This window comes from Bubalus kerabau, chromosome 15, assembly GCF_029407905.1.
Source record: "Bubalus kerabau isolate K-KA32 ecotype Philippines breed swamp buffalo chromosome 15, PCC_UOA_SB_1v2, whole genome shotgun sequence".
Taxonomy (NCBI): Eukaryota; Metazoa; Chordata; class Mammalia; order Artiodactyla; family Bovidae; genus Bubalus; species Bubalus kerabau.
This window is the reverse complement of record NC_073638.1, coordinates 81,594,004-81,738,182: the sequence shown is the minus strand read 5'-3', so window position 1 is coordinate 81,738,182 and position 144,179 is coordinate 81,594,004. Positions and strand designations below refer to the sequence as shown.

General features: G+C 41.0%; 2 protein-coding genes and 2 pseudogenes across 2 annotated transcripts; all 4 read right to left on the bottom strand.

The window, feature by feature from the left end:
* Positions 1-14,977: 14,977 nt before the first annotated feature.
* On the bottom strand, positions 14,978-15,873 carry LOC129628566 (putative olfactory receptor 5AK3; annotated as a pseudogene).
* Positions 15,874-22,442: 6,569 nt separating this feature from the next.
* LOC129627944 (putative olfactory receptor 5AK3) lies at positions 22,443-23,385 on the bottom strand (annotated as a pseudogene).
* Positions 23,386-39,200: 15,815 nt separating this feature from the next.
* On the bottom strand, positions 39,201-40,130 carry LOC129628564 (putative olfactory receptor 5AK3). The gene has a single exon (XM_055548022.1). It carries the CDS (start codon positions 40,128-40,130, stop codon positions 39,201-39,203), a length of 930 nt encoding a protein of 309 aa, XP_055403997.1.
* Positions 40,131-92,269: 52,139 nt separating this feature from the next.
* LOC129627943 (fatty acid desaturase 2-like protein FADS2B) lies at positions 92,270-136,537 on the bottom strand. Its single transcript, XM_055547378.1, has 12 exons — positions 136,217-136,537; positions 125,566-125,676; positions 118,189-118,386; positions 116,346-116,447; positions 109,899-110,024; positions 105,319-105,379; positions 102,616-102,692; positions 102,357-102,454; positions 100,585-100,681; positions 98,569-98,648; positions 93,925-94,050; positions 92,270-92,330 (listed from the first exon to the last, which is right to left on the bottom strand). Exons 1-12 carry the CDS (start codon positions 136,535-136,537, stop codon positions 92,270-92,272), a joined length of 1,458 nt encoding a protein of 485 aa, XP_055403353.1.
* Positions 136,538-144,179: the final 7,642 nt, after the last annotated feature.

Below are 144,179 nucleotides of genomic sequence, written 5' to 3'. Positions count from 1 at the left end.
ACTTTATATAATGAATAATTCTAATATACACAATTTTTTCCTGTGAGTCTCAAAAAAGAAAAAAAAATCCGCTAGTCATTTCATAATGCTAATATAACCTTGACACGCATTTAAGTAACTTTAGAGGAAAAACATTAGAAGCAGTTTCATTTATGAGTGTAGACACAAACAGGTTTAAAAATATACTTTCAATAACTAAATCCACCCATACATTGAATGGACAATTGCTAAGGTCTAAAGGAGGTTCCTGATCATTGAGGAAGGCTTTCTTATCTCACCTTGCTATTCTTTGGAACTCTGCATTCAGATGCTTATATCTTTCCTTTTCGCCTTTGCTTTTCACTTTTCTTCTTTTCACAGCTATTTGTAAGGCCTCTTCAGACAGCCATTTTGCTTTTTTGCATTTCTTTTTCTCAGGGATGCTCTTGCTTCCCTGTCTCTTGCACAATGTCATGAACCTCCGTCCATAGTTCATCAGGCACTCTATCAGATCTAGTCCCTTAAATCTATTTCTCACTTCCACTGTATAATCTTTAGGTAATACCTATTTAGGTCATACCTGAATGGTCTAGTGGTTTTCCCCACTTTCTCCAATTTAAGTCTGAATTTGGCAATAAGGAGTTCATGATCTGAGCCACAGTCAGCTCCTGGTCTTGTTTTTGCTACTGAATAGAGCTTCTCCATCTTTGGCTGCAGAGAATATAATCAATCTGATTTCAGTGTTGACCATCTGGTGATGTCCATATGTAGAGTCTTCTCTTGTGTTGCTGGAAGAGGGTGTTTGCTATGACCAGTGCATTCTCTTGGAAAAACTCTTATTAGCCTTTGCCCTGCCTCATTCTGTACTCCAAGGCCAAATTTGCCTGTTACTGCAGGTGTTTCTTGACTTCCTACTTTTGCATTCCAGTCCCCAATAACGAAAAGGATATGTTTTTTGGGTGTTAATTCTAGAAGGTCTTGTAGGTCTTCATAGAACCGTTCAACTTCAGCTTCCTCAGTGTTACTGGTTGGGGCATAGTCTTGGATTACTGTGATATTGAATGGTTTGCGTTGGGAATGAACAGAGATCATTCTGTTGTTTGTGAGATTGCACCCAGAACTGCATTTTGGACTCTTTTGTTGACTATGATGGCTACTCCATTTCTTCTAAGGGATTCTTGACCACAGTAGTAGATATAATGGTCATCTGAGTTAAATTCACCCATTCCAGTCCATTTTAGTTCGCTTATTCCTAGAATGTCGATGTTTACTCTTGCCATCTCCTGTTTGACCACTTCCAATTTGCCTTGATTCATGGACCTAACATTCCAGGTTCCTTTGCAATCTTGCTCTTTACAGCATTGGACCTTGCTTCCATCACCAGTCCCATCCACAACTGGGTGTTGTTTTGGCTTTGGGTCTGTCTCTTCATTCTTTCTGTAGTTATTTCTTCACTGATCTCCAGTAGCATATTGGGCACCTACTGACCTGGGGAGTTCCTCTTTCAGTGTCCTATCTTTTTGCCTTTTCATACTGTTCATGGGATTCTCAAGGAAGGAATACTGAAGTGGTTTGCCATTCCCTTCTCCAGTGGACCACATTTTGTCAGAACTCTCAACCAAGAGCTGTCCATCTTGGGTGGCCCTACATGACATGACTCATAGTTTCACTGAGTTAGACAAGGCTGTGGTCCATGTGATTAGATTGGTTAGTTTTCTGTGATTGTGGCTTTCAGTCCGTCTTCCCTCTTATGGAGAAGGATAAGAGGCTTATAAAAACTTCCTGATGGGATAGACTGACTGAAGGGGATACTGGGTTTTTTTTCTGATGTGCAGGGCCATGCTCGGTAAATCTTTAATCCATTTCATGCAAAGATGGGCTCAATAAAGGACAGAAATGGTATGGACCTAACAGAAGCAGAAGATATTAAGAAGAGGTGGCAAGGATACACAGAAGAACTGTACAAAAAAGATCTTGACAACCCAGATAATCACGATGGTGTGCTTACTCACCTAGAGCCAGACATTCTGGAATGTGAAGTCAAGTGGGCCTTAGGAAGCATCACTATGAACAAAGCTAGTAGAGGCGATGGAATTCCAGTTGAGCTATTTCAAATCCTAAAAGATGATGCTGTAAAAGTGATGCACTCAATATGCCAGCAAATTTGGAAAACTCAGCAGTGGCCACAGGACTCAAAAAGGTCAGTTTTCATTCCAATCCCTAAGAAAGGCAATACCAAAGAATGGTCCAAATACTGCACTATTGCACTCATCTCACACTAGTGAAGTAATGCTCAAAATTCTCCAAGCCAGGCTTCAGCACTATGTGAACTGTGAACTTCCAGATGTTCAAGCTGGATTTAGAAAAGGCAGAGGAGCCAGAGATCAAATTGCCAACATCTGCTGGATCATCGAAAAAGCAAGAGAGTTCCAGAAAAACATCTATTTCTGCTTTATTGACTATGCCAAAGCCTTTGATTGTGTGGATCACAATAAACTGTGGAAAATTCTGAAAGAGATGGGAATACCAGACCACCTGACCCGCCTGTTGAGAATCTGTATGCAGGTCAGGAAGCAACAGTTAGAACTGGACATGGAACAACAGACTGGTTCCAAATAGGAAAAGGAGTATGTCAAGGCTGTATATTGTCACCCTGCTTATTTAACTTATATGCAGAGTGCATCATGAGAAACGCTGGGCTGGAGGAAGCACAAGCTGGAATCAAGATTGCTGGGAGAAATATCAATCACCTCAGATATGCAGATGACACCACCCTTATGGCAGAAAGTGAAGAGGAACTAAAAAGCCTCTTGATGAAAGTGGAAGAGGAGAGTGCAAAAGTTGGCTTAAAGCTCAGCATTCAGAAAACAAAGATCATGGCATCTGGTCCCATCACTTCATGGGAAATAGATGAAGAAACAGTGGAAACAGTGGCAGACTTTATTTTCTGGGTTCCCAAATCACTGCAGATGGTGATTGCAGCCATGAAATTAAAAGATGTTTGCTCCTTAGAAGGAAAGTTATGACCAACCTAGACAGCATGTTAAAAAGCAGAGACATTACTTTGCCAACAAAGGTCTGTCTAGTCAAGGCTATGGGTTTTCCAGTGGTCATGTATGGATGTGAGAGTTGGACTATAAAGAAAGCTGAGCACTGAGGAATTGATGCTTTTGAACTGTGGTGTTGGAGAAGACTCTTGAGAGTCCCTCGGACTGCAAGAAGATCCAACCAGTCCATCCTAAAGGAGGTCAGTCCTGGGTGTTCATTGGAAGGACTGACTCTGAAGCTCAAACTCCAATATTTTGGCCACCTTATGCGAAGAACTGACTTATATGAAAAGACCCTGATGCTGGGAAAGATTGAGGGCAGGAGAAGAAGGGGATGACAGAGGATGAGATGGCTGAATGGCATCACCAACTCAATGGACATGAGTTTGAGTAATCTCTGGGTGTTGGTGATGGAGAAGGAGGCCTGGCGTGCTGCAGTCCATGGGGTCGCAAAGAGTCGGACATGACTGCATGATTGAACTGATCTGAACTGAAAGGAGGTTCCAGAGAACAGCTATTTTCTTCCTTTCCCAAAATTTGAACAAGTTGAGAAATAAAAATTAGTATACATATGAAGACTGTTATATCACCTGCTGACACGTGGGGGGAAACTTTCAAGTTTCCTAGTCAAGTTACTTGCTCCTAGTGAACACCACAAGTTACCAGGCTTGTCCGTCCATCTTGGTGGTGGTGACTGGGCTTGCCCCTTGCACGTTCTGGAGGAGCAACTCTGAAGTGCTGGGGGGCACTGGCCTCAGCAGGCTGGCTGCTTCTGAGGTTGAGGGCAGAGCCGAGCATGCCAGGTTGTTCTCAGATTTACCAATCAGATACATCACTCCATCTTTCTGGGAAGTGAGTGAATAAAATGATGTCAGGATGGCCGTGATTACACCATTTGAACTCCCATTGCAGGAGAGAAACATCAGAAGCAGGGAAAAACATTTTCTATCAGCAATTAAATCCAAGTTGTATCAACATGAAATTTCCTTCGTATTAATTTCAGTGAAGTGCTTGAGAGAATGTTATGCTCATTTTCACAAACTTATAAAATTTATACGAAAGAGAAAAGAACTTAAAAATAGCTAAGAGACTTTTAAAGGGAAAAAAGTGGAGAATTGTCCTTGCAAATATCAGAAATTTCTATAAAATAATAACAATAAAGACAGGTGGTACAAGTGGTACAAAGAGAACAATGGAATTGTGAAAAAGGAATCATAAACAGGCCTACAAGTCTCTGAAGCCTCAATGTATGAAAACAGTAGCATGTCCATCAATGAAAAATGGTCCAATAAACTGTGGCGTATTGGTGCTTATACTTTGGAGGAAGAAATGGCAACCTACTCCAGTAGTCTTGCCTGGGAAATTCCATGGACAGAGGAGCCTGGTGGGGTACAATCCCTGGGGTTCAAAGGGATCGGACAACTAACCAGCTGAGCATGTAAATGCATATACATGTGAAAAAATTATATTGTGTTTCTACTTTTAATTTTACCAATTCCAAATGACATTGAATTATAAAGGTGTAAGGGTATATCTTTTTACACTTATATTATAATTATAAAGGTATAAGGGTAAATCATATTAGAATATCTATGACTTAGCTATGCAGTAAAAGTTTTAAATAAGACATAAGTACACAAAACACAAAACATTAAGAAGCTTCCCTGGTGGCTCAGATGCTAAAGAAATTAAACATATCAACATTATGAAAAAGAAAAGACCAGATAGTGACCGGAAATTTGCTCAGTTAAATTTGTTTGCAACACATATAAATAGAAAAACAATTAGTACCCAATGGCACCCCATTCCAGTACTCTTGCCTGGAAAATCCCATGGACAGAGGAACCTGGTGGGCTGCAGTCCATGGGGTAGTTAGGAGTCGGACACGACTGAGCGACTTCACTTTCATTTTTCACTTTCATGCATTGGAGAAGGAAATGGCAACCCACTCCAGGTTCTTGCCTGGAGAATCCCAGGGATGGGGGAGCCTGGTGGGCTGCCATCTCTGGGGTCACACAGAGTCGGACACGACTGAAGCGACTTAGCAGCAGCAGCACACTTAAATAATTTCCATAAATTGTGCTGAGGAAAAAATTAACCAAAGATATAATCAGGATATGTACAGAAGGAAAAACTCAGGCAATTGATATATGGACATAAAAGGATATAACTCCCTAGTAGTACAGCATATTAATACTGCATTGAAATATAATTTTAGACTAAAATGCAAATTAGAGGTGAGAATGTGGACTCACATTCCAGGTGGGGATATAAATTAGAATAATCATATTGGAGGCAAGTTTGGAAATATTAATAAAATTAAATGTATGCTTCCCTTAGGTTCAGAATTTGTATTATAGATACATACCTGGATAAATTATTGGCCATGTAAACAAGAATATACATACATACACATATGAATATATGCATGAATATGTGTACATAAAAATGTAATTAATACACATGGGAAGGTCCATAGCAGTGTCTTTGAGCATAGGAAAAAATAAACTATTAAATAAATCATCAAGAATTCAGTCTGTTGGTGCTATAACATCTAGGTAGATAAATTTCTGAAATGGAAAGTTGAGTAATAAAGAGCAAGCTACAGAAGTTCAGGTGGTGGCTGCATGTATGGCTGTTTCATTTTGTTAAATGTATTTTTATGTTCCTTAAATTTTGTGCAATGACAGACTTTCCTCACCAAAACCCCCCACATCCCCATACATCAGTAGAGGGCCCCTTCCTCTGGAGTTAGTAATACCAGGCAGATGCGATGCTCAGTTTGGGATAAGAAGGGGCCTTTAGTGGTGGGCTTCCCTGGCGGCTCGGATGGTAAAGAATCTGCCTGCAATGCGGGAGACCTGGGTTCAATCCCTGGGTAGGGAAGACCCCCTGGAGGAGGGCATGGCAACCCACTTCAGTATTCTTGCCTGGAAAATCACCCTGGACAGAGGAGCCTGGTGGGCTACGGTCCTTGGGTCACAGAGAGTTGGACACGACTGAACGACTAACACTTTAGTCCTGGGGAGTGTAGCAAACCACACCTGTGGTTGATGTGGACAATCTGGTTTTTTCAAACATCTTGAGAAATGAGCAGAATGGGATAGTGAAGGAACAAGAAACAATTGTCTTCTTTCAGTATTTAGAGAGGGCTAAAGGTTAGTAAGTGTAAGTTACGTTCTCAGGTAAATTTACGGTCAGTTCAGATCAGATCAGCCGCTCAGTCGTGTCCGACTCTTTGCGACCCCATGAATTGCAGCATGCCAGGCTTCCCTGTCCATCACCAACTCCCAGAGTTCACTCAGACTCACATCCATCGAGTCAGTGATGCCATCCAGCCATCTCATCCTCTGTCATCCCCTTCTCCTCCTGCCCCCAATCCCTCCCAGCATCAGAGTCTTTTCCAATGAGTCAACTCTTCGCATCAGGTGGCCAAAGTACTGGAGTTTCAGCTTTAGCATCAGTCCTTCCAAAGAACACCCAGGGCTGATCTCCTTCAGAATGGACTGGTTGGATCTCCTTGCAGTCCAAGGGACTCTCAAGAGTCTTCTCCAACACCACAGTTCAAAGGCATCAATTCTTCGGTGCTCAGCTTTCTTCACAGTACAACTCTCACATCCATACATGACCACTGGAAAAACCACAGCCTTGACTAGATGGACCTTTGTTGGCAAAGTAATGTCTCTGCTTTTTAACATGCTATCTAGGTCGGCCATAACTTTTCTTACAAGGAGTAAGCATCTTTTAATTTCATGGCTGCAGTCACCATCTGCAGTGATTTTGGAGCCCCAAAAAATAAAGTCTGACACTGTTTCCACTGTTTCCCCATCTATTTCCCATGAAGCGATTGGACCAGAAGCCATGATCTTAGTTTTCTGAATGTTGAGCTTTAAGCCAACTTTTGCACTCTCCTCTTCCACTTTCATCAAGAGGCTTTTTAGTTCCTCTTCACTTTCTGCCATAAGGGTGGTATCATGTGCATATCTGAGGTTATTGATATTTCTCCTGTCAATCTTGAGTCCAGCTTGTGCTTCTTCCAGCCCAGCATTTCTCATGATGTACTCTGCATATAAGTTCAATAAGCAGGGTGACAATAAACAGCCTTGACGTACTCCTTTTCCTATTTGGAACCAGTCTGTTGTTCCATGTCCAGTTTAACTGTTGCTTCCTGACCTGCATATAGGTTTCTCAAGAGGCAGGTCAGGTGGTCTGGTATTCCCAAGATGGGCGGGTCATGGTGGATAGATCTGACACAATGTGGTCCACTGCAGAAGGGAATGGCAAACCACTTCAGTATTCTTGCCTTGAGAACCCCATGAACAGTATGAAAAGGCAAAATGATAGGACACTGAAAGAGGAACTCCCCAGGTCAGTAGGTGCCCAATATGCTACTGGAGATCAGTGGAGAAATAACTCCAGAAAGAATGAAGGGATGGAGCCAAAGCAAAAACAACACCCAGCTGTGGATGTGACTGGTGATAGAAGCAAGGTCCGATGCTGTAAAGAGCAATATTGCATAGGAACCTGGAATGTCAGGTCCATGAATCAAGGCAAATCGGAAGTGATCAAACAGGAGATGGCAAGAGTGAATGTCGACATTCTAGGAATCAGCGAACTAAAATGGACTGGAATGGGTGAATTTAACTCAAATGACCATTATACCTACTACTGTGGGCAGGAATCCCTCAGAAGAAATGGAGTAGCCATCATGGTCAACAAAAGAGTCCGAAATGCAGTACTTGGATGCAATCTCGAAAACGACAGAATGATCTCTGTTCGTTTCCAAGGCAAACCATTCAATATCACAGTAATTCAAGTCTATGCCCCAACCAGTAGCGCTGAAGAAGCTGAAGTTGAACGGTTCTATGAAGACCTACAAGACCTTTTGGAACTAACTCTGCAAAAAGATGTCCTTTTCATTATAGGGGACTGGAATGCAAAAGTAGGAAGTCAAGAAACACCTGCAGTAACAGGCAAATTTGGCCTTGGAATACGGAATGAAGCAGGGCAAATACTAATAGAGTTTTCCCAAGAGAATGCACTGGTCATAGCAAACACCCTCTCCCAACAACACAAGAGAAGACTCTACACATGGACATGACCAGATGGTCAACACCAAAATCAGATTGATTATAATCTTTGCAGCCAAAGATGGAGAAGCTCTATACAGTCAACAAAAACAAATTTACTGTAAAATAGATTAAATGCAACACTTTCAGGGAGGCTTTCATCCAGTGGGTGACAGCACTTATCAGAGGAAGCTAACACTCATCACAAGTAGACTTAACTAGACTCGTGATGAGATAATGACGTTTGCTTTGTTAACGTAATCCTTTTGAATTCAAATAAAATTCATGACATGGGGATGTTTTTAAGAGCTGTGGAATGTTAGTATAAGGGTTACAACACACAGGCATACATACAACATACACAGACACACAGACACACGTGAGCGCTCATACCAAGTACCCGAGTATTTTGAACACGCTTAACCTATATTGAAACTTGGTGCTTCTGAAGCTGCATTTACATTCAGTGCTGTGCTCTGGAAAGGAAATAGGCCGATCTGGGTTTGAGTTCTGCGTGCAGTGCCTCATACCGACAAAGCAGGCAGCTCCCCTTGGCCTCAGTTCTGCGCTCTAGAAAATGGGGGACACAGGGTGACCTACAAGGTGATAATGTTCACTGCCACACAGTGCACAATAGCAACAGTTTGGAAACAGAGTAAAATGAATGAGTAATTCATATTATGAACCAGTACATCGTCCAAAAAGTATGAGACTTGGGAATGTGCTTATGTCACACTAACCAGTGAACAGAGCAAGTTGCAGAATAGTATGTAGAGCTGGACCTTTGTAAAAATAAAATTTTCTTTCACTCCTTTCTTTTTCTTATTTTCTTTATTTATCCATGAGCAAGCACAGGAAGAATTCATACCACACTTCTAATGATCATCCTTAAATGTGAGAGTAGAGAGAGAATGTCTTTAAACTTATGAACTTCATCACCTTTTCATTTTATTTATTTTTTTAATTTAAATTTATTTATTTTAATTGGAGGCTAATTACTTTACAATATTGTATTGGTTTTGCCATACTTCAACATGAATCCGCCACAGGTGTACACGTGTTCCCCATTCTGAATCCCCCTTCCACTTCCCTCCCCATACTATGCCACCTTTTCATTTTAAAATGTGCCATGCTTAGTCGCTCAGTCGTGTCTGATTCTGTGACCCCATGGTCTGTAGCCCACCTGGCTCCTCTGTCCATGAGGATTCTTCAGGCAGGAATACTGGAGTGGGTTGCCATGCCCTTCTCCAGGGGATCTTCCTAACCCAGGGATCGAACCCAGGTCTCCCACATTGCAGGCAGATTCTTTACCATCTGAGCCACTAGGGAAATCATTTTAGAATAGATTTATTTATTTTGAAAAAGAAGAGTACGAGAAAGAAGTCTGCTTTGTAATGATGTGACTTAAAGTATAAACTGACTTATGTAAAGTTCCCAGAACGGGGTCAGGCTTTGAATGGGCACCAAAAACTGGTCATAATAACACAAGCAAGTAATACACTAAATGAATACTATACTGTGCATTCATTCATTTGCTTAACCTTTCAGTCATTGGTTTATTCACATCCTCAGGCAACACTCAACCAAGTTCAGCCCCCTTACTCCATTTCCACCATGTCACCAGGAGTGAAGCCTTTATCCCTGGTTTCAAGGTCAAACTTACTAGGACTTTGGCTCTGACCCTTTGCTGCACCATTTCCAGCACATACTGGGATGACACACAGCTGATTTTGAAAAGTGGGCTGAGCTCTGTTTTACTTACAGTTTCATCCAGATTCTCTTTCCACAACTGGTACAGGCTGATTGCCCACCAAGGTCTCTGTGTGCCTCCTTCTAACTGGGGAGTTTAAAGCTGGGGCCTAAGAGATCAGTATTTGCTCTCTTGAGAATCTGAGCCTTCAGGGGCTGTAATGGATTCAGAATAAACAGCGTTCAGCTGAAGAACATTTATGCTTTCTCTGGAGAAGATACATTTAATCATGTTACTGTCGCTGTGGGCTTTTTTGTGTGTGTTGTCTTGTTATAGAACAACTTTAAAATTTTTCTCCTTATGAATCAGGTTAAACAATTTTTACTATGCCTAAAAATTGTGTTCAGGTCTAGAAAACTGACCTTAATCAGTTTTGTCACCATAGTCAGCAAAAAGCATGGCTACATGCAAAAAGAAATCCAACGCTAACAGTAGTTTAAGGGCATGTGCATCTAATGTGACAAATAATATTTATCTCAGTGGTTAAGAAAATGCACGCCAGTGCAGGAGACACGGGTTCAATCCTTGGTTTGGGAAAATCTCCTGGAGAAGAGAATGGCAACTGAGTCCAGTATTCCTGCCTGGAGAACCCCCATGAACAGAGGAGCCTCATGGGCTAGTCAGTGGGGTTGTAAAGAGTCCCACATGATGGAGTGACTAACACTTTCAATTCACTTTCACTATTTAAATCTCTTATATTACCACTTTGAGCATTTTTTTTTTAATTTGGAGAAAACAATGACTCTTGACCCCTCCTTCCATTCTTTCCCCTAAAAACCGGATATATTGAAAAAAAAACTCATCCCTGGATAATAGCATCCTTTCTTCCAATTACACTTTGCACCATTAAAATATTTCAGTTAACAGTCATGGAATAAGAGATTTTGAGTAGTGTTTGGCTATGAGGTTGCTAAGGTTAAACCTTTAATCAGTGAAAGAAGAAAGCTAGATTTAGTCAGTCTGTAGTTTCTTGATTAAGAGGTGGCTTCTAAAAGTTGAAGAAATTAGGAAATGAATTGTTCCCTAGTTTATCTAGAAAAGAGTATAGCCCCACTGACACTTGATCTGGAGATTTCTTTGGAATTGCTGGCTTCTAGGACTCTAATACATTTGTGTTGTTTTCAGTTCAGTCGCTCGGTTGTGTCCAACTCTTTGCAACCCCATGGACAGCAGCACGCCAGGCCTCCCTGTCCATCACCAACTCCTGGAGCTTGCCCAAACTCATGTCCATGGAGTCTGTGATGCCATCCAACCATCTCTCCCTTTGTTGTCCCCTTCTCCTCCCACCTTCAATCCTTCCCAGCATCAGGGTCTTTTCCAATGAGTCAGCTCTTCGCATCAGGTGGCCAAAGTATTGGAGTTTCAGCTTCAGCATCAGTCCTTCCAATGAATGTTCAGGAATGATCTCCTTTAGAATGGACTGGTTGGACTCCTTGCTGTCCAAGGGACTCTCAAGAGTCTTCTCCAACACCACAGTTCAGAAGCATCAATTCTTCGGTGCTCAGCTTTCTTTATGGTCCAACTCTCACATCTGTGCATGACTATTGGAAAAACCATAGCTTAGACTTTGTTTGTTTTAAGCCACTAAAATTATGGTAATTTGTTGTAGCAGTGACAGAAAAATAATATACCCCTAATGGTAATCTTTTGCAAAACTGTAATAAAATATCACAACCAGATTATTGACATTGATGCATTCTACTGATTTTATCCAGATATCCCCAGTCTGCCGCATACTCATTTGTGTGTATGTGCTTGTAATAATTTCTAAAGAATTTTATGGTCCACAGTGATCCTGTACTCACCATCACAGTCCAGACACTGAACAGCACAGACAAGAATCCCATGTGTTCTTTTACAGCACGACCTAACCTCACCCCACCCCTTCTTCACTCACTCCTAATCCTGATAACCATTAATCTGTCCTCGATTACTACATTTTTGTCACTTCAAATATGTTCTGTAACTGGAACTCACAGCGTACAACTCTGTGGTTTGGCTTTTTCACTCAGCATAATTCCCTGGAAATTAATCGAAGTTGTTGTGTGTACCAAACTTTCATTCACTTTTATTTTTGAGTGATTTCACTTTTTAGAAGGGTATCCCCTTGATGACAGAGCTTTAGGCTTCTGCTTCATGAACATGTGCTTAGTCTTCATCCCGTTTTGACCTCTAGCTAGCCTTCCAGGTGTTTCTCTCAGGCTCCCAGGCTGCTATGCTAGGCTGGGAGTAAGTCCTGGTTCTATTCCTCCAACTGCTTTGGAAAGAAGGTGAACAGGTTAATTATAGTATTATTTTCTTTCTTTCTTTTGAGCGATCTTGGTGCTCCTAAATCTCTTGCTAGAGAGTATCCTGTTCAATTATGGGTGTTCCATGATTCTATACTAGTAAATGTTTACATGTAAAGGTTTAAAATTTATGAAAATATATAAATGAATGCACAAAATATTGATTTATTTAAGAGTAGGGTTTATATTTTCTACTTCCCTCAGTCTAGTCTTGAACCACCCAGCCTAAAGTATAAAGCTCATGTTTATGAAAAATACATGGTTATGCAACATCAGACCATTACTGGTCTACGTAATGTCAGAAAGGAGGGCTCTCTCTTGGACAAGGGCTAATGACTGCTAACTGTTCGCATGTCAGAACTGATGTCAACGTCAGAGATTTTGCTGCTTTTGTTTATTTGTCATGGAGTTTATTTCCTTTTGGGATTTCTTTCACCTCTGTTGAAAGTGCAGCACTGTGTGACTGCATTTTGAGTGTTATTTCCTATTTGGCCACATAGACTTACACACGTGCACTAAATTTTCTTTGCTTTATCATCTCCCTCCTACCAGATTCATTGAGATATAACTGACAAAACTTGTATGTATGTAATTCGCATTTTGATATAGGTTGTGGCATGACCACAATAATTAAGCTCATTAATAGATCTATCACTCACATATTTCTTTTCTTTTTTTTTTCTTTCATTCCTTCCTGTTTCTCCCTTCCCCCTCACTCCCTCTGTTCCTTCTTTCCCTCCTTCCTTCTTGTGGTGACAATGCTTAAAACCTTTTCTCTAAGCAAGTTTCAAGTATATGGTATGTATTTTAACTATAGTCAAAACTCTGTACGTTAATCTCCAGTTTTCCCTCCAGGATCTCAGGACCCCCTCTGTCTGCATTCCATGATTCTCAGTTACTGTCCCTGGCCTTTGAAGATACATGAGCCTGCCGTGGAGAGATCTCTTCTTTAATAGACAAACTCTTTGCTGGGCAGACTCTGGTTCTGCTCCACTGACTTCGTGTTAGTGTTACTCTTTTCTTAGAATTTAGGAAGGAGAGTGTATTTGAAAAGATATATTTTCTTTTTCTTTTTTGCCCAATAATTCTTCTGTTATTTAATAGTAAGTACATTTTTCTGGCCAGTTCATTAGACTGGCTGGTATTATTTTATGTGAAACCTGCTCTTTCATCTGGCTAACACAGCATCTTTAGAGTCATCTGAGGGTTTTGATCACTTAACCTGAATCTATCTACTAAAGCTCTTTTTTTTTTTTCCCCTCAACAGTCTGTCTTCCTGACTCAGAGCACTCTTGGCCTTTTCATTTTCTCATTTAAATAAATGAACGATTACTGTCATTTTAGATCCATCTACATTCCAGGTTTTCTATTGCTGTGGAGTAAGATATACAAAAAGACACTTGCTCTTTGGAAAGAAAGCTATGAGAAACCTAGATAGCATATTAAAAAGCAGAGACGTCACTTTGCTGACAAAGTTCCATATGTTCAAAGCTATGGTTTTTCCAGTAGTCAGGTATGGATGTGAGAGCTGGACTATAAAGAAGGCTGAGCGCTGAAGAATTGAAGCTTTCAAACTGTCATGCTGGAGAAGAGTCTTGAGAGTCCCTCGGACTGCAAGGAGATCAAATCAGTCAATCCTTTAGAAAATCAACCTTGAATATTGGAAGGACTGATGTTGAAACTGAAACTGAAGCTCCAATACTTTGGCCACCTGATGGGAGGAGCCGACTCATTGGAAGAGGTCCTGATGCTGGGAACGATTGAGGGCAGGAGGAGATGGTAAAGGACAAGGAAGCATGGTGTGCTGCAGCCCATGTGGTGGCCAAGAGTCAGACACAACCAAGCAACTGAAGAAAAACAACAATAGTAGTCTGGGTTATAAGGCACTTTTCAAAGGAGTACGTTTATTTTACATTTCAGGTTATGCAATAATTGAAACAGAACCAATGCGAAGCCTCTATGTAGACAATTTAGGGAATGGGTTTAAATGAATAGGAAATTATGAACCTCAATTTTAATATGGATTGAGCTTCCCAGGTGGCACAGTGGTAAAGAATCTGCCGGCTAATGCAGGAAACACAAGAGATACAGGTTTGATCCCTGGGTTGTGAAGATCCCCTAGAATATGAAATGGCAACCTCATCCAGTATTCCTGTCTGGAAAGTTTCATGGACAGAGGAGTCTGGCAGGATGCAGTCCATGGGCTCTCAAAGAATTGGGCACAACTAAGCACTTAGCAGCACAAACACAAAACTGGGGTTTTCTACTCTTTAAGAATATATCTGAAATATATTTGAACTAACTATATACGTTGTCAAGTCTATACACACTTTATATCTTATAATCTTAAAATAAGAGATTATATTATAAAAAGCCCCTTTTCATGGGTAGTATGGGATATGGTCCTCAAACTAAAACCAAGGGAAAATAGGTCCTATGATATGTTGCTGAATTTCCTGCAGTCAAAGAAATTATGTACTGGACGTAGCATTGGGGCTTCCCTGGTCGCTCAGTCAGTAAAGAATCTGCTTGCAGTGTAGGACACCTGGGTTCAATCTCTGGGTCAAGAAGGTCCCCTGGTAAAGGAAATGGCAACCCATTCCAGTATTCTTGACTAGAAAATCCTATGGACAGAAGGAACCTGGTGGGATGCAGTCTATGGGGTCTCAAGAGTTGGACATGACTTAGCAACTAAACCACAACCACAACCAAGATGTGAAGAAGTTGTCTACTTCAGAAATATTAAATAGTGGTCAAAAAGCTATACTGGATGCTTTGATGTGCTGAATTTTAACACTTTGGATCCAATCTGAAAAAGAATTTTTTCCATATGACTTTTAGAGCTTATTTTACCTCCTTATTTCTCAAACTATAGATCAGGGGATTCAACATGGGAATCATAATGCCATAAAATACAGGGGCCACTTTCCTATTTTCATGGGAATTATGCGAATAAGACTGTAAGTACATGTAAGAGAGGGTTCCATAGAAAATGGTGACTGCTGTCAGGTGGGAGGCACAGGTGGAGAAGGCTTTTTTCTTTCCTGCATTGGAAGAGATCTTCAGGATGGCAGCCAGGATAAACATGTAGGAAACGATGATGGCCAACACAGTGCATGTCAGATTAAATCCCACAAAGACAAAAATTAGCATGATGTTGATGTCAGTGTTGGAGCAGGAGAGGGCAAGAACTGGAGGAATGTCACAGAAAAAGTGATTGATGGTATTGCCCTTGCAGAAGACAGTGAAAATGTAAAACCTGTGTGCACAGAGGCATTTATGGAGCCCATGATGTACGAACCAGCTACCAACTGGATGCAGACCCTTCGGGACATGACGGTGGGAGAGTGAAGCGGGTTGCAGATGGCCACATAATGGTCCACCACCATAGCAGCAAGGAGGTAACAGTCACCCGTTACAAATGTTGTGTAAACCAATAATTGTATGACACAGCCCTTGAATGAGATTGATTTATTTTCTATTATGAAGTTTTGCATCATCTTGGGAGTGACAGCAGAGGTGAAACAGATATAAACAAAAGCCAAATGCTGTAGGAAACAGTACATGGGTGTTTGGAGTCTGGAATCTGTCTTGATGAGTAGGCTCATTCCAATAGTACCCACCATGGAGGTCCCATAGATGACCAGAAATACAGTGAAGAGGAAATACTGAAACTCATGTTGGACACCAAATCCCAGAAGGAAGAATTCAGTCACTTCTGTACTATTTCTTGGTGTCATGAGCACAAAAAGTGTAGAAAGGACCAAGAGGGAGACCAGCAAAAGAAAAGAAATGACTTGTTGAATAGAAAAGGCCCTTAACACTTTATGTCACTTTGTAAAAAATTATATGTTCATGGTAATCACTCACAACAGGGTTTATTTATTTCCAAAATTTCTTTCAATGTTTTTAAATAAGAAATCACCACATAAAAACAATATATTAGCCATAGATTCATTTTCAAAACAAAGAAGTTTTCACAGAAGAAGATTCGCTTTTAATATTTGGATGCTAAGAAACATAGATTGACATACATTTCACCAAACCTGCCAGTTTCCTTTCTGTAGCCCAACGCTGAACATAAATGAAGCCTCAGAAGCACTGAGAGCCGGCAGAGGTTAAGCACATTCAAATTGCTTGGGCAGTTTCTTCATAGTAGAAAGGCTTATGGCCTTCATAGTAATGATTTAATCAGCAAAGACCTTCATCATAAATGAAACAAAGAATTTCATACTGAGACAACCCAAGCTTAAAACAGATACACGTGTCAGATGTGGATGGTAGGACTTGTCTTAGTTTCATTAGCTCTTGAAAAGTCTTCCTAATGTCATATCTATACTTGAATTCAGAGTGATGAAAATCAAGTTGATATAGTAAATGCAATAATAATTATCCTATCAAGATTCTGATTAAGAGGACCGCTGGTCGCTTCTAGCTTCCTCGAATAAGTACTTATATCCATGGGTGGCTGCTTCCTTAAAAGTATTGCATTTCCATTCTTTTACACCAAATTATTCTGAGGAAGGAACCTGCTCTAACTTATTTCTTCTTGAAGAAATAAGTTAGTGCAACTGAATTAAAGATAATGATTTCTTATCCTTACAATGAAGTTATCCAACTGTGCTTATTTCTCAAATTCTCCTCTGTTTCAGAGAATCAGAGGAGCCCATATCAACAGGAGGCTTAGTCTGCAACATTTTTAACACTGAAAATACCTTCTTACTCACCATCTTATTATGGAGGTACATTGCTTGACTTAGAGTTATTTATAAGATGAGGTTATTTCACCCTAATATATATATATGAAATAAGAGGACTATCTGGCTTTTAAAGAATATCAGTTAAAGGGAAGTACATTGTAAGGATAATGGTACAAAGATAATAGACCAAACATATATGGTCATGAATGTCACAAAAATTTCTCTCTCTAATTAAAAAGATACTAGTTTCAGGAAATTGAACTGGGATTAAAATGATAAATGGCTGAGAAAAACTATAGGTTGCTGAAAATGTACATAAGTTGTGTTTGATTATTTCTTTACAAAACTATGGATACATGTTTAATGTGTGTGTGTGTGTGTGTGTGTGTGTGTGTTAATTGCTTGGAAGTGTCTGACTCTTTGTGACTCCATGGACTATAGCCTGCCAGGCTCCTCTGTCCATGGAATTCTCCAGGCAAGAATACTGGAGTGGGCAGCTGATTCCCTTCTCCACAGGATCATCCTGAACCAGGGATCGAACTCAGGTCTCTTGCATCACAGGTGGATTCTTTACAGTTTGAGCCACTAGGCAAGCCCTTATCCTCACCGAGAACCTGCATTCTTCACAAGCCAGATGGTCCTCTTATTTCATATATGTATTGGGGAAAGTACCTTCATCGTATCAGTAGCTCTAAGCCAAGCTATGTACCTCTCTACATGAGATGATTAGTAAAAATGTACTTTCAGTGTTAGGAACATTGCAAACTAACTTATGAATAGGTGGGAAACTGAGTGAGAGAAAAAAAATCACTTTATAAACTTATAAATCTCTGCACTGTTTCTTTAATTTAAAAAATGCTTAAAAATTTTTTTTGTTTTAAAACAAAGATGACCATTTATATTGTATAGATTAACTGATTTGCTCAGGCTTAAATCTACCATTTTATACTTTTTTATGTGTCTTATTTCTGGTTTTATTTGTTTCCATTTCTGTGAGTCACTTGAATTTTTTAAAGAATGTCACTTTTTAAAAATTTATTTATAGTGTTTTTTTATCACAGATATTTATATAACTTATTTGTGGCTACTCGAGAGATTCTATCATGTGTATGAATAGCTGGTCTTACATTTTACCAGCTTGAGTGAAATGCTCTATATATTGAGAATCACATTAGTTAGAATTAATCTTTCTACTTCTATTGTCAAACATAGTTTAGAAATCTCAAGAGAAAGTCAATTTTATTTATTCATACTTTTCTCTTTCCTTGGCTTTCTTCTTTCTTATTGTTATAAGATATACTATCTAAACCCCAACTAAAAGAAAGAACTTGATTAGGTGCATAGATAAGAATGACACAAATGCTGTGTGTCAGAAACCCACTTCACACAGAATGATATATGTGTGTTTCAAAGAAAAGGAAAAACATATGCTTGTTCAAACATCAGTCAAAAAATGAAAGACTGGCTATATTAATAGCAGATGAATAGACTTTGCAGCATAGAAAATTACCAAAGATAGTGTGATAGTGTGTAATGATAAAAGGGTTAAGCTACCAAGAAGAAATAGAAATCCTAAGGGTATGAGTACCAAAGAAGAGAGATGCAACATATGCGATGCAAAAACTGATAGAACTGAAGGGAAACATAGACAAGCATAGTTATAGTTGGATATATGAGCACTCTTCTCAACACTTGGTAGAACAAACTAGATAGAAAACGATAAGAATATGAAAAAGCTCAACAGCACCATCAAACAACTGGATTTAGTAAACATTTACCAAACATGCCATCTAAAAGAGAATATGAAAATTTTTTAAAGCACCAGCAGAATATATGTCAAGGTAGACCATATCCTAAGCCATAAAAAAAAAAAAAAATCCTTAAAAAATTTAAAAGAATTGAAATCATGGTGTATCTTCCCTGAACGTGATGGTATCAAACATGGTAGCTTTATCTACTATCTTTGCAACTTCCAGTGAATGCATTTTTATTCAGAATGACAGTATAAAAAGGAAGAAGAAAAAAATGTAAAGCCTGCTTTGCAATGATGTGAGCTTCAAGGGAGCAAATTTATGTAAATTTATCAGCACGAGGACAAGTATTAAATCAGTGTACATCAAATGGCCATCATAACCCATGCAAATAATACACTATGGGCATAGAATATTGATGCAGTGATTGATCAGTGAATTAAGTCATCCAATTATTTGTTCATTTATGTGCCTTCTCAGGCAACACTCAGCCCTGCTGACTTCCCTCACTCCATTTGCATTACATCACCAGTGATGATGGGGTTCCTCCTGCCCTTAGGGCAAAACATGATGAACTTTGACTCTGACCGTGCCACCTGCCACTCCCTGCATGCAGTGCAGTGAGACATGGCTGATGTTGAAAAGTGAAATTTATTTTGTTTTACTCACACCAATGCTGCTCCCAGATTCTCTTTCTGCAACTGGTGGAGGCTGACTGCCAAGGCTCTCCGTGGGGTTCCTTCCTGACTGGGAGTTTCTAGCTGGGGTTTGAGGGATCACTACTTGATCTCTTGAGAGTCTGAGCTTCTAGAGGCCGTGGAAGAACTGGAAAAAACAGCATTCATTAATTATTCTCTGCTGAATAAAAGTTCATATTTCCAGAGGGGACAAAATGTAATTTTGTCCTTTAGGGAGTTATTGGTTTCACTGTTGAAAGAGTTGCCCTGTTAGTAACAAATTACCTTCCTGACCTCTCTTGCTTTCTCCCTCTGTTTTGTCTTTCTTCCCTGTCTTCTTTCTTTCCTCTTCCCTCTGCTTTTCTCTCCCGGTGTTGTTTAGCCTCCATATGATTGTATTTTTAATAGTTTTTTTTAGTTGACATCTAATCTTTCCACATTGTGACCAGAAAAGATGCTTGAAGTGATTTTAACTTTTTTGAAATTACTAAGGCTAGATTTTGGGGCTTCCCTGGTGGCTCAGAGGATAAAGCATCTGCCTGCAATGCAGGAGACCTGGGTTCAATCTCTGGGTTGGGAAGATCCCCTGGAGAAGGAAATGGCAACCCACTCCAGTATTCTTGCCTGGAGAATCCCATGGACAGAGGAGCCTGGTGGGCTACAGTCCACAGGGTTGCAAAGAGTCGGACACGGCTGAGCAACTTCACTTTCACTTTTCACTTTTCAAGGCTAGATTTATGGCCCAGGATGTGATCTATCCTGGAGAAGGTTTCGTGTGCACTTGAGAAAAAGGTGAAATTCATTGTTTTGGGGTGAAATTTCCTATAGATATCAATTAGGTCTAACTGGTCTGTTGTACAGAGAAGGCAATGGCACCCCACTCCAGTACTCTTGCCTGGAAAATCCCATGGATGGAGGAGCCTGGTAGGCTGCAGTCCATGTGGTCGCTGAGGGTCAGACACGACTGGGCAACTTCACTTTCACTTTTCACTTTCATGCATTGGAGAAGGAAATGGCAACCCACTCCAGTGTTCTTGCTTGGAGAATCCCAGGGACGGGGGAGCCTGGTGGGCTGCCCTCTATGGGGTCGCACAGAGTCGGACACGACTGAAGTGACTCAGCAGCAGCAGCAGCAGCAGGTTTATTATATCATTTAAAGTTTGTGTTTCCTTGCTAATTTTCTGTTTAGTTGATCTATCCATAGGTGTGAGTGAGGTATTAAAATCTCCCACTATTATGGTGTTACTGTTAATTTCCCCTTTCATACTTGTTAGCATTTGTCTTACATATTGCAGTGCTCCTATGTTGGGTGCATATATATTTATAATTGTTATATCTTCTTCTTGGATTGACCCCTTGATCATTATGTAGTGTCCTTCTTTGTCTCTTTTCACAGCCTTTACTTCAAAGTCTATTTTATCTGATATGAGTGTTGCTACTCCTGCTTTCCTTTGGTCTTCATTTGTGTGAAATATCTTTTTCCAGCCCTTCACTTTCAGTCTGTATGTGTCCCTTGTTTTGAGGTGGGTCTCTTGTAGATAGCATAGATAGGGGTCTTGTTTTTGTATCCATTCAGCCAGTCTTTGTATGTTGGTTGGGGCATTCAACCCATTTACATTGAAGGTAATTGTTGATAAGTATGATCCAGTTGCCATTTACTTTGTTGTTTTCGGTTCGAGTTAAATCTTTTCTGTGTTTCCTGTCTAGAGAAGATCCTTTAGCATTTGTTGGAGAGCTGGTTTGGTGGTGCTGAATTCTCTCAGCTTTTGCTTGTCTGTAAAGCTTTCGATTTCTCCTTCATATTTGAATGAGATCCTTGCTGGGTATACTAATCTGGGTTGTAGGTCTTTCTCTTTCATCACTTTAAGTATGTCCTGCCATTCCCTTCTGGCCTGAAGAGTTTCTACTGAAAGATCAGCTGTTATCCTTATGGGAATCCCCTTGTGTATTATTTTCTGCTTTTCCCTTGCTGCTTTTAATATTTGCTCTTTGTTTTTCATCATCATTAATTTGATTAATATGTGTATTGGGGGTGTTTCACCGTGGGTTTATCCTATTTGGGACTCTCTAGTTTTCTTGGACTTGGGTGGCTATTTCCTTCCCCATTTTAGGAAAGTTTTCAACTATTATCTCCTCAAGTATTTTCTCATGGCCTTTCTTTTTGTCTTCCTTTTCTGGGACTCCTGTGATTTGAATGTTGGGGCATTTAACATTGTCCCAGAGGTCTCTGAGGTTGTCCTCATTTATTTTAAATCTTTTTCCTTTTTTCCTCTCTGCTTCATTTATTTCTACCATTCTATCTTCCACCTCACTTATCCTATCTTCTGCCTCCATTATTCTACTGTTGGTTCCCTCCAGAGTGCTTTAGATCTCAGTTATTGCATTATTCATTATATATCGACTCTTTTTTATTTATTCTGGGTCCTTGTTAAACCTTTTTTGCATCTTCTCAATCCTTGTCTCCAGTTTATTTATCTGTAACTCAATTTTGTTTTCAAGTTTTTCAATCATTTTTACTATCATTATTCTGAATTCTTTTTCAGGTAGACTCCCTCTCTCTTCCTCTTTTGTTTGGTTTGGTGGGCATTTATCATGTTCCTTTACAAAGCAGTACATTTATTTTACATTTTAGGTTTATGTAATAATTGAAACAAACATATGAGGAGCCTCCTTGTAGACAATTTAGGGAAGTTGTTTAAATGAATTGAAAACCATGAACCTCATTTTTAATATTGATTATATACAAAATTGGGTTTTCTAATCTTTAAGAATATATCTGAAATATATTTGAAATAACTATATACGTTGTGATGTCTATACATATTTATATGTTAAGTAATCTCATGGGTAGTGTGGAACATGCTTCTCAAACTAAGTCCAAGGGGAAAGTAGAGATGAGATGAGATGTTACTATGTTGTGCTCTCAGTCGCTCAGTCATAGTCCACTCTTTGTGACCCCATGGAGTGTATGTAGCCTGCCAGACTCCTCTGTCCATGGAATTCTCCAAGCAAGAATACTGGAATGGGTGGCCATTTCCTTCTCCAGTTACTATATTGCTTTCACTCAAGGAAATTATCTGTTGAAGAAAAAAGCATTAGTTTAAGATGTGAGCATTTTCTCTATTTCAAAATATCAAATAGTGTTTAAACATCTCTAATGGATGACTCGATGTGCTGAATTTTACAATTTGGTCCAACCTAGAAGAATTTTTTGCCATAGGACTTTTAGAGCTTCTTTAACGTCCTTATTTCTCAAACCGTAGATGAGGGGGTTCAACATGGGAATCACAATGCCATAAAACATGGAGACCACTTTCATATTCTCCTGGGAATTATTAGAATGAGGTTGTAAGTACATGTAAGAGAGGGTTCCATAGAAAATGGTGACTACAGCCAGGTGGGAGGCATAGGTGGAGAAGGCTTTTTTTCTCCCTGTAGTAGAAGACATCTTTAGGATGGTAGTGATGATATTTCCATAGGAAAAGATGATAACCAACTTGGTAAATATTAAATCCCACAAAGACAGTAATTAGCATGATGTTGATGTCAATGTTGGAGCATGAAAGGGCAAGAATTGGAGGGATATCACAGAAAAAGTGATTGATAGTATTACCCTTGCAAAAGACCAGTGAAAATGTAAAACCTGTGTGCCCAGATGCATTTATGAAGCCCATGATGTATGAACCAGCTACCAATGGGATGCAGACTCTTCAGGACATGACTATGGGATAGTGAAGTGGGTTACAGACGGCCACATAACGGTCCACTGCCATAGTAGCAAGGAGGTAACAGTCACTGGTTGCAAATGTTGCATAAATCAATAACTGCATGACACAGCCCTTGAATGATATTAATTTGCTTCCTACTGTGAAGTTTTGCAGCATCTTGGGAGTGATAGCAGAGGTATAACAGATATCTACAAAAGCTAAATGTTGTAGGAAAAAGTACATCGGTGTTTGGAGTCTGGAATCTGTCTTGATGAGTAGAATCATTCCAATATTATCCACCATGGAGGTCACATAGATGACCAGAAATCCAGTGAAGAGGAAATACTGATACTTATATTATGCACCAAATTCCAGTAGAAAGAATTCAGTCACTTCAGTGCTATTTACTTCTGTCATGAGTAAAAAAGTCTAGAAAGGGCCAAGATGAGGACCAAGAACAGACAGGAAATCTTTGTGATTTGTTGAGTAGTAAAAGGTCTTAACTCTTCATGTCACTTTGTAAAAAATAGATTTTTATGGCAATCACTCATAACAAGGTTTATTTCTTTCCAAATATTTCTATTTTCTTGATAAGAAACCACCACATAAAAGTAACATGTAAGCCTTGGATTCAGTTTTGAAACAAAGAAGTTTTCACAGACGAAGTTTCACTTCTAAAATCTGTGATTCTAGGAAACATAGATTAACATACATTTCAGATATCTAAAGTTTCATAAAGCAATAGTCAAACATAATTACATACATTTTAAGCAACCTACAGTTTTCCTCAGCCATTTATCATTTAAACCTAGTTTTAGGTTCTCAAAATTAGTAGAATCTTAATTAGACAAAGAAAATTTTGAGATTTATTCACGACCATATATGTTTGAAGGCCTCAGAAAATCTGTACCACTATTCTTACCATGCACTTCCCTATGTATGATATTCTTCACAAGCCAGACCTCTCATTTCATATATATATCAGGGTAAAGGAATCTCATTTAAATAACTCTAAGTCATCTATATACCTCCATACTTGAGGTGGCTAGTAAGGATGTGTGTTTACTGTTAGGGGATTCCATGGTGGCTCAGATGGTAAAGCATCTGCCTACAATGAGGGACACCTGGGTTCAATCCTGGGGTCTGGAAGATCTCCTGGAGAAGGAAATGGCAACCCACTCCATGGATGGAGGAGCCTGGTGGGCTACAGTCCATGGGGTCACAAAGAGTCAGACACGACTGAGCAACTTCACTTTCTTTAGGGTTAGGAATGTTACAGACTAAGCCTGCTACTGACATGAGCTCCTCTGAAGCTCCCATATGTGTTTGCTGAAATCTTTTGAGAAGTCAGCTCAGTGGGATAACTTTGTTGTAAGGACAAGAAACTATTCTCTTCAATTCAATGTTTAGTGTAGGCAGAGAAGAGATAAGTTAGTGCAACCTCCTCCCTCAGGTTAATCTGGTGTAAAATAGATGAAATGCAGCCCTTTTAAAGAAGCATCCAACCATAGATACAAGTATTTATTAGAGGAAGCTAGAATAGAGCAAGAGTCCACTTAATCTAGAATCTTGATAGGATAATTACTATTTCATTTACTATATCAACTTGACTTTCATCACTCTGCATTCAAGTGAAGCATAGATATGACATTAGGAAGACTCTTTTTTTTTTTTTTTTTTTTTTTTTAGAATAACCTTGTGGGCTTGATGAAACACCTATTTCCTAGCTCCCGTTATGGAGTTTTCAGTAGATATGAAGTGAGAAATGAAAATTTGCATTTTTTTATTCTTCTCTGTTTGAGATATAGTTGAAAAAAACATTGCTTAGGTTTTAAGTGTACAGTGTGATGATTTGATGTATGAATGTACTGTGAAATGAAATGAAATGATTTCCACAATGGAGTTGTAGTAATACCACATTAATACCTCCATGCTGCTGCTGCTGCTGCTAAGTCGCGTCAGTTGTGTCTGACTCTGTGCGACCCCATAGACGGCAGCCCACCAGGCTTCTCTGTACCTGGGATTCTCTAGGCAAGAACACTGGAGTGGGTTGCCATTTCCTTCTCCAGGAAGACTCTTTTTTAAGAGCGAATGAAACTAGTCGAAGTCCCACCATTCTCATCTGACACAGAAAGTGAAAGTGAAGTCGCTCAGTCGTGTCCGACTCTTTGCGACCCGTGGACTGTAGCCCACCAAGCTCCTCCATCCATGGGGTTCTCCAGGCAAGAATACTGGAGTGGGTTGCCATTTCCTTCTCCAGGGGATCTTCCTGACCCAGGGATTGAACCCAGGTCTCCCACACTGCAGGCAGACACTTTAACCTCTGCGCCAACAGGGAAGCCCTTAAAAACAAGAATACAGTCTCTCCTACAGACACAGAACTTCAGATCCAAGTACTAACATCAAAGATTTCAAAGGGAGGAAAGGGAGCCAGGTTGAAAGAAGAAGGGGGAGGAGGCGGGAGAGGGGGGCAAAAGGGGTGGCCTTACGTATGTCTCTGGCCACCTACAGATATCCAGGCGTTATGGGACTTTCCCCTGTGCCTCCAGAGAAGGGAGGACTGGAACTCGGCCCTACCAGAAATCAGACCAGACCAGAACCAGAATTTGAGTTCTCTGCCAAGAGGTGATCAGTCTCCAATCCTCAGCTCAGGCTGAGGGCCTGTCGACCAGATTCCTGCGTCCAGGACTGGGGGACTAGAAAAACGGGGAAGGATAGGCAGGGTTAAGGAGAGGAAAGAGAGAAGGGGAGAGAGGTCAGTAAAGTATCTTGTTCCTTACCGGTCGGGGCACTCTGGCCAGTTGTCTGCGTCAGGAGGAGACCAGGGACAAAAGGGTCCCAGTTGCATCCGCTGGGTCTGGTCCATTGGCAGGCAAGCTGGCCCCTGAGTACCCCGAGTGGTCAGGATGTCAGTCTCAGTGAAGAAGAGTCCCTGCCAGAGTCGCCATTTGTTGCAGGAAGGCGGACCCCTTCCAGGGCCTGAAACTGGTCTCTTGTCTAACACTTGGAAATGAATTGTCTGAGGAGACACATGTGCTGCCAAAGCAAGAGATTTTATAGAATGTGTATGCTATGTTTGAGTTGTCTCAGCATGAAATTTTTTGCTTCATTTATGATGAAGGTCTTTGCTAATCAAATGATTACTATGAAGAAAGGCCAACTGTTTGAGCAATTGGATGTGCTTAACCTCTGCTGGATCTCAGTGCTTCTGAGGATTCATTTATGTTCAGCTTTGGGCTCTGGGAAGGAAACTGACAGATTTGAACTTGAATTTTTATCCTACCAGTTAATAGAGAAAAAGGATATATCTCCCTTCAGCCTCAGTTCCTCTGCAACATGGGTAATCCCAGAACTACTTAGAAGTTAATGATATCCACTGAACCATCATTTACAAGAGCGAAAATTTGGAAATCAGGTTAACTAGCTCACATCAGATTCATATGATGGATCAATACTCAGTCCTAAAAGGGTGAGATAAATATACACTCATAAAAAAGTGTCCCTTTATATTATCAAGTGAGAAAAGTAAAATGTAGATTAATAGGTAGAGTTTATAACCTTTTAAAAATCAAACTTTCTCTCATGCTTTCATTCTCTTTATTTCTTCAGGCAAAAAGGTCAGGAAGAATACACAGCAAGCACTGAAAATATAAGTTTCAATTAGGAAACAAAACTCTTTAATTTATCCATAGTTGTGGCATCGAATGAGAGAAAATCCAACTTAAACTTGTAAACTCAGCACTTTGCTTCCATTTTAAAAGGGGAAATTCATAACGTTAAGTGTTTTATAAATAAAGTGACTGTTTACATGTTATGGATTTACTGATTAGCTAATGCTGAAGTCTGGCATTTTATATTTCATTTTCTGTCTTTTTCACTTCTGGTTTTGTTAATTTCCATATCTCTGGGCCACTTGAACTTTTTTGAGATTTCTATTTTGACTTATCTATATCTATATATCTATATCTATATCTATATATATATATATTTTAATCACAGATCACTGCATAACTTTTTTAGTGGCCACTCTAGAGGTTCTATTGTATGTACACACAGCTGCAGTTACATTTTACCAGTTTGAGCGAAATGTGGAGTACACTGAGAACAATATTAGTCAGTGTTAAACTTTTTGCTTCTATTGTCAAACATAATTTAGAAACCTCAATGGAAAGTAAATTGTATTTAACCATATTTGTGCTCTTTGCTTTCTTTTTTGTTGTTACAAGGTTTACTATTTAAACATGAAATTAAAGAAATAATTTGACAGGGTGGATGGAAACGCATGACACAATTAAATACTGTGTCCCCAAACCTACTTCAAATGAAATGACATATGTACGTTTTAAGGAAAAGAAAAATTGTATACTTGTGCAAACATCAGACAAATGACAGACTGGCTAATCTTCATGTGTTAATAGCAGATAAAGGAGACTTTGTGGCATAGAAAGCTACCAAGGACAGTGAGAGACATCGTGTAATGATAAATGGTAACCTACCAAGAGGAAATAGCAATCCTAAGGGTTTTGTTGTTCTTTAGTTGCTAAGACATGTCCAACTCTTTTGCAACCCCATGGACGAAAGCCTACCAGACTCCTCTGTTCATGAGATTTCCCAGGCAAGAATACTGGACTGAATATTGCCACTTTATTTTCCAGGAGATATTCCAGACCCTGGGGTTGAACCTATGCCTCCTGCATTGTGGGTGGATTCTGTACAGCTGAGCCACCAAGGAAGCCATCCTAAGGGTATGGGCTCCAAACAAGAGAGCTACCATATACATGATGTGAAAACTGGTAGAAACGAAGGGAGAAATAGACAGGCACATAATTATAGTTGGGTACTTCAACATTTTTCTCCCAATGCTTGATAAAACTAGTCAGAAAGCAACAAGGGTACAGAAAAACTCAATAATGACCCCAATTAACCAACTGAATGTAATAGATATTTACCAAACACTCCACCTAAAAGAGAATATACATTTTTTTTTCCAGCTCCAGAAGAATATATATGTGTCATTCAATTATTTGTTCATTTATATGCTTTCCCTGGCAATGCTCAGTCCAACTGAGTTCTTACAGTCCACTTCCATTACATCAGTGGCAGTGAGGGAAGTCCTCCTGGTCCTGGGGTAAAGCACAGTGAAGTTCTGGCCCCTTTAATTCTACCACTTTCTGCACACACTAGGATGATACATGGCTGATGCTGAAAATGGGGTTACTTTGTTTTACTTACACCGATGCTGCTTCCAGATTCTCTTTCTGCAACTGGTGGAGACTGACTGCTCACCACATCTCTCCATGCGGTTCCCTCCAATCTGGGAGCTTATAGCTGGGTCCTGAGGGATCTCTACTGGGTCCCTTGAGAACTTGAGCTTCCAGGGCTGTGACAGAATTGAAAAAAAAAAAAAACAAAAAACATTCATTAGTTATTCTCTTGTGGATAAAAGTTCATATTTCCCGAGGGGAGAAAATATGATTTTGTGTTACTGCCTTTTGGGATTTGGTTTCTTTGTTAAGAGCCCTGAGTGTTAGTTGCTCAGTCGTGCCTGGCTCTTTGCGACCCCATGGACTGCAGTCCACCAGGCTCTTCTCTCCATGGGATTTTCCAGGCAAGGATAATGGAGTGGGTTGTCATTTCCTTCTCCAGGGGATCTTCCCAGCCCAGGGATTGAACCTGGGTCTCCTGCACTGCAGGCAGATTCTTTACCCACTGGCTTACGAGGGAAGCCCCATTGTTGACAAATTATCATACCTCCCTTCCTTTTTCCCTCACTGGTTTTCCCTTCCTCCTTGTCTTCCTTCTCCGCCCTCCCTTGTTTCCTTTCTTTTCTCCCTCCTGTCTCCTCGCCTTCCTTTTTTTGGGGTGGTGGTGGTGGTGGTGAGGTGTATAATAAGCCATCCACATGGTTAAAAATGCAGATGTACCAAAGTGCATAGAATAAGACACAACTCCCCTCTATCCCTTGATTCCCAATCTCTAGTTTCCCTCCCTGGAGAACATCACTGTCCCAACTTCTTTATTCTTCCAGATTAGCCTTGCACTGCATTTGCAAACATACCAATATTATATTCTTTATTCCTCAGCCATACAAGTGACAGTGTATCACTCACATTTTTCAGTGGCCTGCAGTTCACATAATATTTCTGGGTGATCTACATGGAAAGGGAAATCTCACTCTTACCCTGTTGTAGAGTATTTCATGGGACAGCTGCATTGCTTAATATGTTTAACCAAACTCTCTTCCCTATTAGTAGATATTTAGATGATTTCCAATCTTCTCTAAAAAACATACAATACCTATGTTAGTGTGCATAAGTGTGAACTATATCTCTAGGATTGAAAGATATTTAGGAGAAGAACCTCCAAGTCAAAGGGCATGAACACAATAAATGTTGAAAGGTATTGCCCAAGTGTCCTTCAGAACAAGGTTCTGTCCATTTAAATCACATCTAGCAAATCTAAAGTGACTATTTTTGTATATCTTCTCTAACAAAATGCTAAGAAATGTTATTCAACTTTGTCACTGTGATATGTAGAGAACAGTAGAATTTAGTTTTGTTTGCAGTTTTCCACTACAAACCAGACTGAGAAACTTTTTCAATGTCCAAGAAAGATTAGTATCTCCTTTTCTGTGAGTTATCTGTTTATATATGTTGCCCTGTTACAAATTTATGATTTTGCAATGATGTTTGGAGTCAAGAACTCTTCCTTGTAAAATCTTCAAATATTTATTTCTCAATATTAACTATTTAATACTGTTGCTGTTCAGTTGCGGAGTCATGTCTGACTCTTTGTGACCCCATAGAGTGCCACGTGCCAGGCCTCCCTGTCCCTTACCATCTCCCGGAACTCACTGAAGTCCATGTCCTCTGAATCGGTGATGCCATCCAACCATCTCATCCTCTGTTGCCCTCTTCTCCTTTTGCCTTCAATCTTTCCCAGCATCAGGGTCTTTTCCAATGGGTCTTTTTCTGATTCTGCCACTAGCTCTGTGATCTTGGGTGTGTTATTTATGTCTTGAGTCTTAACTTCCTCACTTGTAAAATGAGGACAATGAAAGTGCCTACTTCAGAAGGGTTGTGAAGGTTTAAATAAAATGAAGCTTACAAAGCTCTTAACACTCATTAGCTAGTCTTTAAACCCTTGCCTTCAGACAATTTACAGTTTGAGACCATGGAAATGAGACTAACTTTCGAGACCAACATTGAGTGGCAAATACTGTGAAGAGGAAGTCAGTTCAGTTCAGTCTCTCAGTCGTGTTCGACTCTTTGTGACCCCATGAACCACAGCACGCCAGGCCTTCCTGTCCATCACCAACTGGAAGAGCAGGGGGCAATCCAGGAGGATTTCCTGTAAGAGTGAGGTGTGTGCGGAGCACATGGTAAGGATGGGAAAGCATATGGGACAACTTAATGGGACTTGGAGGTGGGAATCAGATGGGTGTGCTTTTTGGACAGAGAGGCATTTAGACTGCCCAGTGGGTAGGAAGAACTGCCAAGTGGTCCAGGAGACGGGGGATTATCCGCCAACTCTGGGAAGTCCAGTGAGAATCTCGCAGGGCAGACACAGCCTGTGTGGGCAAGAGCCTCACAGTCCTAGAAACTGCTCATGGGCTCTGATTAAAAGTTGGGTGCCCAGGGAAGCTGAAATGTTCTGCCTTTTTATCAAACCCCAATTGTATTTCTTGGGGCTGCTTAGTGTGTGGGTCTTGTCCCAGTGTCTCAGTTCTGTTTTACCAAGTGAGGAATCCTGTCCCCACCCTCTCTTCCCTGGTCAGAAAAGCAACCGCAATAATTTTTCAGAGATTACTTTGTCAACAAAGGTCTGTCTAGTCAAGGCTATGGTTTTTCCAGTAGTCACATATGGATGTGAGAGTTGGGCTATAAAGAAAGCTGAGTGCTGAAGAATTGATGCTTTTGAACTGTGGTGTTGGAGAAGACTCTCGAGGGTCCCTTGGACTGCAAGGAGATCCAACCAGTCCATCCTAAAGGAAATTAGTCCTGAATATTCTTTGGAAGGACTGATGCTAAAGCTGAAACTCCAATACTTTGGCCACCTGATGCGAAGAGCTGACTCATTGGAAAAGACCCTGATGCTGGGAAAGATTGAGGGCAGGAGGAGAAGGGATGACATGGGATGAGATGGTTGGATGGCATCACTGACTCAATGGACATGAGTTTCATCATGGACATGAGTCCATCACTGACTCAATGGACATCACTAACTCCCAGGTGGACTCCGGGAGTTGGTGATGGACAGGGAGGCCTTGCGTGCCACGGTTCATGAGATCGAAAAGAGTTGGACACAACTGAGCGACTGAACTGAAGTGAACTGAACTGAATTGTGGGAAGACTGGCGGTAATGCAACCCCTGCCCAGTGTGCAGACACTGAGTAGCGTCTTCTTGGCCAGATGGCACCCATTCCCAAGTGGGGCCCTTCTTGCCATAACATCAGCAAAATGCTTTCCATTATTCCTGGAATTGGAGGAGGGTTAACCTTCCACATGCAGTGCTTCTCTCCTCATTCTGAGATTATTATTATTGCAAATAATTACAGGATAATTATTTTGTAATAATGACATATAACCACCCTGGAAATCAGATTATTCTTTCTCTCTAGCATTTGTTACTGGTGCTGTTTGTTGTTAATGTTTGTGTTTCATGACTTATCTGAATGAATCCTGCAAAAATTATATTCCTTTTCATTGCTATGTCTCTGCTCCATTACTTTAGTGGTCGGCTTCTAATTGGAAAAAGATTTACTGAAATTCCTGGAAAAATCTCCCAGTCCTTACAACCAGCTCTGAGTGTATGTTGGGTTATGCAACCAACCCTCAGTAAAAGTAGTTTATAATGTCATCTTAGCCTTGACTTCCTGCTTGAGTATGGCTTTAGGATTAGCTAGAGTTCATGTCTAAGATTTTCCTAAGTCTTTCTTTTTTTTAAAATATAAATTTATTTATTTTAGTTGGAGGTTAATTACTCTACAGTATTGTATTTTCTTTGCCACACATCAACATGAATCTGCCACAGGTATACACGTGTTCCCCATCCTGAACCCCCCTCCCTCCTCCCTCCCTGTACCATCCCTCGGGGTCGTCTCAGTGCACCAGCCCCAAGCATCCAGTATCATGCATCGAACTTGGTCTAGTGATTCACCTCATACATAATATTATGCCTATTTCAATGCCATTCTCCCAAATCATCCCACCCTCTCCCCCTCCCACAGAGTCCAAAAGACTGTTCTATACATCTGTGTCTCTTTTGCTGTCTCACATACAGGGTTATCGTTACCATCTTTCTAAATTCCATATATATGCATTAGTATACTGTATTGGTGTTTTTCTTCCTAAGTCTTTCTTGAAAATGAATGTAGCCCTGGGACAGCTCACAGTCCTACAGATGGTCACAGTCTTGTAATTCTCAGGAATATATTGGAAGTTTTTCATACCCTTGTGAAAATTTCATTCTCTAGCTTTTATTTTTAGGCGTTTTGGTTTTCCTATTGTTTGGCTCAACACTTAGCTACATCTGTAAGCAGCTGCAGTGTTAAAGTATGACTTCATATTTCTTTAAACAAATGCACTTGGGCAAAAAGTCTCTTTACATTGAATGAACTTTCAGTTAGGTCAAATAATGACCGTTTTGCTAGGGAGGTCTTCCAGGGAGCAACCCTATGGGTAAAATATCACTATTATTAATCCATAGTTGGTTGAATCCACTAATTTAGAAACTGCAGACATGGAGGGGAGACCACAGAGTAGTTTTCAACACAATTTTTTTGAAAAGAATAATTTCATCATGAGATTGGTTAAGTATTATTGTTGAAAATCCGCTGATCATATATTTGTTGATTTATTTTTTCCCCTCTATATCTTTTCAACTTGAGAGAGTAATTCCTAGGCAGGTTGATAAGAAGTCGGGGGGTCTCCAAGGAGTGAGGGGTCTGGAATTCTCAAGGAGGTGGAAAGGGCAAACATTTCCCCCCTCCCCCCACCTTCCTTAGTCTTAGTCACATAAAACGTTTTTATCTTTAAGCCTCCAACTGATAATTACACAACAAACAATTCAGTTTAAATTCTGTATTAAGGATTATGTAACACCAATGTATCCTGTTTGAGGACAGTTTCTCCTTGCTGAAAACCTTCTGGCTAATCCTGTTATCTGAAAATGTAAATTACAGGAATGGGTCTAGTAAGATCCAGACATTCTTTTAATTCATTGTAATAACTAATTAAAAAGTATATAACTCCCTTGCTAGCACTAGCAATGCCATGTTAGCCATGCCGTGTGGGGCCAACCAAGACGGACGGGTCACGGTGGAGAGTTCTGACAAAACGTGGTCCACTGGAGAAGGGAATGGCAAACCAATTCAGTATTCCTGCCTTGAGAACCCCATGAACAGTATGAAAAGACAAAAAGATAAGACACTGAAAGAGGAACTCTCCAGGGCAGTAGGTGCCCAACATGCTACTGGAGATCAGTGGAGACATAACTCCAGAAAGAATGAAGACATGGAGCCAAAGCAAAAACAACACCCAGCTGTGGATGTGACTGGTGATGGAAGCAAGGTCCAATGCTTCCAGTGTAAAGAGCAATATTGTATGGGAACCTGGAATGTTAGGTCCATGAATCAAGGCAAATTGGAAGTGGTCAAACAGGAGATGGCAAGAGTGAACGTCGACATTTTAGGAATCAGCGAACTAAAATGGACTGGAATGGGTGAATTTAACTCAGATGACCATTATATCTACTACTGTGGGCAGGAATCCCTCAGAAGAAATGGAGTAGCCATCATGGTCAACAAAAGAGTCCTAAATGCAGTACTTGGATGCAGTCTCAAAAACAACAGAATGATCTTTGTTAGTTTCCAAGGCAAACCATTCAATATCACGGTAATCCAAGCCTATGCCCCGACCAGTAATGCTGAAGAAGCTGAAGTTGAATGGTTCTATGAAGATCTACAAGACCTTTTAGAACTAACACCCCAAAAAAGATGTCCTTTTTGTTATAGGGGACTGGAATGCAAAAGTAGTAAGTCAAGAAACACCTGCAGTAACAGGCAAATTTGGCCTTAGAGTACAGAATGAACCAGGGTAAAGGCTAATAAGAGTTTTTCCAAGAGAATGCTCTGGTCATAGCAAACACCCTCTTCCAACAACACAAGAGAAGACTCTACACATGAACATCACCAGATAGCCAACACTGAAATCAGACTGATTATATTCTTTGCAGCCAAAGATGGAGAAGCTCTATACTGTCAGCAAAAACAAGACTGGGAGCTGTGGCTCAGATCATCAACTCCTTATGGCCAAAATCAGACTTAAATTGAAGAAAGTAGGGAAAACTGCTAGACCATTCAGGTATGACTTAAATCAAATCCCTTATAATTATATAGTGGAAGTGAGAAATAGATTTAAGGGACTAGATCTGATAGACAGAGTGCTTGATGAACTATGGATGGAGGTTCATGACATTATAGAGGAGACAAGAAACAAGATCATCCCCAAGAAAAAGAAATGCAAAAAAGCAAAATGGCTGTCTGAGGAGGCCTTACAAATAGCTATGAAAAGAAGAGAAGCCAAAAGCAAAGGAGAAAAGGAAAGATATACCCATCTGAAAGCAGAGTTCCAAAGAATAGCAAGGAGAGATAAGAAAGCCTTATTTAGTGATCAGTGCAAAGAAATAGAGGAAAACAATAGAATGGGAAAGACTAAAGATCTCTTCAAGAAAATCAGAGATACCAAGGGAACATTTCATGCAAAGATGGGTTCGATAAAGGACAGAAACAGTATGGACCTAACAGAAGGAGAACATATTAAGAAGAGGTGGCAAGAATACACAGAACTGTACAAAAAAGATTTTGACGACCCAGATAATCACGATGGTATGATCACTCACCTAGAGCCAGACATCCTGGAATGGGAAGTCAAGTGGGCCTTAGGAAGCATCACTACAAACAAAGCTAGTGGAGATGATGGAATTCCAGTTAAGCTGTTTCAAATCCTAAAAGATGATGCTGTGAAAGTGTTGCACTCAATATGCCAGCAAATTTGGAAAACTCAGCAGTGGCCACAGGACTGGAAAAGGTCAGTTTTCATTCCAGTCCCTAAGAAAGGCAATGCCAAAGAATGCTCAAACTACCGAACAATTGCACTCATCTCACATGCTAGCAAAGTAATGCTCAAAATTCTCCAAGTCAGGCTTCAACAATATGTGAACCATGAACTTCCAGATGCTTAAGCTGGTTTTAGGAAAGGCAGAGGAACCAGAGATCAAATTGTCAACATCCGTTAGATAATCCAAAAAAGCAAGAGAGTTCCAGAAAAATGTCTATTTCTGCTTTATTGACTATGCCAAAGCCTTTGACTGTGTGGATCACAATAAACTGTGGAAAATTCTGAAACAGTTAGGAATACCAGACCACCTGACCTGAGTCTTGAGAAATCTGCATGCAGGTCAGGAAGCAACAGTTAGAACTGAACATGGAACCACAGACTGGTTCCAAATAGGAAAGGGAGTATGGCAAGGCTGTATATTGTCACCCTGCTTATTTAACTCATATGCAGAGTGCTGCTGCTGCTGCTGCTAAGTTGCTTCAGTCGTGTCCAACTCTGTGCAACCCCATAGACGGCAGCCCACCAGGCTCCCCCATCCCTGGTATTCTCCAGGCAAGAACACTGGAGTGGGTTGCCATTGCCTTCTTCATAACAGGCATCTAAAGCCCTGCAACTTTGGTCTTCATTAGAGATTTTTTTTGGATCATTCTAGACTTTTTTTTTCTCTTTCCAAATGCATGTGGTGCTTTTTTTTTTAGGGGAAGGCTGCACTATCATGACTTTCTTATATGTTAAATGCTCTTTAATCTCCTCTCTGTTACCTTTTGGCAATCAACATTCTTTTAGTAAAAAAAAAAAAATCTAATTTCATTAGGTTCTCAAATACAGTTGGATATTGTTGATTTCAGTGTTCTTCTCTTATTTTAAATTTTCTTTGTTCCCCAAATTAGTTATCCACTTTATTGTTATTTTTAGCTTTGGAGAATGCTGCTGTTGCTGCTGCTAAGTCGCTTCAGTCATGTCTGACCCTGTGTGACCCCATAAATGGCAGCCCATCAGGGTCCCCCGTCCCTGAGATTCTCCAGGAAAGAACACTGGAGTGGGTTGCCATTTCCTTCTCCAATGCATGACAGTGAAAAGTGAAAGTGAAGTCGATCAGTCGTGTCTGACTCTGTGAGACCCCATAGATGGCAGCCCATCAGGCTCCCCCATCCCTGGGATTCTCCAGGCAAGAACACTGGAGCAGGCTGCCATTTCTTTCTCCTCAGAGAATGAATTCTTTCATTTATTATTTCTGTCATTTATGGGGTTTTCAACATCAATTAAAAATAATCGCTACTCTCTTCTCCTTTCTTTAATATTATTTTCTGATGCCTTGAAATGTATACTTACTTAATTTATCATTATTTCCTATTTATTAACTCAAATATTTATAAAGTTATAAAATTTATTTGAACACCCCTTATAGTTTGTAATGTAATGGTTTGTAAAATATTATTTTATACATATTTTTCAATTTTGTTTTTAACCAACCAAAGGGTTGTTTAAATGAGAATTTCAGTTTTAAGTGGTAGAATTTTAGGTGTTTTTAACTTCAAGCTTTACTGTTAAATTCTAGATCTACTTCTTTAGATCAGAGAATATTTTCTACACTATTTCTGATTTTTGGTCCATTGTATGTATTTCTGTAATTCTTCCTGGGACATATAAAAAGGACATAGGAAAGAATTAAAAAAAAAAAAAGGAAAGAAAGAAGAAAGGGAAGGAAAGAGGAAGGAAAGAAAGAAAGAGAGAAAGAAAAAGAAGGAACAAAGAAAGATATTTGTCTGATTTCAAGTTATTTTGAAAGGGGAAAATCAGTTCTTCCAATAGACTGTGATGTGTCTAACACAGTATCAGTAGCCACAAAAAACCAATTAGAAGCAGCGTTTCTAACTGGATTCCCCCAGTCTACAAGGAAACTGTAAAAATACTAAGAAATCTCTAAGTATCTGCTACTTTCTCACTATAGCTTTTCCTACTTTATTCTTTGTACCTCTTGAGCACTGATTACTGAGATGCCCAGTTGCTGATCTTCTTTTTGCCAGTAACTAAATCTAGAGAGAGTACCTGCTTCCTTAATTCATACTTGGATTTGTTAAGCAAAGCATGTATTCTATAAAAAGCCCATTCCCACTTATTGAGATGTCTATAGCTTCTGTGGAGTGAGCTAAAGAAGCAAAATAAACCTAAATTTTGATTTTAGGTGTGTTTGATTGGTAGGCTTCCACAATATAGAGTTTCTGTATGTATTTACTCTCATTAATTATATCAAATAGTTTTTATGTAACTTTATTTAAATTTTTTTTTCTCAACTTGATCTTTCATGAATTGGGAGAGGTAAGTTTAACATTTACTATTACAGTACCATTATGCTTTTTTCATCCATGCATTTTGTGATCTTTCACCTTGTAAATAATAAGGCGATATTATTTAATATACAGATTTTTTTCATGAATATAGTTACACAAAGTTCTATATGCAAGGTATTTAAAGATATTACATTAAAGAATGTTTGTATAAGGAGACTTATCAAAATATTAAAACTTAGAAGCACCTCTGTCTTCAGAGATGATTCAGGGTGGTAAATATAAACATCTCTCCTTTCCTCTCAGAAGAGAATTTGCTTACACTTTGGGTGAAGATAAGGTTTCTCTCTGCAAAGCAAATATGAGCAGGTCACCAGCAACCTTAAGTAATATCAGAGTTTCATAATTTTGGGCTTTCTCTCCCAGAGTGCAGAAAAATGCACCCTGTTGCATGGGCTGGTATCATCTGGTTTCTTTTGATACTGTTTGTGTTAGAACTGGATCCATATCGCTATGCTTCTATGCTCGTAATTCAGTCCACAATTTGGAACTTCTGGAAACGTTGAAGAAGGCAATGAACTCTCATCCTATAGTTACAACATCCTATGGTTTAACTGATGAATGAGATTGAAAGAAGTATAATAAGTGATCTCAAGTCTGTTTTTTTTTTTTTTTTAAACATGCTTGTCAACAGGATGGGTGTGTAATTAATTCTCCCCCCCACCCCCCTCAAGTTCAAGCTCAGGTATAACTTCTTCTGTTCAACCTCAACTCCTCCAACCTCAAGGCCTCACTTGTGGGTAAATGAGTCCATTCTGTAGCACCAAATTATTCATTGCATGTTATATATGTGCAAGATGGTATTGCTGGAGATTCATGTTATATTTAAAATACAATTTCACCAAAATGAACTGATATGATCTGCATTTGCCTGACTCCTGTGTCAGCTTCCTAGCTGGTTAGAGAACATACACAGAAAGGACAGATACTACTTCATAATGCCTGCATATGTATGCAGATTCACTGAAGTGGTTTTCCCCCTTACCTTTCTGCATGTTTTCTCAAAAAAAATGGCACTTTCAATTATTCTTTATAAAAGTAAAATAGCTTAGCTATAGACTCAGAGCAAGAGTAATAGTACCAGACACCAAAAAAGATTTTTGTCCTGAGATTTTTTTATATTATACATATAGAGGGTATTTAAAAATTTTATACACTTTATTTTCTTGTTCTTTTTTAAGGGCAGGTGTTTGAAAAAAGGGCTCATCAAAAGGTTCAAAAGGAGTATCAAAGATCTTTTCAGATACTTTCTTTTTAAGAAACACATGAATTAGAAAGTTATTTAATCACAAGATGTTTTCATTAAATTTCAGATCCATTGATATAATTAAAGAATGCCTTTGGAACTCATGGGCTTCCCCAGTAACTCAGCTGGTAAACAATCCTCCTGCAATGCAGAAGACCCCAGTTCTATTCCTGGGTTGGGAAGATCCGCTGGAGAAGGGACAAGCTACCTACTCCAGTATTTTGGGGCTTCCCTGGTGGGCTCAGATGGTAAAGAAACCACCTGCAATGTGGGAGACCTCGGTTGGATCCCTGGGTTGGGAAGATCCCTGGAGAAAGAAATGGCTACCTACTCCAGTATTCTGACCTGGAGAACTCTATGGACTGTATAGTCTATGGGATTGCAAAGAGTCAGCACGACTGAGTGTCTTTCACTTCACTTGGAACTCACAAATATTTGAAACACCTTCTGCTGTTGAAAAATAAGAGAGAATTGTTCCTTGCTTGTTGAATCATACTGAGTTAGTAATTGATGTTCAGTCTAGGAACACTTTTTTCCAACCCCTTTTAGGGCTTCTCTTACATCTTGGTTTCTCAGACTGTAGATGATAGGGTTTAACATGGGAATCACAATCCCATAAAAAATGGAAGCCATTTTTTCTTGCTCTTGAGTCTCTAGGGTACCATGGTACACATACATATAAGAGAGTGTTCCATAGAAAATGGTGACCGCTGTCAGGTGGGAGGCACAGGTGGAGAAGGCTTTTTTCCTTCCTGCAGCAGAAGAGATCTTCAGGATGGCAGACAAGATAAACATGTAGGAAAAGATGATGATCAATATAGTGAATGTCAAGTTAAACCCCACAAAGGCTTCTAGTACCATGATACTGAAGTAAATATCAGAGCACGAGAGAGCCAGAATTGGGGGTTCATCACAGAAAAAGTGGTTAATTTTATTGGATTTGCAAAACTTTAGTGAGAAAGTAAAGCCTACATTGACAGAAGCATTCAGGAAACCCATGAAGTATGAACCAGTTAAGAGTTGAATGCAGACTCTTTGGGACATGACAGTTCCATAGCGAAGTGGATTACAGATGGCCACATAACGGTCCACTGCCATAGCCGCCAGAATATAGCAATCACTTGTTACAAAGGTGCCATAGACTAGCAACTGCAGCATACATCCGAAGAATGAGATGGACTTTTCAGTGCTCATCAAATTATGCAACATCTCGGGAGTGATAGCAGTGGCATAACCGAGATCAACAAAAGCCAAGTTTTGGAGGAAAAAGTACATGGGGGTGTGAAGGGAAGAGTCAGTCTTGATGAGGAGGATCATGCCAATGTTACCCACCAGGGTGACACCATAGATCACTAGAAATACTATGAAGAGGACATGCCAAGACTTGTGTTGACCAGTGAATCCCAGGAGAATGAATTCAGTTACTTCAGTGCCATTGTTTTGTCCCATGGCTTGTAATGATTATCAGCTGGAAAGTTGCAAAGAAAGAGCAGAGAAAGCTGACTATTGTGATTCTTAAATTCTAGAACTGGAAATAGTACAATATATAACTTCACAGTAGGGCCAGAGAATAATTTCCATGACATAATTGACTTAGATATTTAAAGGTTGAACCTTGATATTTGACTGAGATATTTTTAGTTTGGGGATGTTGTTGTGGACCAAAGAGCATCTGTGTTCTCAAAGTGCAGAGTGATGGGTATTTCATAAGTACATCAATCCAGGAACAAATGAGATATACATAAAGAAATACTCTAATTATTCTTTCTTTTATGCTCCCTATACTTTAATTGGGCTTCCCAGGTTGCTCAGTGCATAAAGAATCTGCCTGCAACGCAGGAGACACAGGAGACATGGGTTCAACTCCCCTGGAGGAGGGCATAGCAACCCACTCCAGTATTGTCTGGAGAATCCCATGGACAGAGGAGCCTGGTGGGCAATAGTCCATGGGTCACAAAGAGTCAGATGTGACTGAAGCAACTGGGCATGCAAGCATGCTCACATACTTTAATTAGAAATTCTAATTGGTTTAATTACTAATCATTGTATTTGAAATCCATAGAATTCTATATGATATTGTTTACACTAACCTTTGTATTTTTCCTTTTATCCTTTTCCTTTCCTTAGCAGCTCTTCTCTACTATGATGGTCTCAACGAAATTGTAGAGTTCCTTATGAAAGTGTCTGTCACAGCATTTATGGTTGGTAAAGGATTTATTTCTTTCTAAAATTTCCAATCTGTTGTGATTCTTTACTTTTGTAAAAAACAATGAAAAGTTCTCAGCATTGTGAACATTTTGTGATCATTGAAGCGCCCGATCTCACTTTCAGTAGTTGCCCCATCACAGACTAGAGACAGAGAGTCCAAGGACGGGGGCTGGTCCGTGGACCACACATTGAGTAGCACGGCTCTGTGGTGTCCATGCATCCTAATTTACTGGTATGCTTTCCTAGTGATGGATAGCAGACTGCCTACCACTTGTCTCCACTCCAAATAACCCAGAGTGAAATTTTTGTAGGATGTATTCCTAGAGAAAATTTTTTTGATCTGGAGGTATACTCATATTTAACTTAATCAAGGTTTTTCAGATCACTTTCCATAATGGATGTCCCGATGTACAGTCATACTATTCATGCATGGGGATTCCCATGTCCTCACTTCCTAGTGAAAATTTGTTATTTTCCTAATGTTTTTCTGCCAGGAAAACAGGTACAAAGTGTTGCCTCATTTTTATTCATTTGTCCCCTTTAATTACAAAAATGTGATTATTGTCTATTATTCTTCTTAGACTTTGGGGTTTCTATTGTTTTGTAAATTGCCTATTTATATTATTTATAAATCCTTCTATTGATTGATTTTATATGTTCTTTGTTTATCTAAGATTTGAATATCTTGTCAGTTTTTGCCTGAAAATTTTTCTCACATTCTATCATCTATTAATTTTTCTTATCCTTTAGAATTCAGAAATTCTTAAATTTAAGATAACAAGTCTTCATTTATTTGCCTTATGCTTGTTCGTTTGAAGAGTAAACTTAATTTCCCAGTTCATTTCCCCAGGATAGTAAAATGCGATAATAAAACCTTTTTCATTTTAGGTTGCTGGCATATGGTGTTTATGGCACATCACATTTTATATCATATATATAATTTGACAAATCTTATTCATGTTTTCTCAGTATTTATTTTTTAAAAGAGGAAGCAGGAAAACAGGATAGAGTAATAGTAGTCACTGTGTGTCTCACTCTGTGTGTATGTGCAAAATATTTAAATATTTTAAAACCATTATGTGATTTGACTTTTATTAAAAGTTTACAGATAATAGACCCAGTATATTATAGGTAACTTCTACCAAACATTTTTGAAACGATTAATTCTAATATTTATTTATGTAAATTTGTTTGAAACACATACAAATATCAAAGAATTAGTATCCAGTGTAAGTAATTTCTGTAAACTGCCCCATGGGAAAAATTCACAAATGAAATAATCAGGACAATTGTAGAAGGGAAACTTATATGGCAAATAGGAAAATGTCACATATAACAACTCACCAGTAATCAGATATGTGTATATTAGTACTGCCTTGAAATAGAATTCTACACTTCTCAGTCTAAAATGCAAAGTTTAGGTGAGAATGTAGACTCACATATTTCTGATGTGAAGGTAAATTAGGATAGCCACATTGAAGACAAGTTTGGAAATATTAATCAAATTAAACACATACCTCCCTTTGGTCCATAATTTCCATTTAAGTCGCTTCAGTCATGTCCGACTCTGTGCGACTCCATAGACGGCAGCCCACCAGGCTCTGCCGTCCCTGGGATTCTCCAGGCAAGAACACTGGAGTGGGCTGCCATTTCCTTCTCCAATGCATGACAGTGAAAGTGAAGTCGCTCAGTCGTGTCCGACTCTTCGCGACCCCATGGACTACAGCCTTCTGGGGTCCTCTGTCCATGGGATTTTCCAGGCAAGAGTACTGGAGTGGGGTGCCATCGCCTTCTCTGTTATAAGTACATACTTTACACCAAATATGTAACTGAGCCTCCAATGAAAATAATGATGACTAGGCAGCTTGCAACAGTTGATCAATACATAGTTCTGTATATGATCAATGATTGTAATGGTGTCACTCTAGTTATGGGAAGATGCAATAAGAGGGAATGTTTTCCTGGACCATAGAAGACAGGTGTCCAGAGATCTTTAATTATAAGACTGAGTCCAGTAATAGCACACTGAATGGTCTATGAGCAAAATCTTCTCTGGAACTAGGAAAGAGCCTTAGCAATGTGCATGGAATGGTCATGAAATGCCTCCCAAAGTACGGTTGAATTTATGACCATTTGTAGAACCTATTGTTGGAGATATGTCTCCAGGACTTGGAAGCGGCGAACCTGAAAGAACAACACTTGGACAGTCTCTGCAAGGACTGACAAGTTTATTTCTGCAGTCAAGCCTTTTTATAGGAGCAAGGAATAAAGAGCTTAGAGCATACAGCCAGCAGAACATGGACAAGGCTAGGATATAATCAGTAAAAGATACTTCAAGGAAGAGTGCATTCTTAATGACCCATGTATTTATCCATGACCCATTTTCTCAAGCAACGTCTTTAATGTTTAATTGTTAAATCTAGGTGCTGAGCATAGCCAAAGGCAGGAAATATTCTTCAGCAATCAGTACAATTCCTGGGTACTTCTGGCCCTTTGCCATTTTCCCATGGACTTTCTCCTTCAAGGCTATTTAGCACTGTGCCTCCCAACACCTATCAACTACAAACTGGCACTGCCAAGGGCATTTGCCATCTGCCTCCACATTTTCCGCAGATTGAATCCTGTGCTCCTGCAGCTGTTGACCTTGGATGTGCCCGGAAAGGAGTTCAGGGTGGAGACTCAGGCATTTTGTGCTCCAGGAAAACTGGTAGAATAGGTCTTTAGCCAGATAGATATTTTCAGGAACTGATTTCATGATCTGAATCCTTGCATCTCCTCATATCTAGGAAAGCACTAAATCCCTTCATGATGACATCAGCTCCTCATGACAAGCAGAAAACCTCTTATAAAGTAAGCTCTTGATTGTGGTGAACTCCTCCTTCACCAAAAACATATATATTGAGCTTCCCCCACTACCTCTTTGGAGCAGCTTCTCAGAACTATCTAAGGTGCTGTCTCCAGGGCTGCAGCCCTTATTTTGCCTCAAATAAAACTTAACTCACACACACACACAAAGTACATATCCTAGATAAATTAATGACCACACAAACAAAGATATATAGGCATACTAGACTTGTAAATATGTGTACATATGAATGCATACACAGAAGAATGTTCATAGCAGCATTCTTGAACTCAGGAAAAATAAAACTTTTATTAATATCATTTAAAAAATAATATTAATAAACCAGTGAGCATTCAGTAAACCGGTGCTGTGACATTTATGTAGATGTATTTCTGAAATGGAAAACTGAGTAATAAAAAGCAAGTTGCCGAAGTTAGATGGTGGCTACATGAATAACTCATTTGAAAAAACCCTGATGCTGGGAAAGATTGAAGGCAGGAGGAGAAGGGGACGACAGAGGATGAGGTGGTTGGATGGCATCACCGACTCAATGGACATGAGTTTGAGTAAACTCTGGGAGTTGGCGATGAACAGGGAGGCCTGGCGTGCTGCAGTCCATGGGGTCGCAAAGAGTTGGACACGACTGAGCGACTGAACTGAACTGAACTGACATGAATGCTTGTTATATTATTTTAAATATACTTTTATGCACCTTAAATATTGTGCAATGACAGAAGTTCCTCACAAAACCCCCACATCCCCATACATCAGTAGAGGGCTCCTTCCTCTGGAGTCAGTAACTCCAGACAGAGCTGTGCCTCCACAGATGCGATGGTCAGTTTGGGATAAGAAGGGGCCTTTAGAGGTGGGGATGGAGTGTATCAAACCAAACCCCATGACTGATGTTGACAATCTGGCTCTTTCAAACATCTTGAGAAATGAACACAGTGGGATAACTCTGCAGTGAAGGAACAAGAAACAATTCTCTCCTTTCAACTGAGTGAGAGCTAAAGGCCAGTAAGTATGTGAGTTGCCTCCTCAGGTAAATTTGCTGTGAAATAAATTAAATGCAGCACTGTCATGGAGGCTTCCATCCGGTAGGTGAAAGCGCTTGTCAGAGGAAGCTAACATTGATCATAAGTCCACTTAACTAGAATCTTGATGAGATAATGACACTTGCTGTGTTAATTATTTAGAATTCAAATGAAATGTAAGCCATGACATTCTCCAAGTTATGTGAAAATCAGTACAAAGGCACACACACACACACATACACACAACAACCTAAGTTTCTGAACATGCTTAACCTATTCTGAGACCTGCTGCTTTGCAGCTTCATTTGTATTCAGGACTATGCAGTAGAAAGGACCTGAGTTTGAACTCTAGTCCTACAACCTCACAGAGAAAAATGATGTAAGTCTACCCCTCAGCCTCAGTTTTACTTTATATAAAATTGGGATCACAGAATTACTTATAAGGTATGAGACTCATTGCGACACCATGTACAGTGGCAAAAGTTTGGAAACAGAGTTAAATAAATCAGAATAGATTCATACCATGAATCATGGGTTCCCCCTGTGGCTCAGACAGTAAAGAATCTATCTGCAATGCAGGACACCCAGGTTCAGTCTTTGGGTTGGGAAGATCTCCTGGAGAAAGGCATGGCAACCCACTCCAGTATTCTTGCCTGCAGAATTGCATGAACAAGGAGCCAGGCAGGCTACAGTCCATAGGGTCACAGAGAATCAGACACGACAGAACGACTAACACTTTCACTTTTTCTTTCATGAATCACTATATAGTCCAAGAAGCATGAGATAAATACATACTCTTATGGAAAGGTGTTCATATCAGAATGCCAAATGAACAAACCAAGTTGCAGAATAGTATGTAAATCTGGACTCTCTTAAAATAATACTTTTTTGTTTTGAACTTACCCTCCTTTAGCTAATTTTCCTTATTTATCCACGAAGAGGCTCTGGAAGGATTCATGCCAAACTTTTAATTGTTATCCTTGGGTGTGGGAGTAGATAGAGGAGGCCTTTAAACTTCAGCACTTTTTCATTTTAAAATAACTTTGTTTTATATGATGAATGCGACTTAAAGTGATGTGGTTTATATAAACTCTCCAGCACAGGGCCAGCCATTGAATGGGCACTCAAAACTGGTCATAACACATGCAAATAACACACTAAAGTCATGTACTGCTGACTACTAATCATTCATTCATTCATTAAATCTTTCTTTCAATTGTTCATTCATATCCTCGGGCAACGCTCAGCCCAGTTCAAATATCCCTTACTCCGATTCCGCTGTGTCATCAGGGATGAAACCTTTATTCTAGGTCTCAGGGTGAAACTTACTAGAACTTTGACCCTTTTGTTCCACCATTTCCAGCACACACTGGGATGATACATGACTGTTTGAAAAATGGGCTATGCTCTGGTCTACTTACACAAGCGTTTCATCCAGATTCTCGTTCTGCAACTGGTACAGGCTGTTTGCCCACCAACATCTCTGTGTGCCTCCTTCTAACTGGGGAGTTTAAAGCTTAAGCCTAAGGGATCAACACTTGCTCCCTTGAGAACCTGAGCTTCCAGGGGCTGTAATGGAATCAGAATAAACAATGTTCAGTAGTCATTTCTGCTGAAGAACATTCAAGCTTTCTCTAGAGAAGATACATTTAATCATGTTACTGTCACTGGGGACTTTTCTTTGTCTGTGTGTTGTCCTGTTACAGAACAATTCCTTTAAAATTTTTTTATTATGAGTCAGGTTGAACAATTTTTATTATGCCTAAGAATATGTGTTCACTTCTAGAAAACTGGTCTCATCACCAAAATCAGAAGAAAGCCCAAACTGATATAAATTTATAATCAGACAGAGTTACTACTATTTGAATACATTTTTTTGTATTACCACTTTGACCATTTTTTTAATTTGAAGGAAAAACTGACTCTGATCTCTTTTTTCCTAATAATGTTTACATTTTAAAATGAGCCCTGGATAAAGACACTCTTTCTTTCAGTTATACTTTGCACCATGAGAATGCTTCAGTTAACAATCTGTGGAATAAGAGATTTTGAGTAGTCCTTGGCTATCAGGCTGCTAGGGTTACATCTTTAATCAGTGAAAGGAGAAAGCTAGATTCAATGAGTCTGTAACTTCTTATTGAAGGGAAATGATTGGCAAAGGCTGGTGAACTGACATTCAATATTCCTCATTTTGAGTAGACCAAAATCCAGCTTATTTTTGGCTGTTACTTTTGCAAAAAAAGACTCATTTTTCCTTCATAGTAATAGTTTGGGAGTCAAGGTTCACATTTTGTGATTTTCTCAGTCCCTTCCACATGCTGGTTGCCTCACAGTCTAACCTGTCTGCTCTAGTGCTAGGCACTACACTTCTTCTCAAATCAGGAAAAAGGGTCCCGGAGGGCAGGGTGACAACCACATACACGCTCTTGGTCAGGAAGACAAAAGCTTTCCCCAAGGCCAGCAGACTTCTGCGTACACCTCACAGAGCTCTGACTCTGGGTCCTGCACCACACGTCCACCATTACTCGATTTCAGTGCACCTGTGGTCAACAGCTCTGCCGGTGTTACTAGTGGCAGGTTTCCTAAGGTATATCCCTGCTTCTCTGCCTCAGGAATATCTCATACGCCATGGAAGACATTGAGTGACCATCAAGCAGTGGGGGAGGAGAAGGGAATAACTGGCTCATGCTCTTGTTTTCCAGAGGGACAGGTGTCTGGGACATGTTACATAGTTTAGTAAAATCCCTCGTGTCACTGAGTTGCAGTTTCCTGGGTGTCAGACAGCTGATATATTCATCCTTTCCATGCTTTGGTCCTTCTATATATCATTCTTCTTGCTCTCTCCCTGTGCTGCTTGGACAGTTCTCTCCCAAAATTTAGTACACTGCATAGTAGGAGGGAACTGTCCCTGTAGGATGGCTGTCAGTTCAGACAATGGCCAACAGGTCAAGGGTCCTCAGAGCCACTCTCACTCATTGCTGTTTAGCCACTAAGTCATGTCTGATCCTTTGTGACCTCATGGACTGCAGCACACCAGACCTCTCTGTCCTTCACTGTCTTTCAGATTTTGCTCAAACTCATGTCCATTGAGTTGGTGATGCCATCCAACCATCTCATCCTCTGTCACCCCCTTCTCCTCCTGCCCTCAATCTTTCCCAACATCAGGGTTTTTTCCAGTGAGTTGGCTCTTCCCATCAGGGGGGCAAAATTTGGAGCTTCAGCTTCAGCATCAGTCCTTCCAATGAATTATTCAGGGTTGATTTCCTTTAGGACTGACTGGTCTGATCTCCTTGCAGTCCAAAGGATTCTCAAGGGTCTTATCCAACACCACAGTTGGAAAGCATCAATTCTTAAGCCCTCAGTCTTCTTTATAGCCCGACTCTCACATCCGTACATGTCTACTGGAAAAATGTTAGCTTTGACGAGACAGACCTTTGTTGGCAAAGTGATGTCTCTGCTTTTTAATATACTGTTTAGGTTTGTCATAGCTTTTCTTCCAAGGGGCAAGCATCTTTTAATTTCATGGCTGCAGTCACCCTCCACAGTGATTTCGGAGCCCAGGAAACTAAAATCTGTTTGTAGCTTGCTACACATTAGGGGTCTCCACAGTCATCCTCTGTTTTATTAATTCACTAGAACAACTCATTGTCATGGACTGAATTTTCATTCTCAGCTGCCAAATTCTCTTTTGAAACCTTAACCCCAGGGCGATAGGTTTAGGAGGTTGGGCCTTTTGGATGTAGGTAAGTTATGAGAATGTGGACCAAATGAAGAGCTCTATCACCCTTAAAGGAGACCCCAGAGAGTTCTCCAGTTCTTTTCCCACTCTATGAAGACACAAGGTCGGCTCTCTGCAACCCAGGAGAGGGCTCTCACCAGACTCCAACCTTGCTGGCACTCTATCTCAGATTTCTAGTCTCCAGAACTGCTACAAGTAAGTTTCTGTTGTTTAGGAGCTACTCGGTCTATGTAAATTGCAGTACAGCCTGAACTAACACATCTGGAAAGCACTGTACATATAATTACAGTATTACTACAGCAAAAGGATACAAATAATAACCAGCCAAAAGAAGATACATAGAGGGCAAAGTCTGTCAGAGTTGCACACTTGTAGCTCCCATTATCCCTAGGGATGCATCACCCCTCTGGGTGTCAACGCATGGCAATACACATGGAGTGTGGCCAGCCCGGCAGCTCACCTGAGCCTCTGGTGTGCACAGCTCCTTTCTGGGCTTTGTGTCACTGCTCATGTGGCTGACCTCTATTTCTCCATCACTCTTGGAGTTTCAGGGTAATACCTTTAGTCTCCAGTTCCTCTGGATGTCAGAGCCGTTAGGGCACATCCCAAGCTCCCATCACATATCACGTTGTTAAGACTGTCCAGTGTTCAAAACCTACAGGCAAACAAAGATGCTTCTTCTAGGGAAGGCATTTCAGGGACTTTGAGTTGACCTCCTGTAAGGTGAATCCTAAAGTCAGACCTTTCTGCAGGTAAGGTTAATTCTTCATCACACACCCCCACATACATTACCATTACCCAAGGCCATATCTCAGGAATGCTAACTAAAACACATACCATTCTAGCTACAGCAGAAAATGGAAAGTAGAATATCTATTTATTGGATGCATTACCTTCTATATGGGTTCTTTTTAGGTAGGAATAAGAGGAAAATGGACAGTGGATAGGAGAACAAGTATATTTTGCCCCAGCTACTGAATACATGTAAGGAATGGTGCATAGATTCTTTAAGTTCTGTAGGTATTTTCTCCAGGTCATTCTTGATCAAAACTTTTATGTGTGATACTGTATATTATTCCATCTTGGTCTAGACTAAAGTTTTCTATAAAGTTAGGCATCTTTGCTAACTATTGATTCTCAATTTTGGTTGAAGAATTGAGCCTTGATCACAATGTCTTAGAGACAGGTGCTGGATCCCTGAAGCCCTTATGATATGTTACAAGAACAATTAGCTGTTCTGCACTGTAGCTAGCATTCTTTCTCATTGCACTGACCATACTTAGGTTTTTTTGTGCATTGTCTGTTCATTCCTTTAGTAAACATTTTACAGGCACCTAATATATTCCTGCATTATTAGATACTGTTGTTACAATAATGATCAAACTGCAAATTATCATTGATCTACAGAGATTAAATTTAAGTTCTTCATATATATATATATATATATATATATATACACACACACACACACACACATACCTATGGCAGTATTAAAGAATTGATCAGCTAAAATATACATATATTTTTAAAATGTTATTAAAATATAGTTGGTTTATAATGTTGTATTGGAAGGACTTCACTGGAATCAGTCCTTCATTGGAAGGAATGATGCTGAAGCTGAAACTTCAATACTTTGGTCACCTGATGTGAAGAACTGACTCATTGGAAAAGACCCTGATGCTGGGAAAGATTGAAGGGGACGACAAGGATGAGATGGCTGGATGGCATCATTGACTCAATGGACATGAGTTTGAGCAAGCTCCAGGAGTTGGTGAAGGCCAGGGAAGCCTGGCATGCTGCAGTCCATGGGGTTGCAAAGAGTCAGACATGACTGAGCAACTGAACTGAACTGAATGTTCTATTAGTTTCTAGTATACAGCAGAAGTGATTAAATTATATATATTTATATTCTTTTCCATTATGATTTAATCACTGGATAGTGAACAGAGTTCCGTGTGCTATCCAGTAGGACCATGTTGTCCATCCATTCTATATATATTAATAATTTGCATCTCCCAAACTCCAACCCACACCTCTCTACAGTTCCTTCCCCTTGGCAATCATATCTGTTCTCTATGTCTGTGAATCTGTTTCTATTTCATAGATATGTTCATTCCTGTTGTATTTAGATTCCACATGCAAGTGATATCATATGGTATAAAAAGTAATTACTCCAGGCAGTAACAAGTTGAGTAGGTTGTAAAAATGACCACAAATTCTTTCCTTCAATGCAGTCTCATCATTTCAAGGTGATGTGTCAGATCCTTTCACTAAATGGTGGAGTAAATTCCTCTGACTCCTTAAATCTGAGTTGGCCATGTGACTTGCTATGGCTAATGTCATATCAGAAACTGCAGCAGAATACTCACGACTTGGATATGCTTGGCACTCAGTGTAATTAATTTATGCCCAAGCAAGAAGGACTTATTCCTTATTGATTGTAGAGCTTCTTTTGCTTCCTCATTTCATAGGCAGTAGATAAGGAGGTTTAACATGGGGTCATAATGCCACAAGATAAGGATACTTTTCCCTATTCTGCAGAGTTGATAGATTTAGGCTGTTAGTACACGAGAGAGGGAGCTGCAAAGAATGATGAGAGCGGTCAGGAGCAAGATGCCTGTGGCAGAGGACTTTTTCTTTCCCCATAGCAAAGGGCAAGCTCAGGATGGTGAAAGATATGTGTATATGAGAAAACAAGTACCAACACAGCTCAAAATGAAGTTAATATATAGAATAGATTAACATTTCACTAAGTGTATTTTTAATGAGTCATTGAAATGATTATAGATTTACTTGAAGCTGTAAGGAATAATATAGTGAGATCCTTTGTTCAGTTTTCCCAGATTCCTCTTGGGACAGGCAGAGTAACAGTTCCCAAAGATCTTCATATCCTAATACCTGGAATCCGTAAATCTGTTAGGCTACATGGCAAACAGGAAGTAAGGTAGCAGACAGGCTGACCTAGAGCTGGAGATATTATTTTGGATTTTCCAAGAGTCTTTAAAATTGGAAGAGGGAGGCAGAACATTGACAGTCAGACAGAGATTTGAAGATGCTGTGTGATGTTTGTATTGAAGATGAAGTAAATGGTTAGAGTCAAGGAATAAAGGTGTTTTCCAGAAATTGAAATGATCAAGAAAGTATATTTTTCTAGAGTCCCTCAAATGAACACAGCCCTGCTGACACCTTTATCTAGAGACCCATTTTTACTTTCTAACTTCCAGAACTCTAAGAGAATATATTTGTGTTGTTTTAAGTCATTAAATTTGTGGTAATTTGTTACAGCAGCAACAGAAAACTAATACACCCCTAACGTTAGCATTTTACACAACTACATTATTAATATTACAAGCAGGATATTGACCTTGATGCAGTCCACTGATTTACTCAGATTTCTTCAATATGAGTGTTTGTGGCAAATCCTGTGACCATTTTATCACCTCTCTAGCTTCCCATGTTCACCACTACAGTCAAGATACTGCTCACTTTCAACCAGGCTCTACCACAGGGCTTCTTGTAAATCACCTTGATGGGAAAAGACCTTCTCTTTGGTTAAAAAAGAGAGTCCCCATGAGCATTTCTAACTACCACCCTGAATTCACATGAGTTTGGAATTGAAATTTGCATTATTAGGAAATAAATTAACAGAACCTTGTGCTGGGTTGTGAATACCTTAGCTATCTGACAGAAACAAAGTCAAACTATAATGAGTAATATAACAATATTCCAGATTTTCTTAAGATTCCTGCAGGTAAAATCAGTTAAAAAATAATAATTAATATATACATATATTAAAAAAACGTTATCCTGAACAAAGCTAAGCAGAAACAACAGATAATACAATAACACAGGGCTTGGAATATTGGAATTACCAAGTACAGAATATAAAATAATAGATTTTTAAATTATTTAAATAAATTTAAAAAATTAAAATAAAACTGTCTCACATTACCAAAAGCACTTAGGGCTGTGCTAAGTTTCTTCAGTGCTGACCGGGAGACGCTATGGACTGCAACCCGCCAGTAATAATATAACACAGAAGTGAGCAGAACAAAATACTCAAAGTGCTGAGAGAAAATAATCACAGTCTAGAATTGCACATCCAGGGATCAATCAACAAATTGGGACAAAAGCATCATCTACGTTGCTTTAGTGCCAGAAATATTTACCCTGAATCTAGGCATGATTAAACAACCTGAAAACAATCCAGATGATGGGAACTTTTCCAAAGATTTTTTTTTTTTTTGGAAACCTAAAAAAAAGTCGATTTCATAAAACAAGAAACAAGAAACAAAACTAAGAACCGTTTTAGATTTTCAAAAGACTAGAAAGATATTATAACTATCATAAACGATTGAATCCTTAATCTGAGAATAAAATACCTACAAAAGATATTTTTCGGACAAGTAGGGAAATTTAAATAATGAGTACACAAGAGACCATGTTATTTTGTGCGTGCTCAGTCTCTCAGTCATGTCCAACTCTTTGTGACCCCACGGACTGTAGCCCACCGTCCATGGGATTCTCCAGGCTAGAATACTGGAGTAGGTTGCCATTTACTTCTTCAGGGGCTCTTCCTGATCCAGGAATTGAACCCACATTTTCTGTGTCTCTTGCATTGGCAGGCAGATTCTTTACCACTGAACCACCTGGGAAACAATATTAAATTCCTTTGACAATAAAGCTTGGTTATAATAGAGATTTTCTTTGTAGGAGATAAACGCTGAATCAGATCAGATCAGATCAGTCGCTCAGTCGTGTCCAACTCTTTGCAACCCCATGAACCGCAGCACGCCAGGCCTCCCTGTCCATCACCAACTCCCGGAGTTCACTCAGACTCACGTCCATCAAGTCAGTGATGCCATCCAGCCATCTCATCCTCTGCTGTCCCCTTCTCCTCCTGCCCCCAATCCCTCCCAGCATCAGTCTTTTCCAATGAGTCAACTCTTCACATGAGGTGGCCAAAGTACTGGAGTTTCAGCTTTAGAATCATTCCTTCCAAAGAAATCCCAGGGCTGATCTCCTTCAGAATGGACTGGTTGGATCTCCTTGCAGTCCAAGGGACTCTCAAGAGTCTTCTCCAACACCACACTTCAAAAGCATCAATTCTTCAGCGCTCAGCCTTCTTCATAGTCTAACTCTGCCGGGGTCCAACCCCGGCTGATCCAGGGTATTCGAAGTGGGGACGGCATCTGCGAGGATCAGGATACAATAGCTTCAATTAGATATTAATTAGAGATGTAAAGAGTAATAGAATGAGGATAGCTCAGTAGGAAAATTCAGTAGAGAAAAGAGACTGAGTAGCTTGGTTTACGCGGGAGACCAATAAAACTTCAAGACAAGAAGCTTGCACCACTTATGGAGGCCGCAGGCGTCCTTCCATTCTCCCGAAGGAGGGGAGACACTGAGGCCTCCCCGGTCGGATCTTAGAAGCCCAGGCATAATTAGTAAGCATGGCGGGTTCCGCGCTCCAAATGGAGACTCAGCCAGAGTGAGAGAGAGAGCGACATGGGGAGACCAGTCTTTCGAGGAACTGATCCCAATTCTTTATTTTCCATGGTCTACTTTTATACACTGAGATATTATGCAAAAGTCATGCGGGGTCAGCAGTCCTGACTTTTATCAAAGTCAGGTGCTTCATACAAATGTATACAGAGGTCTTAGGGGTGTTACATCATCTTCTGGCCAGGGGGCCTGCTGACAATTTATGACCCTCTCCTTGTGACAGCAGTCTAGTCAACCAGGACACTTATTTCTCCAGGGGTGATTATTCTTAAAACAGACGCCACCCAAATAAAGTTACATTCCTATAGGGTGAGGGTGTAGTGGGTTTTAGTTAAGGAAAGAATTTACTTAGCCTAAGGTCTAACGTGATTAATATCAAAGGTTAATACTTATTTCTTCTATATATTTATTAATGTGTGTAAGGGCAGGGGATATGGAGACTTAGCAACAAACATTGGCTCAACAAATGAAAAACCCTTCACCAATACAATTTCTAATCAGCCCATTATACTTATACTAATAGTTTTCTAACTTTTCTAAGGAACCTGTTTATAGAAGGTTTAAAGCATCTCGTTCCTCTCACGGTTGGGAGGCTGTGAGCAATCACATGTGGCCGGACAAGCCTGTCAGGCAGGCCAGAGAACCTTCAGAGGAGTTTGTAGGTTAAAACACTCTTGTCACGCCCAGGAGTTTTTATTAACTGGAGCTCTAGGTTAACTCCTTCTCCAAAAGAGGTGGTGGGGGACAGCCCCCCGTAAAGTCAGAGGTGTAGATGAGCACAAAGTAGTAAAGTAGGCAGGCTCTGGTTATGGGGGTAGATGCTCGAGGATTTCCAGGGGGGACTCCTGAGGCTCAATCCCACCTTTGCGTATGTCAAGCCTCCTTCCTCATGACCTTTGCCACAGGCGGAGTGCCTCACTCTGGCCCCCAACATCTGATGATGATAAGGACAGACCTCAAGTTAGGAACCTGGCTGTATAAAGCCCCAAGAGTCCTTTAGGTATATGGTAACGAGGAAAACTGCATCAGGGGAAAAAGAAAGAGGGGCACCCAGATTTGGAGAAGTCTTCCAAAAAGAATAATTCTGATAACCCTTTTCATGGCAATGACCCTAGGGTTCAAAAGGCATATGCATGTAGATTCCTCACTTGCTCTTCCAACACTATGGAGGCAGCCATGTCTGGTGTCATTACCTCTACTGTTCAAATGGCTTAAAGTGAAAAATCCAGGATGCAAAGCCAGATTTTCGAAATCCAAGATTAACTCCTGGTTGGAACAGATGTTTCCCAAACTTATGGTAAACAAATGCAAAGTCCCTAAAGGACAGAAACTTGAAAAAAAATATTTTTTAATGGTCTCAGCTGGGAAGTTCAATTCTGTACACTTAACTCAAGTCCCCAGTAACTGAGCTTCTCATAATAATGGCTCTTAATCCCACAGCCCTCAAAAATACCCTCCATTTGCAGCAGAAGCAAAATATCACCTTGCCACAAGTGTAGAAAGGGATATTCTAACATTAAATAATATTTTCTAAAAAAAAAAAAAATTCCTGTCATATTTTTTTCTAAGCAGACATTTGCTTTAGTGTCTGGAAGGAAAATCCAAACCTATATGTCAGAAAAACACACCCAGAATTTTATCTCTGATTCTTTGCAGGTTCCAGAAGAATCCTCTTCCAGAAAAATCAGGAGTTAAAATTAGTAGCAGGATTTGCTGACAGGGTGAGTTGGGAACACTTTGAGCATCAGTATTTAAAACAATGCCTCGGATAGCATCAATGCTCCATGAAAGTTTTGGAACTGAGATAATCCATCTTAGTTAACACTTTGGAAAAGGGGAAAGTCAGGTCTAGAATCAAAATTTACTTAAGAATATCTTTGAGTAGAATGGTGGTTGCCAGGGGCCAGAGGGTGGAGGAAATGTTGGTCACAGGGCACAAACTTCCAGTTGTAAGAGGAGTGAGTTCTGAGGATATAAAGTGCAGCATAGTGACTGTAGTTACCACCTCTGTGTCCTATACTTGAAAGATGCTGTAAAAGTAGATTTTAAACGTTCTCACTAGAACAGCAACAACAACATGGCAATTATATAAGGTGAAGGACGTCTTAATTCACCTACTGTAAATAATTAGCAATATATGTTTATAAATATATATTGCTAACCATATATGTTGGGCTTCCCTGGTGGCGATAGTAAAGAATCTGCCTGGGGGAGGAGCTAAGATGGCGGAGGAGTAGGATGGGGAGAACACTTTCTCCCCCACAAATTCATCAAAAGAACATTTAAATGCTGAGTAAATTCCACAAAACAACTTCTGAATGCCGGCAGAGGACATCAGGCACCCAGAAAAGCAACCCAAGTCTTTGAAAGGAGGTAGGAAAAAATATAAAAGACAAAAAAAGAGACAAAAGAGGGAGGGATGGAGTGCCATCCCGTGAAAGGAGTCTAAAAAAGAGAGAAGTTTCCAAACACCAGGAAACCTTCTCACTGCTGAATCTGTGCCGAGCCTTGGAAGCACAGAGGGCAACATAACAGGGAGGAAAAATAAATAAACAATTAAAACCCGCACATTGCAAGCCCTACAGTAACTCCCCCAGTGGAGAAGCAGTGCAGACGCCTGCACACGCCACTAGCAAGCGGGCGCAGCGCGGGCTGCATCGCAAGAATCTGGCCTGAATACCCCGAGCGCTATCTGAGCGAAATAATTTGGGCTAGCAAACCAGACTGTGGGATATCTACCACGCGAAAAGCCAGCCCTAACCTAAGACACCGCCAGGCCCGTGCACGGAACAAAGGACTGAACAGAGATAGCCAGCGGCAGACCATCCCGCTCCGGTGATAGGCAGCCAGAGCCGGAAGGGGACAATCGCAATCCCAGAGAGACATTATCTATAAAACTGTAAGCAGGCTTCTTTGCTAACTAAAACTTCTTGGGGGTCTGGACGGTCAACATCTGCCTGAGAAGGTGCGCCGGTGCACACCTAGATAACCGAGCGGCAGGGAGGCAATAAGTGGCAGCAATCGCGCGCGTGCCAAACCCTCATCACCTGAGGGGCTCGGAGCTGGGAAGGGCACAAAACGCAGGCCCAACCGAGAGTCTGCGCCTCTGAGGACTACCCGAGTGCCTGAACCTGAGCAGCTTGGACCTGGAAGTGCAGGCAGCCCAGGGCCAGCCACGGATGGTTCCCGGCGGAGCAACCTAGAGCCTGAGCAGTGTGGGCAGGGAGGCTACACGCGCCGTGAACGGGGGCAGACCCAGTGTGGCTGAGGCACTGCGAGCGCACGCCAATGTTATCTGTTTGCAGCATCCCTCCCTACCTCCCCTCAGCGAGACTGAACAAGTGAGCCTAAAAAAAAAAAAAAAAAGTGTCCTCCACCGTCCCCTTTGTGTCAGGGCGGAAACCAGACACTGAAGAGACCAGCAAACAGAAGAAGCTATAACAGAGGGAACCGCCTTGGAAGCTACAGGCAATAGATTAAAACCCTGTGGTTAGTACAGACTACATAGGAAGGGGCCTATAGATCTTGAGAAATATAAGTCGGACCAAGGAACTAGCCAAAAATGAACTGAACCCGCAATACTCACAACAAAACCAGAGAAAGTCCTAGATATATTTTTACTATTTTTACGGTCATTCTTTCGTTCTTTGTTTTTATTTTTTTTAATTTAAAAAAAAATTTTTAACTCCTCTATTATTCCTTTAATTTTCACTTTTATAACCGATTACTTTGCAAAAAAAAAAAAAGACCCCATTTTTTTTTAAAGCAAACTTCATATATATATTTTTTATAATTTTTTTGACCTTGTTTTTTTTTTTTTTCCTTCTTTTCTTTAACATTGTATTTTTGAAATTCCAAACTCTACTCTAGATTTTTAATTTTAGCTTTTTGGTATTTGTTATCAATTTTGTACCTATAGTTTTTTTTATAGAATTTCTGTGACCCCTTTTTATTTTTTCTTTTTCTTTTTCTCTATTTCTTTCTCTTCTTCTTTTAAATAGCATTGTATATCTGAAATTCCAAACTCTACTCTAGATTTTTAATTTATGCTTTTTGGTATTTGTTATCAATTTTGTACCTGTATTTTCTTTATAATTTATGCGACTTTGTTTGTACTTGTTTGTTTTTTTTTCTCTCTCTCTTTCTTTTTCTTCTTCTTCTTTTAACACTGTATTTTTGAAATTCCAAACTCTACTCTAGATTTTTAACTTTTGCTTTTTGGTATTAGTTATCAATTTTGTACCTGTATTTTCTTTATAATTTTCCCGACCTTGTTTGGTTTTGTTTGTTCATTTTTTCTCTCTTTCTTTTCCTTCTTCTTTTCTTTAACATCGTATTTTTTTAATTCCAAACTCTACTCTAGATTTTTAATTTTTGCTTTTATGTATTTGTTACCAATTTCATACCTTTAAGAACCCAATCTTCAGGACCCATTTTTCACTAGGGAGCAAGATTACTGGCTTAACTGCTCTCTCTCCCTTTGGACTCTCCTTTTTCTCCACCAGGTCGCCTGTGTCTCCTCCTTATCCCCTCTCTACTGTACCCAACTCTGAATTTCTGTGTGTTCCAGACGGTGGAGAACACTTAGGGAACTGATTACTGGCTGGATCTGTCTCCCTCCTTTTCATTCCCCCCTTTTATCCTCCTGGCCACCTCTGTCACCTTTCTCCTTCTTCTCTTCTCTGTATAACTCTGTGAACAACTATGAGCGGTTCAGTTGTAGAGTGCACATAAGGAAGAGATTACTGGATAGCCCACTATGTCCTCTATTGATTCCACCTCATCTCATTTGGGTCACCTCTAACTCCCTCCTCCCTCTTCTCTTCTCCATATAACGCTGTGAACCTCTCTGGGTGACCCTCACGGTAGAGAAACTTTTCATCTTTAACGTAGATGTTTTATCAATGGTGCTGTATAGAAGCAGAAGCTATGAAACTACTGTAAAAATAAGACCCATAACTGTAAGCAGGAGGCTTAAGTCCAAACCCTGACTCCAGGGAGCTCCTGACTCCAAGGAACATTAATTGACAGGAGCTCATCAAATGCACTGAAACCAAGCACCACACAAGGGCCAACAAGTTTCAGGGCAAGACATACCAAGCAAATTCTCCAGCAACGAAGGAACACAGCCCTGAGCTCCAAGATACAGGCAGCCCAAAGTCACCCCAAAACCATAGACATCCCATAACTCATTACTGGACATTTCATTGCATTTCAGAGAGAAGAAATACAGCTCCATCCACCAGAACACTGACACAAGCTTCCCTAACCAAGAAACCTTGACAAGCCACCTGTACAAACCCACACAGAGCAAGGAAATGCCACAATAAAGAGAACTTCACAAACTGCCAGAATACAGAAAGGACACCCCAAACTCAGCAATTTAAACAGGATGAAGAGACAGAGGAATACACAGCAGATAAAGGAACAGGATAAATGCCCACCAAACCAAACAAAAGAGGAAGAGATAGGGAATCTACCTGATAAAGAATTCCAAATAATAATAGTGAAATTGATCCAAAATCTTGAAATCAAAATGGAATCACAGATAAATAGCCTGGAGACAAAGATTGAGAACATGCAAGAAATGTTTAACAAGGACCTAGAAGAAATAAAAGAGAGTCAATATATAATGAATAATGCAATAAATGAAATTAAAAACACTCTGGATGTGACAAATAGTAGAATAACAGAGGCAGAAGATAGGATTAGTGAATTAGAAGATAGAATGGTAGAAATAAATGAATCAGAGAGGATAAAAGAAAAATGAATTAAAAGAAATGAGGACAATCTCAGAGACCTCTAGGACAGTATTAAACGCTACAACATTCGAATCATAGGGGTCCCAGAAGAAGAAGACAAAAAGAAAGACCATGAGAAAATACTTGAAGAGATAATTGTTGAAAACTTCCCTAAAATGGGGAAGGAAATAATCACCCAAGTCCAAGAAACCCAGAGAGTCCCAAACAGGATAAACCCAAGGCGAAATACCCCAAGACACATATTAATCAAATTAACAAAGATCAAACACAAAGAACAAATATTAAAAGCAGCAAGGGAAAAACAACAAATAACACACAAGGGAATTCCCATAAGGATAACAGCTGATCTTTCAATAGAAACTCTTCAAGCCAGGAGGGAATGGCAAGACATACTTAAAATGATGAAAGAAAATAACCCACAGCCCAGATTATTGTACCCAGCAAGGATCTCATTCAAATATGAAGGAGAAATCAAAAGCTTTTCAGACAAGCAAAAGCTGAGAGAATTCAGCACCATCAAACCAGCTCTCCAACAAATACTAAAGGATATTCTCTAGACAGGAAACACAAAAACGGTGTATAAAATCGAACCCAAAACAATAAAGTAAATGGCAACGGGATCATACTTATCAGTAATTACCTTAAACGCAAATGGGTTGAATGCCCCAACCAAAAGACAAAAACTGGCTGAATGGATACAAAAACAAGACCCATACGTATGTTGTCTACAAGAGACCCACCTCAAAACAGGGGACACATACAGACTGAAAGTGAAGGGCTGGAAAAAGATTTTCCATGAAAATAGGGACCAAAAGAAAGCAGGAGTACCAATACTTATATCACATAAAATAGACTTTAAAACAAAGGCTGTGAAAGAGACAAAGACGGTCACTACATAATGATCAAAGGATCAATCCAAGAAGATAAAACAATTATAAATATATATGGACCCAACACGGGAGCGCCGCAATATGTAAGACAAATGCTAACAAGTATGAAAGGAGAAATTAACAATAACACAATAATAGTGGGAGATTTTAATACCCCACTCACACCTATGGATAGATCAACTAAACAGAAAATTAACAAGGAAACACAAACTTTAAATGATACAATAGGCCAGTTAGACCTAATTGATATCTATAGGACACTTCATCCCAAAACAATGAATTTCACCTTTTTCTCAAGCGCACATGGAACCTTCTCCAGGATAGATCACATCCTGGGCCATAAATCTAGTCTTGGTAAATTCAGAAAAATTGAAGTCATTCCAAGCATCTTTTCTGACCACAATGCAGTAAGATTAGATCTCAATTACAGGAGAAAAACTATTAAAAATTCCAACATATGGAGGCTGAACAACACGCTGCTGAATAACCAACAAATCACAGAAGAAATCAAAAAAGAAATCAAAATTTGCATAGAAATGAATGAAAATGAAAACACAACAACCCAAAACCTATGGGACACTTTAAAAGCAGTCCTAAGGGGAAAGTTCATAGCAATACAGGCATACCTCAAGAAACAAGAAAAAAGTCAAATAAATAACCTAACTCTACACCTAAAGCAACTAGAAAAGGAAGAAATGAAGAACCCCAGGGTTAGTAGAAGGAAAGAAATCTTAAAAATTAGGGCAGAAATAAATGCAAAAGAAACAAAAGAGACCATAGCAAAAATCAACAAAGCCAAAAGCGGGTTCTTTGAAAGGATAAATAAAATTGACAAACCCTTAGCCAGACTCATCAAGAAACAAAGGGAGAAAAATCAAATCAATAAAATTAGAAATGAAAATGGAGAGATCACAACAGACAACACAGAAATACAAAGGATCATAAGAGACTACTATCAACAATTATATGCCAATAAAATGGACAATGTGGAAGAAATGGACAAATTCTTAGAAAAGTACAACTTTCCAAAACTGGACCAGGAAGAAATAGAAAATCTTAACAGACCCATCACAAGCATGGAAATTGAAACTGTAATCAAAAATCTTCCAGCAAACAAAAGCCCAGGTCTAGACGGCTTCACAGCTGAATTCTACCAAAAATTTAGAGAAGAGCTAACACCTATCCTGCTCAATCTCTTCCAGAAAATTGCAGAGGAAGGTAAACTTCCAAACTCATTCTATGAGGCCACCATCACCCTAATACCAAAACCTGACAAAGATCCCACAAAAAAAAGAAAACTACAGGCCAATATCACTGATGAACACAGATGCAAAAATCCTTAACAAAATTCTAGCAATCAGAATCCAACAACACATTAAAAAGATCATACACCATGACCAGGTGGGCTTTATCCCAGGGATGCAAGGATTCTTCAATATCTGCAAATCAATCAATGTAATACACCAGATTAACAAATTGAAAAATAAAAACCATATGATTATCTCAATAGATGCAGAGAAAGCCTTTGACAAAATTCAACATCCATTTATGATCAAAACTCTCCAGAAAGCAGGAATAGAAGCAAAATACCTCAACATAATAAAAGCTATATATGACAAACCCACAGCAAACATTATCCTCAATGGTGAAAAATTGAAAGCATTTCCTCTAAAGTCAGGAACAAGACAAGGGTGCCCACTTTCACCATTACTATTCAACATAGTTTTGGAAGTTTGGGCCACAGCAATCAGAGTAGAAAAAGATATAAAAGGAATCCAAATTGGAAAAGAAGAAGTAAAACTCTCACTATTTGCAGATGACATGATCCTCTACATAGAAAACCCTAAAGACTCCACCAGAAAATTACTAGAACTAATCAATGATTATAGTAAAGTTGCAGGATATAAAATCAACACACAGAAATCCCTTGCATTCCTATATACTAATAATGAGAAAACAGAAAGAGAAATTAAGGAAACAATTCCATTCACCATTGCAACAGAAAGAATAAAACACTTAGGAATATATCTACCTAAAGAAACTAAAGACCTATATATAGAAAACTATAAAACACTAGTGAAAGAAATCAAAGAGGACACTAATAGATGGAGAAATATACCATGTTCATGGAATGGAAGAATCAATATAGTGAAAATGAGTATACGACCCAAAGCAATTTATAGATTCAATGCAATCCCTATCAAGCTACCAACGGTATTCTTCACAGAGCTAGAACAAATAATTTCACAATTTGTATGGAAATACAAAAAACCTCGAATAGCCAAAGCTATCTTGAGAAAGAAGAAGGGAACTGGAGGAATCAACCTACCTGACTTCAGGCTCTACTACAAAGCCACAGTCATCAAGACAGTATGGTACTGGCACAAAGACAGAAATATTGATCAATGGAACAAAATAGAAAGCCCAGAGATAAATCCACGCACATATGGACACCTTATCTTTGACAAAGGAGGCAAGAATATACAATGGATTAAAGACAATCTCTTTAACAAGTGGTGCTGGGAAATCTGGTCAACCACTTGTAAAAGAATAAAACTAGAACACTTTCTAACACCATACACAAAAATAAACTCAAAATGGATTAAAGATCTAAACGTAAGGCCAGAAACTATAAAACTCCTAGAGGAGAACATAGGTAAAACACTCTCCGACATACATCATAGCAGGATCCTCTATGACCCACCTCCCAGAATATTGGAAATAAAAGCAAAAATAAACAAATGTGACCTAATTAATCTTAAAAACTTCTGCACATCAAAGGAAACTATTAGCAAGGTGAAAAGACAGCCTTCAGAATGGGAGAAAATAATAGCAAATGAAGCAACTGACAAAGAACTAATCTCAAAAATATACAAGCAACTCCTACAGCTCAATTCCAGAAAAATAAATGACCCAATCAAAAAATGAGCCAAAGAACTAAATAGACATTTCTCCAAAGAAGACATACAGATGGCTAACAAACACATGAAAAGATGCTCAACATCACTCATTATCAGAGAAATGCAAATCAAAACCACTATGAGGTACCATTTCACGCCAGTCAGAATGGCTGCGATCCAAAAGTCTACAAGCAATAAATGCTGGAGAGGGTGTGGAGAAAAGGGAACCCTCTTACACTGTTGGTGGGAATGCAAACTAGTACAGCCACTCTGGAGAACAGTGTGGAGATTCCTTAAAAAACTGGAAATAGAACTGCCTTATGACCCAGCAATCCCACTGCTGGGCATACACACTAAGGAAACCAGAAGGGAAAGAGACACGTGTACCCCAGTGTTCATCGCAGCACTGTTTATAATAGCCAGGACATGGAAGCAACCTAGATGCCCATCAGCAGATAAATGGATAAGAAAGCAGTGGTACATATACACAATGGAGTATTACTCAGCCATTAAAAAGAATACATTTGAATCAGTTCTAATGAGGTGGATGAAACTGGAGCCTATTATACAGAGTGAAGTAAGCCAGAAAGAAAAACACGAATACAGTATACTAACGCATATATATGGAATTTAGAAAGATGGTAACAATAACCCTGTGTACGAGACAGCAAAAGAGACACTGATGTATAGAACAGTCTTATGGACTCTGTGGGAGAGGGAGAGGGTAGGGAGATTTGGGAGAATGGCATTGAAACATATATAATATCATGTATGAAACGAGTCACCAGTCCAGGTTCAATGCATGATACTGGATGCTTGGGGCTGGTGCACTGGTACGACCCAGGGGGAGGGTATGGGGAAGGAGGAGGGTTCAGGATGGGAAGCACGGGTATACCTGTGGCGGATTCATTTTGATATTTGGCAAAACCAATACAATATTGTAAAGTTTAAAAAAAAAAAAAAAAAAGAATCTGCCTGCCAGTGCAGAAGACCTGGATTTTATCCCTGAGCCAGGAAGATTCCCTGGAGAAGGAAATGGCAACCCACTCCAGTATTCTTGCCTGGAGAATTCCATGGACAGAGGAACTTGGCAAGCTACAGTTCATGGGGTCACAAAGAGTCGGACAAGACTGAGCAACTGAACTGAACTGAACTGTTCAGTCACTATGTCATGTCTGACTCTTTGCAACCCCATGGACTGCAGTATGCCAGACCTCCCTGTCCTTTACCTTCTGCTGGAGTTTCCCCAAGTTCATGTCCATTGTACATGTGTGTACATGTGTACATGCATGTTCACCCAAATTCATGCCCATTGTACATATGGTGTGTGTATATATCCATATTTCTATTGACAATTTAAGTTTTCCTTCTATAAGTTCAGTTCAGTGGCTCAGTCACGTCCGACTCTGCAACCCCATGGACTGCAGCACTCCAGGCCTCACTGTCCATCACCAGCTCCCAGAGTCCACCCAAACCCATGTCCATTGACTCAGTGGTGCCATCCAACCATCTCATAACCTCTGTCATCCCCTTCTTCTCGGGCTCTCAATCTTTCCCAGCATTAGGGTCTTTTCAAATGAGTCGGCTCTTTGCATCACGTGGCCAAAGTACTGGAGTTTCAGCTTCAACATCAGTCCTTCCAATGAACACCCAGGACTGATGTCCTTTAGGATGGACTGGTTGGATCTCCTTGCAGTCCAAGGGACTCTCAAGAGTCTTCTCCAACACCACAGTTCAAAAGCATCAATTCTTCGGCGCTCAGCTTTCTTCATAGTCCAACTCGCACATCCATACATGACCACTGGAAAAACCAAGGCCTTGACTAGACAGACCTTTGTTGACAAACTAATGTCTCTGCTTTTTAATATGCTATCTAGGCTTGAGAATCCCAGGGATGGGGGAGCCTGGTGGGCTGCTGTCTATGGGGTTGCACAGAGTTGGACACGACTGAAGCGACTTAGCAGTAGCAGCAGGTTGGTCATAACTTTCCTTCCAAGGAGTAAGCATCTTTTAATTTTATGGCTGCATTGACCATCTGCAGTGATTTTGGAGCCCAGAGAAATAAAGTCAGCCACTGTTTCCCCATCTATTTGTCATGAAGTGATGGGACTGGATGCCATGATCTTAGTTTTCTGAATGTTGAGCTTTAAGCCAACATTTTCACTCTCCTCTTTCACTTTCATGAAGACTCTTTAGTTCTTCATTTTCTGCCATAAGGATGATGTCATCTGCGTATCTGAGGTTATTGATGTTTCTCCTGGCAATCTTGATTCCAGCTTGTGCTTCCTCCAGCCCAGCATTTTCATGATGTACTCTGCGTAGAAGTTAAATAAGCAGGTGACAATATACAGCCTTATAGAAAGATAAAATTAACACTTCAGAGCGAAGTCAGACATACTGAGAGGAGGGGCAGGAGGCCGCGCCTGTGCAGTACCTGCAACAGCAGAGGGTCCCGGTTCCGTCCGCAGGAGGCAGCGCGAAGAGAAGCCGCCTGAGGCCACAGGTACGCAGTCAGGGCCAGAGGCCGACCTGGCTCCCTCTCACTGGTCCAGGAGAAGCTGCTGGAGAACCCCCGGCCTAAGGCGCGCCGCGATAAAGAGAAGGAAAAGCTGGCGGAAGAACAGGATGAGAAAGCCAAGGGCGAGTCTGGAAGCAGACCTTGCCAGGTGACTGCAAGACCTTCCATCTGCTGTCCGTGGACCTGGACGGGTTCCTGCTGGAGAAGGGCCTCCCCCAGGCCCCAGCCACCTGGCTGAGAACCTGTTGCTGCCTGTGGCCGAGCTGGAAGGGAAGGAGTCTCTTCCAGGGCGTCCTCGCGGCTCCTCCATCTCCCACTTAAACCCTCAGAAACCAGTCCAGCCGAGGTTGGTACTGGCTTTTTGGGAGGACCACCTCCCATACGAGGAAGCCCACTGCCTATGGTGGGCTGCTGGTGTCCACACACCCAGTGAGGCCTGGCTCCCGAGGGGTTGTGGGGGAGGTCCTGCTCCCCCACCCTGCAGCACAGACCTCCTGTGGACTCCAGCGTATGTCACGGCCATGGCAGCAGCAGTCAGAGCCTTTGTGTTGGTTACTGTGCTGCAGGTGGTCAGGACGGGGCGGTGAGCTGCATTTTCACGGCTGCTCTTACTCCAACTCCGATTATTGGTAAACTCAGGCAATAATGTTAATTCCTGCTGCTGCTGCTAAGTCGCTTCAGTTGTGTCCGACTCTGTGCGACCCCATAGACGGCAGCCCACCAGGCTCCCCCGTCCCTGGGATTCTCCAGGCAAGAACACTGGAGTGGGTAATGTTAATTCCAGCTGACATTTATTTAGTACTTACTTTATGCCAGGCGTAAACACATAACCCTCACCAAATTTATACTTGTATCTCCATTTTATAGGTGAGGAAATAGAGGCACAGAGAAGTTAAGTAACTTGCTCAAGGCCACACAGATAGTAGGCAACAGAGGTAGTAGTAGAACCAGAATGTCTGGTGGAGAAGGGCCTCCCCACTGGCCCACGAGTACTGATTAGCCAAGTACTCCTTAGACGCTGGCACTAAGAAGATAGTCCGGCAGTAAAGCGAGGACCAACATCATCTCTGGGATTCCTCCTTCATCCTCTGGTTCTTTTTCAGTTTTACCTCCAGGGGTTGGTTGGTTTGATTTTTTCCATGCCTCTTGGACATGAATCCAGCAGAGCAGACATGGCCTCCTTTTCAAGGGAGTCTGTAGAGCTTTCTGTAGACTCATTGAAAGACATACAGGGTGATGTCTCCTGGGAAGAATCCCAGGAACTGGTATGGAACCTGGAGAACTTTTACCAAAGGATTCCCATACTCTTTTTTTTTTTTTCATTGTGGAAAACTCCACAGGCAAAAGCAAAAGGCTTCCATAAAGAACTTCCATGTAACTGTCACTCAGCTTCCATAATACTTAACTCATAACCAGTCTTGTTTTCTGTAACCCTTTCCATTCCCCATCCTTGATTATTTTCAATCAATTCGTAGATATTATATAATTTCATCCATAAATATTTCAAAATATATAAGAATTCTTTTAAAAAATAGAGCAAAAATACCAATTTTACATCTGAAATAACATTCAAATGTTAAGGAAAAAGAAAAATAGAGATAGCAATAATTAAGATTCTAAGAGGGAGTCAGTGTAGTCTTCCAGAAAAATAAAGCACTGGCAATAATGTCTACTGGGCTTTGGCCTCTGTGCCTTGAACTTCTCATGTGGTAAATTAAATGAGGGAGATAAGATGATATTTAAGTTTTCACCCACCTGTGATATTCTAATAGTTTTCATGACTAGGTGGATTATCCTGTACCTATGGGTCTGGGTACTCTTTAACATACCCTTAAAGTTGTTATTAATAATTTCAGTAGTATTTGATCTGTCTCCTCTACCAGAATGTCCACTTGTTATGGGCCAAGAACGTGTCTTCTTATTCACTGCTAGATCCTCAGGGTCTAGTGGGCAAATTGTGAAGAGTCTTGTGTGCTGAGCCAAGGAGTTTGAACTTTATCCTGAAAGAATGAAGAGTCATGGAAGGAATTCAGTGAGAGAAAATGCATCACCAGAAGTGTCTTTAAGAAAGATAGGATTTGTGAAAGATGAGAGTAGCTAATGGGAGATCAGTTGGAAATTATTCTTGTGATCCTGAGCTAACGGAGCAAAGGCATGAACTAAGGCAATAGATATGAAAATGGAAAGTTTGGAGCTATAGAAGAGAAGTAGAATTAACTGGGCTTTAAAAGAGACATTCAAACAAAAGACCACTTTGAGAAACCCAAGTATGGCCAATGGAAGGGAACTATGGACCTCATTCCTATTCAGATTGACAGCAATAATTCCCTCTTGGCAAGTTCTGACTCTTGGTGCAACCTCAGCCAGTGATCAAGATGAGGAGGGACAGCTGATGAGGATGAAGCATGGTAAGTATTGCTGGTCACCACTCTCAGGTTCAATGTAGATTATTTATTAAGTACAGTGAGGATTTGGCCAATTAAATCACAACTACTACAGTGTCTGCCGACTTGGTAGTTATTCAGGTAACAGATTCAAATATCTTGAGTACGTCAGTAAACATGGATTATATAATTTAATGTATGATAGAATCCTTAAGCCCACAAACCCCAAAGTCCAAAGTCTCTAAGAGGTTCAGTAACTTATCCACATTCGCTAGGTTAGTGGGTAACAGAGCCAGGCTTTGGGCACAGGCAGAATGTCTCTGAGAGTTCATGCTTTAAAAATTCATGTGATGTACAGCCTACCACCTTGCCCATCTACCTAGGTAAGAGATGAATACAGCCATTTAATACTGGAGATTACCAAATATAAGAAGAGGAGGCAATAAAATATGAATTTATAACAACCTTTCATTGTTTAGCCAGAGTCCCTGCCAGGGAATCTAATGCCTGGAGGAGAAAGGATTTGAATTCTGTAGAATCACTCAGCAGTTGAGCTCAAGAACCCGGCAATCAGAGACTTTCACAAGCCTTAATTGATTAACATGATTAACTTCCTGCCATACTTTATTAATGCTGACAAAGTCTTGGCTTTCTATACACTGATGCTGAATAGAAATACGGAGACAGAGTTTTGGAGAAAAGAGAAAGACTTTGTCAGGCAAAGAAGGAACACAGCAGGTTAGGGACTCAGGAACTGTGCCCTCCTCCCTGGGGAATAGGTAGAGGTTTTATAGTTAGGATTTGGGGCTTGGGGTAGCTGAAAAGGATCAGAGTGGTGAAGGTCTTGCATTCTTTTTTTCTTCTGCTACATTTATGGCCAAAGCTGGAGTCAGGCAGCTGAGTAACTGGGTCTGGTGTCTCTGAGGTTGTCAGCTCATGAATTCCTTCTTGAACCACGAGGGAGTGTAGGGGGAGAAGAATGCCAGGTGCTCAGCAAAATTCATGTGGAGTCAGAATAATCAGATTTGTGAAAGACAAGTAGCTACAAGTGTTTATCAGTGGTAACAACTAAAGAATAACCAAGGTTGTTTAAGTTGAAGACCTGTTTGACTGGTTTGTACGTAAGGCCATTTATTCATTTCTGCCTTTGCTGTAACAGTAACTCTGCAGTGGTCTTTAAAAGAAGGCTCACAGATGTTACCTTATAGCTCTATATCATGATTTTAAAGAGCACTTTATATGTTGAGCTCAGTTACTGAATGATTCTGCAGAATTCCAATTCTTTCTCCATCAGGGAGTAGATGCCCTAGCAGGGACTCTGGGTATCCCTGGCTAAAAAACAAAATGCTGTTATAAATTCATATATTATTGCCTCCTTTTACATTTGGTGATTTCCCAGTATTAAATTACTGTCTTCTTTCATTTTTTTTCCTAGGAGGGTGAGCAAGGTAATAGGCTGTATGGCACAGTAGTTTTTGAAGCGTGAACTCTGAGTCATTCTGCCCGTGTCTAAAGCTTGGTGGTATCTCCCATTAACCTAGTGAATATGGGCACTACTGAATCTCTTGGAAACTTCAGAGTTTAGGTTTTGTGGGTTTAAGGATGCTGTTGTTGTTATTTAATTGCTCAGTCGTTTCTGACTCTTTGTGATCCCATGGACTGTAGCCGGCCAGGATCCTCTGTACATGGGATTTCCCAGGTAATGATACTGGAGTGGGTTGCCATTTCCTTCTCCAGGAGATCTTCCCAACCTAGAGACTGAATCTGTCTCTGCTGTTTGGCAGGTGGATTCTTTACCACTGAGCCACCTGGGAAGACCATTTATTGCCTTAGTTCATATCTTTTCTACCTAGGCTCAGGATCATAAAAGTAACTTCCTAATTGACCTCCCATTTGCTACTCTCACCTTCCACAAATCTTATCTTTCTTAAAGACACTTCTGGTGATCCATCTTCTCTCATTGAATTCCGTCCACAACTCCTCATTCTTTCAGGATAAAATTCAAACTCCTTGGCTCAACACACAAGATCTTTTATAATTTTTCTACTAGGAACTGAGGATCTAACAGTGAATAAGAGATAAGTTCTTGATGGTCAATAAGTGTACATTCTGGTAGAGGAGATAGATGAAATGCTATCAAAGACATTAATAAAAACTTTGCTGCTGCTGCTGCATCTAAGTTGCTTCAGTCATGTCTGACTCTGTGCGACCCCATAGACGGCAGCCCACCAGGCTCCCCTGTCCCTGGGATTCTCCAGGCAAGAACACTGGAGTGGGTTGACATTTCCTTCTCCAAAGCATGAAAGTGAAAAGTGAAAGTGAAGTCGCTCAGTCGTGTCTGACTCTTAGCGACCCCATGGACTGCAGCCAACCAGGCTCCTCCGTCCATGGGATTTTCCATGCAAGAGTACTGGAGTGGGATGCCATTGAGGGTACATTAAATGGTACTCAGACTCATAGGTACAAGATAACCCATCTCACTATGAAAACTTCTACAACATCAGAGATAGGTGAAAGCTTATCTTTCTAACGCTTTTAGTTTACCACATGAGAAGTTCAAGGCACAGTGGCCAAAGTCCAGCAGGCATTGTTGCCAGTGCTTTCTTATTCTGAAAGACCATACGGACTCTCTAGAATCAGTCTTAATTATTGCTGTCTCTATTTTTTTTTCTGCTTCTTTTTAACATTTGAATGTTGATGTCAATTTCAGATATGTGAAATGATATTTTTGTTATGTTTTCAAGAATAATCCATATATTTTATATTCATATTGAAATATTTCTGGATGAAATTATATAATACCTAAGAACTGATTGAAAATAATCAGATGTGGGGAATGGAAGGTGTTACAGAAAACAAGATTAGTTATCAGTTAAGAATTATGGAAGCTGAGTAATAGTTATGTGGAGGTTCATTGTAGAAGGCATTTTGCATTTGTAAAATTTTCTAGAATAAGATTAAAAAAAAGCAGAGCCTGACAATCCTTTGGTGCAGGTTCCTGAAGGATTCCTGCATTCCGTACCAGCTCCTGGGGTCCTTCCAAAAAGCATCAGCCTGTATGTCTCTAACTAATCTGTAGAGAGCTTTGCAGATCCTTCTGAAAAGTGGGCCATGCTTCTGGTAGTGGGTTCATGTCTAAGAGGTATGAAAACAAATAAATGAACACCCCAATAAAGGAACACCTCATCCATTCTAAGGTAAAACAGAAAAAGGACTAGAGTGTGATGGAGGAAATCTAAACATGATACTTGTCATGGCTGGGCTACAGAAAGTTTTTCTTCATGCCAGTGGCAAATGTCACCTACAAATTAGCACTTGCCATCTACCCTACAAGTATCAAATTATGAGCCGCTGGAGTTGCTGACCTTCAGCAAACCTGGAAGGAGTTCGGCATTGATATCAGGAATGAGGTACTACATGCTCTGGGAAAAACTGACAAAACAGGACTCCGATATTTTCAGAAGAGTATTTTATGACCCAAATTCTTACATTTCCTTTTACTTAGCTAGAAGAAAACAAAAATCTTTTATGGTGATATCTGCTTCTGGTAACTGGCAGCAGCTGCTGCTGCTAAGTCACTTCAGTCGTGTCCGACTCTGTGCGACCCCACAGACGGCAGCCCACCAGGCTCCCCCATCTCTGGGATTCTCCAAGCAGGAACACTGGAGTGGGTTGACATTTCCTTCTCCAGGTAACTGGCAGCAGACTTCTGCAAAAAGTATGTTCTTGATTTCATGTCTTCTGCCTTCATCAAAATCACATATATACTGACCTCCCCCTACCCCCACCTGCTTGGAGCAGTCTCTCAGAGCTATATGAAATGCTGTCTTCTGGGCTATAGTCCTCATCGTGCCCTAATACTTAACTCACAACTCTCATCTTGTGGAATTTTTTAGTGGACACTAAGTAGTACTTGGCTATGGAGATAGACATCATGGTTTTACTACTGCCTCCATTGCCTACCAGCTGTGTAACCTTGGGCAAGTTACTTAACTTCTCTGCGCTTCTGTTTCCTTGCCTATAAAACAGGTATAAGAGTATCGAATTTTGTGAGGATTATGTGTCTATGCCTGGCACAGAATTAATGTCAACTGGCATTATTATTGTTGTTGTTGCCTGAGCTTTCCAGTAATTAGAGTCAAAGTACACTTGGAGGTAAAGAAGCCCTGACGAAATCACAGTTCACTGGACTGTCCTGACCACCTGCACCGCAGTAACCAACATAAAGTCTCCGACTGCTGCTTCCCTGACATATGCTGGGGTCCCTAGGTTGGAGGGGAATGCTGTGCTGAAGGGTTTGGGCCAGGTTTCTCTCCACTGCAGGCCCACTAGGACCTCCCCTGGGAGATGGGGCTCACTGGGTGTGCGGTCACTAGCAGCCCACCTTGAGCAATGGACTTTCTCATAAGGGAGGTGGTTCTGCCCAAAAACCAGGCACCAGCCTCAAATGGACAGGTTTCCTGGTTCTGCTGAGCCATTGGTTGGTGCCAGAGTGGGTCCTGCCCACAAGCAACCAAGGGCCAAGAAATGACAGTGAGAGGATTCAGACAAAAGTGGAATCATGGTAATGAGGTATCAAGTGAGGGAAGAGGCTGATCCTGGCCTTCTCCACAAGGCCTTACAGCTCACCTGGCCTTGGGCCAGCAGGTGAGTTGAGGAGTCCAGAGAACAGGCGGAGGGCTCTGTCCTGTAGTGTTACCAAAAACACAAGTTCATGTGCTCAAGGCACAGTGAGGCCAGACAATACTAAACCATTGGAATTTGGAACAAAGAAAGGTTGAGTATAGGACCATGCAGAAAGACGGGTGGCTCATGCCCTAAGAACTCCAGAATTACTGAAAGCTTTCAGCAAAGACCTTTAAGAGCAAGAGGTGAAGGAGAGGTGTGGTTAGTTGTTGCAAACTTTTTGATGTCAGATGTTCTTGAAGTCAGGTCATGGTAAGATAATGATATTTCAGTAAATCTGTACCAAATGAATGCTGTTCTCTGTCCTGACAAGAAAGGACAAGGTCCCAAGGCACAGCTCTCACCCTCCAAGGTACCCATCCTTGGCTAAGAGGAGGCAGATCTCAGTTGGCAACTCCCTCACATATGGGTCCTCAGACTCCCAGCTGTCATTGCTGAAAGAGGCAGGTACCCAACACAACTGGCCCTCGGGCTCCTCAGGCCACCCAAACGGAGGCCAGATCCCACAGACTGCAATGCAGGGGGGCTGTCACTGCTGTCAGGCCCCAGAGACAAGGATGGGGGGGGGGGCTCACCACCTTCTCAAGGCCTGGGCCAAGGCTAGTGGGTGGCCTTGGTGAGAGCGCTGAGGCCCTACAGAACACACCCCAAGCCTGTTCTTTGGGCATGCTGGCTCAGCTGCTGGCCCAAGGCTGGATGAGCTGGAGGGACTCAGGAAAAGGCCAGGATCCACCTCTTATCTTACTCTCCACCTCATGGCCACCACTCCACTCTTGTCCTAATCCCCTCACTGTCATTTCTTAATGGTTGGTTGTCAGTGGCAGGGCCCACTGCTGCACTATCCCAAGCTAATCAGGACTCACTGCCTGGAACAGGGTACAGAGTAATGATGCTCACAATGGCCTCTGTTCCAAGGGCTGAGCTCACTCTACTCTGTTACAGTTTCCCCTGTTTCTTTGATGCTCCTCAGTCTTGAGGATAATACATGGGTATGTTTATACTTGACAGGGTGACTGGGTTTCAACCTCCAATTCCATTTCATCCTTCCCCAGGTCTTTAAGGGAATCAGGCAAGGACTGCTCTAGCTGCTTCCTGCTGAAATAGGGCTTAGTCCTACCTTTATATGGGGAATGGATACCAAGTTGTAAATAGTCCTGAGTTCCAAGTCCTTGATTCGAGTCATATAAGAAAGAGCTTGAATAAAGAATTCAGGAGAATAAGCCTGAAAACCAGTCTGGACCTGGCATTCTTGGAGAGACTTGTTGACAGATAGCTAGACTGGCAGAAGTATAATTTACCAAACTAATGTGGGTCATAAGTAACTTGAGAGGAAGGGCTCCCCCATGTCTGGTGAACACAGATCAAAATTAGTAAGATTGCAGACAGAATCCATAAACATTATAACGGTATACAACAGTTCACTCAGTAACCAATCCTTTTGTCATCCTTATCAAAGTGATAAGGTGCCAGTGCTGGGGTAAGAAAAACACATGTCACAAAGCCCTGTGTATTTGGTGATGGATGGCTGTCCTCCTTACTCTAAAGGAGCCACAGCTCATCCCTTGAACTTCATTACCAAGAAATTGTTCTCAATAGAGCTGTTATTTCAGGGGCCAAAGTAAGCAATACTGAGTTTTAGGTTTTCATTATGCTTTATGAAAACCAGGTCTTTCCAAAGCCAGTACTCCATAACTCTCTGAATCAAGCAGCTAACAGTTCCTCTCTCACTGTTCCTAAATGAATACTAGCACGTCAGTTCAGTTCAGTTGTTCAGTCGTGTCCTGACTCTTTGTGACCTCATGAACAGCAGCACGCCAGGCCTCCCTGTCCATCACCAACTCCCTGAGTCTACCCAAACCCATGTACATCGAGTCAGTGATGCCATCCAACCATCTCACCCTCTGTCGTCCCCTTCTCCTCCTACCCTCAATCTTTTCCAGTATCAGGGTCTTTTCAAATAAGTCAGCTCTTTGCATCACGTGGTCAAAGTATTGGAGTTTCAGCTTCAACATTAGTTCCTCCAATGAACACCCAGGACTGATCTCCTTTAGGATGGACTGGTTGGATCTCCTTGCAGCCCAAGGGACTCTCAAGAGTCTTCTCCAACATCACAGTTCAAAAGCATCAATTCTTTGGCGCTCAGCTTTCTTTATAGTCCAACTCTCACACCCATACATAACCACTGGAAAAACCATAGCCTTGACTAGACGGACCTTTGTTGACAAAGTAATGTCTCTTTTGAATATGCTGTCTAGGTTGGTCATAACTTTCCTTCCAAGGAGTAAGCGTCTTTTAATTTCATGGCTGCACTCACCATCTGCAGTGATTTTGGAGCCCCCCAAAATAAAGTCAGCCACTGTTTCCAGTGTTTCCCCATATATTTGCCATGAAGTGACTGGACCGGATTGCATGATCTTAGTTTTCTGAATGTTGAGCTTTAAGCCAACTTTTTCACTCTCCTCTTTCACTTTCATCAAGAGACTCTTTAGTTCTTCTTCACTTTCTGCCATAAGGGTGGTGTCATCTGCATATCTGAGGTTATTGATATTTCTCCCGACAATCTTGATTCCAGCTTGTGTTTCTTCCAGTCCAGCATTTCTCATGATGTACTCTGCATATAAGTTAAATAAGTAGGGTGACAATATACAGCCTTAACGTACTCCTTTTCCTATTTGGAACCAGTCTGTTGTTCCATGTCCAGTTCTAACTGTTGCTTCCTGACCTGCATACAGATTTCTCAAGAGGCAGGGCAGGTGGTCTAGTATTCCCATCTCTTTCAGAATTTTCCAGTTTATTGTGATCCACACAGTCAATGGCTTTGGCATAGTTAATAAAGCAGAAATAGATGTTTTATGGAACTCTCTTGCTTTTTTGATGATCCAGCGGATGTTGGCAATTTGATCTCTTGTTCCTCTGCCTTTTCTAAAACCAGCTTGATCTGGAAGTTCATGGTTCATGTATAGCTGAAGCCTGGCTTGGAGAATTTTGAGCATTACTTTACCCTTACTTTACTAGCGTGGGAAATGAGTGCAATTGTGCAGTAGTTTGAGCATTCTTTGGCATTGCCCTTCTTTGTGATTGGAATGAAAATTTACCTTTTCCAATCCTGTGGCCACTGCTGAGTTTTCCAAATTTGCTGGCATATTGAGTGCAGCACTTTCACAGCAACATCTTTCAGGATTCGAAATAGCTCCAGTGGAATTCCATCACCTCCACTAGCTTTGTTCATAGTGATGCTTCCTAAGGCCCACTTGACTTCACATTCCAGGATGTCTGGCTGTAGGTGAGTGTGAGTGATCACACCATCGTGATTATCTTGGTTGTGAAGATCTTTTTTGTACAGTTCTTCTGTGTATTCTTGCCACCTCTTCTTAATACTAGCATGTAGCACAGGTCAAAATCCCCTTTTCCTTCAAGGGTAAGTGTCACTACAAGATTGTCTTGTCGCTCTGCTAGCTCTATTGCAGACAGCCTTAGGGACCATCATGGCTGCCAGAGAGAAGGAAGCTTTGTTTCCTCTACCAGTTTGAAATACATTTCTTAACAAATTCAGTGATATATCTGACCTATGTTTGGTTTAAAGACCTTCCTATGAATCTCCCTGAAGATTAAGCATTTTTGCAAAACATCAGCTTAACTGATTATTAAAGCCTTGAAAGGTAAGTTTAAAGATTTGACCACAATATGTTGACAAAGAAGTTTAATAAAGTTGCTCTGATAAAACCAGAATTATGGCTGATGGATTATACCAGAACATATCTACAATTCAGAAAATTTATATAATTTCTAGAACTTCTACAGTAATAACATTTACCCATACAGTATAACCTTAGAAAGTTTACCACTCCTTGGACAATATTTTAAATGTAATTCAACATACCAAATAAAATTGATTAAATATTCCTCCTTGAGATGCCTTAAAAAAAAGTGAAAGTCACTCAAGGGCACCCTAACAAACCTCAAAGTTAGCTGGAGGCCAAAAGAAGTTTAATTAGCATTTGATATTTGGGAAGTTTGTTAAAAAGTTTTAAAACACTTGGTCAAATAAGATCATTGATCACTGTAAGACATTAAAAATACAGTCTAAAGGTTAAGTAAATTATGGCACAAAATCTGGTACTCAGTAAGTACTTAATCAATGGATGACTAAAGGATAAATGCAGTGAGATTAGTTAATACTGCCATCACCTATGTCTTCACTAGAAATCTTGTAAAATACTTGAGCCCAAATTCCTCCAAGTTGCTCCTCCCAATGTGAATCTTTGTTTGGTGGTTGAAGGTTTTGTAAGAAACCTGAAATACTCATAACTTTAGGCTCAAAGGAGCTTCCTCTGAAAATACATACTGGTATTATCTCATCTTGGGAGATTTTTAAGATACAGCATTTTTATCTAGTGCTGGCTGCATGGGAACTTCCCAGAAATATAAGTTTCTGGAGCACTGCTTATTCTGGCAACAAAAGAGAAAGTCTTAATTAGTAGAATATAGGCAACTATTTTCTGACAAGGAGGCACATCTCAGAACTGTAAGTCAGTACAGCAGTGCTGAACTGTGATGCTGAAGCTGATGGTGAGCGCCTCAGGAAAGCAGTCTCAACCTTAGGGACAACTGCTCTTTTAAAGCAAAAAGACCAGCACCTGACACCGTTTTTAAGTCTAAACATCCCATGCTGTTAGTCACTGCAAGATTGATTCCTGGGCGAATGTTTGTCTTTTTTCTATTATAAATTTTATAAATGAAGAAAAATTTAAAGAAGAAAATAAAATCATTAGCCACTCAAAGAGAGTCAGCACTAAAATCTGGAGAATTTCCCTCTTGTCATTTTTCTATGTATATTTTAGAATAACTATATTTCTGTATTATATGTAAAGATTTTATCCAACTTAATATGATAATACACCATTTCTCCATGTTTTTTTGCAAGTTATCCATATATATTAGCAAAATCCTATTACCTAAGTTTAATTTCATCCTGACCATGCATAAAACTCATTTTTTACTCAAAACATATATACTACTTCCCTACTATATACTGATAACTTTTTCCTTTATTCTTAGTAGGTTTAATTACATATTTAGATTAGAATCCTCAACTCTTAAACACCTTAATTTTTATTGAAAGCCAAGAGGAAAGTAATTGTGAACTGTATTTCATACCAGCATTTTTCTGATTGAAAACTTAGGCTTTAGTTTTCCTCTCCTAAGAAGGCAAATGTTGCTGTGAATAAAACTTAGATTTGTGGTAAATCCAAGTGGTAAACTTAGTTTTGCCTAGCAACCAATGTTCCAATATTTTATCCTACTTGAAATGACCCAGACAGTCAATTAATTATTGCCATTTAACTCAGTTCAGTTTCAAGTTACCAAAATCTGGAGAGGTTATTTTAGATAGACTTAATGTAAAGCTGAAACTCAAGTACTTTGGCTACCTCATGCGAAGAGTTGACTCATTGGAAAAGACTCTGATGCTGGGAGGGATTGGGGGCAGGAGGAAAAGGGGACAACAGACGATGAGATGGCTAGATGGCATCACCGACTCGATGGACGTGTGTTTGAGTGAACTCTGGGAGTTGGTGATGGACAGGGAGGCCTGGCGTGCTGCGATTCATGGGGTGGCAAAGAGTCGGACACGACTGAGTGACTGAACTGAACTGAACTGAATGTTTCATCATATAAAGGTTTTGATATTTTCTTGCTGATAAATTTTTAACAGATATAAGGTCCTATTTGACATGTAACAAACCTATATACAATAGTGTTACAATTAGCAAAACAGCAAACTTAAGCTAGCAATACCAAATATCAGTTTGGTACTAAATATTTCCCGAATCACGAGGACTTGAAATTCTTTTTGGCCTTATTTCTAAATACTACAAAGTATTTAATTTGTAAGCACTTACTTTTGAATTAGTTAAATAGAGCTCATTTGCAAGTTAACTCAGAAGTTTTATAGCCAAAAATGGTCCAGTTCTGGAGACTGAAACTCAAGTAGCTGCATTCAGGAAACAAATTTGAGTTTCCCATAGCTGGCACACTTATACACAAGACTAACATACACGAAGAACAGAATCTAATTCCTGCAGGATAAAAACAGAAGGGTGAAGTTCAACAATTTCTTCAACTTTTTCAAACAAAGGTCTATCTTTTTAACAACAAACAACATTCAAATGGAAAGACAGGGAATCACAAACATGTGTAGTGGCAATTCACCTGGCAAACACAAAGACAAACTAACAGTTGGAATAAGTTAAATTTACTTAGCTTCATGCTTTCTTCTAGAATTATTTTTATTTTCTCAGAGTCAGAATTCTGAAAAAAAGTATTTCCACAAGCCAGCTTTCTCCAACTGCATACACATGAAAAAACAAGTTTTGGAATTTCCAAAGTTTCATCTTAATCAATTTTTTCCCTCTGGAGTCTAAAGAATATAGTGGCCATGCAATGTTTAAAAGCTTATTTCTTACACAGAAAGTGAAGAGGAACTAAAAAGCCTCTTGATGAAAGTGAAAGAGGAGAGTGAAAAAGTTGGCTTAAAGCTCAACATTCAGAAAACGAAGATCATGGCATCTGGTCCCATCACTTCATGGGAAATAGATGGGGAAACAGTGGAAACAGTGGCTGACTTTATTTTTCTGGGCTCCAAAATCACTGCAGATGGTGATTGCAGTCATGAAATTAAAAGACGCTTACTCTTTGGAAGGAGAGTTATGACCAACCTAGATAGCATATTCAAAAGCAGAGACATTACTTTGCCAACAAAGGTCCGTCTAGTCAAGGCTATGGGTTTTCCAGTTGTCATGTATGGATGTGAGAATTGGACTGTGAAGAAAGCTGAGTGCCAAAGAATTGATGCTTTTGAACTGTGGTGTTGGAGAAGACTCTTGAGAGTCCCTTGGACTGCAAGGAGATCCAACCAGTCCATTCTGAAGGAGATCAGCCCTGGGATTTCTTTGGAAGGAATGATGCTAAAGCTGAAACTCCAGTACTTTGGCCACCTCATGTGAAGAGTTGACTCATTGGAAAAGACTCTGATGCTGGGAGGGATTGGGGGCAGGAGGAGAAGGGGACGACAGAGGATGAGATGGCTGTATGGCATCACCAACTCAATGGACATGACTTTGAGTGAAGTCCGGGAGTTGGTGATGGACAGGGAGGCCTGGCGTGCTGTGATTCATGGGGTTTAAAGAGTCAGACACGACTAAGCGACTGAATTGAACTGAGTGATTGTATCACAACAGTGTATCCTGCTTGAGGACTGTTTCTCCTTCCTGAAAACCTTGTGATTAATCCTGATACTTTAGAATGTAAATTATGGGAGTGGGTCTGGTAGGATCTTTCTATTGTTAAGTTCTAATCCTGTTATCGTAAAATGTAAATTGTGGGAGTGGATCTGGTAAAATTTTCACAAACTTGAGACATTCTCTTGATTTATTATAGTAACTAATTAAAAAGTATATAATTGCCTTGCTAAGACTAGCGAGGGGGGCACTCTCCGTTCCCCCATCTCCGTTCTGATGTCTATGTCAGAAGCTTTCTCTGTTCCTTTTTCACTTTAATAAAACTTCTGCCACACAAAAACTCTGAGTGATCAAGCCTGGTCTCTGGTCCTGAAGCTAAACCTTCTGCGGATATCACAAATCTGACATCGTTCACCATAAGCTATCAATACCTGGTATTGTCACACGCAAGCTCTATTATTCAAAGATGTCTCAACTAGCCAATGCTAGTACTGATTCACACACATGCAGCATACACATAACAAGCATGGTCCCACAGACAAAAGGACAAACTGAGTGGCTCAACGCAAACACACATACAGACAAACACAAACAACAAATAAGCTGTAGTTGCACAGACAGAAAATCAGAAAGCTGTAGTCTAAAATTCCACTTCCGCTCCCAGATGGAGGTCTCCAAACAGTGGCTCAGCTCTCAAAGGAGAACAGACTCAAAGTAGCTCACTTCCTGCAATGGAAGCAGCCCAGATGGAGTGGAGAGGATTCCCAGCCTGCACTAGCTGGAGGGACTTACCCCAGGTGACACCAGACGTGGACTATAGTTCTGGACATTTCTCTGCCCGAACAAACTCATGCTTTGGGAGAGCCGGCACCTGTCCTGGAGAGTCCTTCCCAGTTCCCGAGAGCAAAAGGAACTCCCGCAGCTGCTGGGCACTTGGGAAAGGGTGGCCTCCAGCCAGGGTCAACCTGCACCAGGCACAAGTGTCCTACAGCAGTCGCCATAAATAGTTACTGAAAACACAAGTTCATGTGCCCGATGTACAGTGAGGCCAAATGCTAAACCACTGGAATTTGGAACAGAGAAAGGTTGATTACAGGACCATGCAAAGAGTTGGGTGGCTCATGCCCTAAGACCCCCAAAGTTACTAAAGCTTTCAGTAAAGGCCTTTTATTTTTATTTTTTTAAATTTTATTTTATTTTTAAACTTTACAATATTGTATTGGTTTTGCCATATATCAACATGAATCCACCCCAGGTATACACGTGTTCCCCATCCTGAACCCTCATCCCTTTTAAAAGCAAGAGGGGAGGAGGGTTGCCGTTAGTTGTTGCAAACTTGTTGGTGTCAGATCCTTTGTTCTCGAAGTCAGCCCATGGTCAAGAAACGATGTTTCTGTAACTCTCTACCAAATGAATGTTATGCTTTGTCCTGCTCAGAAAGGGTAAGATGCCAAGGCATAATTTCACCCTCCAATGTCCCGGTCCAGGCAAAGAGGAGGCAGATATCTGTCGGCAGTTCCCTCAGGGCCAGGTCCCCGGACTCTGCCCAGCTGTCATTGCTGAGGGAGCCAGGGGCCCAACCCAACTGGTCCTCACGTTCCTCAGGCCACCACAGGGGAGAGACCACAGACGGGACCTAGGCAGACTGCCACTGCTGATCAGGTAGCCGCGGCCATGACGGGGGAGAGGGTCACCACTTCCTCGAGGCCTGGGTCAAGGCTGGCCAGTGGCCTTGGTGAGGCCTCTGACACCCTACAGAACACAGCTCCCGGCCTGTCCTCTGGCCCGGTGGGCCCAGGACCGCTTGAGCTGGAGGGCCTTGGGGAGAACGCCAGGCTCCGCCCCGCCCCTCCCTGCCCGCCTCCCTGGGGAGAATGCCAGGCTCAGCCTTTGCCCTCCCTGCCCGCCTCTCTAGGGGGAACGCCAGGCTCCGCCCCTCCCCTCACTGCCCTCCTGGCGACACCCACTCCACCTTCGTGTCCTCCCTTCACTGTCCTTTCCAAACGGTAGGCTGCTTGTGGGAGGGGCCCTCCGCTGCGCTGTCAGTGGCCGAGCAAGACCCGCTGCTTGGGAACAGGCTGAGGATAATGACCACGGCGATGGCTGCCTTGCTGAGGGCTGCGCTCCCCGCCATCTGTTACAGTGTGGCTCCAGAGCCCTCACCCAGGCCACTCACTAGCCAGTCCCAGGCCTGAGGAAGCGGTGAACCCTCTCTTCCAGCCCTGTCTCTGTGACCTAATAGCAAGGCATGCTGCTGTGTCATGGTCTGTGGGAGCCCACCTCCCGGCTTTGGGCAGCCTGAGGAGCCAGAGGGCCAGTCGGGTTGGGCCCCCGGCTCCCTCAGCGATGACAGCTGGGTGGGGTCTGGGAACCTGGCCCTGAAGGAACTGTCAGCTGAGATCTCCCTCCTGTTCACCAGGATCAGTGAATTGGAGGGTGAAAGTTGGGCCCTTCCTTGTCAGAAGCGAGAATAGCATTCATGTCATAGAGAGTTACAGTGACATCATTGCCTGACCGTAAACTGACTTCAGGAACAAGGATTTGACACCAAGAAGTTTACAACAACTGGCCATGCCCCTCCGTCACCTTTCCTATCAAAGGGCAGTGCTGAAAGCTTTCAGTGACTATGGGGTTCTTGGGCATAAACCACTCACCTCCTTACATGCGCCTCTAATCAGTCTTGCTGTGTTCTAAACTCCAACGTTTTAGTATTGTTTGACCTCACCGTGCATTGGGCACATGGACTTGCAATTTGGTAACAGGAGGTGGTCCTGACCAAGGACCCAGCATCAACCTCCGCTGGACAGGTTTCTTCTTTTTTTTTTTTTAATTTAATTTTATTTTTAAACTTTACAAAATTGTATTAGTTTTGCCAAATATCAAAATGAATCCGCCACAGGTATACATGTGTTCCCCATCCAGAGGGCGATGGAGGACCAGTGGGGACGCCCTGGAAGAGACTCCTTCCCTTCCAGCTCGGCCACGGGCAGCGGCAGGTTCTCAGCCAGGTGGCTGGGGCCTGGGGGAGGCCCTTCTCCAGCAGGAACCCATCCGGGGCCACATACTGCAGGTGGAATATCTCTCGGTCACCTGGCAAGGTCTGGTCACAGGCACGCCACATGAGAGAGACTGAAATGGCCATGGTGCTGGCTGTCTCAGCCCATTCTTCCTCCAGTTTTTTCCTTCCACTCATCTTTATTGGGGCGTGCCTCATGGCCGTGGTAGTGGCGGGGCAGGAGGGTGCTGGTTCTCCAGTAGCTTCTCCAGGACTAGTGAGAAGGAGCCAAGCAGGCCTCTTACCCTGGCTGCATACCCTGGCCTCAGGCCTGGCCCAGCCTGTGGCTCCTCAGGGAGCTTCTTGTTGCCCCTTGTATCCTGCTGTTGGAGCACTGGACCTGCAGCTGTGGATGCTGGCAGCTGGCGCATGCTCCCAGCAGCCCCCTTCCCTGCTCTCCACAACCCCTCCTCTCTCCTGCTCACGCCTCCTGCTGCCCTTTCTGTGTTGGACATGGTCCTAGCCATCTTAATTTCTTCTTTTTCTTTTTTTTCTTGTTCATTTAAAAAAATTATTTATTTTAATTGGAGGCTAATTATAGTTTCTATTTTCCTCTTAAATGTATATTATTCTTGTCTTAATAAAATTGTCAGCTCTTTGAGAGTGAAACACTAGCAGGTCCATATTCCGTGTGCCTGCAGTGCCCCTTAACCACAATACAAGGTTTTCCATTGTTGCATGTTGGATTGTCTGAAGTCCTCCAAATCCTACTCAGTTGGATAGTGCTGGTAGCTTTTTACCACAGAAATTCTAGCAGGTCTGGACTTTGTATCCTCTGCAGGACTACTCTGAGATGTGTTCACTGCTTGAATAGAAAAGCAGCAGTCCTTGAAGAACAGGTATTTATTGAACAAGCACTCAGGGTAGGTTTGGTGCTGGAGGTATAACAAATTAGTCCAAAACCACTGCTCTCAAGGACCTGATGATATTTTCCCACTCTCTTTACACTTTATAAATGACAAGGGTATACTTACATTCATTCACTTACCAGATTTTATGCTAAAGCTTATATTCCAATGCAATAAGATAACAAATAATTTCATATGGTGTTGAAAACTATGAAGGAACCAAAAACAGATTAGTGCTTAGGGAATTATAGGTTCTCCTGGTGAGGGAGGAACAGGGATTCTGTGCATGAATTGGATTGGATGGAAGGTGACCATGAGAATAAGTAGATACCTGTTATGCAGATATCTGGGAGATCCCAGGTAGCTAGGACACTGAGTTCAACTGTGCTGATGTTGGAAGAAGAGGGTAAATAATGAGAACAGTTAGGAAGCTGATGCAGTAGCCCATGAAAGCTGATTAGGGTAGGCAAGGTACTGACACTCCAACATATTGACTCTTTATAACCCCAAATAATTCCTTGTATTTCATTAGATTACCTATGAATAAAGGAGGTACTCTCTAGAAAGGAAGGAGCAAGCTCATGATCAGAGAGTAAGTGAGAGATAAATGTGTAACTATTAAGAGAGCCCAAGTCTAGGGCTGGAAACTTCACATTGTGGTTTAGGGCAGCCTTACTCTCTCATCTCTTCAGCTCTGCCTAGTCCTTCTCCAACAAATCATCTACCAGAATGCAAATTCTTTTAGTGTAAGCCAATATTTGTACCAGTGAGAAGTAGACCTAAGTCACTCTTTGTAGCCTTTTTCAATTGACTGAGCAGAGGGTTCCTAATTACAGACTTAAAACTCAACATTCTAACAACTAAGATCATGGCATCCAGTACCATCACTTCATGGCAAATAGATGGGGGAAAAAATGGAAACAGTGACAGACTTTGTTTTCTTGGGCTCCAGAATCACTGAGGGTGGTGACTGCAACCATGAAATGAAAAGACACTTGCTCCTTGGGCAAAAAGCTATCACAAACCTAGATAGCATATTAAAAAGCAGAGACATCACTTTGCCAACAAAGGTCCATATAGTCAAAGCTATGGTTTTTTGAGTAGTCATGTATGGATGTAAGAGTTGGACCATAAAGAAGGCTGAGTGCCAAAGAATTGATGCTTTTGAACTGTGGTGTTGGAGACTACTCTTGAAAGTTCCTTGGGCAGCAAGGAGATCCAACCAGTCTATCCTAAAGGAAATCAGTTCTGAATATTCATTGGAAGGACTGATGCTGAAGCTGAAGCTCCAATACTTTGGCCACCTGATGATAAGAACTGACTCATTGGTAAAGACCCTGATGCTGGGAAATATTGAGGGCAGGAGGAGAAGGGGGTGACAGAGGATTGTCAACTCAGTGGACATAAGTTTGAGTAAACTTTGGGAGATGATTCGGGACCAGGCAGTCTGGCATGTTGCAGTCCATAGGGTTGCAAAGAGTTATACACTACTGAGTCACCAACAAAAACAAGGCATGTTTTTTATTTTTTATTTTTTTTGTTAGGGGTAGACGCCATATGGAACAGAGAGCATCAGAATGACAGCTGGAGTCTAGGCAGCAATTACAAGCAATTTTTGGAATGCTTGTCATGAGAAGATAGATTAACTAATTATTATTAAAACATTTATTGAATACCTGGCCAGTGCTAAACACTGGAGAGGGGCTGGTGATAAAATGGTGAGTAGCAGCATACAGGGTGGCGACTGCCCTCATGGAGTTTTCAGTGTTCAGTGGGCACATAGGCAGAAAACAAGTTGTGTTAGTGAGGTGCACAGGACACAAGGGCTTGTAAAAGGAAATTTAACTTTGTCAGTTAAATCTGGGAGGCTTTCCAAACAGAAATCTATGCTCATATTAATAAAGTAATAGAAATTTATTTTTATTATTTTTTTTATTGAGATATAGTTTATTCATAATATTCTGTTAGTTTCAGGTGAACATCACAGTACTTAAGAATTTTTATAGTTTTTTTTGGTTGCTGTTGTTTAGTTGTTAAGTTGTATCTGGCTCTTTGTGACCCCATGGGCCTTAGCTTGCCAGGTTCCTTTGTCCATGGTATTTCTCAGGCAAGTATACTTGAGCGGGCTGCCATTTCCTCCAGGGGATCTTCCCAACCCAGGGATCAAATCTGCAACTCCTTCACTGGCAGGCAGATTCTTTACTGTTGAATCACCAGGGAAGCTCTTTTACAGTTTATACTCCATTAAAAGTTATTACAAGATAATGGCTATGATTTCATGCACTATGCAGTTTCCTTGTTCTTTATCTGGAAAATTGTTTTTGAATGCCTCTGAAGAGCCAAGGCAAAATACACTGAAGAAATGAAGTTGAAGTGAAGTGAGGGAAAAACCTTGGACACTATTTCGTAGTCATACAGGCAGCTGTGTTCTTTGAACAGAAGTTTGTTACTTAGAAGCAAGGGCCTTTGCACTTTGCTTCTAATGATGCTGCTCATCAAGACCTCATGGGAGTCTTCTTCACATCCTCACAGTCACTTTTTCATAACCCCCTTATTGAAACTAGTCCCTGCTTATCACTCTCTCACACAGCCTTTGGTTTTCTTCATTTGTGATGATCTTGGTTTTTCTTCCATTTACTTTTCTTAATGACTTTTTTCCCCCACTAGATTGTATGCTCCAAGAGCCCAGGCCGCTGCAACTCTTGTTCATATCACTTGGCCTGAGTCTGACACATGGTAAGTGATCAATAAATACTGCCAAGTGAGAGAGAATGAAGGAGTTACATATACATCAGTAATCAAAAAATAGAGGATAAATGCATGCACAAGAAGGTTTATTCTGTTTTGAGTTAATAATTTCTTTTGCACAATGTTAACCATGTTATATTCCCTTCACATAGCAAAATTCCCATAAAACTCCCTCAAAGATGAAACTGCTACACAATTCTTTATTGAAGACAAGAAATGAACTTTGTTGTTTGTGTAATCTGAGCTTTAGTTTTAAAAAGCCTCTGGAAATTTACTTTGAAGCACATAAAAAGGATAGAGTAATGGATAGAGAGGTAGATGGATATAAAATAAAACAAGTTTACTAAAAATGTAACTTAAAAATTTTGATTATGGTTAGACAGATGTTCATTGTAAAATCCTTTCAACACTGCACATTTTCATAAATGAAGTTTAGAAAGAAAGGGTATCTGAGTGTTCCTCCTCTCAACAGAATTTATGTTTAATCTTTATTGATGTTAATAAAGCACATTAAATTTTTTATATTTAATTTAGTACTTTCTGTATCTTTAGGGTACATGATTAGCAGGGGAATAGTCAAGAAAATCCTTTACAATATACTGATTAAGCAACAAGTGATATAGTTCTATTTGGCATGATTTCCAGTAGAGAATTGTGTACTTACATGATTGACTGGAAGCTTGGAAAACTAGAGCCCATGGCTCTCTACTATTCTTCCAGCCTGAGATCTGACTGCTGGTTCCAGGGGACTGAGTAAAGTCAGAAGTGGAAGGTGATGCCCAGGTGTTATCTGTTGTAACAGGAGAAATAATTTTCTCACTTGTGACTCACAGTCCTCTCATCTAAGGAAATGTGCCCTTGTCGTCATTAAAATGGTTCAGTGTCTTTCTGTCCCTCGAGTCTATTTGACTTTGTGGCTGCTCTTGCTGTTGATGGGGCCAGGATGGAAGGAAACTAGTTACATTAATAACAACAACCATCATCTGAATGGGTGTTTCTGGCTTATGAAAGTATTTCTATTTGCTTTCTTTATTCAGCTGTCCCAACAAAGCTATGATGCAAATAGGCCAGGTAATATTATACACCCCACCTATTTTACAGATTGAGGCAATGTGTGAGAGACATGGCCAATTTCACAGTAGGGCATTGAGGAGCTGAAATTAGGACTGAGGTTCCCGCCTTCTAATCCAGTCGATCATCCTTACTTCATGCCCAACTGAAAATACAACTTCTCACTGCCAGAATGTTTCACATTTGGAAAAGAGTGAAGCTTTGGAGGAAATAGGATACCAGGGAAAAGCCATGTGAAGGTAGCCACAGGTAAGGTGAACTTTCCCCGGGTTGAATTCATGCCATGTCACCACCAAAGCTCCGATCCATTTCTCCATTCCATTCTTCCATGTTTAATGCAGTGTCTTCCCCTTGAAAAGTTAAATCTCTGCTTGATTCTCCCCTAGTGAATTTCTCTGAGCTGGATAATACTCTTAGGATGGGGAATAGTCAGTCAACGGGGACTGTTTCTATGCCTGTCGCATGTTCCTCCAGTCTTCCCCTCCCCACGTGCCTGTTCTTGCTGAGGTGGAAAGATAACTACCTTTGTGCTTATTCCACCAGCTCCCAGGAAGCTTATGCTTACCAATACTTATGAGCATTTACCAAGCAGTAAGTACTGAGTTGCACCCTTCATGTGTGGAATGGGTGTTATTCCATTTAACCCTCACAACAGCTCCATAGGGCAAGTCCTATAATTAATCTCATTTTATAGATAAAAACATGCTACTTTGGGAGGCCAAGCAACTTGCCTGATGGCACAGGTAGGAAAGGGTGTGCCTTTTTATGAGGAAAAGGTGTGCCCTTTCCAAGTGTGTCCACTGCTCACGGCTTGTAATACCACTGAATTCCCTTTATTTTTGGTTTCTTGGTATGAATGTTAATGAATATTGACTATGGAATCAGAGATCCGTGGGTCTGAAACTCTACTCACCCCTTCCTACCTGTGCCATCAGGCAAGTTGCTTGGCCTCCCAAAGTAGCATGTTTTTATTTATAAAATGAGATTAATTATAGGACTTGTCCTGTGGAGCTTTTGTGAGGGTTAAATGGAATAACACCCATTCCACACATGAAGGGTGCAACTCAGTACTTACTGCTTGGTAGATGCTCATAAGTATTGGTATGAATTTTAATAATTCAGTGTTAAAATATAAAAGTACTCTTCATATACTTGATAAAATTCATCTTACTATTTGGGCTTCCCCAGTGGCTTATTGGTAAAGAACTCGCCTGTTAATGCAGGAGATACTGGTTCAATCTCTGGTGGGGAAAATCCCCTGGAGAAAGATTTTCTTACACACAGCTTTTTCTTCCTCCTTCCTTCCCTCCCTTCCTCCCCCGCTTCTCTCCCTCTTCTATCCTTCATTTCTTCCCTCCCTCCCAGGCTTCCCTCTTTCCTTCTGTCCTGTAGACTGAAAAAAAGACACAACATGAGAGCTGTGAGTTAAGTTTTACTGGGGCAAAATGAGGACTATTGCCCTGGAGACAGGATTTCAAGTAGCTCTGAGAAACTGCGCCAAAGAGGAAAGTTGTGTGTGGGGGGTCAGTATATACGTGATTTGAGTGAAGAAGGTACATGCCGTCAAGCACACATTTTGGCAGAAGCTTGCTGCTAGTTACAGGGAGCAGATGTCACCATTAATGATCTTAGTGTTTTTCTCAGATGTGAGGAGATGCAAGATTTGGGCTCATAAAATCTTCTCCTGGAAATATCTAACTATCTGAGTAACCCTTCTGCCCATTTTTCCCAGAACACAGTGCCTGATTCCTTATCTCCTCCCTGAATTCATTTCAGGTCGTGTTGAAGGTCAGCGGCTGCAATGGCTCATGATTCATTCCTTGTAGAGGTAGCAGGCAAGTGCCAGAAGTTGACACTTCATTTTTCCTATCATCCTTCCTATCCTCACCCCCCCCCCTTTCTTCCTTCCTTCCTTATTCACATGTTTACTGAGCATCTCTATCATGTGAGGCAGTCCCTAATCCCATGGGTGGTGCAGGCTACCATAGAAGACAAATTATTAAAGTAATTACACAAATGGATGTAAGATTATATCTCTAGTAATTACTACAGAGCTACAGAGTATATCACAGGAGGCCTTGACTTAATAGGGAAGCTTCCCTGAAACTGTTACCAAGCAAAGGACTCACTGCTTGATGTGCATGAAAGCCAATACTATATATACTCAGTTGTTCAGTCATGTCCAGCTCTTTGTGATCCCATGGACTGTAGCCCACCAGGCTTCTCTGTCCATGGGATTTTCCAAGCAAGAGTACTGGAGTGGGTTGCCATTTTGATACCAGCTTTTGAGAAGTTTTACTTTGAGGCTCACTGGCAAGGAGATGGGGGCAGGGCTCAAATCTGTGTTTTGATCTGCGGTCTGGTTAAACTTTTATGAATTAATGGTGGCTGGGTTGGTCTGCATAAATGCTGGTGGGGCAGGTTGCCATTAGTGAGCTTCAGAACATGGTCATCTCTGGTAAAATGTGCTTCAGGCTTCAACATGGGATCCTCAAGGACCGTGGGCCCTTCACTTCTAAAAGGATTCTGGCATTCAAGTTTCAGCCATGCCCTGATCCTTTGGTTTCCTGGGGGTTGTGGTGGGTCCTTTGGTTTTGGGTGTTATTTGAGGTCAACAGTTCTCTCCTCTGCACTCACTTTGGCTGCCTGGCTTGCATTTGGTTCTCTTGTCTTTGAAGAAGTCTCAGTGACTTGTTAGAAACAGAACCAGTTAGGGGTGGTTCTGTGGTTCCAGGATTGCAGGTAAGTGGCAACTAACCAGGTGAGGAGTAAGGGCAGGGATGGTGACAGAGCAGTTCAGACACTGGATTCAGAAGCCAAGACCCTTTCGCAGAAGAGCGTGTGAGCCTGGAAGGAAACCACCTGGGCTGAAGAAGAGGCAAGTAGTCTAAGGTGGGGCAGGCTCTGTTGGGGAGGACCAACATGTATAGTCTGTTGGCAGTCACCAGGTTTCATCTTCATTCCAAGAGCAGCCATGGGAGTCCACTGAAGAGCTTCAGGTAGGGCTGTAACATGACTTTCATGAGCCGCTTAGTGTACAGGGATGTCAACACAAGTTCCTGTACCTGATGCCTAGTGAGGCCAAAGAAACTCAAATGGAGTTTGGAGCAGAGAAAGGTTTATTGCAGGGTTGTGCAAGGAGAGGAGGTGGCTCATGCCCTGAAAAGTCTAGACTCCCAGAAGGGTTTTGTCAAAGCAGTTTGTAAGGGCACGTGAAGGGGAGGTCCCGGGGTTTGGGATCAGCTTGTGTACAGTTCTCTGACTGGCTGATGGTGAGGCACAGGGGTTCCCATCTTCAGTTCTTAGGCTCTAGGTGGCCTTGGGCTATGTGTTCATGGTCAAAAAGTAGTTCCTCCTTTTGGTGGTGGGGGTGGGGGGATGGGTTCCTATATGCAGAACTGTTCAGGAAATTTGCATCAAGTACTATTTTCTGGTGCCTCAGAGAGGAAATAAAGCAGAGGATGTGCCAAGATCGCCTTTTGGGGGGAGCTGCTGCCAGGAGGCCCCATCGGGTCCTGCTTGGTTACAGAGACAGAGGTCTGGCCAATCAAGCCATCTTTATTCCTGTGGCCAAAGAGTAGAGGGCAGAAATGATCTGCAGGATGGATCATCTGAATTCTAACCAGTGCTCAGTGATCCGGGGAGTCGTGAAAGTAGTAGGCCTTGGGTCTTCTCCTCTGGGAAGATTATTGAACAAGCTTTTAGAAAACAAAAATTCAACTGAGTATATTTGATGATTGAATCGGCTTTATTCAGTGATTTATGAACAAAGTTAATCAAATGGGGCTCTGAGGGGTTGGGCAAATGGAAGGCTTTTATCAGAAGAAGAGAGGGGCAAGGAAGCTCTCAGCAAAGTATGTTTAGGGCAGACACCCTTTTTAGTGACAGGGAGGGGATGACAAGGGTTTTATCCTCTTCTTCCTCTGGGCTGGGGTCAGGGATGGAGGACAACAGATTACCTCCTAGATAGCTGATCCAAAAAAAATACAGATAGTTGACCAGAAAAATTACAGACAGTTGATTAAAATTTCACTTTGGGGAAGGTTAAAACTGCAAGTAAGTCAGGCATTAGAGAGGTTTGGTATCATGAGCTTTAGCACAAGTGACACTTTGGGGCCTGTGGCTTTCTCTTTAACACAGACTCACGCACATCCACATTATGTTTCTGGATGGCTGTAGTAAGCATCCATCCAGAGAGCTGCGGACTTCTTCAGGGCCCTGCGAGAGGAGCAGACAAAATTGTGAGTAGGCGACACTCAGGTCAAAGGAGCTACTTCATGGAACATTTGCTGTTTTACTTAATTCAGGGCAACATTATCATTTTCAGCTATATCTGAAAAATGTCTTTCTATCTTGCCAGTGTGGAGAATCAAATACACTGACTTATGTATTAGAAGGTGAGTCCACCTTTTCTGGCTTCCCAGGTGGCTCACTGGTAAGAATCCGCCTGCTAATTCAGGAGATGCAAGATGCACAGTTTCTATCCCTGGGTTGGGAAGATCCCCTGGAGAAGGAAATGTCAACCCATTCCAATATTCTTGCCTAGGAAATCCCATGGACAGAGGAGCCTGGCAGCCCACAGTCCATCAGCATTTCTATATGGAAGAGATTGAGTTTTTCTTTCAATTATTTTTCTTCTGTACTCCAAAGCATCACTTGTTCTTTTCTCCATATTAAAAGAAAAATCTCTACTGAATCTCTACAAGGTAAATCATATACCTATACCAACCTAACCTGTATCCACCTACCTCTCCTACTTTATAAAGTTAAAGACTTTTCTAGGCTCTGGTGATACAGCTGTGAGTAGGAGTGGTGAGAGTCTTTCCACCTGGAGCTGTGGTCTACATTGGGAGACACATATTACATAATTTATTACCCAATATGCTATTAAATCATGATTGTAATAAGGATCAGAAATGAAGAGAAACAGGTGTTTTGAGAGCAGGTGCTGTGAGAGCACATGACGGGTTTAGTCTTGGGGGCAAGGGAGGACCGAGATGAAGAAGACCTTTCAGGTGAGCTTTGGAGAGTGAGCGGAACTTGAGAAGGTGACAGGAGGGGGGTGGCAAGTTGGGAGATTATTCTAGGTAGGAGAAAAGGTGACCAAGGATATGTCATGGCAAGGGGCAGGGAGTTATGTAGTGCCTGAAGGGAGGCCAGATATCGGGAGGGCAGGAAAGGAGGAGGGCAGTGGTGGAGAGTGAAGATGGGTCACTGTTCAGGGATCAGATCTGACCAGCTCTAGGCTTGCTGGTTTATTTATTCATATTAAAAAGATGCTTTTGCTTTTCTTTTTCCTAATTTTAAGATAAATTATACAACCAAGGCTTTGGCTGTTAATTTGATGAGCAAAGGATCCTCCAGGGAACTGTGAATGCTTCAGGATGATTATGGATTCTCAGTTCCTGTAGGAAGAGTCACCCCTGCCTGCCCCACCAGACCCTGCAAGCATCTTAGTTTGCAACCCTGGACCAGATGATTTGAGAGTCCCTCCCACCGGTTAAGTTCTAAAGCATGTCAAGGTGGGTGATACAGAGACAAATAATACAGAACCCTGGTTTATAAGAAGCTTGAAATTTAGTAGGGCATCAAGGTATTTTCACTAAGTACCCAGAAGGCAGAAGCTAAATGGTAGGAATGACTGTTATCATTTCTGTGTTAGTGCTGTTCTGTATAGAGCCTCATTTCCATACTGGGCACATGAATGCTCCATAATAAACAGCTATTGGCTGAATGATTCATAAAGCAGTGAAGAGTCTGGGGACCAACAGTGAAGGGAAATGAGAGCTGTGGGTTGAGGGACTGTTATTACCTGATAATATCTCCAAATGCCTTCAATATGGGCTTATTCACATATGGTAGTCCATGCTTGGCACACAGTGACTTCACCAGAGGTGCCACCTTGTGGTAATTATGGCGTGGCATTGTGGGAAATAGACTAGGAAACAGAGAAAGGAGACATAAAACTTCTCAGACCTAAGGAGAAACCCAAAGTTCCCTTTCCCCTTTTACAAAATAAAATGGTATCAGCCACGCAGACCCAACCTTGACCTTCCACAATACTTTTGTTTTGGGAAGTTAAAAAACTTGCTGGCAGACTCATCTTATCCCTTAAACCTCTACAAGCCTTGTGGGTGGTAGATGTTTAGGAAGAACTAAGGGAATATGTTTTAGCTCCATCAACTGTTTATTTTTGGCCTGATCCAATGAAAGTATATCATTTAGAACTTTCTACCATTTAAAATGACCCACTCTTTAGAACTACCCACAGAACTAGAGAGAATGAACCGCCCACCCTACCCCTGCTAATCTCTGTCTTAGTCTTTCTAACTTCCTTAGCAAGAATAGATGGATGTATATTAAGTCATGGTAAATAGCTAAAAGTCCTAGGAAAAGAATAAGAAGTGAGGAGACATGGATTTTTAATCACAAGTTTTCATTAGTCAGCCAGATGACCGTCTTGGATGTAAACCTCTCCTTTAATAAAACTATGAGTAAGAGTCCTTTTTTTGTTTTGCTGAAATTTTCAAGCCCTAATATGAGAAATAGAATGAAAAAAATTCCTTGAACAAATAAAGGTCTTGTTCCTTCTTTGACTGTCATAGACTCACATGGCTTAGACAAAGAGAATGTGGAAAGCCTTTCCCTGATACTCTGGAGAAATTGACTCTCAATGTTTTAACTTGCATCAAGGTGTGAACTACCCGTTTCCTCTCTGTAACTGACCCATTGGTTAAGTATTTCCAGATACCATTTAGAAATTGCAGCAGGGACTCTACTTCATTAGTTATTTTGTAAACTTGGCTCTAAAGACACAGATAAGTAAATATTTGAATTATAGCATAGTTAAATTTGAACACAAGTTGGTTACCCAAGTATCCTGATTTTTCTTAGGTTTTGCCAACAAAGCAAATGCAAGGAAATCACCAATTCCTAAGCCCATAGAAATCTGGAAACTGAGTCACTGATACTTTTCCAAGATTTCACTCCATTTACTCAAGACTTTATTTTTTGGGCTCCAAAATCACTGCAGATGGTGACTGCAGCCATGAAATTAAAAGATGCTTACTCCTTGGAAGGGAAGTTATGACCAACCTAGACAGCATATTCAAAAGCAGAGATATTACTTTGCCAATAAAGGTCCGTCTAGTCAAGTCTATGGGAGAAGGCAATGGCACCCCACTCCAGTACTCTTGCCTGGAAAACCCCATGGATGGAGGAGCCTGGTAGGCTGCAGTCCATGGGGTCCCTAGGAGTCGGACACGACTGAGCGACTTCACTTTCAGTTTTCACTTTCATGCATTGGAGAAGGAAATGGCAATCCACTCCAGTATTCTTGCCTGGAGAATCCCAGGGGCGGAGGAGCCTGGTGGGCTGCCATCTACGGGGTCGCACAGAGTTGGACACGACTGAAGCGACTTAGCAGCGGCAGCAGCAGTCAAGGGTATGGTTTTTCCAGTGGTCATGTATGGATGTGAGAGTTGGACTATAAAGAAAGCTGAGCGCTGAAGAATTGATGCTTTTGAACTGTGGTGTTGGAGAAGACTCTTGAGAGTCCCATGGACTGCAATGAGATCCAACCAGTCCATTCTAAAGAAGATAGAAAGCCTTTGACAAAATTCAACATCCATTTATGATAAAAACTCTCCAGAAAGCAGGAATAGAAGGAACATACCTCAACATAATAAAATCTATATATGACAAACCCACAGCAAACATTATCCTCAATGGTGAAAAATTGAAAGCATTTCCTCTAAAGTCAGGAACAAGACAAGGGTGCCCACTTTCACCATTACTATTCAACATAGTTTTGGAAGTTTTGGCCACAGCAATCAGAGCAGAAAAAGAAATAAAAGGACTCCAAATTGGAAAAGAAGAAGTAAAGCTCTCACTGTTTGCAGATGACATGATCCTCTACATAGAAAACCCTAAAGACTCCACCAGAAAATTACTAGAACTAATCAATGAATATAGTAAAGTCGCAGGATATAAAATCAACACATAGAAATCCCTTGCATTCCTATACACTAATAATGAGAAAACAGAAAGAGAAATTAAGGAAACAATTCCATTCACCACTGCAACGGAAAGAATAAAATACTTAGGAATATATCTACCTAAAGAAACTAAAGAGCTATATATAGAAAACTATAAAACACTGGTGAAAGAAATCAAAGAGGACACTAATAGGTGGAGAAATTTATCATGTTCATGGATTGGAAGAATCAATATAGTGAAAATGAGTATACTACCCAAAGCAATTTATAGATTCAATGCAATCCCTATCAAGCTACCAACGGTATTCTTCACAGAGCTAGAACAAATAATTTCACAATTTGTATGGAAATACAAAAAACCTCGAATAGCCAAAGCTATCTTGAGAAAGAAGAATGGAACTGGAGGAATCAACCTACCTGACTTCAGGCTCTACTACAAAGCCACAGTTATCAAGACAGTATGGTACTGGCACAAAGACAGAAATATAGATCAATGGAACAAAATAGAAAGCCCAGAGATAAATCCACGCACCTATGGACACCTTATCTTTGACAAAGGAGGCAAGAATATACAATGGATTAAAGACAATCTCTTTAAGAAGTGGTGCTGGGAAAACTGGTCAACCACTTGTAAAAGAATGTAACTAGAGCACTTTCTAACACCATACACAAAAATAAACTCAAAATGGATTAAAGATCTCAACATAAGACCAGAAACTATAAAACTCCTAGAGGAGAACATAGGTAAAACACTCTCCGACATACATCACAGCAGGATCCTCTATGACCCACCCCCCAGAATATTGGAAATAAAAGCAAAAATAAACAAATGGGACTTAATTAAACTTAAAAACTTCTGCACAACAAAGGAAACTATAAGCAAGGTGAAAAGACAGCCTTCAGAATGGGAGAAAATAATAGCAAATGAAGCAACTGACAAAGAACTAATCTCAAAAATATACAAGCAACTCCTGCAGCTCAATTCCAGAAAAATAAATAACCCAATCAAAAAATGAGCCAAAGAACTAAATAGACATTTCTCCAAAGAAGACATACAGATGGCTAACAAACACATGAAAAGATGCTCAACATCACTCATTATCAGAGAAATGCAAATCAAAACCACTATGAGGTACCATTTCACGCCAGTCAGAATGGCTGCGATCCAAAAGTCTACAAGCAATAAATGCTGGAGAGGGTGTGGAGAAAAGGGAACCCTCTTACACTGTTGGTGGGAATGCAAACTAGTACAGCCACTCTGGAGAACAGTGTGGAGATTCCTTAAAAAACTGGAAATAGAACTGCCTTATGACCCAGCAATCCCACTGCTGGGCATACACACTGAGGAAACCAGAAGGGAAAGAGACACATGTACCCCACTGTTCATCGCAGCACTGTTTATAATAGCCAGGACATGGAAGCAACCTAGATGCCCATCAGCAGATGAATGGATAAGAAAGCAGTGGTACATATACACAATGGAGTATTACTCAGCCATTAAAAAGAATACATTTGAATCAGTTCTAATGAGGTGGATGAAACTGGAGCCTATTATACAGAGTGAAGTAAGCCAGAAAGAAAAACACGAATACAGTATGCTAACGCATATATATGGAATTTAGAAAGATGGTAACAATAACCCTGTATACGAGACAGCAAAAGAGACACTGATGTATAGAACAGTCTTTTGGACTCTGTGGGAGAGGGCGAGGGTGGGATGATTTGGGAGAATGGCATTGAAATACGTATAATTTCATATATGAAACGAGTTGCCAGTCCAGGTTCGATGGACGATACTGGATGCTTGGGGCTGGTGCACTGGGAAGACCCAGAGGGATGGTATGGGGAGGGAGGAGGAAGGAGGGTTCAGGATGGGGAACACATGTATACCTGTGGTGGATTCATTTTGATATTTTGCAAAACCAATACAATATTGTAAAGTTTAAAAATAAAATAAAATTAAAAAAAAAAAAAAGAAGATTGGTCTTGGATGTTCTTTGGAAGGAATGGCACTAAAGCTGAAACTCCAGTACTTAGGCCACCTCATGCGAAAAGTTGACTCATTGGAAAAGACTCGGATGCTGGCAGGGATTGGGGGCAAAAGGAGAAGGGGACGACAGAGGATGAGATGGCTGGACGGCATCACCGACTCGATGGCCATGAGTTTGAGTGAACTCCGGGAGTTGGTGATGGACAGGGAGGCCTGGTGTGCTGCGATTCATGGGGTCGCAAAGAGTAGGACACGACTGAGTGACTGAACTGAACTGAACTCGCAATTGTGACACTTCCTTCATTTCTTTCTTCCTTTCTTTATCATTGTTGTTAATTGAAAAATAGCATCCTTTAGAGAATCCTGGTTCATTTTTTCCCCTTAAGATTGCAAGTCTAGTGCTCTGGACTATATGGAGGACAGTTATTAGTGACAGCCCTTGCCCTTTATCATAAACTATTTCTCTTACTGGTGCTCAATTTGGAAGTTCAAGTGCCCAGTGAACCAGTCATTGAAAAAGGACTGTTCAACATTACAGGTGGCCAAGACCTGCAAAGAAAAAGCTTACATTAGATGTAAATCAACACATGTCAAACAAGAGATTGTTACTCTTTTATTTATCTATCATGCAACAAGTACTGATTGAGTACATATTTTGTGTAACAAACCATGAGGGATAAAAATAAATCCCAGGTCTCAAGGACCTTACAATTATGAAGTAAATAAGACATTTTGCTAAGAAGTATAGATAAGGCAATAGATACGAAGAAGTAAATAGGATTTGAGAGGACTAAGTCACTATCAGCCCTCAAAATCAGAAGACTAAGGTATCATGAGTAAGGACTTTGGCAAATGGAAGCAGGATTGTAGGACTTTGGTAGAAATTATAGGACTTTGAATATTATTACCACAGAATAGATGTAAAGGACTTCTAAATGGGGAATAAAGCATGCAAGGGCTTTAATCAAGGGTTTTGTGCATAGAAATACATTTATTAATATATACAAGTAGCTTCCTTTTTAATCTAATGTATTTTATTTTGTACAAAGACAGACTGAGAAGAAGTTCATAGGATTCTCCAGACTACTTAGAATGCTTATGAATGTGATTTTTATTCAGTGCCTTTCTAAGATTTAATTCTTGTTAGGGTTGTTGGCATTTTGAATGTTATTTTTGAAGTTGCTCTATGTCAGGGTTCCTTGAAGTGTGCTTTAGAGCACCTTGGGGTTCCCTAGGACACTTTCAGGGGATCTTCAAGGTCAAAATGATTCCCATAATACTTCTGAGGTAGTATTTGGCTTTTTCATTCTCATTCATGCATGCTTATAGCATCGGGTTTTCCAGAGGCTATTAAGCATGGGGTGATGTCATCACTCTGATGTTAACCTTTATTGGATTTATCTTATTATTTTAAAATTAATTCATAGATATTTTAAAACTCTCAGTTCTAATTAAAAAGTATCAGTAGATATCAGTAGATATAAGTAAGTATCAGTAGATATAACCTCCACAAACGAAAGCTTTTTGATGTTCTCAATAAGTTTTAAGAGTGGTTTCTTGACCAAAAAGAAAGAATGGTTTCTTGACCAAAAAGATTGAGAACCACTACTGTGTGGAATGTCCACTGAATTTGGAAATGAGCATGGAGAAGGAAGCAGTATGATGACTGGATTCTCCAGTTAATCACGGCACAGCCAGTGTCAGGCTTAGGAGGCAGTGGTATTCTGCATGGGTCATGAATCTTTTAATCATTAACAGCACACTTGCCGAGAATGCTGACTCTCCTCTCTGGGCCCCACTATCTATACAATGAAATGAGGGGGATTCCAGGGTTCTCCCTTCTTTTATTCTAGGAGTGTGAGATTCATTGAAAGACTGTATCATGTTGAAGCAGGTTTAGTAAACCTTGCCTGTAAAGTGCGGCACAGTAAATGTTTCAATTCTTCATCACAACTACGCAGTTCTGCTGTTTTAGAATGAAAGCTATCCTAGAGAATATGCAATGTATGAGTGTGGCTGTGTTCCAATAAAACTACAAAAACACAGACTGGGCTAGACTGGCCCCTGGACTGTAGTTTATTAAGCCTTAGCTAAGAGCAAAGCTTCTGAAATCAAACTGCCGAGGTTTAAAACCTACTTCTAGGGAACTCCCACTGGTCCACTGGTTAAGACTGTGTGCTGACACAGGTTTGATCCCTGGTAGGAGAACTGAGACCCTGCATGCCACACAGTGTGGCCAAATAAATAAATAAAACCTGCTTCTGCCACATATTAGCTCTGTGATCTTGCACAAGTTGTGCAACTTCTTCATACCTGAATGTTATCATTTGCAAAGTGGGAATATTCTGAGCACATAACTACATGAGATGTAGCAAAACAGTTGACAGTGCCTGGCCCCTGGCAAGCCTCCAATAAACATCATTTGAGGTCAGCAGATGGTAATCAGGATGCTTTGGTGGATGCTTTCTTGGAACAGCATTATTACCTGAGAGCTGAACCAGTCCTGGTTCTCCTCTGTGTTCATTTTCATTGGTATGTGGCTCACCTGGGTAACATATGCAATCCAGGGACTTTCAAGAAGCCTTTAAGAGAATAAGAAGAAGATATGATCACTCCTTGGGGAGTTTCAGTTCCACTCACTGGGCTTGTGTAACCACTGGCAGATCTGGCTGAGCAGTAGAGGAAATGGCAGTGACTCAAAGGTTCCAATCATGTGGTGGTTGTTTGTTTTTCATCTTTGCAGGCCTTTATATCTAAAGATGACATACTAGGTATTCAGTCACACTACCTGTCTTGCAGCCTACTGTACCAGAGCATGTCCTCAGTATTTTCTGTAGGCATTGGTGCAAGGCTCAGAAGATACCTAGATAACTGAAGGTCAGGCTTCCCTGGTGGCTCAGTGGTCAAGATTCCATCTGCCAATGCAGGAGATCCGGGTTTGATTCCTGGGTTGGGAAGATCCCCTGGACAAAGAAATGGCAACCAACTCCAGTATTCTTGCCTGTGAAATCCCCAGAGCAGAGCAGCCGGGCAGGCTACAATCCATGGGGTCACAAAAGAGTCAGACATGATTTAGCGACTAAAGCAACAACAATTTAAGGATATGTGCAATGTGATTAACAGCTTGGCTGTTGTCATCAGATAGAACTGGGTACAAGTTTTGATTTGGCACTGCCACTGGCCCTTGCTCTTGAGTAAGTGATTTAATTTCTCTGAACTTTAGTTCTCTTATCAGACTAATGAAATTGATACTATCTACATTGCCTGGTTGTGCATTTTTGATTACATCAAATAAGATAATGCATGTAAAGCCTTTAGCAAATTGCCTGATGCATAGTAGCTACCGTTATTGTTATGAATAGTAGTGCAAATGAATGAGGAAGGAATAAATTGGGAAGTTGAAGAGGGTTATTCAGTTTAAAGTCATTTTGATTTGGGGAAAATCTCTAGTTGTAAAGTAACTTTTTAAAAAACTGGCCTCCTATTATCTTTGGTAAGAATTATGATGTCCAGCTGGCTTACAGTTTGAAGGACTTGGTGATCAGGCAGAATACAGTTGACCTTTGAGAAACACGCAGGTCCACTTAAATGTGGATATTTTTAAGTAAACCCAGAGTACTACAAGATTACTGGTTGCATGAATCCACAGTAGTGAAACCACATATATGGATAGATGACTATGGAGCTTGAATATCTTTGGGTTTTGGTAACTGAGGTGGGTCCAGGGACTAATCCTCCTCAGATGGTAAGGGATTGTTGCTACTAAGTTGCTTCAGTCGTGTCCGACTCTGTGCGACCCCATAGATGGCAGCCCAACAGGCTCCTCTGTCCCTGGGATTCTCCAGGCAAGAACACTGGAGTGGGCTGCCATTTCCTTCTCCAATGCATGAAAGTGAAAAGTGAAAGTGAAGTCGCTCAGTCATGTCCGACTCTTCACGATCCCAAGGACTGCAGCCCACCAGGCTCCTCCGTCCATGGGATTCTCCAGGCAAGAGCACTGGAGTGGGGTGCCATTGCCTTCTGTAATTGGGAATTAATCACATGGGAAAAAAGGCAAGATTGGGCAAATGCAGTTTCCAAGAAACTCATTCAACTATTTCAGCTGTTTCATCCCAGATTTTCTTGGAAATGTCTCAGCTACAAGAATGCAGCCTGGTGTCATAATCTGCTAATCATTGCTAATCATAAATAGATCAAGTAAGAAAGGTAAGAGGAACATCCAGGTAATAAGAGTAGGAGATATTATTGTTTTCTTACTTGACTAAGTATATGAGCACCAGGGTTCCGAAGATTCCATAGAAAGGGCCAAATGTGATGAAATAGCGGATATAAAAGCTGCTGACCCAGGCAATGTCCTGTGGAAAGAAGTGCTTGAAAGTTAAGCTAGTGGAAATAAAACTGGCTAAATCTTATATCCTGATACTCAAGGAAGCTATGTCTGGAAAGGACCAAGCATTTACCTTTCCCCTTTCCTACCAGCCTGATCTAGCTCTAGAGAAACAATCGAGTTGCTCACCTCCCAGTACCTTCTGCAGTACATCGCTCGAATGGAATCCAGGTTAAAATATACTGGCATGAGAAGGGCGGCCCCAACTGAAAAAAAACAAAAACAAGAAGATGGTGAACAAATGAGCAGATATATTCCTGTGGAAGCTAGTGGGAGTTGATCTCCTTAACATGCTACCCCTGGAATATTGCCCCTGAGAAGGATGCAAGGTGGAGATCCACAACCACATCTTGGATGCTGCTGGGCTTTTAGAGTCTCTGAGGGTGAACCGGGACTTTGGTTCAAGCTCCCTTAAGGAGACTAGGGAAGGTTTGAAGATCTAAGTCATTCCTGATGAAGGCATCCTGGAAGGGCTTCTGCTGTAAGCTTTCAAGTTTTCTCAAGGTCCCTGGAATCCTTCAATCCTTCACGATCCTTTGTGTTGGGCCCTGTCACAATATATCGAGGTGGCAGATACAGAGCAGGCATACTGAGTCTGGCCAGATAGTTATTTACCTGCATCTCCCCCAGGACCAGTGAAGTTGCCTGGAGCAGGTAGGAGTCTCATGGAGACCCTTCACATTTCGACAACTCTCTTCTTGATCAAACTTGAGTCAGATGCTCTAGAGCCCCCTTCCTGATGAGGCTTCAAACTTGACCTGTAAACTTTCAAAGCCTGCAAACTGTCAGCATAAATGATTTTGTCCACCCTACACACTAAGAGACTCGCAAAAATGCTAGAAATAATTTCTAAGAACAATTCAAGGCTGTGCTCCTGGGATGACTCCAGCACCCTTAAAATTCTTGAGAAAGTTCAAGACTGTCCAGAGAACTTACTGCTTGTTCAGTAGGCTTCTGACCTCCTTTTCTTCAATCATTGTTAGAAAACTTACAATTATAAAATTCTTACTGTGTCCCTCTGGGATGGATTGTCCCTGATCCAGAGTGTCTTTCTCAAGGACTTGGGAGTCATCCCTTTGAAGTACAATCTTTGAGGATCTGGCTCTGTCCTGCAGCCTCTGGGAGGGTAGGAATTTGACTTTGATAAGCACCAGTGAGAAGACACACGTGGCTTAACCACATGACCAGCTTCCCCTCCTTTTATCCTCTTTCACTAATTTCCTTTAGCATGTGTCCGTGTTTTAAAAGTCTCCCACCTTTCATTTCTGGTGAGTTGAGCTCAGCCTATACTGAATTACCTTTCCCTACTACAGCAATCTGCATGAAAGCTGTCTCGCCACTTTTATCAAATGTCAAGACTCATCTCTCTCTGACAGGTTGAGTATGACTCATTTGTACCTGTCATACTACACTGAAGACATTTGAAAGAAAATGACAAAATGAAACAGCTCCTGAGGATGATGTGGTTTTTAAGCTGGGCATTCTGCAGTGAAGCCACAACATTCATCCATTCCTCATAAGCTAAGGCTGTATTGTTTCACTATACACAGGAGGAGAGTTCAGAAAAGAGACTCCAGCAGTTTTTTCTTATATGAATACACATCTGTCTGGGCTGGAAGAGTTCCCTTTCAAACTGGGGCACCAATGACCTCCACACCCTTTTTGGTCATGAAAGAGAATAACTGCATTAGGATAAGTCCTCAGGATTCTAGCTCTGGAAGAGGCTGCAGTGGTGGTTGAGCCTCATGTCTCAGAATAAGGACTCACAGGCCATCCCGGTCAGGCACGAGACAGATGACCACTGGTGGCCAATGTTTGGGCAAGCCAGATCATCTGCAACACTTTCTCTATCTTAACACTGTTGGCATTTTAGGGTCAGATAATTCTTATTGTTCAGGGCTGTTCTGTGTACTGTAAGACATTTCATAACATCCCTGGCTTCTGCCCCATGGGTGTCAATACCATTCCTCCCTCTTTGTTGCGATAATCAAAAAAGGATCTATATGCTGTCAAATGTCCCACTGGGGGTAGCAATGCTATTAGTTGAGAACCACTGATCTACAGGAAATGTTTGCAATCTTCTCTAATTTGGGTTTCTTTTCCAAATGAGTAAGCATGTTTCAGATGAGCATATTTTGGGGTCCTAAACTTTTCTTTGTGGGCTCTCATGAGTTTGACTTGGTTAAGAGCAAAACATTTTTGCTTCTAATATTTTTATTGATATTAGCATTAAGCTACCCTATTTTCTCTCAAGCCTAGAACATATCCAGACCTGTCTTATTATGTGTGTGTGTGTATGTGTGTGTGTGTGTGTGTATCTGTCCACTAAAATACCTTCTACAGCTGTATGTAAGCTGTGGGAACAGTCAACTTTCTTCCACACAGAAGGTGTGTGGAAGGTGACTTTTATCGTGAGACTCTGCTTTTTCGGGCACCTACTGTCAGTGCTTGAGCATTCTTTTCCTAATTTCCCCCCTATCCATACACCACTATCCTTTTCTTCTTGATAAGTATTGTATTTCATTTATCCAGGATGAGAGTCACAGGTACCAGACCCCTTGATTGGCATCCTGCCTCCCATCCTTCTTGGAGCATCTCCTTCCTTGTACAGTAGCCAGAGTGATGAGATGCCCATTAAGAATGCCTAATCACCCTTCTGTTTTCCTCTTCAGATTTCACCCAAGTAAGTCTGAAATAAAACATGCTGCTTTTTTGAGGCACAAGACCTGGGATCGTCTCTCTGTGGGAGGATTTCAGTCATGCCTTCTGGCTTGACAACTGTTTGCTTCAAGGAAATGGGATGATAAGGATTGTGGCTCCCTGGTGACTCACCCGTGCAGAAGTACAGGTGCTGCTTCTCGTAGTTGATGAATTTGATTTTGTTCTTGCCATACTGAATGAAGAGAGAATAAAACTAAAGTAAGAACAATATAGACTTCTGTTATTATACTCAAGGTTGTGTGTGTGTGTGTGCACGCGCATGCGTGTCTGTCTGTGTGTGTGTGTGCACGTGCATGTGCATGTATGTCTGTGTGTGTGTGCGTATGTGTGTGTGTCTGTGTGGGTGCATGTGCACGTGTGCGTGTGTGTGTGTGTGTGTGTGCGCGTGTGTGTGTCTGTGTGGATGTGCGTATGTCAGTGTCTCTGTGTGTGTGCACGTGGGTTTGTGTGTGTGTGCGTGTGTCTCTGTGTGTGTGCATGTGCGTGTGTGTCTGTGTGCGCACATCTGTGTGTGTGTGTATCTGTGTGTGTGTGTTTGCACGTGTGTGTGTGTGTGTGTGTGTGTGTGTGTGTGTGTGTGTAGAGTCTTTATAGAAAGAGCCATCTGGTCAGAGTTCATTTACTGTCAAACTGAAGGCACTGAGGAACCAGAACTGAATGGGGAGGAAATATTTTGGTGACTTTTTCTTTATTTAAATGTGGGCAATTCTTGCAGGGATGGTTTATTCCATTTGAATTCAGGGGTTGCGATAGTTTATTGTTATTCCCATGGGAGCCATTTTAAAATTTTTTTCCTGGTGTGGAATGGAATGGTGATGGAGGAGAAATATTTCTGATAAGTTTTCAAGGTCTTCTTCAACCTATGTGCTTAGAATTCTGCTTGAAGCTCAGTCTGCTTGTATCCATTCATCCATTTAACAGATATCTGTTGAATGGTTACATTATAAAACACATAGTCATAACCTCTAGTATCTACCTCATCTTTCCTCCTTTATTTCCATCAGTGGATCTCGTGCTGTGCTTTACTCATTTTAAGGCATGATAACATATAATTGCACTCATCTCACATGCTAGTAAAGAAATGCTTAAAATTCTCCAAGCCAGGTTTCAGCAAAACGTGAACTGTGAACTTCCAGATGTTCAAGCTGGTTTTAGAAAAGGCAGAGGAACCAGAGATCAAATTGCCAACATCCGCTGGATCATCGAAAAAGCAAGAGAGTTCCAGAAAAACATCTATTTCTGCTTAATGACTATGCCAAAGCCTTTGACTGTGTGGATCACAATAAACTGTGGAAAATTCTGAAAGAGATGGGAACACCAGACCACCTGACCTGCCTCTTGAGAAACCTGTATGTAGGTCAGGAAACAATAGTTAGAATTGGACATGGAACAACAGATTGGTTCCAAATAGGAAAAGGAGTACGTCAAGGCTGTATAGTGTCACCCTGCTTATTTAACTTATATGCAGAGTACATCATGAGAAACACTGGGCTGGAGGAAGAACCAGCTGGAATCAAGACTGCTGGGAGAAACATCAATAACCTCAGATATGCACGTTTCACCACCCTTATGGCAGAAAGTGAAGAAGAACTAAGGAGCCTCTTGATGAAAGTGAAAGAGGAGAGTGAAAAAGTTGGCTTAAAGCTCAACATTCAGAAAACGAAGATCATGGCATCCGGTCCCATCACTTTATGGCAGATAGATGGGGAAACAGTGGAAACAGTGGTTGACTTTATTTTTTGGGGCTCCAAAATCACTGCAGATGGTGAGTGCAGCCATGAAATTAAAAGATGCTTACTCCTTGGAAGGAAAGTTATGATCAACCTAGACAGCATATTAAAAAGCAGAGACATTACTTTGCCAACAAAGGTCCGTCTAGTCAAGGCTATGGTTTTTCCAGTGGTCATGTATGGATGTGAGAGTTGGACTATAAAGAAAGCTGAGCACCAAAGAATTGATGCTTTTGAACTGTAGTGTTGGAGAAGACTCTTGAGAGTCCCTTGGACTGCAAGGAGATCCAGCCAGTCCATCCTAAAGGAGATCAGTCCTGGGTGTTCATTGGAAGGATTGATGTTGAGGCTGAAACTCCAATACTTTGGCCACCTGATGTGAAGAGGTGACTCATTGGAGAAGACCCTGATGCTGGGAAATATTGAGGGAAGGAGGAGAAGGGGATGACAGTGGATGAGATGGTTGGATGGCATCATCAACTCGATGGACATGGGTTTGGGTGGACTCCAGGAGTTGGTGATGGGCAGGGAGGCCTGGCGTGCTGCTATTCATGGGGTCGCAAAGAGTCAGACACGACTGAGCAACTGAACTGAGCATATAATCTTACCACCGGGAATTTGAGTCATTTTTTAGGGGTATTCTTAGTTAATTTAGTCAGTGCCCAAATGCACGAAGGCAGCAAATATCTTGAGAGGAGGCATAGATGTAATGGTTTATCTCTATTTCCTAAGAGACACTTAATAAATGTTTAGTTGAAGGAATTAATGAATGAATGATAATTCAAATTTCCTGTATAATTTTACCTTATGTTCAGTCAGTTAAAACACTGTGAGCCATGTTTAATTTTTTGCTTTTCCCATTCTTTTGATACCTTCCCTTCTACATATTTCTTCTGTTATTTGGATGTAAGACTTGACCCTTGTTTCTCTTACTATCATAAATAAAAATAAATGTCATGGTGATAAAGTAATGATAGTTATTTGCAGTTACTCCCAAGCTTCTGGATATTTAAGCGGTAGGAAACTTGAAAGAGGGAGTCGGTGGGAAACTTTGGAGAGATGGCAAATGTAGGTGAAGGACTGACTTTTGAGTATGGCTCCAAAGAAGAAGTTGAACTTTTCCAGAGTATGAGCACAGGACCTGGCCCTAGAGGATTAAATTAATACTTGTTAAAGGAATGAATGTTTGAAGAAAGTGGTAGAAAGACTGACAGTAAAATGGGAAGAACAGAAACATTTAGGGCTTATCAGAATTAGTTTTGTTGCAAAACAACTGAATTTAGAGATTAAATGATTGTAAGTAATGTGGTGTGCATTGACTTTGAAATTATAGTAAACAGAAACCTAAGGCTCGTGGGATATGTCTCTCGAATGATGGAGAAGTGATGATGTCTCCATCCTCTGTGAAGAGGCAGCATGTGAACTGGATACAGTTCTACAGAAGGGGCTTCTGGAGGGGGCCAGGCTGCCTCATGAACTCCAGTGAGACAAGTCTCCATTGCTGTGAGGGACTGAGGAGAGAAGTCAAAGTGTCATAAGTTTAGTGATCAGCCGAGGAGTTCACAGGGATTCCCTGGTGGCTCAGACTGTAAAGTCTGCCTGCAATGTGGGAGACCCAGGTTGGATCCCTGGAGAAGGAAATGACAACCCACTCCAGTATTGTTGCCTGGAAAATCCCATGGGTGGAGGAGCCTGGGGGGCTACAGTCCATAGGGTCGCAAAGAGTCAGACATGACTGAATGACTTCACTTTAGGAGTTTGCAGACTTCAGAGAGCTCTGACTTGTTTGTGGAGTCTTTGGAAGTACAACTGACTGAAGACTACAGTCAAGATTTCTTTCTTTCTTTTATTTTCTTTATATCTTGGCAGAAGACTTTTCCCTAATTGGAAGAAGGTTGTCTTCCAAAACTGGGAAAACCTATTTTGAGAAAGTTACACAATCCTGGTTACCACAAAGTCCACGCAGCAAGTGACAAAGCTACATTCCTTTGTTTTTAGAAAGCTCCTAAATTCTTCCAGAAGGAGACAGAACCTCTTCCTAAGCACTTAATTCTCAGGATCCATCATTTCTTCTCAAGGAAAAATACCTTTCTGTGATTATCCTTATACCTTCTGTGTTGAAAGCAGACTATAAACATCTTGGTAATAATCCTTACATGCTGGTTTTTAAGCTGAGGTTTAAGAAAGTCAACAGCTGAGACATCCTGGAGTTTGCCTTCCTTTTTCTTTTCCTTAAGAAGTCTGAACCAGAGGCGAGGTCCTGTGTATTATGAAGCATTTGAGCTGAGTTTCATGTATGTTGCTGCTGCTGCTGCTAAGTCACTTCAGTCGTGTCTGACTCTGTGCGACCCCATAGACGGCAGCCCACCAGGCTTCCCCGTCCCTAGGATTCTCCAGACAAGAACACTGGAGTGGGTTGCCATTTCCTTCTCCAATGCATTAAAGTGAAAAGTGAAAGTGAAGTCGCTTAGTCGTGTCCGACCCTCAGCGACCCCGTGGACTGCAGCCTTCCAGGCTCCTCTGTCCATGGGATTTTCCAGGCAAGAGTACTGGAGTGGGGTGCCATTGCCTTCTCCGGAGTTTCATGTATAAATGAGCAAAAATGGACCTAAATTAAAATAACAGCTTAGTTTCTTCCAACAGCTAGAATTAGTTGACATAACTAGATATGTAGATGGTTCATGATTTAGCACTTGTTGAATGTACTGCCATGCCTTCTATGAGTGATTTAGCCTGAATGACTTTTAAGATCATGGAGTTATTCATTCCACATTTTCTTCTTTTCTTACAACACCAGATTCACTTATTTAAAATTTATATCCTGGAGTTAAAAGAAGAGATGCTCTGAAAACATGCTTGAAGCCAGAATCTCCAGCCTGATCTCCTCAAGACAAAGGTGTAGACCTTTCCAAGAACCACTTCCTGGAATATTTCTCTAGTGCTTAGGATTTGTAAACATACCTTGACAGGCTGTAAATCTCCAATAACAAAAAGTGGGCCTACATCAATATCTGGGTCTTTGGGGTAGATGTTTGGTTTTACATGGTGTTGGAAATGCCGGTTATTCCACCATTTTGCAGATAAGCCCTGAGGAGAAGAGAACATTCATTAGCTGCAAGATTTCTCTCCTGAAATATCTTTCATTATCAGAGTTTTTCAAAACTAAACAAAATCAATCCTGAATATTCATTGGAAGGACTGATGCTGAAGCTGAAGCTCCAATCCTGGCCACCTGATGCAAAGAGCCAACTCACTGGAAAAGACCCTGATGCTGGGAAAGATGGAGGGCAGGAGGGAAAGGGGATGACAGAGGATGAGATGGTTGGATGGTATCACCAATTCAATGGACATGAGCCTGAGCAAAATTTATGAATTGGTGAAGGACAGGGAAGCCTGGTGTGCTGTGTTCATGGGGTCGCAATGAGTTGGACATGACTAGCACTTGAATTGGAGAAGGCAATGGCAACCCACTTCAGTACTCTTGCCTGGAAAACCCAATGGACGGAGGAGGCTGGTGGGCTGCAGTCCATGGGGTCGCTAGGAGTCGGACACGACTAAGCGACTTCACTTTCACTTTTCACTTTCATGCATTGGAGAAGGAAATGGCAACCCACTCCAGTTTTCTTGCCTGGAGAATCCCAGGGATGTGGGAGCCTAGTTGGCTGTCGTCTATGGGGTCGCACAGAGTCGGACACGACTGAAGCGACTTAGCAGCAGCAGCAGCAGTGCTTGAATAGTAACAATCAGAGTTTTCTGCCTACATCTCCAAAGTTTAAGTAGGATATAGATTCCTGGAACATGCCGCCCCCCATTCCTGGGTCACAGAATGATTCATTGGCTAGAGGCTCTAAAAGCCTACCAGCAAATAATTATCTTATCCAGGAACATAAATTCCAGGCTAAAAGAACTCCTGATAATGAAGAAGAATAAAAACCATTGAAATGAAATGTTTTTCCATCTATCTTTTTATTGTCCTCATTTAAAAAGAAATATGAAATAGGTAGAGCAGATAGTACACTTCTTATTTTATAAATAAAGAAACTTCAGCTCTAAAACTAATTAGTTCTGGGGGGAAAATGGCACCAGGGTTCCTTCTTCAATGAATATTTTAAAGAGTCATGGATCTGAAGTCATCTCCTATGGGGGCTTGCCTCTGATCATCACATGTTCAAGCTTCAATGATCTCATTAAATATAAATGAGAATAAAAGAATTTTAGTTGATGCCGAGTTCATGTCATCTCTGATTAATTTGTTTGGGATTTTCTCTCTTTCAATGAAAATCTGAAGGTTTTAACAGAGAAAAGGATTTGGAAGCACATCAACTTAGTTGCATCCACTAGATGTATAAATGCTTCTGTGTGGTTTGGGAAAATTATCTACCCTTTGATGTTCAATTTCATCTTCAGTAAATATAGTATAATATAATGACATTTACCTGCATGGGTTGTTTGAGGAGACATGAGATGCTGTGTGTAGAATGCTGGCATACTGAGACATTCAATTTCTCTTCTCTTCCCCTATTATGTTAATCATTTATAGAAGAATAAGCAATAGTCATAGTTTTTATTGCATATTTGACATGTCTCAAAAATTGATTAATGTGTATTTTAGATCTGAAGTGCTCAATAGAGTAGCCCTTATCTGTGTATGGCCACTGAGCACTTAATATGTGACCAGTCAAATTGAGGCGGGCTGTGTAAGGATATAATACATACTAGATTCAAAGCCTCAGAATGAAAAAAGAAATGTAACATATGTTAATAATTTTTATATTTCTTTCACGTTAAAATGAAAATATTTGGAATATATACAGGAGTAATAAAGTTGGAAGAGGGTGTTTGCTGTGACCAGTGTGTTCTCTTGGCAAAATTCTGTTGGCCTTTGTCCTGCTTCATTCTGTACGCCAAGGCCAAACTTGCCTATTATTCCAAGTATCTCTTGACTTCCTACTTTTGCATTCCAATCCCCTATAATGAAAAGGACATCTTTTTTTTGGTGTTGGTTCTAGAAGGTCTTGTAGGTCTTCATAGAACCATTCAACTTCAGCTTCTTCGGCATTAGTGTTTGGGGCATAGACTTCAATTACTGTGATATTGGATGGTTTGCCTTGGAAATGAACAGAGATCATTCTTTAATTTTTGAGACTGCATCCAAGTACTGCATTTTGGACTCTTTTGCTGACTATGATGGCTACTCCATTTCTTCTAAGGGATTCCTGCCCACAGTCATAGATATGATGGTCATCTGAATTACAGTTGCCCATTCTGGTCCATTTTAGTTCACTGATTCCTAAAATGTCTATGTTCACTCTTGTCATCTCTGGTTTGATCACTTCTAAATCACCTTGATTCATGGGCCTAACATACCAGGTTCCTATGCAATATCGCTCTTTACAGCGCTGGACTTTACTTCCACCACCAGTCACATTCATAGCTCAGCATTGTTTTCACTTTGGCTCCGTCTCTTCATTCTTGCTGGAGTTATTTCCCCACTTTTCTCCAGCAGCATATTGGGTACCTACCGACCTGGGGCTTCATCTTTCAATGCCATATCTTTTTGCCATTTCATACTGTTCATGGGGTTATCAAGGCAAGAATACTGAAATGGAGTACAAAATGAAGCAGGGCAAAGGCTAGCAAAGTTAGCTAGACTTGGATTACTGTGATACTGAATGGTTTGCCTTGGAAACGAACAGAGATCATTCTGTCATTTGGTTTCTCACCAAATCCTAGAACATCATAGAAAGGCTGATATCCAGTTGAAGTCCTAGTTTTAGAGATGAGAACACTGAGAGACAGAGATAGAATCTGACTTGTTCAGGGCTTCACAGTAAGCGTTATCAGAGCCAGGGCTAAAACCTACTTTCATCAATCCTTGTGCTATTATCTAGCATCTGTCCCTCTATCCATCCATCATTCCACCCATCCATCCATTCCTTCATGCATTCAACAAATGCTTATTGAAGGCCTACTGTGTGTTAGACACTCTGTTAGGCACTGCATTTCAGGGGTGCATAGGATAGTGTGTCTGTCCTCCTGGAGCATATCTGAGGGGGATAAGACCAATTGCCCCTGCTTTTTCCAGCAATCTGGGTTTTGCAACCCTCAACTCTTAAACAGAGCAATCTAACTTCCCTTGGATCTCTCTTTTGTTAAACTTTTATCTGTTATGCATCTTTTCTTTTATTTATACATAGTCCTCCCAGGATTAAATAGTTTGCTGGATTCCCATAGCCTTCCAGAAGTGCATGTCCAGACCCCTTCTAAGAATATCCCTACTCATGACTTTATAGGGTATATCTCCTGAGAGGTGGTTCTATAATGGTGTACCAGCTGCTGCTAAGTCACTTCAGTCGTGTCCGACTCTGTGCAACCTCATAGACAGCAGGCTTCCCCATCCCTGGGACTCTTCAGGCAAGAACAGGCTGATCCAGGGTATTCGAAGGAGAGACGGCATAGGCGAGGGTCAGGAAACAACTGCTTAATTACACTTTAATTAAGGATACAAAGAGTAATAGAATGAGGATAGCTCAGTGAGGAAATTCAGTGGAGAAAAGCGGCTGAAATAAGGATAGCTCAGTAGGAAAATTCAGTGGAGAAAAGAGGCTGAGTAGCTTGGTTTACGCGGGAGACCAATAAAACTTCAAGACAAGAAGTTTGCACCACTTACGTAGGCTGCAGGCGTCCTTCCGTTCTCCCGAAGGAGAGGAGACACTGAGGCCTCCCCGGTCAGATCTTAGAAGCCCAGGCATAATTAGCAAGCATGGCGGGTTCCGCGCTCCAGATGGAGACTCAGCCGGAAGTTGAAAGAGAGAGCGACATGGGGAGACCAAGTTTCAGTGAACAAGGCCCGCACTTTATTTTCCAAAGTAGTTTTTATACCTTAAGTTATGCATAGAGGATAATGGGGGAAGGGGTAGAGCCATGCAGCAAGCCAGGCTTTCTTCCTGCAAACTTATCATATGCAAAAGTTCAGGTGATTGACATCATCTTCTGGCCCGGAGGCCTGTTAACATTTTAAGAAACTTATTTTTCTCTAAAGGTGATTATTCCAAAGTCAGGCACCAGCCTCCCAAAAAGCATTGGACAAAGCTGCATTTTACATTTCTATACACCCATTATATCAATCAATACACTGCCAAGGACACAGTAGGTAAGGAGTATGGAGACTTAGCAGCAAACATTGGCCCAACAAGTGAAAAACCCTTCACCAATACAATTTCTAATCAATCTTTTAACTACTCAAAGGAATCTGTGTTTAGGCAGTTTAGAACATCTCCTGCCTCTCACAGTTGGGAGGCTCTGAACAATCACATGTGGCCGGAAAAACCTATTCAGGCAGGCTAGAGGATTTCCAAGGGAGTTTGTAGGTTGAAACACTGTCACACCCAGGAATTATTAACTGGAGCTGTAAGCTAACTCTTTTTCCAGAGAGAGGTAGTGGGGGACAACCCCCTGTAAAGTCAGAGGTGTAGGTGAAAGCACAAAGCAGAAAGTAGGCAGACTCTGGTTTTGGGGGGTAGATGCTCGAGAATTTCCAGGGGGACTCCTGAGGCTTGATCCCGCCTTTGCGTATGCCGAGCCTCCTTCCTCATGACCTTTGTCATGGGTGGAGCTCCTCAAGCTGGCTCCCGGCAGTGATAGAATTCCAGTTGAGCTATTCCAGATCCTGAAAGATGATGCTGTGGAAAGTGCTGCACTCAATATGCAATATGCACTCAATATGCAATATGCCGGCTCCCGGCAGCCATGTCCTTCTCCAATGCATGAAAGTGAAAAGTGAAAGTGAAGTCGCTCAGTCGTGTCCAACTCTTAGTGACCCCATGGACTGCAGCCTACTAGGCTCCTCCGTCCATGGGATTTTCCAGGCAAGAGTACTGGAGTGGGGTGCCATTGCCTCCTCCAATGGTGTACCAGGGATTGGGCCAAATAGTTTATTGGCTAAGAAAAAAAACAGAACTTTTTAATAAAAATAAACTTTTTCTCCTAAACATTTAAAATTCTAGTTTTAGCATATATGTTATAATGTTATGTGTGTGTGTGTATAAATATCTATTTCTGATTATTGACTATGCCAAAGCCTTTGACTGTGTGGATCACAATAAACTGTGGAAAATTCTGAAAGAGATGGGAATACCAGACCACCTGACCTGCCTCTTGAGAAACCTGTATGCAGGTCAGGAAGCAACAGTTAGAACTGGACATGGAACAACAGACTGGTTCCAAATAGGAAAAGGAGTACGTCAAGGCTGTATATGGTCATCCTGCTTATTTAACTTATATGCAGAGTACATCATGAGAAACGCTGGACTGGAAGAAACACAAGCTGGAATCAAGATTGCCAAAAGAAATATCAATAACCTCAGATATGCAGATGACACCACCCTTATGGTAGAAAGTGAAGAGGAACTCAAAAGCCTCTTGATGAAAGTGAAAGTGGAGAGTGAAAAAGTTGGTTTAAAGCTCAACATTCAGAAAATGAAGATCATGGCATCCGGTCCCATCACTTCATGGGAAATAGATGGGGAAACAGTGGAAACAGTGTCAGACTTTATATTTTGGGTCTCCAAAATCACTGCTGATGGTGACTGCAGCCATGAAATTAAAAGACGCTTACTCCTTGGAAGGAAAGTTATGACCAACCTAGATAGCATATTCAAAAGCAGAGACATTACTTTGCCAACAAAGGTTCATCTAGTCAAGGTTATGGTTTTTCCTGTGGTCATGTATGGATGTGAGAGTTGGACTGTGAAGAAGGCTGAGCACCGAAGAATTGATGCTTTTGAACTGTGGTGTTGGAGAAGACTCTTGCAGTCCAAGAAATTCCCTTGGACTGCAAGGAGATCCCACCAGTCCATTCTGGAGATCAGCCCTGGGATTTCTTTGGAAGGAATGATGCTAAAGCTGAAACTCCAGTACTTTGGCCACCTCATGTGAAGAGTTGACTCATTGGAAAAGACTCTGATGCTGGGAGGGATTGGGGGCAGGAGGAGAAGGGGACAACAGAGGATGAGATGGCTGGATGGCATCACCGACTCGATGGACGTGGGTTTGAGTGAACTCCCGGAGTTTGTGATGGACAGGGATGCCTGGCGTGCTACCATTCATGGGGTCGCAAAGAGTCGGATACAACTGAGCGACTGAACTAAACTAAACTGATATTTATATAATAATTATATATATATAATACTAATATATATAATTATATAATATATTATATGCATATATAATTATTATATATATATATAATTATATATATATATAATATGTATAGTCACTACATTGTTAGTATATGTACATTTACTTGTGTGGTGTGTAGTAACATTTTTTGCTGATAAGTGTATGTAGAAACCACTGCTTAGTGAAATGACTTTCAGAATCCCATCATACTCCTGGAACATTCAGTACCTTGAGATGACCCATCAAAAATATTTGCATCAGGCGGTTCCACTTGGACTTCTTAAATATGGAAAGGTGTCCCATGTCATGTTGCAGAAATGAACCCTGAGCCTGGAAGAGACAGGGTTACCGTCAAAGAAGTTGACAAGATAAGAAGAAAGTAGTAAGTGAGCCCACTGGTAGGTTCGGGAACCCATGAGAACAGTGGGAGATCTTGTCTGACCTCAAACCAAGTGTGTCACACTTGCTGAGTTCTTTCCCATCTCTGTGCCTTTGCACAGGTGGTTCTCTCAGCCTAGAATGCTCTTCTCTCCACTGTCAGAATCTTCCAGTGTGGAATGGAAAGAGGATGCCTTTCGAGTCAGGCTAACTTGGGCTCTAAACTGTCCTTCACCACTTTACAAGTTATACAACTCTTGGCAAGCTAGTCAGTAGCTCTGAACTCAGTTCTTTGTCTGAGAAGCAGGGATTATAATAAACCTTGCTCATTCAGCTGTCGTGCAGCCAAAATACATGTAAAATTCCTGATAATGCTAAGCAGTCAAACAAATATTTGTTTCCTTTCTTGATTCTAAAAGTTGCTTTTCAAAGAATAAAGCAAGTTGACTTTTCAAAAAAAAAATGAGCATATAAAATTTTGTAATTAACACTGATGTTAATTCTCCATGAAATCATCTCCAATTGCCTCAATTAGAATTAGATGCCTCTTTCTGCTCCCACAGCACATGCTTGTTTCTTTTCCTTCTGCCTTGTATCCTGTCTAGATATTTAAATGACCAGCTCCTCCCCTGGATGACTGTTTCCCAAGGGCAGGGTCAGGTGTGTTTCCCTTTGTGTCCACAATACAGTGTTGTGGTCATAGAAGGCCATCTTCAGAGATCTGTGCTTCATTCAAAGGATTTATCAATTGCCCTGTTACATGCCAGTTGCTGATTGCCATTTCCGGCAGAATACATGATCCTATTATCATGTAATAATAAATAGACTCTCTTCATAGACTGATGTATTGATAAGTATTGGTGAAATGAAGATTTTGGCTAGGGTCTCAGGGAATTAAAAAAAAATACAGATAGATAACATCTTTAGTAGAATCTTTTATTATGAAACATCATGTATAAATAGTGATATATATATATATATACATATATATATACACACACACACATATAGGTATAAATTAATGTGAGGCTTCCTTTCTTCATGGTGGCTAAGATGGCAAAGAATCTGCCTGCAATGTGGGAGACTCGGATTTGATCCCTGGGTCAGGAAGATTCCCTGGTAAAGGGAATGGCAACCTACTCCAGTATTCTTGCCTGTGGAAATCCATGGACAGAGGAGCCAGTTACAGTCCACGGGGTCAAAAAAGGTTGGAAACAACTGAGCAATTAAAAAGAAAACAAAATAAGTTCATGTATATGCCTATAGTCTTAATAAAATCATTGAACCACCATGAAAAATGTTAATGGTTGATGGACGAAATGGTTAATGAACGAAAGACAAAGGTGAAGGTTACATGGCCTAGAACGGAACCTCAGTTACTGACATTGTGTGGATAATGGCGGGCAAAGAGCAACAACTGTCAAGGATATTTACCACGTGCCAGTCTCTGTGCTAGGTACTCTACAGAGTAACTTGTTTAGTTCTCCTCAGAATATTTCCATAAAAAATTGTTACCCTATGTTACAGATAAGAGAACTGGGGCCCTGTGGGTTTTGAAAACTTATTGGTGTCAGACATCGATGACTAGCTTGCCAGGAAGTGCCAGGCAGCCGCTGACACCAGTGTAAAGAGAGAAGAAAAAATTCTGAGGCTTCCCATAGAGCCACTGCCTGGGCTTGGGATACCTACTCACCTGAGCAACCGTGAGAAGAAAAGAAATGAATATTGTGATAAGCCAGCCACTGCCAAAATGCCACACTATTACCCAAGCCAGGGCCTCCAAAATCAAGACCTGGGCGAGGTGAAGGAAGAAGAACCGCAGGTTGGCACTGAACATATTCATGGTCTCTAACGTCCTCCGCAGTTCTTGGAAATCTTCTACCAGCTGGGACTGTGAGATAAATATGCAAGAAAAGAATTAGTTCCTTCAGTGGAGAGGGAGTACAGATCAACATAATTATTAATCTATTTTAATAATTTAATCTATGATACCTTAATTTCATGAATAGACATTTATTTATTTAATAAGTATAATTAGGCATAATTTAATAAAAAAACCCCCAAACCTTAAAAAATTAACATAAAAGCAAAATGCTTACAACAAGTTATGAAAAATTTTTTTTTTTTCTGGAGAAGAGACAGATGAGTAGTGATTTGTAAACTGTCCTCAAATTGTTATGGGACTTATAATTTACTTCTTTTTTGGGGAGTGGGGGGGGTTCAATGAAGAGATACATATCTCTAACAATTCTCTTTTTAAAAGTGATTAATTAAAAATTTTTTTGATGCAGATCATTTCTTTTGAAATCTTTATTGAATTTGTGACAATATTGCTTTTATTTTATTTATTTATTTATTTTTTTGGCTGTGAGGCATGTGAAATCTTGGATCCCTGATGAGGGATCAAACCTGCACCCCCTGCGTTGAAAAGAGAAGTCTTAACGACTGGGCTGCCAGGGGAAAACCCCCAAAATTAATTTTCTACTTATCAGAACAAAAAATTTGTTTCTTCAGATTCTATTCCATTGTAGATCATTATGAGATACTGAATATAGATCCCTGCCATACAGTAGGTCCTTATTATTCATCTATTTTATATGTAGAAGTGTGTATCTATTAATAATAGTTGCCTTTTTAAATTAATGTGTTGTTTGAACTCTGATTATACTTTGGGCAACTTTGCTATCTACATGGATCTGTGTTACTTTCTATGTTATCAGCTGATAACATAGATAAGTGGCTGGCTTATCACAATATTCATTTCTTTTCTTCTCACAGCAGCTCAGGTAAGTAGGTGTCCTAAGCCCAGGCAGTGGCTTTATGACTGGCATATCAATATGCCAGTCTTTAGCGTGTGCAAAAGACTCCTTTATGAAAGATAGAGTTCACTTAGATTAGCCCAAAGGATGCATTTCCTGTGAGATGCTCAGGAGCTCTACAGGAATGAGACAGGGTCTCATGTGGTATTAGCGAGTGTGTCTTCCCTGGTGGCTCAGATGGTAAAGCGTCTGCCTGCAACGTGGGAGACCGAGGTTCCATCCCTGGGTCGGGAAGATCCCCTGGAGGAGGAAATGGCAACCCACCCCAGTATTCTTGCCTGGAGAATCCCATGGAAAGAGGAGCCTAGTGGGCTGCAGTCCATGGGGTCACAAAGAGTCAGGCATGACTGAGCGGCTTCACTTTCACTTTCCATTGGCTGGAGGAGTCCTGACTCTGTGTACATGCACTGTGCTTATGTATGTAGGTCAAGTGCTAGCACTGATTTACAAACTTGCACATCATACTCAAGAGTCAGTGAAAGGCCTGGGAAGAAATATCTCCTTAGCTTAATGACTATAATGGGTTTAAAACTCAGACTGTTGAGAAAGTGACCAGGGTATAAGAATGAAAACTGGATTGTTCAGATGTAAAAGAGAAGAAAAATTTGAAATAATAATAAAAAAGAGATATGAACATAATCCTAGAAGGAAGAAAATTCATTTCAAAATTCACTGATACTTTTAAATGATCCAATGCCTTGGAAAAGTCTGGATGGGCTCATCTTGAAAGGCCCCATGAACATCATAATTCTGGTGGCCATAGATAACTTTAATAGATCACACAAGTGTGCTAGTCAACAAAAGAGTCCGAAATACAGTACTTGGGTGCAAAATCAAAAAAGAAAGATGATCTCTGTTCACTTCCAAGGGAAACCATTCAGTATCAGAGTAATCCAAGTCTGTGCCCTGACCACTAATGCTGAAGAAGCTGAAGAAGACCTACAAGACCTTCTAGAATTATTACCAAAAAAAGATGTCCTTTTCATCATCAGTTCAGTTCAGTCACTCAGTCGTGTTCGACTCTTTGAGACCCAGTGGACTGCTGCACGCTGCTTCCCTATCCATTACCAACTCCCAGAGCTTACTCAAACTCATGTCCATTTAGTTGATGATACCATCCAACCATCTCATTCTCTTTCATCCCCTTCTCCTCCCACCTTCAATCTATCCCAGCATCAGGGACTTTTCAAATGAGTCAGTTCTTTGCATCAGGTGGCCAAAGTATTGCACTTTCAGCTTCAGCATCAGTCCTTCCAATGAACACCCAGGACTGATCTCCTTTAGGATTGACTAGCTGGATCTCCTTACAGTCCAAGGGACTCTCAAGAGTCTTCTCCACACCACAGTTCAAAAGCATCAATTCTTCAGCACTTAGCTTTCTTTCCTCATAGGGGATTGGAATACAAAAGTAGGAAGTCAAGACATACCTGGAGTAACAGGCAAGCTTTGCCTTGGTGTACAAAAGGAAGCTGGTCAGAGGCTAACAGAGTTTTGCCAAGAGAACACACTGGTCATAACAAACACCCTCTTCCAACAACATAATAGATGACTCTACACATGGACATCACCAGATGGTCAATACCGAAATCAGATTGATTATATTCTTTGCAGCCAAAGATGGAGAAGCTCTATACAGGCAGCAAAAACAAGACCAGGAGCTGAATGTGGTTCAGATCACGAATTCCTTATTGCAAAATTCAGACTAAAATTGAACAAAGTAGGTAAAACCACTAGGCCATTCAGGTATGACCTGAAGTAAATCCCTTAAAGTTATACAGTGGAAGTGAGAAATAGATTCAAGGGATAAGATCTAATAGACAGAGTGCCTGAAGAACTATGGACAGAGGTTCATAACATTGTACTGGAGGTGGTGATCAAAATCATCCCCAAGGACAATAACTGCAAAATGGCAAAGTGGTGTCTGAGGAGCCCTTACAAATAGCTGAGAAAAGAAGAGAAGTGAAAGGCAAAGCAGAAAAAGAAAGATATACCTCTCTGAATGCAGAGTTCCAAAGAATAGCAAGGAGAGATAAGAAAGCCTTCCTCAGTGATCAATGCAAAAAAATAGAGGAAAACAATAGAATGGGAAAGACTAGAGATATCTTCATGAAAATTAGAGATACCAAGGGAAAGTTTCATACAAAGATGGGCACAATAAAGGACAGAAACCTTATGGACCTAACAGAAGCAGAAGATATCAAGACAAGGTGGCAATAATACACAGAAGAACTGTACAAAAAAGATCTTAATGACCCAAATAACCACGATGGTGTTGTGATTACTCACCTAGAGCCAGACATGCTGGAATATGAAGTCAAGTGGGCCTTAGGACACATCACTACCAACAAAGCTAGTGGAGGTGATGGAATTCCAGCTGAGATATTTCAAATCCTAAAAGATGATGCTGTGAAAGTGCTGCACTCAATATGCCAGCAAATTTGGGAAACTCAGCAGTGGCCACAGGACTTGAAAAATCAATTTTCATTCTAATCCCAAAGAAAGGCAATGCCAAATGATGTTCAGACTTCTGCACAATTGCACTCATTTCACACGCTAACAAAGTAATGCTTAAAGTTCTCCAAGCTAGGCTTCAACAGTACATGAACGGAGAACTTCCAGATATTCAAGCTCGATTTAGAAAATACAGAGGAACCAGCAATCAAATTGCTAACATGTGTTGGATCATAGAGAAAGCAAGGGAATTCCAAAAGACATCTACTTCTGCTTCACTGACTATGCTAAAGCCTTTGACCATGTGGATCACAACAAACTGTGGAAAATTCTTCAATACGTGGGAATACCAGACTGCCTTACCTGTCTCCTGAGCAACCTGTATGCAGGTGAAGAAGCTAGTTAGAACTAGACATGGAACAATGCAGTGGTTCCAAATTGGGAAAGGAGTACATCAAGGCTGCATGTTGTCACCCTGCTTAATTAACTTCTATGCAGAGTGTATAATGCTAAATGTCAGGCTGGATGAAGCAGAAGCTGGAGTCAAGACTGCTGGGAGAAATACCAATAACCTCAGATATGCAGATGACACCAGCCTTATGGCAGAAAGTGAAGAGGACATAAAAAGCCTCTTGAAGGTGAAGGAGGAGAGTGAAGAAGCTGGTTTAAAATCCAACATTCAAAAAATGAAGATCATGGCATCCGGTGCCATGATTTCATGACAAATTACAGTAACATTGTACTGGAGGTGGTGATCAAAATCATCCCCAAGGAAAAGAAATGCAAAAAGGCAAAATGATGTCTGAGGAGGCCTTACAAATAGCTGAGAAAAGAAGAGAAGTTAAAGGCAAAGGAAAAAAGGAAAGATATACTCAACTGAATGCAGAGTTCCAGAGAATAGCAAGTAGAGATAAGAAAGCATCTTATGTGAACAAAGCAAGAAGTAGAGGAAAACAATAGAATGGAAAAAACTAGAGATCTCTTCAACAAAATTGGAGATGTCAAGGGAGCATTTCAGGCAAAGATGGGCACGATAAAGGACAGAAATTGTAAAGACCTCACAGAAAAGAAGATATTAAGAAGATGTGGCAAGAATAAACAGAATTATACAAAAAAGCTTTAATGACCCAGGTAACCAGGATGTTATGGTCACTCACCAAGAGCCAGACATTTTGGAGTGTGAAGTCAAGTGGGCTTTAGAAAGCATTGATATGAACAATGCTAATGAAGGTGATTTAATGCTAATGGAGGTGATGGAATTCCAGCTGAGCTATTTTAAATCCCCAAAAGATAATGCTATTATAGTGCTACACTCGATATGCAAATTTGGAAAACTCAGCAGTGGCCACAGGACTTGAAAAATCAATTTTTATTTCAATCCCAAAGAAAGGCAATGCCAAAGAACATTCAAAGTACCACATAATTGCTCTTATTTCACATGCTAGCAAGGTAATGCTCAAAATCCTTCAAACTAGGCTTCAACAGTACATGAACTGAGAACTTCCAGATATACAAGTTGGATTTAGAAAAGGCAGAGGAACCAAAAATCAAATTGCCAACATCTGTTGGATCATAGAATAAGCAAGAGAATTCTAAAACAAAACAAAACAAAACAAAAAAACTGCTTCACTGACTACTCTAATATTCCTCTGGGTTTACTGTTTCTTCTGACCCTTTGTGGATCACAACAAGCTGTGGAAAATTCTTAATGAGATGGGAGTACTAGACCTGCCTCCTGAGAAACCTGTATGCAGGTCAAGAAGCAACAGTTCGAACCAGACTTGGAACAATGGACTGGTTCAAAATTGGGAAAGGAGTACATCAAGGCTGTATATTGTCACCCTGCTTATTTAATTTATATGCAGAGTACATCATGTGAAATGCTGTGCTGGATGAAGCAGAAGCTGGAATCAAGATTGCTGGGAGAATTATCAACAACTTCAGATAAGAAGATCATACCACTCTAATGGCAGAAAGTGAAGAGGAACTAAAGAGTCTGTTGATGAAGGTGAAAGAGGAGGGTAAAAAAGCTGGCTTCAAACTCAACATTCAAAAAATGAAGATCATGGCATTCAGTCCAATCACTTCATGGCAACTAGAAGGTGAAAAAATAGAAACAGTGACAGAGTTTATTTTCTTGGGCTCCAAAAATCACTGCAGCTGGTGACTGCAGCCATGAAATTAAAAGATGCTTGCTCCTTGGAATAAAAGCAGTGACAAACGTAGATAGCATATTAAAAAGCAGAGACGTTACTTTGCCAACAAAGGTCCATATAGTCAAAGTTATGGGTTTTCCAGTAGTCATGTATGGATGTGAGAGTTGGACTAGAAAGAAGATTGTGCACCAAAGAATTGTTGCTTTTGAACTGTGGTGTTGGAGAAGACTCTTGAGAGTCCCTTGGACAGCATGGAGATCAAACCTGTCAGTCCTATAGGAAATCAACCCTGAATATTCATTGAAATGACTGATGGTTAAGCTGAAGCTCATACATTGGCCACCTGATGGGAAGAACCAACTCATTGGAAAAGACCCTGGTGCCTGGAAAGGTTGAGGGCGGGAAGAGCAGAGGGTGACAGAGGATGAGATGGTTGGATGGCATCATGGACTCAATGGACATGAGTTCGAGCAAACTCTGGGAAATAGTGTAGGAACATGGAAGCCTGGCATGCTGCAGTTCACGGGGTCACAAAGAGTCAGACATGACTTACTGACTGAACAATATCTCGGCTCCTACACCTTGTCATAGGAACAGGGCTATGTGCCCAGGCTGTCTGCCTGATGGCCCACTCATCTCAGTACAGTGCGTTGCTTCCTGACACACAGCCTTGAGGGATGCACCTGGGCCTCAGGAGTCAGCCTAAGTATTCGTCTTGGGCCTGCACGTAACCAGTCCTCTCTCCTCAGATTCCTCCTATCCCTTTGTGAGTTTGTTTCTTCATTTCTTTAAGTGGAAATGTAATTCTTATTCTTTCTGCTGCACAGTGATATCTGGATCACCACTTTGTACAAAGTATTTCAAAAGAATGGTACAATTGTAAGCTGTTTTAAAACATGAAGTGCAAAAAAACCCCCCAAAAAACTTCAGTGCTTAATATTACCTAAAATCCTTTTAAGTGCAACCATTCTAGTGAAGTCTAGTCTTATGGAGGCCCTGCCTCCTGAAGACAGTTTTTCAGTCAACCAAAGTCTTGGCAAAAGAAAAGTGGTGCTTTTCGTGGGGGATACCCAAAGGTTTGGAGCCAGAAAGAGGTGAACTGGAGTTCCTGTTCTTTGCTTTTCAGAGGGTAGCTTATTCTCCTGGAACTGTAATTTCTCCAATTGTAAAAAGAACTATAGTTAGGATATAGTCACATCATTGACTCAACAGCTATTTGTGGAATTCCTACTACAGGTCCAATCCTGTGCCTTTAGGTACTGAGGACTCAGGGATGAGCAAAATTGACATAGTCTCTGCTCTCATGGAAACTGGTTTAACAGGGAACATCAGAGAATTATAAGCAGTCATGGAAAAAGAGAAGTTATGTGTAAGTTGCATGCCAAGAAGTAGGTGGTTAGAAACATGGAATTACTGTTTGGCACAGGGCCACGCATCCCATTCCTTTGTTTCTCAGAGGTTTAAGAATTCTGAGGATCTCAGGAGGATGACATTGCTTTGAAATACTTGGAATCCTCTCATTTATGCCATTGCAGGCCCCTCCAGGCAGGATGGCTGGTTTCCCACAGAAAATGATAAATTGGCCCTGTAATATACCTCGTCCCCAACCCTCCACATACTCTTGAGTCCCGAGACCTCACTCACGTTTTTGTTTCTTTCCTGATTGGGCTCTTCTGGAGCAAGCTCTCCAATGAGCAGTGGTTTAAGGTACAACCGCACAATATCAGGGTCTGGATGCATGGCTCTGAAGACGTCCTGTGAATCAGAGAGAACTGTTAGAGGCTTAAAAATGACACGCTTACACACAGATTATCTCCCCTTTCTTACCTCATTCTGTACCAATCTTACGAATCAGCACAGACTATGTTATAGAGCATTTACTTCTAACTCTAGGTTGACACTTCAAGTTCGTTGATTAGAATTACCCTTGAAATTCCTCTATGAAAGCCTCACACTGCAGATCCCACCGAGTGCATGGCTTACTAGGCAAGTCCTGGGTAGAAAGTTGATCTCCAAGCATTGGAAGAGATCGTTGTTTATTTTATTGAGCCCAGAAGAAGTAGTTGGCTTTGAGATTATGGGCCATGGTGAATCTTTAGGGTCAAACCTCAGGCTTAGTGTGGGAGTTGCCCACATTGTTTGGAGCATGCAGCAACCAAGACTGCCTATGCAAATCACATCTATCAGAATTTCCCTTTTAGTTCTTGATCAAGGACCAGGGGACAGAGACACTTGAATTAAGTTATTTCCAAGGAAAGACAAGTTAAAGTTGGTGATGATAACAAACGTCTAAGAGAGCATGGGAGCAAAGCCCTTGAACCCTTAGTTGTCTAAAGTGGCACTTTCTTGGCTAAGTTTATCACTGAAGAAGCCTTAGCACTCTTTAAAAACAAAAACAAAAACAAAAAACCATAGCATTTTCTGTAGGGGCTGGAGACAGGCACAAAATAGAGCTGACCAACTATATTTTTTCCAACTCCATTCCCATGTTAAGTAGTAACTCCAAGTGGCTATGAGAAGCAGTGTTGTTTCTCATGTCCTGCTTAAGTTTGGAATGAAGAGATAGACTTTTTTTTCCCTCTAGGGATTTAAACTGCTTTAGGGGGAAGGAGGCTTCTCCAAGAGTAAGATACTGGACTTCTTGCTATTATGGCTTTGAGAATAGGAATGATTAATATGAAGAAAAATAACCAAGGTTTTAATTTGAATATGTGGAATCCATACACAATACTTTGGAGTGGTGGTGTTGCGTAGTGCTTATTAGGAAACTGGATCCCCGAGCAGCCTTCCTACACCTAAGTTCTACACTTGCTGTGTAATTGTGGACAAGTCTCTTGACCAGTCCATGCTCCTGTTTTCTCTTCCTTAACATGGGAGTGACGGTAATAGCTACTCAATTTATAAAGTTATTATAAAAATTAAGTGAATTGATTAGAATCTGAGTGGTTTATAGTAAATTCTCAAACATATTAGTTCTCTTTCCTATATGTATACCTCTAGGCTTCCCTGGTGGCTCAGATGGTAAAGAATCTGCCTGCAATGTGGGAGACCCCGGTTAGATCCCTGGGTTGGGAAGATCCCCTGGAGGAGAGAAAGGCAAGCCATTCCAGTATTCTTGCCTGCGGAATTCCATGGACAGAGGAGCCTAGTGGGCTACAGTCCACGGCGTTGCACAGAGTTGTACATGACTGAGCGACTAAGACACACCTGGATAAGAGCTACCTGCCTTCCTTCTCTTCAGTAAAATATAACAGTTCAGAGAGTTTCTTTCCATACTCCACTCAGAGTGAGCTCTGAATTGTTTTAGTGAATACAATGAACCCTCCATCTTCAAAATCTAAAGCAACTTTAGATACATCTAGAACTACATACAAGCCTACACATAAAGCATGTCCATATGTGTAGGCTTGTATGTGCATATATATAATGGATGAGGTTATTCAGAAGGGTGCAATATCAACTCTTTAGACTCACTTTTCTAGATTCAGTGATGTAAGAAGGGATTTGTATCTGCTAGAACCAGTCCAGGCTCTACTGTTCATTCTGCCTTTGTACACTTTCTCTGACCCCCTTGGGAAATGCTGCTTTCAAAGATGTGTTTTCATTGTCACATTCAATGACCCTAAAGTTAGTTTACCTAACCAGGATGAGAGTCATTCGGTGATTAACAATGTGACTAAAACATTTCAGGGTGGCCCATACTGAAAAATCATGTTCTGCCTGCTGTTAAGGAAGAGATGAGGGTGAGAAACATTCTGAGGGATCAAGATCAGAGTGTAGAGGAGGGGTGAGGCCCTGCATTTTACTCTGAGCAGTCATCCAGAGCCCTGGAACAGTGTGCTGATGCTAATATTCCTCTGGGTTCACTGTTTCTTCTGTTCTTCAGCAAGATTCACAGGTCAATACTGCGACAACAGAGCCTGAAGACCTACAGAGTTTTCCAGAAGAGTAAGAATTTCCCTGCTGTGTGGAACTCTTTTCATTGTATTAATGGGCAGTACAAAAGCGGCTTAGGTAGTCTTAGAATATTGTTTGAAGGAATTCCCTATTAGAGTCTAGATACTGAGTAAGTTGTGAAATCTCCTTCTCAAAAGACCTTCAAAAATGAGTTATTGTTTTTTTTTTCAATTAACATTATTTGGCATGTGTGTTCCTCCTGAAGAAAGTCCAGGGGTAAATGAAAGGGAGAGGGAGTAATACCATTTTTTTAGTGTATCCTGTGTACAAGGTGCTCTATGGGCCAATTCATCAATATCAACTTACTTCTGTGAGGTTCTATCATGTTTGTTATACATATAAAGATTCCAAATCTCAGAACATTGCTACAGTAAGTGGGAGAGCCAGGATTTGAACTCAAGGCTATGTGGCTCTAAAGCCAGGAAGCCATAAAGGTCCATTCCAGCCTTAACATGTACAGTTCTTTTCCTGAAAGAAGGATGACACAAGATTGTTTTGGGAGGATGTTAAGATCAGTATATGCATGCTAGGCAGTTAGTAAAGTAAAGTTAGGTTTTAATGACGTGCATCACTTTGTCTGTGGCCCCAATCTACTTCTCCAGGTTTACCTCTCACCATACCCTTCATGCCTCATCTTGTCCAATGGAACTCTCCCTACTCGATAAACATTCCATGACCCTGTATAGTTCTGAAGCTTTGTGATACATACTGCTCCCTTTGCCTTGACTGCTTTCCTCCATTTTTTTTTTTTTTTTTCTGCTTAAAAGTTCCTTCTCATTCTTGAACATCCAGATGAAATATGCCTTCCTAACACAGTCAGGAAAGTTATTTATGATCTCTTCTGGGCTCCCATGACATTTTGTTCCTAAAGCTTTTCAGATGATGTTGCAGTGAATCTTTGTATTCACAAAGGCCTTCTCTAGTGCCTTTTGACTTTTTGGAAGACTGGGAACATGCACTATTGATTAAATTATACCTGATGTTTTTCGCTATGCCTGGAATATGACATGTAATCAAGAGATGTCTGATGAACAAGGAAAGGGTGAATGAATAGAGCAGTATATGACTTCTCTAAAAAGGAGAAAGTTGAGAAGTATTGAGTTCAAAGGATATGGGTCTTAAGCACTGCTGTCTCTTCCCCAACCTCAGCATCTCTATTATCTGACCTTTTATCATCTCTCATTTTTGTCTGTTATCTTTTGATTCACTTCTCAACCATCATCTCTGTTTCCTAACCTATTCATAAATTTATACTGTAGCTCTTCTTAACACTGATTATTTCCCAAACAGTATCAACACAGAGGAAAGATGTAATTATCTTTGCTTTCACAGTGACTTTGGAAATCCTGCTGATTTTTTGCTGTTATTTAAAGGGGGCTGGATAGATGTCCATTATTGGAAGAGCAGTATGATCCCTAGTGGGAGAGACAAGTATGTAAAGTGAGAAGGCCTGAGAAGGATCATGTCCTTACATCTTAACTACTGTATACAGGCTGTGCCCCACATCAAGGCACTTGGCCTAGAGGGCATGTGTGGGTTGAAATTCAGGAGACACTCCATTTGCCAAATATTGTTCTGCAATCAATCAAAGTGTGTGCCTATTAAATTTACACCAAAATACAGTATAGGGAGCAGTGCAGTATGTTGTTTATATTGGGAAATTTGCTTAATCTCTGAAGCTTCGATTTGTTTTCTAACTGTGGACACTACTTAGTCTGCTCCATAGGCTCATTTATTCAGTCATTACAAAACCTTGCTCAAGACTTAGCCTAGCATCAAAGAGCTTAAGCTTTGGAATCAGATGCCATTAAATGATGATATTTTTAAATTATTATTATTTGGTTCATCTGAAGTGGGTTGAAACTTCCCCAAATTCAGAAAAATAAAACACCCACCCATGGTGAATATATGTATATAGTCACAAAACAATATAACTAGAACATAGATGTTGATTTACTTATCTCAAAAAGCTCACAAGGGACTTCCCTGTCAGTCTGGTAGTTAAGACTCCATGCTTCCAATGGAGGGTGTGGGTTCCATCCCTGTTGGGCAACTAAGGTCCTACCCACCTTGCAGCACAGCCAAAAAAAAAAAAAAAACAACAACAACAACAAAAAAACTCACCAGAATATTCAATACCCAACCAGGGACACCCATTCCTATACCTTTGGGTAGTTCCTCTTCTAGTTCCTTCTCAGATCTCACCTGTTTCAAGGCAAATGCTAAATCAAGGTCCCTCGCATTTCTGGGAGATCACAAGTTTTGAGCAGGCTGATTTATGGGGAGAATATAGTCTTTGCCTTCGTTGTGGAAAAGAGCCACTTTGGAGTGGAGAATGTTTACGTGAAGTCACCAAGATTCCCCTCCACCCACACAGATAAACAGAGAGTTATTATTATTATTATTTTTTGCAATAACTCACTCTATCGTTTGAGAACTTTCCTTAGTTGAGATTTTTTCCTGTGATATACTTAACTAAGCTCCAGGCCAGACTCTCTCTATCTCCACTGTCCTCACCAAACCTGCTCATCTTCCTGGCTTCATTATCTTATAATGGCAACTGCCACCCACCTACCTACATAAGGCATCCATCAGACAGTTCAGACTCCTTACTCCTGCTTACTTACCCAGCCACTTATCCCCTATTATAAATTATGTCTCCTGGTTACCCATCCTCTCTTCCTCATTTCTGTTGTCAGTGCCTTATTCAGGACTTCAGCATGTTCCCTGGACTCCTTCCTTCATTTTGACTCTTTTTTAAAAAAATTATTTTACATGGGACTATAGCCTATTAACAATGCTGTGATAGCTTCAGGTGGACAGCAAAGGGACTCAGCCATACGGATACCTGTATCCATTCTGCCTTGACTAACGCTTCCTGATCCTCAACCTTTACTTAACCACCAGGCTGATGTTTGAAAAAGAGTCCCTCTTCATGGCCATTGTCACCCATTAGCCCTTTAAGTGCACTTGTCTCTTTGCTCTTGTACCTATTTTTCAACTTGAAGCGTCATTCAAATGAGAATCAAATTAAAATTTAATTTTAAAGTAAAAAAATGTTGACAGCCCACAAAAGATGCAGCTATTACTGATGACAACTTTCCTTTTACAAACAGCTAGGCTTCCTTGTAGGATTGGGTGTAGGGAGGGATGCTGGGCTAGAGAAGTTTCATTACCTGCAGTGGGAGGAGAGAAAGACCTACAGTGATGGTGAAATCCAGAGTCCTTCGCTCAGACTCAAGACCCTTTCTCCCCCTCCTCCTTCTCTTGTCTCTTTACTTCCCACACCCTTCATCCTCTCTTCCTCCTTCCCCTCTTCTCATCCTCAAGCCATCATATCGACCAGGATTGTGCTAAGCAAAGGATGTGGCCAAGTTGGGACACAAATTCTGCTCGTGCTTATTCACGATGTGAACCTGATCTGTATTCCACCTCTGTACACATCCTCTCTTGCCCCGCCCCAGCCTTGCTTCTGTTGATTCCAGGTGAGTCTTTTGGACTTGCACACAGCTCTAACCTCTTCCGCCTTGCAGTCTTCCAAGCAGTTGAAACACATTTTGCTATATTTCCTCTAGGCTTTTGTCATCTTTTTCCTGTCATATTGGATTTTTACTCTGATGAAGAGATTGAGTTTCTCAGTGTCCCTCTCAGAGCACGATGTTCAGACACAAGGAGGTGGCTGGCTGTGCACATTGGATAATAACCCTGACTTCTTTGTTCTGAACATGTTGCTCCTGTGCATACCTCACAAGATTGTGCTTGCTTCTTTTGTGGAGTCCAGAAATATTGTTGACTTACTTATAAAACTTGGGACTTCCCAGGTGGTGTTAGTGGTAAAGAACCCACCTGTGAATGAAGGAAACATATGAGATGCAGGTTCGATCCCTGGGTAGGGAAGATTCCCCTGGAGGAGGACAGGACAACCCACTCCAGTATTCTTGCCTGGAGAATCGCCAAGGACAGAGGAGCCTAGTGGGCTATAGTCCATAGGGTTGCCCAGAGTCAGACATGACTGAAGAAACTTAGTGCAGCTTAGCATGCAGCATGCTTCATATGGGCATATTGTAATCTATGTAACTAACTCTTCTTGTTGGGCTTATAGGTTGTTTCTGGCTTTTCCTAGGTAAGCTTTTCTAGGTGAGAAGATCTGAGCCTAGACTTTAGTTTTTAGCACTGTGCATTAGTTTTAAACCATATACTTTGAAAATATCAGATAAATAATGTGTGCAATAACAGGAATTGATGTGCCTGTGTTTTGTACAATAGACTTATTTTTCCTAGTAAAATTCCTTGGACAAAATGACAACTTATCTCAGTAATTACTTATCTAAGTAATACTAAACACCATTTTTTGAATATTTAATCTGTGCCAGGTATAAGAAGAAAACCTTTATTTTATCTCTGCTGACTCTGACAACCATACTAAGATAGAAGTATCATTATCCCACTTTCTAGATAAAGGAGCTGAGGCTCCAAGGCTTCAGCAAGCTCCTCAGCACATTCCTAGTAAGTGGTGGAGCCCAGATGGAAACCACACCCATTTCATTTTCAAATTTGTACTCTTAGTCATTAGACTGGACACCTAAAAAAGTTTTAGAATGATTGACCACATGAATGACTGAATGAATGAGTGACCCTATGAAACAAGCTACCTTGGTATCATTATGTACTTTTCATGAGAAGGATGGAGGCTTGGAGAAGAGTTTCTGTGTAAATAAGGAAAGATGCCCCACTCTGGGCAGGTGTAGCTATGGGCCAGGGCTTGTGCACAGAGATCATATGTTGGTGCACATTTGCCTTTCAGGGCACAGCCTGCAAACACTTTAGGCTGTAGAGAGAGAGCGTCTGACCTCAGGTTCTCTGACTTCATGTTCTTTCCTCCTTCCCTAGAGTCATGCCGTTTCTCCACCACATACTCCTCTGTTCCCAGTTGGCAACAAACAATCAGGATTTCTAAGCAGGTGGTAAACAGGAAATGTGACTCACACCTCTGAGTCTATGGCGGTGTGATATGAATAACAATAGCTATGATTTAATGAAAAGTGCATCTGGTATTATGCTAAACACTTTACAAACTTTAGTCTCATTTCCTAATTAGATGTGTAAGGCTGTTCCCATTATGCAGATGATGAAGCTGAGTTCCAGAGCATTTCAGGGACTTTCCCAGGCTTGTATAACCAGTATACCACACCTCAGACTCCATGTACTCTGAGTGGCCATGGAATACCGTGGTTGTCAGAATTCTCCTGGCACCCCTTTCATTCATCTCTAGCCATCCTCTGGAGACTTTTCTCTGAACATTCTGGATCTGCCTTCTAAAAGTCCAGGGTACATGACTGATCACACTTAGGGTGTTCATCCTTAAGACACAAATCCTGAGGTGTTGTGGGTATTTTCCCATAAGGTTCTGATTGTTTCTATTTTATTAATTAATTCTTCCTTGTTGACTAGAATTGGATGCAGAATCATGGTCTTTCTCTAACTTCTGGAAGATAAAAACTCACCAGCAAATTGCAAATTCATCAGCTGAGCTGCTTTCTGCAAGCAATGTCTACCAGTGACATGCAAGATGGTTGAAGGTACATATTTTCTAACATATCTTCTGAGCTGATTCTGTGACTTGTGTTAGAAAAGCATCGTCCATATTTCCTTTGTGTTGTGGAGATGAGATCTGTGGTGTTTTTTCCTCTTTTTTGCCACTTTATTTTTTTTTTTAATTGAAGTAGGACTGCTTTACAGATTTTTGTGGTTTTCTGTCATTCATCAACAAGTATTTTTCCCCTTTATTTTTGTTAATTTTTCTCCCGATTCTTACACAAATGCCTGTAACTTGGCTTCTTCTATCCTCAGCTCTCTGGCTTCCTAGGGTCTTCCTGACACATGTGAGAATCCCATTATGGACTACAAGCTCATGCACACTTTCCCAGGAAAAGGTTGAGCTTTGTTTTAAAAACATAAGATTAGACCAGAGTGGTGGGGATGTGGAAGGGTCTGCTCAGAAAGGCATTCCTCTGACTGCAGAATCAAGATGAGAAGATGGTAGAAGACCCTGATTAGACAGAGAAGTTGAGAAATTAGGGGGAAATGAGAATCGGGGAAAGAAGATGTTGCTAGTGTCAAAAAACAAAATCTTCCTTACTTTGCAAACTTGCCATATGTTTGTGTATTCTGTTTTTATCTGTCAGGTAACACTCACAGAGCAGAGCTTCATGAATCAGTATTTTTAATCCTATGCTTTGAAACCAGTTGGAAAAATTATATACTAACATGAAAACAATAAGCGAAAGTGAAAGTGAAGTTGTGTCCGACTCTTTGCGACCCTGTGGACTGTAGCCCACCAGACTCCTCTGTCCATGGGATTCTCCAGGCAAGAATACTGGAGTGGGTTACCATTTCCTTCTCCAGGGGATTTTCCCAACCCAGGGATTGAACCCAGGTCTCCCGCATTGCAGGCAGACGCTTTAACCTTGGAGCCAGGGTAACATAAAAATAATCTGTTTAAATTTCTACTCTATAATATGCTAATTTTCTGATCTTGAATTAGTTTATTTAACACCTTTTATTCTCCATTTCTTCATGTGTATAATATGGAGAAAAAGTTCCTAATTGGGCTAAAACCAACTTTCTTATAGAATATTTTAGAAGGGATTCCTAAATGTATTTAAGGATTGAGAAATATCCCTCTTCAATATTAAATGGGAATTTTATTTTTAAGATCAGCTATAAAGGGCTTTATGGTACAAAAAAAACCTATCTGATTTAAAAATTTGTCACTGTTATTTGTGGACTGTGAGATACATTATTTTCATGTTTTAGCATCAGTTTTTTCATCTTTAATATGGGAATACCATTCACTTTCCTTATGGTGAGGTTTAAGTGAGGTCATGCCTTTGAATGTGTCTATGGTATCTTAAGGTTTCCCAAGTGGTGCTAATGGTAAAGAGCACTCCTGCCATTGCTAGAGAGGTAAGAGATACAGGTTCAATCCCTGGGTCAGGAAGATCCCCTGGAAAAGAGCATGGCAACCCACTTCAGTATTCATGCCTGGAGAATCCCAAGGACAGAGGTGCCTGGTGGGATGTGGTCCATAGGGTCGCAAAGAGTTGAATGTGGCTGTATGGATGTGAGAGTTGGACTGTGAAGAAAGCTGAGCACCGAAGAATTGATGCTTTTGATCTGTGGTGTTGGAGAAGACTCTTGAGAGTCCCTTGGACTGCAAGGAGATGCAACCAGTCCATTCTAAAGGAGATCAGTCCTGGGTGTTCTTTGGAAGGACTGATGCTAAAGCTGAAACTCCAATACTTTGGCTACCTGATGCGAAGAGGTGACTCATTTGAAAAGACTCTGATGCTGGGAGGGATTGGGGCAGGAGGAGAAGGGGATGACAGAGGATGAGATGGCTGGATGGCATCACCGACTCAATGGACTTGAGTTTGAGTGAACTCCGGGAGCTGGTGATGGACAAGGAGGCATGGCGTGCTGCGATTCATGGGGGTGGCAAAGAGTCAGACACGACTGAGCAACTGAACTGAACTGAACTGAAAGCTACTTAACATATGTGATGCATGGTATTTTAGGCATCCACTGAAAGTCTATTTTTTTAGCTATTTTGGTGGAGGAAAGTTATGAGGAAAAACAGTGAAGGAAAGTGCTTAAGACTGAAAGTTCAGAAAGATAAGTGTTTTGAATCTGAGATGTGCTGGCTGGGTGAACTTGGGTCAGTCACTTAACCACTCTGATTTCAGTTACTTCTTCCATAAAAGTGGGCTGTATTACCTGTATCACACTGAATGAACTACAGGACAAAAAAGAACTCTACAAAGTCTAAAAGCCTGTGTCACTGTACGCTTTAAACATTGTTCGACATTTTGATGCTCGCCAGATGAGTTGCTGTCTATTTCATGCACTCCAGTTGTAGGAGTCTGAGAAATTTCTACTTGGGTGAGGACTTCTTTTCCAGATTTTACTCACCTATTTGTAATTTTCTTCTTATAAGACAATAACTACATTTCAAAACAAAACAAAACAAAAAACCATAATGCCAAGAACAAAAACTAAAACCTGAAATACACATAGTATCTACTGTCAGCATCTGAGCCCACCCCAAAGCTAGTGCAAATAATAGCTAGATAATAGCTAGATAATAGTAGCTAGATCTTGAGGCTTAATTAGCTTTCAAGGTTTTGCTGGATAGGAATCCTGAAAAAATTGGTTTGGGAGGAGATGAGTGATCATGGAGCTTGAACGCGTACTTGAAATGCTTTTGGAAAGACAGTCAAGGTCCCAGCCACCCAGCAGCTGGAACAGAGGGAGAGAGGGCAGACTTTGAGCTCCTTACCGTGGTGTCTTCCCCAGCGCAATGGTTGAGGACCAGCCGCCCACCGGGATGCCTGTCCGCCCAGCCAGTAACATCGTAGACCTTGCGATTGATCACCAGCCACTGGTCAGTCTCCTGATTGTGTCTCTGGATCTCCTGCCAGGTGTACGTGCTGAGGCTTTTTCTGGGCAAGCCGGACTTCGTGTTTGCCTCCTGCCTTGCAGGGAGCTTGGCTCTCCCACTTGCTCCTGGCTTCCCGTTTGCCTGATGCTTCGCACTCAGGTCTAGCTGGTTCTCATCTACAAGGCTCCCATTGCCCTCAGGCTTTTCTTCAAACGTCATTGTCTTTGTACTTTTAGAATTTCTGACTTGACACCTGGAATTTCTAATTCTCACCTGATTGAACTACAGAATGACCTTTTCCTTCTCCTTTTATTCCATGAAATAAGAAGCCTACACAGAAAACTTTTTAGCCTACTTGACTCTTGGCAAACCTGATAGTGAACTCCTTCCCAGCTTCTCACTTCTCTGTCCTGAGTCTTTTTTTGTCCTGATGAAGACTGTACTACCTTTCCTTGGACCCAAGAGGATTAGTCTACCTTTCTCTCTTCTCTCTCTCTGCTGGCTGATCTTTCAGCAGCGTTCTTATTCATCATTAAGTGTCTCGTAGTCAAGAGCTGGAGCCAATCACAGCCCAGAGGATGGTGTGGCCTGACCTCTGGGAGGAGGGGCTGGGCTCCTTCTCTGCTGACTGCCTGCACTGGCATCATTCTGGGTCAGGTTCATTAGCTCTCCCGCATTGAAAGGAAGAGTTGTTTTAATTCAACACATAAGCAGAAGCTTGCAAAACCTGTAGGAGGATATGGACGCCTCCTGGAATTGTGAAATGTTCGTTCTTTGTTGTTGTTAAGATTGGAAATTTTCCTTTTATTCTGCTTTTCTCAGATTACTTAAAATTTTTTTTTTTTTTAATTTGAACTGAAGGATAATTGCTTTACAGAATTTTGTGGCTTTCTCTCATACATCAACAAGAATCAGCCACAGGTACGACCATACCCTTTGCATCTGCCTCCCCATCCCACCCTTTTAGACTATCATAGAATCTCTGTTTGAATTCCCTCAGTCATACAGCAAATTGTTCTTTTGACAGCTGTTATTTCTCCCTAAGGGTTTTACATTTCTGAAAAAAGCATTTTTGACTTAAAAATGTTTGTAACACCCTATTGAGGTTACGTTGGTTTATAACATTATATACATTTCAGGTGTGGAATATTATAATTTAACTTTTGAAACAGTACAGCATGCTCACCACCAAAAGTTTTATTTTCCATTAGTCAGCATACAGGTGACCTTCTTGACCCGTTTTACCGTCCTCCCAACACTTCCACTTGAGTAGCCTCTGCACTGTATGTTTGTTGTTAACATTTCACATTTGTATCCAGAAAGGAGTGAAATCATATGGTAGCTGTCTTTCTCTGCTCAATTTTTTTTCACTTAGTATAATATTCTCGAGAACGTGAAGTTGCTCAGTTGTGTCCAAGTCTTTGCAACCCCATGGACTGTAGCCTACCAGGGTCCTCTGTCCATGGGATTTTCCAGGCAAGAATACTGGAGTGGGTTGCCGTCTCCTCCAGGGGATCTTCCCAATCCAGGGATTGAACCTGGGTCTCCCCCACATTGTGGGCAGATGCTTTGCCATCTGAGCCACCAAGGAAGCCCAAATTCTCAAGGGCCATCCCTATTTCCAAAAGTGTGAAGATTTCATCTTTCATTTTAATTATTTTTTTAATGATTTCTGATAATTTTTGTCTGTTTTGTTTTCTTTGTTTTATTCTTCAGTTGGCACTCTGCTTTGGTTTTTTTATTTTTTATTTTTAGCTTTTTAAAAATTGTTTGATTTCTATTTTGGTTTCTTTAGTTCTCTTGTGTTTTGCTTTGTTTTTGGTTCTGTTTTCATTTCTTTTGTGTATATATCACTTTGTTCTTGTTTCTATTTACAATTTGGGGTTTTGTCTTTTCTTTCTTTTTTCCTTTTCTTTAATTCTCATTGTGGTTTTCATTTTCATTTCCCTGATGACTAATGATGTTGAGCATCTTTTCATATATCTGTTGGCCACCTGCATATCTTCTTTGGAAAAATGTCTATTCATTTATTGTGCGCATATTTTAACTGGGTTGTTTGTTTTTTGGAGGTTGAGTTATATGAGCTGTTTATGTTGTTTGGATCCCTTTTTGCTCATATCATTTGTAAATATTGTCTTCCATTCAGTAAGTTGTCTTTTTTGTTTTTTTGGTGGTTTCCTTTGCTGTGGAAAGCTTTTAAGTAGGTGCCATGGGTTTATTTTTGTTTATTTATTTTATTTTTCACTGTGCTTGGTCTTCATTGCTGAGCATGGGCTTTCTCTAGTTGCAGTGAACAAGGGGTAGTCTTTGTTGAAGTGGCTTCTCTTGCTGTGCAGTATGGACTCTAGGAACACAGGCTTTAGCAGTTTTCTTGTAGGCCCTAGAGTGTGGGCTCAGTAGTTGTGGTGTAGTGTGGCTTAATTATTCCATGGCATGTGGGATCCTCCTGGACAAGGGATTGAATTTGTGTCCCCGGCATCGGCAGGTGAACCCTTAACTGCTAGATCACAAGGGAAGTCTCCTATGTGTTTAGTTTTGCTTTTATTTCTTTTATGCTGTTCAGTTGCTCAGTCATGTCCAACTCTTTGTGACCCCATGGACTGCAGCACACCAGGCTTCCCTATCCTTAGACATCTCCTGGAGCTTGCTCAAACTCATGTCCATTGTACATGTGTACATGTATGCTCACCCAAGTTTATGCCCAAGTTCAAGAAGAATGAAAGCAGAGAAGCCAGTTGAGAAGCTCTTGCAGTACTCCAAGGGAGAGGTGATGATGGATCGCATGTGAGGAGTGGCAGTAAAAGTGGAGAGATTGTGCAAATGAACTTATTCTTTAAGATTCTTCTCTGATATATTGCTTTTCTAACAAGGAAAAATGGAGAAGGCAATGGCACCCCACTCCAGTACTCTTGCCTGAAAAATCCCATGGACAGAGGAGCCTGGTAGGCTGCAGTCCATGGGGTTGCTAAGAGTCAGGCATGACTGAGTGACTTCACTTTCACTTTTCACTTTCATGCATTGGAGAAGGAAATGGCAACCCATTCCAATGTTCTTGCCTGGAGAATCCCAGGGACGGGGGAACCTGGTGGGCTGCCATCTATGGGGTCGCATGGAGTCGGACACGACTGAAGCGACTTAGCAGCAGCAACAAGGAAAAAAGTTGAATTTTTAAAAGCCAGGTCCTTAGTCCATGTAGCTATTTCCCCATACTCCAACAATACCCAATGATTAATCCCATCAGAACCCTCATTAGGTTGAATCACATATAATTGCTGTTTTTTAAACATCAAGCCAGTCAAATATAATTAGTGCCTTATGGCTCAGTATAAGAAACAAAATTCATCTGAACATGCTCACAATGAGCATCTATTTTGTGCCAGCCTTGTGCTGGTTCCTACAACATTGTATGTGTTCATTTTAATCATCTGAGTTTCACCCAGGGACACTTACTAAGGACCATGACCTTTATATCTAACCACCTATACAGTGACTGGCAAATTTTAATAGAAAGAGCCCTATTTGTACAGAAGAAGCAAGGTTGGGGTCCTTGGCAAAGCTAGAAATAAAAGAATCCAGAAAGATAGTGGTTTGGGGATGGCTTTTTCTGGTTCAAAATGATAGTGTCCTCATGGTTGGTAATTGACTGAAGAGATAAAGGATTGGCAGGAATAGAAAAAATTCTATAACTCCTACTAAAACAAGGGAGCATTGGTCTCATCTCTTGAGCCAAAGTCTTAAGAATACACAGGAAATAAATCTAAAGTTGGAATTTAGCTGTCTCTGTGGTGTGATGTTGTTTTTGAGATTGGTTCGTGCTTTGGAACATTATTCTGAAAGAATGAAGTTGGATTCTGGTTTATACACTCCAAGTAGAACCAAGTAGAGTTGGTAATTCATGGTGGAGTATATGATTCTGTAAAAACAGCACGTGGTTTTTTGAAGAATGGAATTTCCTCAGCTAAGTCTATGGCATCTACCATGACCTTATCAGTAACCTAATGTACGTGATCTTTGAACTTACTCCTTTGCACCGTGGGCCACGTCCAAACCACAATATTTGTGGTATGATGATAAACAAAATGGGGTCTCCTCTCACAAGTAAAAGAAAAACCCCAGGAACAGCACATTTATTCGAAATGATGGTGATAATGATTTGACAATGGTAACAATAATAAAACATTTATTAAGCACCAAAGATGTGCCAGCAGTATTCTAAACCCTTCATGTGCATTAGAAAAGTTAATCCTCACAACACTCCTATGGGACAAGCACTAAAAGCTTTAGTAACTTGCCCTTATTTTCACAGCTCACAGTGGCAGGACTGGAAAATCACTTACACAATGACTAGTCTTCTAGCTATAGTTACACTTCTCAACCATGAAACTTCCTTCTGCTGCACAAAAACTTTGTTTCTATAGTATGCTTTGTTTGAGAATCTTCTTACTTTACCTGGCCAGGACAACGTCTATATATCTATTAAGACTCATTTAAGGAAAATGTGGAGATTTCTTTAAGTCTCTTGTGTTTTCTTGGTACTTAGAATATTTCGCTACACGCTAATGTTCATTATGTGCCTGTTTGCATTCACTGCTAATCTCTACACAATTCTTGCTTCTTTAATCCTTGGCACCAGGTCAATGCATAATAAATGTTTTATGAGTGAATAATGAAAGAATGACTATAAGAGCTTAATTATTTGAGCAGTGCCAAAATTCAGACAATAAGCAGCCCAAATGAATTGTCCTCAGAGAAGTGCTGTTGCTGCTGCTGCTGCTGCTAAGTCGCTTCAGTCGTGTCCGACTCTGTGCGACCCCATAGACCGCAGCCCACCAGGCTCCCCCGTCCCTGGGATTCTCCAGGTAAGAGCACTGGAGTGGGTTGCCATGTCCTTCTCCAATGCATGAAAGGGAAAAGTGAAAGTGAAGTCGCTCAGTCATGTCTGACTCTTCGTGACCCCATGGTCTGCAGCCCACCAGGCTCCTCTGTCCATGGGATTTTCCAGGCAAGAGTACTAGAGTGGGGTGCCATTGCCTTCTCCGAAGTGCTGTTGAAATGTATTTAATTGTCTATCCGTCATCTCTTTCTAATAGTATTGCCCCAGCCTCTGATGATGTAGTTCAGTTGGAGCAACTCTGTCTCTGTAATGTGACCCTTCTCTTCTAAACCACAGAGGATGATTCAGGAGAGCTACTCAACTCCAGCTGAGCCAGAGAACTTCTTTTGGAATTAGCTATTATCTTGAATGGAGGATATGTAAATTTAAAAGCTATTGACCACAGTTGCTCTCCACCACTTGGACCAGGAAGCCCAAAGGCTTATCTGTGGCAAGTGCAAAAAGTGAGACTAAAAAAAGTCAAGATATAAATTCAGGAAAATTTCCTGGATAGATCTCTTGTAGTATTCCAGCAACAGGCTCCATGAGAAAATAATCATTTTTATTGAGTCCACTATCATATTCTCAAGTCTAGCAGAATAGGCATTTAATAATTATTGTTCAATGAATAAGTAGGCAGGGTCCTATAAAGATGAAATACCTGGAGGAAGGAAAAGGGCAGCAGGTCTAGTTCTTATATCTCATGCAGAATTGTGATTGATTGCCATAGTTGATGCCATTATTTGAACTTAGAATCTTACGTTCTGAAAAATGTTGCAAACATTTACTTGGGTGGATTAGATAATCATGAGTTACCTGGAAAGCTTTTGTAAATGTTGAATTCTGGGTATCAGCCTGTGGAAATTCTGATTCAGTTGGTTCAAGATGGGGTTTCCAGATTCTACATTTTCTAAGTCTCCCAGATGATTTTACTGAACAAATAGGTTTTTAGAGTTACTTGAATTGCCACACCCTATGGTTCATTCATCTCCCACTTCTAGTAGTAGACTCTTTGTTCCATTAAGTGTGTTTTAGATAACATCAATTTGCCATTCATCAGGGACTACTGATGAAAGGATCAAATATATGTAAAGAACATGATTGCTCTGCTTTTAAAATTTCCTGGTGAAAAATCAGTTACCACCATCCTTCAATGAAGAAAACAACAATTCTTACTTTTGGCTCAGAAGTTTCAAGGTACCATCTAATCAGAATGTAAGAAAAACCCCGCTTTTATGTGTGAAGGCATGAATCAGTAATATGACAAGGCCAGAGAATGTAGGTTTTTCAAAAACCATATTTTCATCATTGTAAGCTGGTCTCATTTATCCTGACACTTTCTGTTTGCTTTCCACAGACGTAGTTTTATTCAAGATAAACTGGAAGCTGAAACTCTGCCCATAAACATAAATTGTACCATTGTGAATTGTGAATGGGTCTGTAATTAGAGATCCTGAGAGTCATGGTGCTGATGGTTGTTATTCAAACAGGTGGTGCCTAAACTGTGATAAAGCAAATATTAATCAAGACATCTGGGTTCTAACCCTCATTATTGATTGTTGTTGTTCACTCAGTCGTGTCCAACTCTTTGTGACCCCACTGACTGCAGCACCCCAGGCTTCCTGTCCTTCACTATCTCCTGGAGTTTGCTCCAACTCATGCCCATTGGACCAGTGATGCCATCCTCTGTCTCATCTCATCCTCTGTCATCCCCTTCTCCTCCCACCTGCCATCTCTCCCAGCATCAGGGTCTTTTCCAATGAGTCAGCTCTTCACATCAGGTGGCCAGAGTATCAGAGCTTCAACTTCAGCATCAGTCTTTCCAACTGGTTTGATCTCTTTGCTGTGCAAGGGACTCTCAAGAGGCTTCTCTAAAACCACAGTTCAAAAGCATCAATTCTTTGGTGCTCAACCTTCTTTATGGTCCAACTCTCATATCCATACATGACTACTGGAAAAATCATAGTTTGACTATATGGACCTTTGTTGGCAAAGTGATGTCTCTGCTTTTTAAAACACTGTCTAGGTTTGTCATAGCTATTCTTTCAAGGAACAAGTATCTTTTACTTTTGTGGCTGCAGTCATCATTTGCAGATTTTGGAGCCCAAGGAAATAAAATCTGTCAATGTTTCTGCTGTTTCCTCCCCTGTTTACCATGAAGTGATGAAACTGTATGCCATGATCTTCATTTTTTGAATGTTGAATTTTAAGCCAGCTTTTTCACTCTCTTCTTTCACTTTCATCAAGCAGCTCTTTAGTTCCTCTTCTCTTTCTGCCATTAGAGTGATATCATCTGCATGCATGAGGTTGTTATTTCTCCTGGCAATCTTGATTCTGGCTTGTCATTCATCCAGCCTGGCATTTCATATGATATTCTCTGCATAGAAGTTAAACAAGCAGGGTGAAAATATACAGCCTTGATGTACTCCTTTCCCTATTTTGAACCAGTCCATTTCCCCATCCTGTTCTGTTATTTCTTGTCGTACATACAGGAGGTGGGTAAAAAGGTCTAGTATTCCCATCTCTTTAAGAATTACCCACTTGTTGTGATCCACACAGTCAAAGGCTTCCGTGTAGTCAATGAAGCAGAAGTATATGTTTTTCTGGAATTCCCTTGCTTTATCTATGATCCAACAGCTTTTGATAATTTGATCTCTAGTTCCTCTGCCTTTTCTAAATCCAGCTTGTACATTTGGAATTTCTTGGTTCACATACTGCTGAAGACTTGCTTGAAGGATTTTGAGCATTACCTTGCTAGCTTGTGAAATGAGTGCAATTGCACAGTAGTTTGAACATTGCTGATTAGCTGGATGCATTGCACAACCATTTTTTCTTTTTGGCGTCTCCATGTCTTCATATCACATTGTGTGATGCATTAATGTTGTTCTCAAAAACTCAGTGATCCCAAAGAATACTGAATTAGAAATCAAAAGCTATTTTTTGGCTGATCATTGAACATTGCATTGGATAATATCTGAGATTTTTTTC

What these genes read in the sequence shown, in the direction of transcription:
- LOC129628564 (XM_055548022.1), bottom strand. Translation starts at nt 40,130, where the DNA reads ATGGGACAAAACAATGGCACTGAAGTAACTGAATTCATTCTCCTGGGA.
- LOC129627943 (XM_055547378.1), bottom strand. Translation starts at nt 136,537, where the DNA reads ATGACGTTTGAAGAAAAGCCTGAGGGCAATGGGAGCCTTGTAGATGAG. An exon ending in TTCTTCTCACGGTTGCTCAG is followed by an intron (nt 116,448 to 118,188) that starts GTGAGTAGGTAT and finishes TGTCTCTTCCAG; the next exon opens with GCTCAGGGTTCATTTCTGCA. An exon ending in TTTTGATGGGTCATCTCAAG is followed by an intron (nt 110,025 to 116,345) that starts GTACTGAATGTT and finishes TCTTCTCCTCAG; the next exon opens with GGCTTATCTGCAAAATGGTG.